The sequence below is a fragment of the Leptodactylus fuscus genome, chromosome 2 (genome assembly GCF_031893055.1).
Source record: "Leptodactylus fuscus isolate aLepFus1 chromosome 2, aLepFus1.hap2, whole genome shotgun sequence".
NCBI lineage: Eukaryota > Metazoa > Chordata > Amphibia > Anura > Leptodactylidae > Leptodactylus > Leptodactylus fuscus.
Genome location: NC_134266.1, coordinates 113472191 through 113616369, shown reverse-complemented (window position 1 = coordinate 113616369; position 144179 = coordinate 113472191). Strand labels below are relative to the sequence as shown.

The 144179-nt window shown below is 43.8% G+C and overlaps 7 protein-coding genes across 8 annotated transcripts; 4 read left to right on the top strand and 3 right to left on the bottom strand.

Annotated features, from left to right (window-relative positions):
• Positions 1–25840: 25840 nt before the first annotated feature.
• Positions 25841–38307, top strand: TENT5B (terminal nucleotidyltransferase 5B). Its single transcript, XM_075264414.1, has 2 exons — positions 25841–26299; positions 36170–38307. Exons 1-2 carry the CDS (start codon positions 26135–26137, stop codon positions 37193–37195), a joined length of 1191 nt encoding a protein of 396 aa, XP_075120515.1. The 5' UTR covers positions 25841–26134; the 3' UTR covers positions 37196–38307.
• A 37892-nt stretch (positions 38308–76199) lies between these two features.
• TRNP1 (TMF1 regulated nuclear protein 1) lies at positions 76200–78435 on the bottom strand. The gene is made up of 2 exons (XM_075264437.1): positions 78181–78435; positions 76200–78083 (listed from the first exon to the last, which is right to left on the bottom strand). Exon 2 carries the CDS (start codon positions 78039–78041, stop codon positions 76818–76820), a length of 1224 nt encoding a protein of 407 aa, XP_075120538.1. The 5' UTR covers positions 78042–78083; positions 78181–78435; the 3' UTR covers positions 76200–76817.
• Positions 78436–78711: 276 nt separating this feature from the next.
• On the top strand, positions 78712–89499 carry KDF1 (keratinocyte differentiation factor 1). 2 transcript variants are annotated; one of them, XM_075262721.1, is made up of 4 exons: positions 78712–78992; positions 81323–82291; positions 84288–84365; positions 88993–89499. In XM_075262721.1, exons 2-4 carry the CDS (start codon positions 81340–81342, stop codon positions 89073–89075), a joined length of 1113 nt encoding a protein of 370 aa, XP_075118822.1. In that variant the 5' UTR covers positions 78712–78992; positions 81323–81339; the 3' UTR covers positions 89076–89499. The 2 variants fall into 2 exon arrangements, with proteins under 2 accessions (XP_075118822.1, XP_075118821.1); XM_075262720.1 differs by having other exon boundaries at positions 78712–79101.
• A 2281-nt stretch (positions 89500–91780) lies between these two features.
• NUDC (nuclear distribution C, dynein complex regulator) lies at positions 91781–106887 on the bottom strand. The gene is made up of 9 exons (XM_075264441.1): positions 106700–106887; positions 103928–104005; positions 103623–103817; positions 100500–100556; positions 96747–96872; positions 96434–96628; positions 94683–94766; positions 94466–94584; positions 91781–92170 (listed from the first exon to the last, which is right to left on the bottom strand). The coding sequence occupies exons 1-9, from the start codon at positions 106775–106777 to the stop codon at positions 92119–92121; spliced, it is 984 nt and encodes a 327-aa protein (XP_075120542.1). The 5' UTR covers positions 106778–106887; the 3' UTR covers positions 91781–92118.
• A 580-nt stretch (positions 106888–107467) lies between these two features.
• On the top strand, positions 107468–117611 carry GPATCH3 (G-patch domain containing 3). The gene is made up of 6 exons (XM_075264413.1): positions 107468–107870; positions 110589–111007; positions 112893–113067; positions 114060–114238; positions 116055–116182; positions 116364–117611. The coding sequence occupies exons 1-6, from the start codon at positions 107468–107470 to the stop codon at positions 116533–116535; spliced, it is 1476 nt and encodes a 491-aa protein (XP_075120514.1). The 3' UTR covers positions 116536–117611.
• A 1513-nt stretch (positions 117612–119124) lies between these two features.
• Positions 119125–131294, top strand: GPN2 (GPN-loop GTPase 2). The gene is made up of 5 exons (XM_075262718.1): positions 119125–119596; positions 121967–122123; positions 124970–125130; positions 127452–127579; positions 130604–131294. The coding sequence occupies exons 1-5, from the start codon at positions 119174–119176 to the stop codon at positions 130674–130676; spliced, it is 942 nt and encodes a 313-aa protein (XP_075118819.1). The 5' UTR covers positions 119125–119173; the 3' UTR covers positions 130677–131294.
• A 2492-nt stretch (positions 131295–133786) lies between these two features.
• PIGV (phosphatidylinositol glycan anchor biosynthesis class V) lies at positions 133787–136020 on the bottom strand. The gene is made up of 3 exons (XM_075262717.1): positions 135878–136020; positions 134702–135793; positions 133787–134100 (listed from the first exon to the last, which is right to left on the bottom strand). The coding sequence occupies exons 1-3, from the start codon at positions 135977–135979 to the stop codon at positions 133858–133860; spliced, it is 1437 nt and encodes a 478-aa protein (XP_075118818.1). The 5' UTR covers positions 135980–136020; the 3' UTR covers positions 133787–133857.
• Positions 136021–144179: the final 8159 nt, after the last annotated feature.

The window sequence follows — 144179 nt, the reverse complement described above, 5'->3', positions numbered from 1 at the left end:
CATCCCCATGTGTTGTGCTGCTGTTGCACGTGGGGGAATTGTTGATTACGTAGATAATCTGTTTTCCCCTAGTCCAAACAGCAGCACAAGACTTCCCTCCCTATTACATATTGTACTTTATAATTAATACGGGGGGGGGGGGGGGGGTTCTTCTTGCCTCTTATAGGGGGGTTAATTTGCGATCTAATGTTATTAAAAGCTCCACCTGTCCTAAAACTACATAATCAATGTATATTGCAGTTTCTGAAGCATGGGAGTTTAACCTATAGTGCTTCACAAAGTTAAATTGGGAAGGCCAGGAAGCTGTGGAGCAAATTTGGTCTAAGGGCATAGCCTTATTCTCCACCCAAGTAGTTGAGACTGCTCTTGTGGAGTGAGCTCTCAGAAAAACCGGGGGAGAAATCCCCTGAGCAGAAAAGAAATTTTAATGGCCTCCTTGACCCATCTAGAAATAGAGGTCTTCGAGGCTTTAAGGCCCTTCTGTCTTCCAACTAAATTAACAAGGAGGTTTTCAGATCTCCTACTTGGCCTTGTGCGGCGGTCAAGGTAAATGCGCAGGGACCTCACAAGGTCCACAAGTACGAAGCCTTATCTCCTCAGGAGAGAAAGGTGCAGGACAAAAATGCAGGAAAGGATACCAACTGATTAATGTTAGAGAAAGCACTTTAGGCCTGAACCCTGGAAGGAACCTTAGTTGGACCCTGTCCTCAAAAAAAAGGAATGTAGGGTTCTTCCAAGGAAACATCTGGAGTTTTCCTACCCTGTTGGCGGATGTAATAGCCAAGAGGAACGTAGATTTGAAAGTCAGATACTTTAAGTCGACATCCTCAAGAGGCTCAAATGACGGATCACAAAGTGCTGATAGAACTGTGCCCAGGTCCCACTGATGCATAGGAGCGGTCACCGAGGGCCTAGCCTCATAGATCCTTTGAGAAAACTACTCACCAGAGAGTGTTGAGATAAATGCATCGCCAGACAGGCAGACAAATCAGCGATCTGCACCTTCAGGGTGGCAGGAGATAGCCCTTTGTCTAAACCATCCACTGGGGGATCAGAGGAACCCATACCATGGTCCAGACACCAGGATTTGAAGATATTACCAATCTTGAGGTAATTTATATTGGTTGTCTCTGCTGTGGCACAGGCGAGAGTCTTCAGAACTGCCTCTAACAGTCCTCTATCCTCCATAGGAACTGGTCAACCTGCAGGCTGAAACTCCTCAGATCCTGGCACTTCTGAGCTCTTTGGGTAACCAGGTTCTGGGAGGGGGGGAAGCCTCCAGTATGTGCCTTGACTCATGAACATAAACTAGGCAAACCAAATCCTCTTTGGCCAGAGCGGAATTATAGCAATCGCTGGGATTTGGTCCTGTCTGATTTTCATCAATACCCCTCTGGTATCATGGAAATTGGAGGGAGTATGTATGCCAGCCTGGACCTCCAAGGGCATCCACAGTCAAGGGAACGTCCTTCAGGTACAGTGAGCAGAACTTCTCGATCTTGGTGTTGAGTCGAGTTGCCATGAGGTTCACACCTGGGAGACCCCGTCACAGTTTGATCTGTCGGAACACCTCTGGATTGAGGGACTATATGCCTGATACGGTAGAATCTCGACTCAGCTAATCCACTATTAAGTTCAGAGAGCCCCTGATGTGAACTGCGGATAAATGGGTCAGAGCAGGGTCGGACTGGCCCGCCGGAGCACCGGGGAATCCCCCGGTGGGCCCCGACTTAAAGTTTTCATTTTAACAATGCAGATGCATTGGTCGGGGCCCGATCGGGATGGCCAGGGGCCTCCAACCGGGTACCTGGCCAATGCATCTGTCTCCACACACAGGGGCCCCTATTAGCTGATGCTGAAGCTGTATAGCATGTGCAGCTTCAGCCTCAGCTAACGGCCTCTCCCTTCACTTACCTGCAGCTGCTCTCCTGTGAGGTCTCGTCCCTGCTATCCGCACGCACTTCCTCTCTCCCCCTCCCCCTCCTCCTCACACTGAATGCTCTTACATCGCAGCGTGTGGGGAAGACAGGAGCCGACTGCTGAGTTCACTACTGCTGGAATAGGTGAGTCAATTCTTTTTGTAAAATCTGTATGTTTAATATGTATGCATGTGTACATTTGTGTAAAGTATGTGACTTGTATACTGTGTGAGTACTGTATGTTTGTATACAGGTATGTTGTGAGTATATACAGTATGCTATAATGTGTATGTATATATGTGTGTGTATATATAGTATTCATACAAGTATATTTGACTTATATATGGTATATGAATGTATATAAATGTATATGTGCTATAGTATTGTATATGTGTGAGTATATATGGTATATGTATAAGGCCTGGTTCACATCTGCGTTCGGTGAGTTTTGGGAGTCTGCATGGGACCCCCCCCCCCCCCCCCCCCGGACGGATTATCAAACGCATTAGCAAGCAGTGTGCAGTGAAAGTATGCGGATCCCATAAACTATAATAGGGTCTGTGTGCTTTCCACGCGGTGTCCGCACGAGTCATGTGGACGGGAAAGTAGATTGTGAAGTACTTTTCTGTCCGCATGTTCTTTGCGGACACTGCACAGAAAGCACATGGACCCCATTATAGTCTATGTGTGCTTTCACTGCATACCGTCTGCTAATGCGTTCGGTAGTCTGTTTGGGAGGGTCCCCATGCAGACTCCCCGAATGGATTACTGAACGCAGATGTGAACCAGGCCTGAGTGTGTAGGTATATAGTGAGTGCAATCCCATCCACACATTGCAGAAAAACACACATGGCAGACACACTGCAATTTCCAAAACTGTTGCGGTTTTGGAAATCGCAGCATGTCACTTATATCTGCAGAAACACCTGCAGTTTCCCTATAAGTATAAGTCTAAGTTCACACAGGGTTTTATGCTCCGGAACCTGAGGCGGAGGCTGCCTCAGGTTCCGGACCAAAAAACAGGTAGCCTTGACTGAATTCCGGTGCACTTCAGCGGTATCCAGTCACGCACTCTGCTCCAGATTAGGCACAATAAATGGGCCTAGATGGGAGGAGGGAGTGTCTTCAGGCTGAATCGTGAGGCGAAACAACGTGAAGAATGAGCACCTCGCTTCTTTTTCCAGGAGCTGGAACAAAACGGCTTCCGGAAAACATTACGGGGGACCAGTGAAGTGGCCATAAAATATTTGTCCCAGACAGCCCCTTAAAACAGGTTGTCTATAAACTGGAGTGATCGCTGTGGTGGCCACCAGGGAGGTGTAAAATAATTTTTTTTTTTTTTTTTTTAAAAGCCTATTCACCTGTCCCCCGCACCCCGTTGTCCCCAGCTGTGTCTGTTTGGTCTCATGGCTTCATTTCTGGAAATCCTGTACCTAATTGGTCTCAGCGATCACATGAGGTGCAGGACTCCCAGCATGGAGGCTCCGGCACGAAACCGAATAGACACTACCGGCGGACAACGGAGCACCGGGGACAGGTGAGTATTCTTTTTTTATTTACTTGTTTTTTATTTTACACCTCCCTCCCAGCACATGGGTCGCTCCAATTCCTGAACAACCCCTTTAAAGGATTTAGCCATGTTTCTAATATTGATGGTCTGTCCTTAGGATAGGCCATCAATATTACATATGCAATGATACAACAGCCAGGACCTCTGCAGATCAGCTTTTCCAGGACACTGCAGCTACGGGTAATAGTAACATTTCTAGGAGCCATGCTGTTCACTTGCCATACAGGCTGTAGCAGTAGGTATATGTACTGCACATGGTATAGTGCGTGAGTAGCATGGCTCCCAACATGTTATAACCTTTAACCACCCTGTCTCGGTACCGCTGATCTGCAGGGTCCTGGCGGTGGGCCCTAGACACCCCAGTCCGACCCTGGGTCAGACCCTTTTCTGCTCACATGAAAATCAAACTCGTGTCTCTGAGGCTTACTCAGAGATAGAGACCTGGTTCCTCCTTGCTTGATCAGATACATTACAGTGGTCATACTGTCTGAACACATCTTAACAGGTCTTCCCTTGAGAAAAGGGGGGAGTGAAGCAATGCCAGGTAAACAGCCTTGAGTTCTTTACAATTGGATGTTGATCCCACCTCTTGTTTACTCCATCGATCTTGAACAGTCCTGTCGTCCAGATGGGCTCTCCATCCCGAGTGGGATGCATCGGTTGTCAACAGGGTCCAACAAAGTTGCATCGAGTTTCGGGGAAAGACGGGTAATGGGAGAAAGGCAGATCTTCTGGTCAAAATCCTGCAGAGACTGGTTCCAGCACTCAATATCTCCATCTGGAGGGGACACAAATGCCATCAAACCCAAGGGATCGGTATGGCCGAAGATGACATCAGGCCGAGGACTCTCATAGCGGTTCTGATGGATACACATTTGTGTCCTGAATAGAAAACTGGGCAGCAGCTATTAATCCTTAGCTTCCTTGGAATGGTCAAAGAGATCTGAAGCTTTCTGAGTCTAAGAGGAATCCTAGGATCTTTCTCTGGGTGGCACAACCTCCGATTTCTCCCAACTTATTAGCCTCCCCAACCTCCGAAGGAAGAATACGGCCATTTGAGAATATTGCAGAAGAACTGCTATAGGATGGGCTTTTATGAACCAGTCGTTAAGGTAGGGAACAACAAACAGGCCTTGATGCCTGAGGCGGCAGCGACTGTATCCACCACCTTAGGTAAACATGTGCGGGGGGGGGGGGGGGGAGATGCCGAACGGCATATTGGTAATGCTTCCTGTGACCGGAAAAACTTGGTTGGCAATTCTAAGGAATTTTCTGTGTGGCGGATAAAATTGGTACCGAAAGATTATGAAGATAATCTGTTTTCCCTTAGCCCAAACAGCGGCACAACATGGGGTTTTCCTGCCCCTGTGTACTGTTTAGGACAGGTGGAATAAATTTACTTAACTAACAAACAACCTCCCCCTCCCCTATATTAGGTCAGAGAGACCTCTCCCCCCCCCCCCCCCCCCCCCCCCCGTGTTAGTCACAAGAATAATTCATCTTCCTTACAGACAGTAAATCTGCATAAAGGGAGGGAGACTTGTGCCGCTGTTTGGGCTAAGGGAAAACAGATTATCTTCATAATCTTTCGTTCCCCCTACGCCAAACAGCAGCACAACATGGGGATCTAGCAAGAAAATATCCCATTAGGGAGGGAAACTCTGAGAGGCTGAAGCCAAAATGGTACGCCCAAAGGCCACTGCATTGGAGGTGCGCCAGTCAAGCCTATAATGCTTAGCAAACATCAGGTGCGAGCTCCAGGAAGCTGCACTAAATATTTGGTCCACCGAGAGGGACTGCCTTTCTGCGCAGGAGGCAGATACGGCCCTGGTAGTGTGGGCCCGCAGACACTCTGGAACAGGCAGGTCTTGGGTTTGTAAGGACCCAATAATGGCTTCCTTTATCCACTTTGACAGGGTGACTTTGGAGGCCTTGTTACCCTTATTGTGACCATACGTTTATGAGTAAATTCTCTGATTTACGAAAGGGGCTTGTCCGCTCCAAGTATATACGCAAGGCCCTCACCAGGTCCAAGCTATGCAACTTCTCCTCCTGTTCTGAAGTAGGGGAAGGAAAGAAGGAGGGTAGAGATATCACCTGGTTGATGTTCTCAGGGGTGGGAACCTTGGGTAGGAACCCACGGACAAACCGCAGTTGCACCCTGTCAGGAAAAAATTGAATATAAGGCTCAGAAGCTGATAGAGCCTGTAACTCTCCAACCCTTTTGGCGGATGTTATAGCCAATAAAAATGTTACCTTAAGTGTGAAGTATCTTAAGTCTACCTCAGACAAGGGTTCAAAGGGTGGTTCACACAGTCCTTGAAGCACCGAAGCTAAGTCCCACTGCGGGACTGGCGGTTGCACTGGAGGGCGGAGCCTAGAGGCCCCTTTCAAAAACTGTTTGACCAGAGGATTTTGAGACAACCGAGCCCCTAAGTGAGCAGACAGTGCCGAAACATGCACCTTTAGGGTGGCCGGAGTTAATCCCTTGTCCAGGCCACCTTGCAGAAATTCCAGGATTGTTTCAACAGCCGACTTGTCGGCCTGACTCTCTGTGCACCATTCCTGATAAATACGTGCAATTCTCTGGTAGCTGCGGTTAGTAGAGTCTGCTCTTGAACTGGCCAGTGTCCTCAGGACGGCCTGGGATAATCCTCTGTCTCCACAAACCGTGCGGTTAACCTCCAGGCAGTGAGGTTGAACCTGTCCAGGTCCTGGCAGAGCTGACCATTCAGAGTTACCAGGTTGTGGACTCGTGGAAGCCTCCAGTAGGTCCCTCGACTCATTGACATGAGGTGGGTAAACCATGCCCTTTTTGGCCAGAATGGCATGATCACTATTGCCGATGTCTGGTCCTGCCTGAGCTTCGCCAATACCTTCGGAATCATTGGAATTGGAGGAAAAACGTAAACTAGTTTGAACCTCCATGGTATTGACAGGGCATCTATTGCCAAGGGATTGTCCTCCCAGTAGAGGGAACAGAATACCTCTACTTTGGCATTGTATTGGGTGGCCATCAGGTCCACCTTGGGGAGACCCCATCTCCGTGTAAGGTGATGAAATATGCCTGGATCCAGCGACCATTCGCCTCTCGTCGCTATGCCTCTGCTCAGCTGATCCACTAGGACGTTGAGTTGTCCTCTGATGTGTACCGCCGACAATTGGGATATGTTGTCTTCTGCCCAGGTGAAAATGCGGTCTGTCACCTCCATAAGTGAGGGGGATCTGGTTCCCCCTTGTTTGTTGACATAGTGAACCGCTGTCAGGTTGTCTGATCTTACTCTCACCGCTGCTCCCTTTAGATAAGGGAAAAAGGCCAGGAGGGCGCGGTATATTGCCATCAGTTCGCGCCAGTTGGAGGAGCGGGTCTTCTCCAGTTGGCTCCAGGTACCTTGGGCTAGGGTCTCCCCCAGATGCGCTCCCCAGCCCGAGAGGGAGGCATCTGTGGTCAACAGGGTCCAGGAAGTCTGGGCCGTGGACCTCCCGTCTTTGAACTGGGACCACCATCTTAGTGATCGACGGGCCCTGATGGTTAACTGGATAGGCTTCTGCAGTCCTCTGGGACTGTGGTTCCATTCTCTCAGGATCTCGGCTTGAAGATGGCGCATATGCCATAACGCCCAGGGAACTGCCTCGATGGTCGCGGACATTAGCCCCAGGACCTTCATTGCTGTCCTTATCGTAACCTTCTGGGTGCGGGAAAGGTGTAGTACCACCAGACCAATCTTCTCCTTGCGCGGAGAGGGCAGGGAGATCATCATACTGAGAGAATCCAGACTGAAACCCAGGAATTACACCCGGGTGGAAGGAACCAGAATTGACTTCTGCCAGTTCACCAGCCAGCCCAGCTCGGTTAGGAAAGCCACGGTGATACTCAACTGTGTGGCGAGAGTCTCCTTTGACTGGGCTTTCAGGAGCCAGTCGTCCAGATAAGGGACAATGAATATCCCTTGGAGACGCAGGGCGGCTACGACCGGGGCCACCACCTTGGTGAAGGTGTGGGGGGCCGATGATATACCGAATGGGAGAGCTTTGAACTGGAAATGACAGAGTTTCCCGCCTAGGCGGACGGCAATCCTTAGGTACCTTCTGTGTGGGGCAAATATAGGTACATGGAGATAAGCGTCCCTTAGATCTAGGGTGACGAAAAAATCTCCTGGCTGCAGAAAGGGAAGGACCGACTTGATGGTCTCCATACGGAACCGGACTCTGCAGATATACCGATTTAGGTATCTGAGATCTATGATCATGCGCCAACCTCCGGACGCTTTTGGGACTAGAAACACTGGGGAGTAGACTCCCAGCCCCCCTTCTTCCATAGGTACCAGTTCCAATGCAGCCTTGTCCACATACTCTTGTATGGACTCCTCCAGATGAAGTTGTTTGGTGCCCTGAAGAGGGCGGGTCCTGACGTACTTGTATGGAGGTGGAGAAGCGAAGCTGATCTTGTAGCCGCTGTGTATAATGTCGAGGACCCATGGGTCCCTGATATGCCGGGACCACTCTGAGGCAAAAGCGGAAAGGCGACCCCCTACTGTCGCGGGAGCGTGGTGGGGAGGGCCGAGATAGTCATATGCCTCTCTTCGCCTCCTGGGAGGCGCCCCGACCTCCTCCTCTGGGTTGACCTCCTGAGCGCCTTTGAAAGCGACCTCTCGATGTTCCCCTTGAAGGGCGGTAGGTCCGAAAGGAGCACTGGCCCCTTCCGCCAGACTGGGGGAGGCACTTGCCCTTGGAGTCCGCCAACCCCTCCATTATTCTGTCCAGCTCTCTCCCAAACAATCTTCCGGCCTCAAAGGGGAGACTGCAGAGGATAAACTTAGAGGCGTTGTCCGCCCGCCATGGTTTGAGCCATAAAGGCCGTCTCGCGGCCGTAGATAAGGCCATGGCTCTGGAGGCCAATTTAGACTGATAGAAGACGGCCTCGGCAAGATAATCCACCATAAGATTGATGTCCGCTATGGACTCCAGCAGCTCGTCCCTGTGGGTTCCTGCATCTGTCTCCCTTTGCAGGTTAGCCAAATCGGACTGGAGCTTGGTCACCACTTCTCCTGCCGCGATGCTCACGGAGGCCTGAGCCGAAGAGGCGGCATTGATTCTCCTCAGGGATCCCTCCGTCCTCCGGTCCATGGGGTCCTGGAGATTAGACCCGTCTTCCGCAGGGAGAACCGTACGTTTAGACAGTTTGGCGACCGCCATGTCTACCTTAGGTGGAGGTCCCCAAGAGCTCAGCTGGTCTTCAGCAATGGGAAATAGGCCTCTAAATCTCCTGGAGGCATTAAATGCCCTCTCAGGCTTCTTCCATTCAGCCTCCATCCTTTTTATTACCTCCGGGGACGCCTTGAAGGATCTAAGAGATCCGGAAGGGCCCTCGCCCGATTCAGCATCTGGGTCCTTGGCCCTGACCACTTTCAGGAGCTTGGGAATCTTCTCCAGTGGGAAAGAAGCTTTTATCGGTTCTTCTGGGTCCTCCCCAGAGGATACCTGATCCACTATCTGCAAGCCCTCCAGGGACGGAAGGGACAGCTGCGGAGATTCCAGTCGTGGTCTCTTGCCTAACTGGGAAATGGAGGTCTCCAGTTTCTTCATAGATTCTCTGACAAACTCCTTCACCCATCCTACGACATCACGCAGTGAGGTCTCCTCTGAGGGGGAGCCTCTGCACCCACGGCAGCACTGATAGGCATACCCATCGGGCAGCGGAATACTGCATTTTAAGCATGCCAGGTGCCGGCGCTTCGACGTGGACTTTCTCGGCGGGATATCTCGGGTTGAAGAGGAAGAAGACATCTAGCAAGGCAAGAGACAAAGAGTTAAAACCTGTGCTGGAAACTCACCCTCCCCCCCCCCCCTGCCTGCCCCAGACCTTCAAGTAGTAGGGAACTGACTCCTAGTATCCTACACAAAGATACCGCGTGTTCCAGCTTGAGTGCGAGCAGTCAAGCACTCAGCAGCAGGACAAAGGGGCTTTTAAAGGCAGGAGGGCGGAAGGAGGAGGGACAGGAGGGGGAAGGGGCGGACACAACTACAGGTCCCACCCCCCCCTCAAAGAATGCCGAAACTGCCCCAAAACCCCTAAACAGGGGAAAGATAGGGGCCTCTCTAGAAGAAGGGGGGAGACTCCCACTCCTTAAACATAATAGAGCTGAACACGCCGGCTCTCCTTAACCAAAGGAACTCCCCGGCGACAGGAAGCTCCGCCGGCCGGAAGGCCCTAGGCGCCGAGCTGCAGCGCTGCCGCAGCCGGCACCCGACGAAAGCCCGCGGCAAGACCAAGGATGGGAACCGAGGTCCCCACCTGCAAGAAAAAAGAACCAGCAAAAAGGTATTTACACAGGGGAGGGAGAGAGCTCTCTCCCCCCCCCCCCCCCCGTCCACCTGTCTCTGTCCACAGGACAGAAAAAAACACGGGGGGGGGGAGAGGTCTCTCTGACCTAATATAGGGGAGGGGGAGGTTGTTTGTTAGTTAAGTAAATTTATTCCACCTGTCCTAAACAGTACACAGGGGCAGGAAAACCCCATGTTGTGCCGCTGTTTGGCGTAGGGGGAAATGAATAGCATCCTTTAAATCCAGGGTAACCTCGGGAACGCCTTGCCTGGAAAAAAGAAGTCACAGAACTTACTGATTCCATCCTAAACACTCTTTCCTAACCGGTTTAGGTACCTTTGGTCTAAGATTCTCCACCAGTCTGCACCTGGAATCAGTACCAGGAAGACTGGAGAATAGACTCCAAAACCTCACTTCCAGAAGGGAAACCCTTCCAGGCACCTCTTTTTATGATGAAAATGATGGAATCTCTAGCTTGAACTGTAGAGAAGCAGGAAGGGATGCAATATAACAAACAATCACTCGGAGGATGGAGCAAGTCTCTAGCTTACCCGCGTTCCACAACCTGCAAGACCCAAGGGTCTTAGATGTATTTTTTGCCACACGGAAAAAACAGGGAGTTTGGTCACAAAGCACCGCCCCAATCAAACGCCTTTGGGGCTGGGGCCTAGACTGGGGAAGCAAGCACAAATTGATTCTGAAGGCGTTGTCTGCTCTCCAGGGTTTAAGCCAAAAGGGCCTCCTGGCTGCCGTGGAGAGGGCCATAGTCTTGGAGGCTAGCTTCAGCTGCTGACGAGAAGCTTCGCCCAGAAAGTCGGCTAGCAGAAATAAAGAACTCATAGAGGCTAAGATGTCATCTCTGGGCACCCCGGAATCTCTCTCTCTCAAGTTGTGCAAGTTGGCCCGCAACTGTCAGGGACTTTGGTGGATACTATGTGTACAGAGTCTTGATCTAAGGCCGCCAGCTAATGAATCCTACAAATTCGACCCATCCACGGAACCAATGTATGGCGGGAAAGTTAGACACCGCCATGGCAACCTTAGGAGGAGCGCCTTATTGGTTCAGCTGATATCATACAATTGGTACATGGACTTGAAGCGTCAGGAAGCCAACTGCGATTCTTCTGGGTGCATTACTCAAGCTCCATCAGCTTGGCCAGAGCTGTGTCCACATAGAAAGGCCCTGACTATAGAGGTGGACGAGGCGGCTTCCCCATCGCATGACTTGGTCGCATGACTGGATGGACTTCAGCAGCCAAAAAAAAAAAAAACCTTGTCCAGGGGAAAAAAAAGGTCTGCTGGAAATGCTGGAGTGTTCATCTCCAGAAGAGGTAGTCCCGTTCATTACCTGCACAACAACACGCTCATTATATATAACAACTAGCCTCTGCCCGCGACTTCGTCTGCGGGTTGTTGGCGTCTATGATCCGCCTATATTCAGCAAATTGCTGTCGTCGATGGTTTGCTGCTGTGGCGTTTCAGCAGCTCTTAAGCTGTCCTGCTGCTTAACTTGTCCATCACGCTGTGCCTGTGATTGTTCTGGCATCTCAGCAACTCGCTGGGATGCCATATAGTGAGCGTGTTGTTGGCATTGATGATCCGCATGCTCCGGCATTTCGGCAGCTCTCAAGCTGGCTTGATACTGAACTCGTTCCTCGCGCTGTGCCCTTGATTGTTCCGTCATCTAAGCAGCTCACTGGAACGTTATATAATGAGCGTGTTGTTGCCGAAGATGATCTGCCTGCTCCGGGATTTCAGCAGCTCTCAATTTGGCCTGGCACTGAAGTTGTTCCTCGCACCGTGCCCATGATTGTTCCGGCATCTCAGCAGCTCGCTGAGACACCATATTATTATTATTATTATTGTTTATTTATATAGCACCATTAATTCCATGGTGCTTTACATTTGGGGGTTACATACAATACACAAAATATACAGGTACATATCATACTAACAGTGATCGGCTGGCACAGTGGGGTAGAGGGCCCTGCCCGCGAGGGCTTACAATCTATGAGGGAGTGTATTCAGCAAATTGCTGCTGTCGATGGTTTGCCTTCTCCGGCTTTTTGGCAGCTCTTAAGCTGTCCTGCTGCTGAACTTGTTCTTCACACCGTGCCTGTGATTGTTCTGGCATCTCAGCAGCTCGCTGAGATGCCATATAATGAGCATGTTGTTGGTGTTGATGGTCCATCTTCTCCAGCGTTTCAACAGCTGTCAAGCTGACGTGTCACTGTATGCATTCCTCGCGCTGTGCCCGGGATTGTTCCGGCATCTCAGCAGCTTGCTGGCAAGCCATATAAGGAGCATTTTGTTGGCGTTGATGATCCGCATGCCCCCGCAACAACACGCAGACGAAGTCATGAGCAGAGGCTAAATTAAAAAACATGTAAAAAAAACCAAAAAACAAACAAACATTAAAATAAAGTCCTATGTGTCATGAAAAAAGATGCAAAAATTAGTTGAATAACATATGTGATAAAAATGTTACAGCCCTCAAAACTGCACATACAAAGAAAACCTAAAATATGTCTGGTCCTTGACTAGAAAGTGTCCCAGTATTGATGTGGTTAACATTTGTTTTCCCATAGACATACATGTCGCTTCCACTTTTACATAACTTCAGCTGTTTTTGCCTTACAGAGATAGAAATTGGCTAACGTCCTTGGAGCCCTGACAGTGTCTTTATACTATGTTTTAAGCCAATTTAATCTCTGGTTCATACCGAACTTAGTCAACCTGAAATTAATCTTTGGACCGACCCCAATACAAGTCCTAAGAGGTCTGTCTATCTGTATAGAAGAGGAATCAAAAATATATTGAGGGTCTTCAGTCTAATCAGAGACTTCTAAAGACTGTGAAAGAGAATCAGCTTGGGGATTCTTTTAGCAGAACGAAAGTACAACTGGAAATCAAACTGAGCAAAAAAGAGTCAGATGGTGTGCTGTTTGTAGATATGCCAGATTTCCTTTGTTGATAATCACAGGGTGTGCGGCTCCCTCCAGAAGATATCTTTTCTCTTCAAAGGCAAGCTTGATGGCAAGCAGCTCTCTATCTCCAACCGGAATAAACTATGTATAGAAATTGTGAAGACAATAAATCTTTCTACAGAGCGGAGTTCTAAAGAATGAGGCCATTTCAGAATTGCAGCAAGCTTTTTTGGGTCCATCTGTAATTTTACAGCTTGGACTATAGATTGTAGTTGTAGTCGAAATAAAATAAGACATATACTGTACAGTATGTCTACAGTGGGTAGATAAGTCAGGAAAGTGGATCAAGATGTTATCTAGGAAGACTACTACGCAGACAAAGAGCACATCCTGAAAAATGCCATTAAAAGCATTATGAGGTATTCAAACGCAGTCTTCCATTCAGTACTAGTTTTGAAAGAAGTCTTCCATTTATCGCCATTTTGGATAAAAGTCAAATTGTAGGCATCTTGATGTTAGTGAGACAAGGTAGGGTAATACAACTGAGTTTACAGGGATAAGGAGTTGGTGGATGTGGTCAACTGGAATTAGTATGATAGAAGGAGGTTGAATTGTGTCCATGTAAGTCTCATAAATACAACTGTTAATTTGAGTCTTTTTGTTAGGGAGCGTTCACACTACTGTCGGTGTCCGACAGCTAGTGTCCGATGCTAATGTCCGTGCAAAATCTTGCACGGACATTAGCATCGGACACTAGCTGTGTCCGTTACATTTTGCATTGATTTAAATGGACATCGGGTGCGTTCTTTTACTGTCCATGGGTTTCCTTAACTGTCCGTTCACAAGATGTCCGACTTTTCAAGCGGACAGCAAAACCCGACATGTAGCTTGAAAAATCGAACATCTTTGTGAACGGACAGTTAAGGACACCCACAGACTGTAAAAGAACGCACCCGATGTCCATTTAAATCAATGCAAAATGTAACGGACACAGCTAGTGTCCGATGCTAATGTCCGCGCCAGATTTTGCACGGACATTAGCATCGGACACTAGCTGTCGAACACCGATGGTAGTCTGAATGCTCCTTAAACTACCTGAATTTTATCTTCAGCTTGAATTCCCAGATTTTTCTCTCTCTGTCATTCTTGAAGAGACCTTTTAAGATCAGGACTTTTAAATCTGAAAAGCTGTGGTCCTGCCCAGATAAGCGTTTGCCACAGGGTTATCTAGCTGAAACTTTATTGAGTGCCTGTGTTAATTCATCTTGGCCTACAATTTTTGTTTTGCTTTTTTCCTATGTAAATTTCTTCATTGGGGCAACTTGTATGCGGTATTATCTATATCACATTAGAGGACATACATGGAAATTATTCATGCAGAAAAAGCAGATACACCTGTCCATGATGAGGAGAAGTTCCATGGATTACATCATTAGGTCAGTCATAAAGGCAATGGAATGTTAAGGTCTCAGTCTCCTTTTCACTGAAGACATTTGCATAAGGGCTCGTTCACATCTGCGTTCTCCTCTCCGTACTGCAGGTTTCCGTTTCCTGCATAAAACAGAGCAGGAGACGGAAACCTGCAGGAGTCTTTCTCACCCATTCATTTGAATGGGTGAGAAAGCTGTCCGGCCGTGAGCGGCGGTGAGCGTTTTAGGCTCTCCGCCGCGAAACCGGGTTTTATAATCCGGACACAGAGTCGGACATGCAGTACTCTGTGTCCGGATTAAAAAAAACTGTTTCGCGGCGGAGAGCATAAAACGCTCACTGCCGCTCACGGCCGGACCCGGTCTGTGGTTTCCGTCTTCTGGCATGCAGAAGACGGAAACCACAGAACGGAGACCCTGAACGCAGGTGTGAACCTAGCGTAAGATGCATAGTGTAGTAGAAGACTAGACAGATTCTTCTGCTGAAGAAACAGTGGGGGTCTGAAAGGGCTTAAGAAGGAAGGAGTCTGTCTCAGACCCCTCCTTTCCAATGCAGCTTCTCTGGAATGATTTTGGAAATGTAAGTCTATGCAAGTAACCAAAGTAATTAAGGCATCCAGGGAAGTTGGTAGATTTCTTCCAGCTAACCTTCCCAGGATGTTACCAACCAGTGCTTCATTGTTCCAAATAAGTTCTGCTGCTAGTGTATGGAACTGAATGGCATATTGTCCCACAGTTGAGGTGTCTTGATGCAGACAAAGAAGAGATGAAGCTGCAACCATGTTCTTCAAAAACTGTGCAAAACATCAAGAGAATTAGCTGTAAATCTGAGATTTTTGGTCTTCCGTGTTCCCATAGAGCAGGGGTAGGGAACCTTTGGCTCTCCAGCTGCTGTGAAACTACAACTCCCAGCATGCTCCATTCACTTCCATGGGAGTTCCCAGAACAGCAGAGCCAGTATACATGCTGGGAGTTGTAGTTTTGCAACAGCTGGAGAGCCGTACATTCCCTACCCCTGCCATAGAGGATTAACCCATTAAGGTGCCTGACCAGATAACAGGGAGACAATGAATGCCACTTTGGCACAATCAGAGTTAAGGCCCCCTATTCACATCTGTGTTCGGGTTTCTGTTTGCAGAGTCCACTTGGGGACCCCCCAAATTGAAACCTATCCGCATAAAGAAGCTGTTATCTAAGGAAACCCACGGACCCCATAGTGCAAGCAGCACTCTTCTCTCCGCATGTCTTGTGCGAAAACCACATGGACCCCATTATCGTCTATGGGCTCTGCGGGTTTACTTAGCTAAATTCTTTTTTATGTGAATAGGTGTCACGGACTGAATTCACTGGGTCTTGAACCCATGACTTCCTGGCTATGTTCTGCAGCCTTAACCATTGTACTATTTGGAATCCTGTTTTGTTCTGTGCTTTACCTTGTCTGGTCTCTTCTGTTGGAGTAATTGGTTTATTAAGATCACCTGTTCTGTGGCCAATCACGGTTTAGCCCGTCCTATATAAACTCACAGCTTACTCCATCCTGTGCCTGATTATTCTGGCTGTCTGCTCCATGTTGCCCTGAACCTCACCACTACTTTGCTCCTCCTGTGTGCCGAACTTTGCTAACGCCTGACTATGATTGATCTGCTCCTCCTGTGTGATGAACTTTGCTAACGCCTGACTATGATTGATCTGCTCCTCCTGTGTACCGAACCTTGCTAACGTCTGACTATGGTTGATCTGCTCCTCCTGTGTACCGATCTCTGCAAGTGGATAGGTGCATCCATACCTTATGGACGTTAGCAAGGTTCGGTACACAGGAGGAGCAGATCAATCGTAGTCAGGCGTTAGCAAGGTTCGGTACACAGGAGGAGCAGATCAATCGTAGTCAGGCGTTAGCAAAGTTCGGCACACAGGAGCAGCAAGGTAGTGGTGAGGTTCAGGGCAACACGGAGCAGACAGCCAGAATAATCAGGCACAGGATGGCTTTTCCCGGAGCACTTTTTCGCTGCAGCCTGCTACATGGGGCACTAGCCTAAGTATGTAAGGCCTCAGACATCCTATATGGATAAAACACCAGGAAGCTGCAAGGTAAATCCAAATGTATACAACAGGTCTTAAAGAGGAACTACCCTCAGCTGCAATGCCCTTCATCAGAGATGACTATCGTGTTCCACTATTACAGATAGCACCACTCCCAATAGGGCCCACTCTTGAATTGTTTACTATTAATGTTTAAAAACTGACTATGGGCTAGATCAGGGTAGGCAACCTTTAGCACTCCAGCTGCTGTAAAACTACAACTCCCAGCATGCATAGTTGCTCTGCTGTTCTTGGAACTCCCATGAAAGTGAATGGAGCATGTTGGGAGTTGTAGTTTCACAGCAGCTGGACTGCCAAAGGTTGCTGACCCCTGGCCTAGACAATTGGGAACCCCAACCAACTGGCTGAAATATTTAGCTCAGCTAAGGTGTTAAAGAGGTGTTTTTGTTTGTTGCAAAAAAAGAGAACTCTAAGCCTTTCCTATCTACTTCCTATTTCTTTTGAAGCAGGGTCCACTTTTTTTTTTTTTAAACTTTTTCATTTATTTTTAGAACCTTTAGTGTGTTTTATTGCTCATGACATGGCAGAGTTAATATAATTTCTATAATGACAGGTATTGGAGTCTTCAATAAGCTCCTGGTTGTGATGACAACTTATTGGCACCCCTATGACATCACTGGGGTGCTGATCACTCCATAGATGGTGGTGTCCACGTAATGTAACAGCTTAGATGCCATAGCTGTTTTGAACTATGGCATCGAAATAGTAGCGTAGCTAGCGGGGACACAGAGGGGGTGCCTGCCCCAGGCCCACTGAATCTGTGGGGCCCACCCAAGGGCCACCATTAATAAATGCTTTATTTTTAACTAGATCAGTGTCTGCAGAAACTGAACTAGTTAAAACCCATCCTGCAACTAACGGTCTTGTAAACCGCAAGCCACTTCAGGTCTGTGATTTACAAAACACCGAGACCAGAGACAGAACACATCTGCTCTCAAAATAGGCAGGTGCGATGATGTCATAGCATTATGATCCAAGATGCAAACATCCTATGCGTGGACCCTGCGCATAGAGCACAGGTCAAGAAGAAGAGGCAGCAGTGGCTGCATTTGTCAACGGATCGCAGGTAGGAGAGTAGGAAAGTATAATTTTTTATTTTTTTTTTTAAGCTCAGGTGTGGGTATTTTAATAGTATGAGAGGGTAGTTAAGAGGGGGAGTTATAACTATAAGAGGAGATTCATAAGGGGGGCATTCCCTCCACGGATTTTTTGCTTCCATTATACCTTGGGAAACCACCAGCGTTTCCATAGGTATAATTGACAAGCTGCGATTTCCAAAACCATGTTATATGCGCAAAACCACGTTTTGGAAATCACAGCTTGTTCACTGCGCATATTTTTCTATTATGTGTGGATGGGATTTGCTAAAACTGTAAAACACCGTTTTTTTCTGCAGGGTTTGCACGTGAAGCCCCAGCCTTAAGGAGTTTTTCAGCTCATTTTTATTGATGATCTATCCTCAGAATATATCACCAAGAAGTGATAAGTGAATCTCTGTGAAACTGATCAGCTGCATGAAGGGGCCATGACACCTGTTTATATCACACGCAGTCTGTTTATAGTGACTGCGTGATGTAATGATACAATGTAAACAGAGAAGGGGGTCACGGCGCTTACAGTACATTCAAACAGCTGATCCTGGGGATCCCGGTATTAGAACCCCACTAATTTTTTTTTACCTTTTAATTAAGAAAAACCTGGGCCATTATTAATATGGGGGTTCATTTAAAGGGGGTACACAGGAAAATTATTCATTATGGGGGATTATATTATATATTTTATAATTGAGGGTAACATTAGGATGGGTGTGCAGGTGAGGACAGTATGGGTCAAGTGTCTGGAAAAGTGAGGAGCCAAAGATGTCTGTGCTGCAATCTTTACCAAGATTGAAAGAAGTGGTCATGGCAGTCCATATCACCGTATACACTGTGTGCAGAATTATTAGGCAAATCAATATTTTGATAACATCATCCTTTTTATACATATTGTCCTACTCCAAGCTGTATAGGCTGTATAGCCAACTACCAATTATGTAATTCAGGTGATTTGCATCTCTGTAGTATGGAGGCGTGTGGTCTAATGACATCAACACCCCATATAAGGTGTGCTTAATTATTAGGCTACTTCCTTTCCTTTGGCAAAATGGGTCAGAGAGAGATTTGGCGGACTCTGAAAAGTCAAAAATTGTTAGATGTCTTGCAGAGGGATGCAGCATTCTTGAAATTGCAAAACTTTTGAAGCGTGATCACCAAACAATCAAGCATTTAATGTGAAATAGCCAACAGGGTCGCAAGAAGTGTTGATTAAACGGAATCTACCACTAAAAGTTTTTTTGTGCTTAAGACGTCGGAATAGCCTTTAGAAAGACAGTCTATTCGTCTCTTACCTTTAGATGTGGTCTCCGGCCCCGCCGTTCCGTAGAAATACCGTTTTTTACCGGTATGTAAATGAGTTCTCTTGCAGCAGTGGGGGCGGGCCTCAGCGCTCAAACAGCGATGGGGGCGTCCCCACTGCTGCTAGAGAGCTCTCTCTAGTGACACCTTCATTTTCAGCAGCAACCGCCTCTTCTGTCTCTTTCCAACCTCCAATGCCTGCGCAGTACGCTCCTTTATTGAACTACAAGAGCAAGACAGCCTCCAAAAAATGGCCGCTGGGAGGCCACTCTTGCTGTTGTAGTTCAATACAGGAGCGTACTGCGCAGGTGTCAGAGGTTGGACCGAGACGGAAGACAGAAGTCAGAAGAGGCTTTTGCAGCTGAAGATGGAGGTGTCGCTGGAGAGAGCTCTCTGGCAGCAAAGAGAGAGAACTCATTTACATACCGGTAAAAAACGGTATTTCTACGGAATGACAGGCCGGAGACCACGTCTAAAGGTAAGAGATGAATAGCCTTTCTAAAGGCTATTCCGATGTCTTAAGCACAAAAAACAACTGTTTTAGTGGTAGAATCCCTTTAAAAAAAAAAAAAACGCAAAATAACTGCCCATGAATTGAGGAAAATCAAGCATGATTGCCAAGATGCCATTTGCCACCAGTTTTGCCATATTTCAGAGCTGCAACGTTACTGGAGTATCAAAAAGCACAAGGTGTATGATACTCAGAAACATGACCAAGGTAAGGAAGGCTGAAAAAACAACCACCTTTGAACAAGAAACATAAGATAAAACGTCAAGACTGGGCCAAGAAATATCTTAAGACTGATTTTTCTAAGGTTTTATGGACTGATGAAATGATAGTGACTCTTGATGGGCCAGATGGATGGGCCCGAGGCTGGATCAGTAAAGGGCAGAGAGCTCCATTCCGACTTAGATGCCAGCAAGGTTGAGGTGGGGTACTGGTATGGGCTAGTATCATCATAGATGAACTTTTGGACCTTTTCGGGTTGAGGATGGAGGGAAGCTCATCTCCCAGACCTATTGCCAGTTTTTGGAAGACACCTTCTTCAAGCAGTGGTACAGGAAGAAGTTGGTATCGTTCAAGAAAAACATGATTTTCATGCAGGACAATGCTCCATCACATGCATCCAAATACTCCACAGCGTGGCTGGCCAGTAAAGGTCTAAAAGAAGAAAAAATAATGACATGGCCCCCTTGTTCACCTGATCTGAACCCCATAGAGAACCAGTGGTCCCTTATAAAATGTGAGATCTACAGGGAGGGAAAACAGTCCACCTCTCGGAACAGTGTCTAGGAGGTTGTGGTAGCTGCTGCACACAATGGTGTCGTAAACAGATCAAGCAACTGACAATCTATGGATGGAAGGCTTTTAAAGGTGGCTTATATTGGTCACTGATTTTTTTTTTTTTTGGGGGGGGGGGGTTTGAATGTCAGAAATGTTTATTTCTAAATTTTGTGTTGTTATATTGGTTTACCTTGTGAAAATTCAGCACCACATGGGCCCTACCCATCAACCACAAGAAGACCAAAGTCATGGAATTTCAGAAGAAGAACAAAGCCCCCCATCCCACAATTCACACTGAACGGTTCCACACTGGAGAAAACCAATAGCTACACCTACCTGGGGCTGGAGCTCAGCCAATCAGGAAGCTTCAAAGCAGCAATAGAAACCCTGAAAGGAAAAGCCTGCAGAACCTTCTACGCTATCAGAAGACAACTGTACCACCTCAAACCACCAGTGAGGGTCTGGCTGAAGATATTTGACGCAGTCATCTCCCCAATCCTTCTCTATGGCAGTGAGGTTTGGGACCCAGGCACCTACCCAGACCAGTCAAAGTGGGATTCCAGCCCAACAGAGACCTTCCACCTGGAGTTCTGCAAGTACCTGCTCCATGTCCATCACAACACCTCCAACATGGCCTGCAGGGCAGAGCTAGGCAGACTCCCCCTACGGCTCACCATGCAAAAGAGGGTGCTATCATTCTGGACACACATACAGGGTAGCAGCCCTGGCTCTTACCACCGCTAAGCCTGGCTGAACCACAGAGCTCTAAGAAAACCTGATATCCCCCAACCAAGCATCAGCCATCTGCCAAGCCAAAACCTCCAACATGCCCTGAACAAGGCTCAAATAAAAGAAGTCATTGAGACAGACAAAGAATGGTACATTGAGGAATGGAGAAGCGCAATAAATAACTGCAAGAAACTCACCGTGTACCAGTCATTGCAATGGGACTACACCATGGCCACCTACCTGGAGAGAATACGCCACCCCAAACACAGACAGACCCTGAGCCAACCGGTACAGACTGAGCGCCCACAACCTGGAGATGGAGACGGGGTGACATAGGCAGATGTACAAGCCACGGGAGAACAGACTGTGCCAGCACTGTGACCAGGGGGCCCTAGAAGACGAGACCCACTTCCTGCTACACTGCACCAAATACTCAGCTGTGAGGCCTGTCTACTTCCAAAAACTCTCTGCCCACATCCCAGACTTCATATCTGCAGACGAGAAGAGGAAACTCTACATCCTACTGGGAGAAGAAGAGGCCACTGTGGAGATCGCTGCCCAATATGTGTCCAGCTGTCACCAAACAAGAGGAAGATGAGACCCGAATGACTGTTATACCCCAAACCAACCACCCCACCTCCCCATATAGCGGTCACTAACTAAGAGGAAGATGAGACTCCATGGACTGTTATACCCCAAATCAAAATCCTCTCAAATACAACTTGCCTAGTAATTCTGCACACAGTGTAGTGATAATATCGACATACCCTAGACAGTGGCCCACTTGGACATATTCGCCCTCCTTGTGCTGAACCCCTAGCTACGCCTCTGCACCTAAGGGATTAAACAGTTTCAGCTGGCACACTCTATGCTCACGGTTGTCAGCACCTGATGCATACGAAGATGGGGCACAGCTCTTGCGTATCATCTTTCCTACTCTCCCAGTTTGTTGCCCATTAAATCAACCACCCCATAGTGTTATTTTTCTCTTCCAGTCCTGTCTTTCTCCCCAAAATGATTTACTCCTCCTCCCTATCATCTCTTCTCCAGTATTATTTACCCCACATTTTACATATAATCTCTCTCCATTATATTTACCCCTCCCCCTACCTGTCATCTTCCTTTTCCAGTTTTAAATCAACCCTTCACCACGCATCATCTCCCTAAGTACTGTATTATTTGCCCCTCCCTCCACATATCATCTTCCTCTTCTCATTTAATGTACCCTACCAGTGTCAGACTGAAAGGCCTAGGGCCCACCAATGGAACTTGTTCTGGGGGCCCACCCACCAGCTTCCTGTTAATAGCCTACACCACAGCTCCTTCACTGACATCTTACAAATGTGCTAACTATCCAGTATTACAGAGTATGTTCCCAGTATAGTCATACCCTATAGTACTGTGCATGCCTCAATAGCTCCATGTCAGTTTATGCACAGTATTGTATAGTGAAGGACACAGCCAGGGGTCTAGTGTCCTAGATTATTATAAGGGAGCTGTCATGCAAAAATAGCACACAGGGCTGCCTTTAGGAATTTTGAGCCCCCACCACAGTATAATGTTCCACTGTGCCCTCCACAGTATAAAATGCTTCCCTGGGCCCTCCCACATGGTATATAACACTTCACACACTTTAATGCTCCCCATAGCCCTCATACAGTATATTACCCCTTAGTGGTCCCACACAGTAAAATATGTTCCTCAGTAGCCCCACAGAATATATTATGGTCACATAGTTTAAAGGGTTCCCATAGCATCCCCCACAGCAGGCGCCCAGACAGTATAATGCTCCACCCTTCCCCCTTCCAGGAAGTTCCTTTCAAAATATGCTCCTCAGTGGCCCCACACAGTATAATAGGCTCCCCACAGTGGCCCCACACAGTATAATAGGCTCCCCACAGTGGCCCCACACAGTATAATGGTAGGCCTCAGGAATAATTAATGAATGAGGCCCATAGCGTATTGAGACCAGCACATATATATTGGTGCTTATTATGGTTGGTCTGGCTCTTTTTCCCTATTTGTTTTATTAGGTGTTTCTTACTAGAGATGAGCGAGTACTGTTTGGATCAGCCGATCCGAACAGCACGCTCCATAGAAATGAATGGATGCACCTGGGACTTCCGCTTTGACGGCGGCCGGCTGCTTAACCCCCCGCGTGCCGGCTACGTCCATTCATTTCTATGCGAGCGTGCTGTTCGGATCGGCTGATCCGAACAGTACTCGCTCATCTCTATTTCTTACCTGAGCCGAGGCCAAGTATGGGTCAGCTGTGCCTTCAAACCAGATCGTCCAGATGATTCCTGGAGTTTGCCTGGCAGCAGGAATCTATCAGCTGATTGGTCCGTGGGATTGCGCGAGCAGGTTGCCAGATGTGGTGTTATTCTGCGTAGCAGCTGTTTGGATCAGCTGATTGGTCTGGGTGAAGTTGCCAGCTGTTTTCTTATTCTGCCTAGCAACTGTTTGGGATCAACTGATTGGACAATCGGTGCTAGTGGTGGGAAAAATTGTAAATAAAAGGTGGTGTCAGCAGTACGGAGTGTCAGTCATCTCATCTGAAGAATGGATCAGCAGCACCCGCCCACTTGCCCTAATTTTTTCATTGATTTTAATGGATTGTCGCATTGCTTTATTAGAGGGGCTTTTGTCCCCCAGCTGGGGGGACAGTTTCAAGAAGTTTATCTGGTTATGTTAATGATTATTATTTAATTAATTAGTTGATTGATATTTATTGAGTTGATTATTCATTGATTATTTATCAACATTATTACATTATTGGATTTAACTCCTTAATAAAGACATCGCGGACAAAATTTAATCCACAAGATTAAGTGTATTGGTCTTTATTTATTATAATCAAGTTTAAATATGGGTTTAGTGATAGGTCTGTGTTATGAGCAAGTGGGCTCTATAATGCCATGCTCTACCACTCCCGTACACATCCCTCTACCCCAGAATTTCCTGTATCTCCTCCCACATCATCAATCCATCCTCCACAGAGCCATCTGTCTTTTCATCACCACCAATATCCCTCTAGACTTGGAGCATACATAGTACAGCTCTCCCTGCTGCAGTTACGTTCGGTAATTCGTACCCCTGTAACATGAGTTAGGGCACTGTGTAGTTAGGGCAGCATCCTGGAGAGCTGGGGAGGAGCTGCTACAGGGAAGTCTGTACTATGTATGCCGCTAGTCTTGAGGGATGCAGACAAGTAGGTAAAACAGCTGCCAGCTGTGAGGTAAGAGAAATAGAATGTATGTATGAAGTCATATTACCGAACACCAAATACCCTGCAGCAGGGAACCACATACAAACTCCTCATGTGCATTACACTGCAAGGCACCAGGGGCAGAGCACAAGCATAGGCTGGAGGGAGTATGCTCCCTGAAAGATGTCGCGCCTGCTTTGTTTCTGTCATGTCTGTTTGCACGTTAGTGACATAAGAGGCAGAGCTGAATCGTGGAGCCAAAACCGCAATACACAAGAGCAGACGTCTGCTCTGCCTTTACTGCAGTAGATGGGCAGGCACTGAGGGTCCTAGGCTAATGGCACCAGGTATAGTAGTAGTGGTGCTCCCAATGGTGCGGTAGACGGGAAGGCACGGAGGGTCCTGGGCTAATGGCACCAGGTATAGTAGTAGTGGTGCTCCCAATGGTGCGGTAGATGGGCAGGCACTGAGGGTCCTGGGCTAATGGCACCAGGTATAGTAGTAGTGGTGCTCCCAATGGTGCGGTAGATGGGGAGGGGCACTGAGGGTCCTGGGCTAATGGCACCAGGTATAGTAGTAGTGGTGCTCCCAATGGTGCGGTAGATGGGCAGGCACTGAGGGTTCTGGGCTAATGGCACCAGGTATAGTAGTAGTGGTGCTCCCAATGGTGCGGTAGATGGGCAGGCACTGAGGGTCCTGGGCTAATGGCACCAGGTATAGTAGTAGTGGTGCTCCCAATGGTGCGGTAGACGGGAAGGCACGGAGGGTCCTGGGCTAATGGCACCAGGTATAGTAGTAGTGGTGCTCCCAATGGTGCGGTAGATGGGAAGGCACGGAGGGTCCTGGGCTAATGGCACCAGGTATAGTAGTAGTGGTGCTCCCAATGGTGCGGTAGATGGGCAGGCACTGAGGGTCCTAGGCTAATGGCACCAGGTATAGTAGTAGTGGTGCTCCCAATGGTGCGGTAGATGGGCAGGCACTGAGGGTCCTAGGCTAATGGCACCAGGTATAGTAGTAGTGGTGCTCCCAATGGTGCGCTAGACGGGAAGGCACGGAGGGTCCTGGGCTAATGGCACCAGGTATAGTAGTAGTGGTGCTCCCAATGGTGCGGTAGATGGGCAGGCACTGAGGGTCCTGGGCTAATGGCACCAGGTATAGTAGTAGTGGTGCTCCCAATGGTGCGGTAGATGGGCAGGCACTGAGGGTCCTGGGCTAATGGCACCAGGTATAGTAGTAGTGGTGCTCCCAATGGTGCGGTAGATGGGCAGGCACTGAGGGTCCTGGGCTAATGGCACCAGGTATAGTAGTAGTAGTGCTCCCACTGGTGCGGTAGATGGGGAGGGGCACTGAGGGTCCTGGGCTAATGGCACCAGGTATAGTAGTAGTAGTGCTCCTAACTCAGGCCACATTAAACCCCACATCTTTCCACAACGTGAAGCGTCATTGTGCTGCAGCAGCTCCGCATCTGCGCCATTTGCACTGGACTTGAGGCAGTCACACCTCCACATGCTACTACACTGCTGTCGTTCAGACATCATATAATGTCACTACTATAATGGCGTGTTCAGGAAAGTCTACGTCTTGTACTTGACCCAAGTCTCCACTTTCTCTCGCACGCCATTGCCAGCCCTCACGCTGTATTAAATGTCAAGCGTTGTCCCTTTAAACGAACACGCATTTTTTTCCGACCAATAAAAAACGGGATTCCTTTCCAGAGGGCGGTCCTGACGCGTCAACCAATAAACTCGAAGTATGGCTGGCAGCGGGCCAATTGTAGTGAGCTTCAGACTCGCGGTAGGTGGGCGGGCTTATTGAGACACTAGTTCTCTGCTCCAATCGTATGCCATAATCGAGAGGAGGCAGATAAGTGACACATTGATTAACCAATCAGCGTGAAACTACGCGGAGTATATAAGAGGAGACCGCGGCTGGGTGGTGCTCAGAGGGTTCTCCGGTTGTCAGAGCTGTCATCGCGTCCGTGAGGCCTGCGCATAGTGACCCGCCCTCTTCAGCCCGGACGCTTCCACCCTCACCGGAGCAGCCTGACTTTCTGCTTTTAATATTCTGTCACGTGTTTTAGAGACTATTTTATCGCGCAGCACCTCCTTGTACTCAGCCGCTTCTCCTTGACTGCACAACCTGTTGCTGAGCCCAGTCTGCAGCTCCTAAGCTCTGTGCCTGGAAGACAGCGATCCCTCACGAAGACTCCTGCTAGTGTCTAAGGCTCCCGGAGAAGTACCAAGCGCCAGCCATGTCCTCTCAGCCACCGGCCGACTCCACGCTGTCGTCTCCGCGCTATAGCGTGCTCACTGGGCAGCAGGTACGCCGGCTGGACGCCATCCTGAAGGAGAGTGTGCCCATCCATGGCCGCGGCAACTTCCCAACTCTGTCCTGCCAGCCAAGGCACCTGGTGCAGGTAAGACTTGTGCAGGCTGCGCTGTGCGGCTCCTCCATGTTGGGTGTGTGAGAAGTGACAGCCTGCCCAGTGAGTGCATGCCTTCCCGCTGAGTCAGTCTGGCAGCAGCTTCTTCTGTCACACACGTGGTGTAAAGGTCGAGGCTGTGCAGGGCTCGGGGGGCGGTGGGGCTCTTTCCTGGGGTGTCCTCACACGAGCCCCCACCTTGTTCTAATCCGGGAGCTGCTGGCTGAGCGCCAGAGTGATTTGCAGGAATGAATGTGCTGGCTCAGGACTGTGCGGCTGTTACATAACGCCCAGCTCTAGGGAGTCCCTATACAATACTACACTACTGCTAGTCCAGTAACCCACAGGCTATTGTTCCCTGTTATCATCCATGGCAGAGGCTGACTGTAGTGCTCTTCAATGGGGTTATTAATAACGTGTAGTCTTCTGTGCTGCTGTGAGATCTTTCTGGAAGGCTGGGATCTGAAGTGTCTTGCATGGTCGGATCTATAAGAGTTGAAGCCTCCATGCTGGCAAGTGGATCCATCTGAAAGGGTTTGACTAATGGCTGGACATCTGGCTATTTCTTCAGTGTAGCCGGTAACCTGCACACCATGTAACTACAATGTCATCTGGCCTGACATCAAATCGGTTCAGTACTATGAATGTCACTTGCTTGTCCCCATGCAGGCGCATGGTGAGCTCTAGGTCATTGTTGCATGAAGATAATTTCTGCTGAGACACTGTATATGGTGTTGGCTGGCTGCCAGACTCTATCTCTATGTATTGAGTTACTGACTTCTGTATTTCAGTCTTCACACTAAAGGATGGATCTGGATGAGCATAGTGTCATCCATGGGGTTCTCGCACTGTCCTACACAGTACAGCTTGTAAATTCTTGACATCTCCTGAATCCAGTTGCTATACTTCCCTAAAAGGGGTTGTCTGGCCAAAAATGGGCAACCCTTTTAAAGTTTAAGCTGGAGGTAGTGAAAAAATGCATAGACTTCTTTCCACTGGGTCTTCCCGCACATCCTGGTTCATCTGGTCCTGCGGTGGCGTCTTCTGGCATTGTGCTGAAACCGCTGATGGCCTCAGAAGAGACATGACCACTGAGGCCAAAGAGTGAAGGGCCTGAATGGCACTACCTGTGACATCACTGGTCCTCTTCCTGAGGCCACTGACTGGTCTTTTGTCACGTGATGGCTGAGGCCTATCAGCCGCTTCAGCACAACGCTGGAAGACTCCGTGGGAGCAGATGAACTGGAAGGTGTGGGAGGACACCAGAGAAATGGACAGGTGAGTGTGTATTTTTTTTTTTTTTTTTTTTTTAACTTTAAACATTAAAATCTTTGCCTGGACCACCCCTTTAACTGCCATCTTTGTTTGTGGCTTGCAGTTTGTAAGTAAATAAACAGTAGAACGCATTAGTAAATTCCTGCAGAGTTTTGGAGCATTTTAATAAGTTTTGCCACTTGTCACCAGTTTTCCGGTACATCTTTGGTGCATGGCTTAGACTTGCACCATGCTTGCTAATTAAAATGGGTGCGGATAGCCTCTCAAATGTAAAGCACCATGGAATTAATGGTGCGATATAAATAAACATTAATAATAAAAATGACCTGTCAGATTCACTAACTTATGCAAAAAACGTCTTAGCTGGAATCTGCCAGTGTCTACTTTAATTCTTGCGCATGGAGAGGAAAAAAACTGTCTGAAAACGGCAGGTTTAAATGGAGCGAGTTGTTTAAAATGGGGTTGGTCAGGTGGTTGGTTGGTTTTTTTTTATATATATATTCCCCCCCCCCCCCCCCCCCTAGCCTCACTTTTGTTCAGGGACTTCTGATCTCTGAACAGACTACATGTGAACATGGCCTTAATGGTGAGACTAGTCTTGAACACTTGTCATGTGAGGTGGTAAACCTGCCGCAATAAGGGTAAGTTCCCATGGTGAAAAGGAACTTGACTGCAAATCCTTCTAATTTCTCAGGACTTAATGTATATTCTCGTCTCACTCTAGGGCTGGGCAATCATAAAAAAACAAGCAAAATTAAAAATAAATTGTGATGTGAACATGCTGATATCTATTTTAGGTTTGCACCTATGCATCCTTTCTCTGCCATTGTTATAAGCTGTACGATGTCATCAGGATTTCTGATGTCAATTGCTGATACTAAAATTTAGTGGCATGTGAAAAGGAGCATACTTAAATAACTAAAGGGGTTGTCTGAGAACTGGAAATCCCTACACTAAACATCCTCCCCCTCTTACTTTCTAATAACTGTACCTTTTGATTGTTATCCATATCCCTTGTACTACTACTCCAATACCATCCCACCCCCATCAACCCAATTATACTTAATGTTTCTTCCAGTGAGATGGCTCCTCCTGTACTGACTGTGCATGCTCTTGTCCAAGTGCTGTGTGCACTGCTGCCAATAATACCTCTACTGCACATGCACACATACTCAGGTGGGTCATCGCTGGAGAAGAGCACAGACAGAATCATTACAGGAGGAGGAGCTGTCTCACAGGAAGAAGCTGGAGGGCAAGTATTGTATATAATATCATATATCAGGGGTTGGGCTGAGTAGGTAGGGGAGGGTGGGATTTCTAGAGAGACAGGGAGGGGGTGTGAGAGGAAGGAGGAGGGAGTAACGTTGGCGGGGTTAGGGGGCGTTCACACTACCGTCGGTGTCCGACATGTAGTGTCCGCTCCTAGTGTCCGCTCAAAATCTGTCACGGACACTAGGAGCGGACACTAGATGTGTCCGTGACACCTGTCATTCACTTTAATGGGCATCGGGTGCGTTCTTTTGCACTCCGTGCCCGTCCTTCTCTGTCCGCAAGAGAAGATGTCCGACTTCTCAAGCGGACAGAGGAACCCTGCATGCAGGGTTTTTCTGTCCGCTTGAGAAGTCGGACATCTTCTCTTGCGGACAGAGAAGGACGGGCACGGAGTGCAAAAGAACACACCCGATGCCCATTAAAGTGAATGACAGGTGTCACGGACACATCTAGTGTCCGTGACAGATTTTGAGCGGACACTACATGTCGGACACCGACGGTAGTGTGAACGCCCCCTTAGTGAGGAAGTTGTATAGCACTTCCTCATGCTGCGGTTTTCACACACCATAGAAATCTATGGAGGAAAAACTCAGCGTATAATTGACATGCTGCGTTTTCAAAACGCAGCTTTTCCGTAGCTTTTTTTCCCCGTAGTGTGGGGCTACCGTGTTTCCCCGAAAGTATGACACCCCCTGAAAGTAAGGCATGCGGGGGTTTCTGTTGAATTGCCTAATATAAGGCATCCCCCGAAAAAAGGCATGCCCGGCAGTGGTGTGCGAAGTTTTGGGGGTGGGGCTTAGCTGAGCTTTTGTGGGCGGGGCTTAGCGAGCTCCACTTCACTGACACAGCAGCCATGCTCTGTGCTCCGTGTGCACAGCAAAGCCGGCTGCTGCCTCTGCTGTTGTAGGATGAGCTCTCCCAGCTCATCCCAGAGGCAGAGACAGCAGCTGCCATACAGAAGAGGCAGCAGCCGGCTTTCCTGTGCATACGGAGCACAGAGCACGGCTGCTGTGTCAGTGAAGTGGAGCTTGCAAAGCTCTAAGCCCCGCCCCCGAAGCCTAGCTAAGCCCCGCTCACCACTTCCAGGACAAACAGCAGCACCAGCGCTGCTAGGAAGAAGGGAAAGGCAAGTATGATAACTTTCCTCCTCCCCTACACTACACTACCTACAACCGGCAGTCATGCTGACACTCCACTAAGGAAGTGCCGGCATGACTGCCGGTTGTAATAAGGCACCCCCCGAAAATAAGACAGGTCCTATATTCAGAGTGACAATTTAATATAAGACTGTCTTATTTTCGGGGAAACACGGTAGGATTAGACAAAATTGCATTCACTATGCTGGTACTGTAAAACGCAGCGTTTTTTTCTGCAATGCCCAAAACTGCTGTTTCTGCCCAGTGGGGCCTTAGCCTAAGTTCACATGTGAATTACGTGTGGAGTAATTTGGTCTGGAAAAAAAACGCTTCCTAATTAGAAAGTGGTTTTTGAGCATTTTCTGGAGTGGTTTTTGGTAAAAACCGCTTCAGAAAACGCCAAGCGGTTCCCCCTCCTGGAATGTGAATGGACTGAAAGTGTCAAGGTTTTTGTCAAAAACCGCAATGTGGTTTCCACCTCTCATTCACTTGTATTGTCTAGAGCCGACTCCCCGCAGCGCATGCACAGCGGGCATCTCCCAGCTCATGCTACAGCAGTAGGGACAGTGGAGACAAAAGCAGAGGCAGCAGCTGGCTTTCCTGTACACATGGAGCACATTGCACAGTGTTCAGCCAGCTGCAATGGTTTTTGATTATGCCTTATTTTCGGTGTGTGCCTTATTAGGCAATTCAGCAAAAAAAAAAACATGCCTTACTTTCAGGGGTTTCCTACTATCGGGGAAACACAGTAGCACAACACTTAGAGGTGAGTCCATTAATATAGGCAATGACTACAGTAGTGTAATGCCTAGGTATTAGCTATGATGTATAGGGCGATATGCCTAATGTTTAAAGGGGTTGTCCAGGATAAAACTAAACTTAGACTAAACCTCCTCCCCTTGCCTAACTTCTAATTTATGTAGTTTAATAAAAATCTATTTACCCATATCCCTGTGGCAGTCATTTGTGACTGCCCCAGGTACATTTTCTGATAATCCAATGATATTCAGTTTCACAGTTTCTGGAAACTGAGTGTCTCCAATACTTACCCCATCATACTTGCCTGTCTTCAATCTTTTGGTACGGAATTTCACTTCCTTCATTTCTGTCTGTGCAATAGAGCCAGTGATTTTAGCTCTATTGTACAATTGCATGCAGAAGTGAAGAGCATCTACCACACATGTGCAAGAAGTCCACAGATGGAGCCGGTGACACAGAAGAAAAACTGATCTCCACGCCACATACAGGTAAGTATGATGGGGTGGAGTTGGGTAGGGCTAGTAGTTAGCAGGCTAGCTTGGGGAAACCGAAGGGGTGAGAGGGAGATCATGTTAGTTGTAGGCTAAGATAGCAGGAAGACACACTAGTAAACAAATGCAGAGGATGCCAGTTTTCCCAGAGAAACACAAACTGTTAAAGGTATTTTGGTGCAATTAACCCATTAATAGCACTAAAATACCTTTAACAAGATTTTTTTTTGGGCTGGGAAAACCCTAACACTTTGGACTTGATACTTAGTGGCTTGTCAGTATTCAGTGAGGGCTGTGTTCACACTTGGCTTTATTTTTTAGTGTTCTTTTTACTGAATATTTTAGTATATGATCCTGTGAGTACTCTGCAGATGTATTAGAACTCCAGTACCAGCTGTAAAGCACCCTTGTGACATGACAATGGATTAGATTTTCTTTTCTGCTGTGGCTAGGGGTCTGTTGCACTAAATTTGTGGGTGGCAGACTGGTTGGTTTTTATGGGTAGGTTGTATGAGTTAAGCTGGCTGGTTAGAGATCTGTAAATGGCTAGGTGTACTGCAGCTCTTGGGTGTGATATAAATTATGCACATTAGGAAGGACTAGCGATCTGTCACTGGTTAGTCATTGCGTCGTACTGTACTATCCACACCCTGTGAGCTCCCTTCCAGTGACACGAAACTGTCTCCTAGCACTTCAGGGATGTTGTGACTGTACCTACCTATTCATCTGGGGCTATGAGTTACATAGTTGAAATCTGAAACTCTTTTCTTCACCTAGCTATTAAACAGCAGCTAGATGCCATTTGTCAGGAAATGCACATAAGTCATTCTAGAGGAATCTGGACAGGATTTTGGAAAGCTTCAAATAGAACTGAGAAATCTTTGTAAAGCTCCTTTATTGTATGACTTGCTGAACTTTGCAGACTGAATTGGGTTTCAGTGCAGATTTGTGGGAATACCTCTAGGTATGGGGAAGTCTCTACTTTCTGGCCAGTCCTAATGTGCATCCTAGGGGTCAGTAGATTGCTCTGTTTTGGATCATTTTTACCAAGTTTAGCCTAATATGGCAAACTTTTTCTAGCTGCAAACTTGCTACATACTTGTCAAGTCCTGAAGCAAGGAAGTAGATTACTTTTGACCAACTGGAATCTGTTCTCTCTAATCTTTGCTGGTTTCAATGAGTTTACTTGTATTCACCAGTATTCTCGTTGGTTTTCAAACAATTGAATATGTATAGCTCTGCCCAACTGAGCTGCAAACCTATTTGAATCCAGTCTTGTATTATATACAAGTCTTAGACAGAATACAATGCATTCCTCTATAAAATGCAGCAAGGCTGGGTTCACATCTGCGTCAACTTTGTAGTCCTACAAGACTGACGTTTTGTCCAGTGACTTCAGTTACAAATGACAGACCAGAATATAGTGACTAGTTTACCTTGGGCGTAGTTTGTCATAGAATGGATCAGTTTTTCTGGTCTGACACACAGGTGTGAACCTAGTGCAACTGTGAAAAACCAAAGCCTCTAAATCCCTTACCTACCAGTAAATTGTGCCATGTGCCAGAAGCTTTGACTTGTCACCAGCCTTCCTGTTAGCCCTTATTCAGCCTGCTGTAATGACCTAATTTTAGGTTCCTCGCCTAAACTGCATTGCAGCTATTTCCTTACTTGGATGACCTCTTGGACTCCACTAGTGTATGTGCTAACTGTTGCTTCTGGTCTTGCCCCATCTTGATGTCAGTATTCAGAAGTATTGCTGTTTAAAATAAACCATTCCAATGTTAATGTGCAAGTGGTAGAGGTGACTTATAAGAAATATCGGTACTATTCCGTTATCGGGCCAGCAGCAGCGCATTTCAGCACCAGCTTTCGGGACAGCAGTTCAGTTCAGCAGCGGGAATTACAATGACATCCGAGGACTGCTGGCCCGATGCTTGTGCCCAGTAGCCAGTACATCAATGACCCCCCCTCCATCTCCTCCTCCTTCCAGTGCTGCCCCCCAGCTCTCCTTACATCTACCCCGTACCCTCTCCCCGCCACATGACTAAGCCGATGCTGGCCCGATGATAGAGGCCGTGCTTGTGTGTAGTAGGCAGTACATCGATCGATGCCCTCATCCTCCTCTTCCTTCCAGTGCTGCCCCCCAGCTCTTCTTACATCTGCCCCGTACCCTCTCCCTGTAATAGGCCTCACCGTAAATCTTGAGCAATGAATGCTACTAGATAGCCGCCGGACGCTGCAGAAAGTTTGTCCCTCCGGCTCGCTGTAGCTCACCGTTCCTATAGTCGGCGTGTTTCTTGTCAGGGCCTGGATTGAGCCCCGGTGTCTTTCCTTTCGGTCTCGGTACTAGCGCTGAGGTGAGGCCTAGTCGTGTGGCGGGGAGAGGGTACGGGGAAGATGTAAGGAGAGCTGGGGGGCAGCACTGGCAGGAGGAGAAGGATGGGGGAGGGGGGTCATCGATGTACTGGTTACTGGGCACAAGCATCGGGCCAGCAGTCCTCGGATGTCATTGTAATTCCCGCTGCTGAACTGCTGTCCCGAAAGCTGCTGCTGAACTGCGCTGCTGCTGGCCCGATAACGGAATAGTACCGAAATATCTTATCAAATCTTGGAGGTTATTACATGCAGTTATCTCACCACCAACTTGGAGAACTGCAAAGTACAGGGTAGAAAATCTGCAGGCGGTCATATAATGGCCAGAAAGTGTTACTCCTCATAGACACAACAGTGTATCTTGTGAAACAAGTACTTTACATGAACTACAAGCCTGATGCTAATGCCCCCAGAAGGGATATGCTATACTAAATTTTACCATAATATGGAAAAAATATCAAATAGGAAGCACCTGGAATCATTTGCTGCTAAAGATGGTTCAAGGGGTTAGACCTATGTGGGCAAAACTTGTTCAACATGACCTGGGATACTATATTAGAATTTATGGTGGTCACATTACAAAAGTCTTCAGGTTAAAACCATGGACTACAACGTGTAAATTCTTACAGCACTGCATTTCTGGTTGTTCCCTTCTCTGTGGTTAGCTAATAGATGTAAAAATGTCTCGTCCTCTCCCTGGAGCTCCATAACTAGAATATTAGTATGTTGATATGTTGTAGACAACTCTAAGCACAGGGTGTGGTGTGAATTTCCACCCTGTTGGCATTCTGCTGTTTCAGCTGTTAGGTGAGGAGCGGAGAGAAGTGCCAGTCTTGTATGAATTGATTAAACTCCAGAATACATAGGACATATTACAATCTATATTCCTGGACAATAAAACCAGCACTGACCAATTGAAGGCTTGATAGAACTCCTCTTATGGAAACTGTGGTAATAATCCTCCTTAAACCTGTCTCTCAAGTAAGTGTGTGACTTGCTACAAACAAGTATACCCATTTTATGAGCATGCTTTCTAGCCTGCAAGGAATTTCTGCTCTTCGGTGCTTCATCCAGAGTGTCTGTAAGGTGTCGCCCTACAAACCGCCTCATCCCGCCTGAGTTGTTCTCACGTAATAGGTGCAGGTATTTGGCATGGACAGGCATTAATTGCTTACGTAAGAGCTTTTGTCCTAGTTAAAACTTTATGCTGTAACAAAGTGCTGTAGCGACTTGTCACTCAAGTTATTGCTCACCAGCCTTTTTTGTATTGTTATAGAATTGTCTACCAGAAATTGATGCTGATGCCCTTTGAATTGGTCGTCAATATAATCTAGTGAAAGGGAACCAGTCAGGTCAATTTGGGACATTAAACCACTTGCTGCTCCTTATAGATCTGGGGTTTAGTTTTCCACATTGCCCTGTTTTAAATCCATCTCTGCCCACCCTTATCTCTAAGCAGGTATAATGGTCTGAGTCTCATCAGTCTAGTCTCTGGTGCTCCCAGCGCAGTTGTTCAATGATGCTGAGGATGTATACTCTGGCTTTACAGCATAGCTGCTGGATGTAAAGGGTATGCACTCTGAAGCAGAAGTGTAGTTTTCTGGCTTCAGTGAACTACATCTGTACAGTGGCAGGGTGAACATAAAAGCTCTTATTACGGACATGGCTGGCTTTATTACAGGCCAATTTGGGACACTGAACCTCCAGTTCATAATGGCCTGTGGGTGACTTAGTGTTCCACATCACCCTATAACAGGTTCTCTTTTAAGGAAAGATGCTGGTCCCCAGTTATTTGTTGCCTCCTGCCATTAATGGAGATGGGCTGACATTTTATTTTTTTTTAATTAGGCCAGGTGAGGGGAAAGAAAAGTCTGGTCCTGCAGCTCCAATGTCTTTTAGCGGAACTCCTTGCCACATATGACTGCTGAGGCCAATCGGCAACCTCAGCAGAAGGGACCGGCATGTCACAGCCGGCAAGAAGACATTGGAGTAGAGGATTGGACTGCACTGTGTTTACCCCTCCATACACAATGAACATTGAGCCAGGGCGTATCCTGCTTTGTCATTGAAATGGATTGGAAACCCCCATAGAGGTAAGTGCATCACGGAATACATGAAGATATCACTTGGTCATCCGCTTCAAAATTGGCCCCACATTGGACAGCACACTCGGTCATGGGCATGGGGCCTAATGGTCCTGCAGCCAAGAACTGCTTTTCCTGGAAAGTACTATTTTTAAGTATAATTTTGTATTCAACAGCCAGCACTTTATGCAGTAAAATGACTGCTCTGTCAACCATATTTAGAGTTGTGTAACTTCAAATTGAATGGGAGTGTAACACAGATGATGGATTAAAGCTAGAGGAACACCTGTTGGATCAAAGCTTGGAAGCTTGACAGACGCTGAGCAGAGAAATGAGTCCCAATGAAACATGCCACAGCATGGTTATCCGCTGAGCATGCAGAACATAAGACATGTTTAGTCTGGATCATTTTGTAGCAAAGATACATACAAAGTTCTATGTTTATTAATTTTCCTTGTATGTTTTCTCTTACAGGTAGTCAGAAAGCGTCTAGAGCAGAATGGCATCTTGGTACACAAGGTGAAACTAAATGGCTCTGCGGCAAGTCATGTGCTTCATGAAGATAGTGGCTTGGGTTACAAAGACTTGGACCTGATATTTATGGTGGATTTGAAAGGTCCTGATGTGTTTCAGGTGGTTAAGCATGCTGTATTAGACTGTCTCCTGGACTTTCTGCCTGTCGGAGTCAATAAAGATAAGATAACTCCCATGACTCTGAAAGAGGCTTATGTCCAAAAACTGGTTAAGGTTTGTACAGAGACTGACCGGTGGAGCCTGATCTCCTTATCAAACAATAATGGAAAGAACATTGAGTTGAAATTTGTTGACACACTAAGACGACAATTTGAGTTTAGTGTAGACTCCTTTCAGATCCTCCTGGACTCAATGCTTGTCTTCAGTCAGAGTTCAGAGCCTCCAGTATCTCAGAGCTTCCATCCAACTGTGACTGGAGAAAGCATGTATGGAGACTTTGAGGAAGCCATGGACCACTTGCGTAATCGGATAATTGCCACACGAAACCCAGAAGAAATAAGGGGAGGTGGTCTTCTCAAATACTGCAACTTGCTTGTGCGTGGCTTTAGACCAAAGTCAGAAGTGGATATGAAAACTATGCAGCGGTACATGTGTTCACGTTATTTCATAGATTTTCCAGACATACGTGAGCAGTTGAGGAAGCTTAAGTGCTATCTGCAGGACCACTTTGTGGGGATGGAGGATAAGCGTTATGACTACCTAATGACCCTTCACAATGTAGTAAATGAAAGCACGGTGTGCTTAATGGGACATGAACGGCGTCAGACTCTCACACTCATTGCTTCATTGGCTATTCAGGTGTTATCCGAACAGAATACTGTCCCAGCCATCCCGAACTTCACCTGCTACTACCAACCAGCCACCTTCATGAGTGATGGCAATTACAATAGCTACTATCTTACTCCTGTCCAGCCTGTCATGTCTTGCAGTCACTCCTATCAGACATGGCTACCCTGCTGCAACTGACTTTCCACTAGATCACTGACCAACTTTCATCTTCAGCCTTCTTCTAAATGGAGCAAGAAGTGACTGGATGTCTTTGATCTCACTTCTGTGAATGAAAGGACTAGGATAGTCCTATCTCGCAAAGCCTTTCAACCAACACTTCCCCCCCCCCCCCCCCCCTTTTTAGAAGGACTACCGTTAGTATTGAACATTTTCCTCCTTTCCTCTACCTTCATACTGATGCAAGCTTTAGAGCCTGTGTAAATACTGGGTGTTTGGACCAAAGTTTAGGAGTTAGAGCTCTTAAGTGCCTGTTAAGTTTGGTTGGTTCAACTCCTAATAGAAACCATGTGTTTTTTGCTTTCAGTATTACATAAGTATTTTACTGCAGATCACTCCAACACACATCATTTTCTAGCTTTCTGTAATATAATGTGCCTTTTTTATTTTCTTTTGTTTGAAAACACTTTTTTGGTTTTAATATACCCCCTATTGCAGATCTACTGGATTTACATAGTTTGGTGCTACAAGATATACCTCCCACCTTAGGGTTTGTTTACACTGCCATATTTGTGGGTTGCCAAAATCTGGGCTGAGTCCCAAAGGGTATTATACCTTTTTTAGAGATTCAGACTTGCTCTCGGCAGATATGGACAGAAGCACATAAGGCTGTGTAAATAAGTCTTTGCAATAACCTTTTTGCATCTGTATGTTGAGTAAACATAGTTAAATGATGTGTTTAAAGTCATTCCTAAAGTTTTGCTCAAGGCTATAGTCTGTGCCTGCCAAAAAGTGAATATATACCACAAGAGTTGTTAAAACATGAAATGTGACCAGACTTGTGTACAGGCGCATGAGCACTGCAGCTGTGGTTTCTGCAAGATCCAATGTAACTTGGTAAGCAAATCTACTGCTGCACCAAAACCATGTAAAACACAAGAAACTATGGAGATAAATCTTAAAGGTATTGTCCAAGCCATATTTTTCACTTACTGGGGATATAAACCTAATCGCTCCTCTTCCCATGTCTCAGCTTCTGCTCAATCGTTCTATACAAATCTTCTGATGTCCTCAGCACTGCTATGGGACCTGTATGCAAACAGTTACCACCTCTGCAAACTGAGGCATGGGGACGGGGAGTACTGGCTTATGTCCCCTGTTACATCCTTATTAAAGAGGACCTTTCATGTCCTCTGGCACATGTGATGTAATACCACTAAAAAGCTGACAGTGCCCTGAATTTAGGGCACTATCAGCTTTCCTGTTCTTTGCCCCTGCTGAAGAGCCATCGGCGCCAGTACCGTAGCTCTTCAGTGTCAGAAAGATGTTTCTGAGGGGTCTTCCTTACAGCCCAGCGATGATGCTGAGCTGTGAGGAAAGCCCCCTCCTGACAGTACTTGCCCATAGACTAGTGTTGTGAGGGCGTTCCTCACTGAATTTGGCGTACTGTTGGATTTCTAGCAGTGTATTACACGGCATGTGCCTGAGGATGTGAAAGGTCCTCTTTAAGTCAAACAAATGTGACCTAGACGACCACTTTAATAATCAGTATTTGGGTAACAACTTTCATTTCACTAATTGCTTGTAATACAAGGAAAGACAAGTTGCTGTAGCCATGGCCACATTTTATGTTGATTTTAGTATCTAACTCATAACTTCAGTTTCAGGTAACTGCTGTGGTACTCCAGAAAGTCATTGTGTGAAACTTCCATCTTAGACATTTATAACACAGCTGAAACCGCATTAGAGGAGTGAGGATCTTGCCTCTGTAACGCATACCCATCTCAAGCTTTCTTCTATCCCATGGATAAGCCAGAATCAACAGAGATGGATAAAACCATATTGCCTCCATAATACTCAACTGTTAACACTATTAGAGTACTTTGCACTGCCAAACATCACTTTAACGCTCACTTTTGGTCAAATAAGGCATTTCTTGCACTGTGGGCAGGCCTTCAGCTGGCTGGAGTACTATTCTTGCCACTCAGACCCCTACTGTCTCTGCCACCAGTGGTGGAACTCGATCCTTCCACTATGTCACCCATCCTACCTAAGCACAAGAGCATTGCTCCCAGGGCTGAAGGTTGGCCACCACTGCACAGACTGCCCCACTTGCATTTGCAAGACTTCAAACATAACAAAGGTATTATGTAATGTGCACTGTAATGCAGGAGTGGTAGTTGAATATGCTTGGGAGGCAATGGCTGCATTACCAACTTGAAAGGAGTCGGGCACTGGGGTAACTTACCAACCCATCTGATACAAAGGCTAGCCACTGGGAGATGTTTTGAAGTCCTGGGTTTGAGGACTAGATGGCAGGCTATAAAAACTTCTTTCCTGTAAAAATCCTTCATGTAGTAGCAGAGAATTGCAGGAAATGGTCAGACACCTTTTACCTGCCTATGTAGTCTATGGCCCTCGAATTTTAGTTGAGTGACCACTAGCTTGTCAATTCTTTGTATACATCTGATAACCAGAAAGAGCTTCCATAGGGTTCTTAATGCAGATGTCCTGTATTCCTTTCTTGTGTTAAAGTATTTTTTTTAAAGTATTCATGTAGATGAAAGTGTCATTGTCAGGCTTTGGCATTGTCATCTTGTTCATTAATACTTCTGTACCACACAGTGGTATAAATCTGCCACGGTGACAATGTATACAGTGTAGCAGAGGTGGGCTGATGTATGGAAAAGCACTGTTGGCTGAGCTTTTCTATTTAGTAAAAAAAATTGATATTTACCACCCCAACCAGAAGCCAAAAGGACACTTCTTTGCCTTGTGTGGGGAAGAGCGTGTTGCGATGGGGTTCTGTGTATGTGCCACACTTACTCTGTACATGTTCACAGAAAGAGGATCTAGTACGAGCCCTCTAGTCATGGGTGCTTTTTTTTTTTTTTTTGGCAAATGATGCAGCTATCATAAGTTTGTATGAATAGGCCCAGATAGCAATGAGTCTGAAAGTTATCTGGCTGTTTTACAGAAATTCTTTAAACCTCATGACATACCTGGTACATGGAATTTGTCCACACTTTGTGGATGTCAGGTATAGATTCTGCAACAGTTTAGTATATTGCATGTATGTGGTGCTTGTGAGATCCAATATACATTCTGTAGAAAAGTTAACGTGAGTCTTCTGTGTATTACACAAATTGCTGCACATGGGTTTCAGGCCATATCGCCTGTGTGCATATGGCCTTACATGGATCTCTTAGAAGTCTGGCAAATGCATGATGCTTTTCCATAGTCGCTGCAGTATTGACACTGGAACAGTACTTGTGTGGATAAGTTGCTGCATTTTTACTGTTATCCATAAAGCTAGGAATAGTAAGCGTCTTACTATTGGTACAAAACTTCTAGTAAAAGCCTACCTTACCCTACAAGAAGTCTTTCCACTGCACCTTCTATTTTCTAGCTATTAGGATTTACAATACCTATAGGGCTTTGCACTCAGCTTCCCAGACTTCTGAATGTTATGTACTGATGCACAACGCTAGGTGACAGCTGCAGTGAGCATAATGGCTTCCAGGTTAAGGTTTTTGGGTTTGACATTTTGGCATTGACAGCTGTATTAGAAGGTACAATCCAAAAAATGCATATCTCAGTTAAAAGGGTATTCTGGCTTCTTATTGATGGCCTAGTCTTGGGATAGTGTGTAAACCTTACTGCTAGCTCTGCTGTCTCGGCCCAAGTGATCTGTGGGGCTCCTGGCCATTGGACCTCTACAGATCTAATGTTGATGGCCTATCCTAACGCTAGGCCATCAATACTAGAAACTGGATAACCCCCTTTTTGTGAATTGTTCAAGATGACGTGATTCTGGCTTCTTTTGTGCCTACCTGAATTAGGGTTTTTTGTTTTTTTCTTTGCATCAATTTGAGGCTTAGTGCTCGTTCACACAGGGCAAGAGGGGGCGGATTTTGACAATGAATCAACCTCAAAATCCACCCCCTCACAATAGAGGTCTATGTAGACCGCTAACGTTCTTTTTTTCCACTAGTGGTTTGTTCCCGCTCGCAGAAAAAGAAGCGAGCTGCCCTTTCTTCAGGTGGATTCCACAGCCGATTCAGCCACGGTGTCTGCCTCGAGACAGCACCCTCTGGATTAGGCCCAAATGACTAGAAAGCCGTGATGGGCTGTGTTCACGCAGAACCCTGTGTGAACTAGGCCTAAATCAAGGAAGACTCATCCCTCCAAAGTAAATAAATCCTATAAAGTAAAAACATACAAATAACCTACCATGTGCTGAAGTGTCTGGGTATACGAATTGCCAGACGTCGAATCCCATGCAAGGTTATGTTTTGGTCTGCTTAAATTTCACGTGTAAATTTGCTGCTTCAAGTTACTGTGGATCAGAAGTTCATGTGCATGTGCAGCGACAGATTTGTCCAAAGATCCTGAGCTACGCCTTTCTCATATCTTACACACTAATGATTCCTTTGAACGTTTGCATTCCTACAGGGTTTTTGTTCTGTAAATGATGTGCCAAAAGTTTTCATCCATTCTACAAGTGTTTTATATCTTGTCTGTTAGGACTGAAATGACTTCCAGTGTATAAATATCGGTGACATGTATGCTGTTAATCTGACTGCACACTGGCTAATATCAGCTATGTATGCCTCATTCTTAGATTTTAGTTTTTGCTTTCATGTTAAGTATTGGAGTGGTCCCTGTCAGTGGCAGAGAAGCCTGGAGCTGGGTTTCCTCCCGTCTCACCATGATGTCTAGCCTACCTTACTATGCAGTTCTGGATTTCTATTTTTACACTCGGCTATTGCTGTCAACACCTGCACTAAAGTGACTGCTTGTAAACTGACTGGCCATCTTACTCCACCTGCTTTAATGAAAGGGCCGTTTTAATGACATTCTGGAATTTGAGGTGGAGTATAGCTATAATAAATGGTGAGTCACTCGAAGATTCTTCACTCGACTAAAGCAAAGACAACTGGCCTCACAATGTGATGTATGGGGACACGTACGTGTGCACCGCCATGTTTTAGGATCCCACTCGTGATATCTGGCCTGTTATAAAATCACACCGCTTATGTACATGGCAATATTTTTGTATAGGTATGGCTTTCTGCCAAAGCCGAGGCTTTCCTTACATTGTTTAGATTGTTTGCTGTCATACAGGAAGATGTTACAGATTAGTCCTAATCTATCTTCAGATGATACTGTGTAAGTTTTGCTGTAGAAATCCTGCCATCCCAGCAGTATTAAAGTGCTACACTCCTTTGCCCAAATTTAGGCAGCTCTTTCCAGTGTTGGAGCCGCTGACAATTGGTGACTTCATTCTCCTAGCTGCATGCTCAGCTCATTCCTGGAATCTGAGCAGAGTTAACACTTTCACTGCAACGCTGGCCCCATCACTAAATTTCTGAACTCAGAAACATACATTTTGAGAAGGCATCACAGGTCAACATTTTAGCTTTGTTTTAGAACGTGCCTTTTTAGTTTGGGGCTTTTTTAATTTTTTTTTTTTTTTTCTACCCCCTCCATAGAACAGGCCATAGAGCTGTTTAAAAAAAAAAAAGTTGGAGTTGTCCGGTTTTTGCCTGCAACAGTCTGAAAGCAGAGTTTTTATTTTCCCAACAACCCATTTCTTGTGGGAGGGGAGGGGAGGAATGTGCAGTGTTATTGCCCCTCTATGGGGTTGTGGAGCTGAACAAAAAAAAACAATAAATATATTTTCTCAAAGACTACCTCTTTATTTAATGCAGATATGATATGCTACATTTCAAGATTTGTCAAGATCAGACTGGTTTGGATGTCTGCTGCTCTAGGCAGGGTTTTTTTTTTTTTTTAAATACATGTATGAATATTTTATGTTAATCTGCTTTGGCAGATAGGATGGACACAGATGTCAACGTGACCAGGTTTTCCCAAGTCCAGAGCAGGAAGTGATCTTATAAATATGACCTGTTCAGCCTATGTTTCTTAATGTAGCTGCAGATTACCCTTTGACCTTGCTATGAAACATGACTTATCTATATTATCCAATTTGTTGAATGCTTCAGTTAGTAAATGGTTAAGTTGACTGGAGCTTTGTGCTAATGTAGGGTTGTTCAGGGGTCAGCCAAGTGCATTTTGTGTTGGTGGTAGTACAGTTAATACACGGATTCTCTAACTCCTAAGGAGTTTGTGTTCTGTTAGTATGTATTGCACTGAAACTAGTCCCCTCCTCTTGTCTCTCAACTGTACAGGAAAGAAACCTCTCCTTTTTGCGCTTACACTGTATTCCAAATTATGCAATCTTTCAGATTTTCTAAATGGACAATGCAAATGAGTCGGTATAAAGTTCAAATCGTCAACCATCGGAGTAAAGCCCTGGGCCTACAGGCTCTGGAGCTGCCACTAATACTCTCTGTACTTTTAACTAAAATAGCATCTCCAGGACACTGATCTAGTTAAAATGCACCCTGCTGCTATCATCTTGTAATCCGTAAACCACTTCTGGTTTGCAGATTATAAAAGGCTGAGACCTCAGACATGGTGGATTCTCTGGACAGATTGGTACAATGACTTCATAGCATCGCACCTCCTGTGCTAAATGATGTCCTATTCATGGTCATAACAGACTGCAGCTCAAGAGGAGGAGGGAGTGGCAGCTCAGTTCCAGTGATTACAGGCAGGCTTTTTTTTTTTTTGGCACATCTGTGGGCCTTACTTGTATGGGGGTATTATTACCTTCGACTAATAAAGGTAATAAGGGCTTATTAGGGGACATGAGCTATATGACATTTAGATAAGGAGCCATTGTAAATATAATATATAAAAACCATGTCCTTCTACTGTTTACCACTACCCCCGAATGGTGTGTTTAGAAGGTGCCAGTACCTATTTTTGTTTACACAGTAGCGTTGGGCTTGACCTATGATGATAAAATGAACTATTTTTTCAGCAGAAAAAAAATCTCCAAAAACTGTTAGGCTAGGTTCTAAGATAGGAATCTGGCATATTCTGTCCTGAATACTGAATGGGAGGCAGAGATTGCAGCAATAGTCCCTGCTGAATAGGCTCATTCATCTGGGCCTAATCTGCAGAGCAAAGCTGCAACAGAACACTGATCCCCTGAATTTCTCTTGATTTTGTGCTATGTGAACTTGGCCCTAAGCATGTTTGCAAAAACTTTCGGAATGTTTCTCTGACACGAGCTAAGCACCTCAAATATGGGTGGCGAAATTGTGCATTTTTGGAAAAATTGGCATTTTCACTTTTCAACATCTGCTGCACATTTACTTAAAATAATTCCACACTCAGTGATAATTTCCTTGAGGGGTGTAGTTTCCAAAATGCGGTCACATGTAAGGGGACTGTTCCTAGTCAGTGGTCTATACCCACATATGACACCGTCTAGTTGGAGATCTTGGGTACAGCAATTTAATATTTCTTGGTATAAACTTCTGTTTGGGCACTAGCAGAAGGGGAGGCCTACTGTTTGTCTTATAGGCCACAGATTGAAATTTGTGGTTTTTGATGTCCTGTTTGCAGAGCCTCTGGTGTCAGTAAAGTAGAATTCCCGCTTTCTGAAAATTGCACCCTTCAAAGATTTTATGAAGGGGTGTAGTGGCCATTACTTTTCCAAATCTGAAAGCACAGTTGATAGTAACAAAGTAAAGTTTTGCGCAGCACATTGGGTACTCAAAATTCCCCACTATTTTCGCAGTAGGTTACTTCTGGTGTCTGTCTTTTTCGAAAGATAGATATAATTCCCCCCACTACTCCTCCTATTTGCTTACTGCAATGAGAAGAAGGTAGCCTATTAATCTGCGAAGTCTTAATCTGCATTTACAATAGATGTGTATTGCTATTGAACTACTAAAACAGTTCTAGTCGGACATTTAAAAAAAAAAACAAAACAAAACATAAAGGCCCCAAAATGTTCCCTTGCTATCTAGAATGATACATATTTGGTATTATGTCCATTTTATATGAGAACTGAAATGTTAATTAACATGTATAATGAACATTGGGGGGGGGAGATCATGAATTGTTGTGGTTTTTTGTTTGTTTTTTTTTTCTCCCCCCAACTTGCTTCACAATATAGAGTATATAAAATGATCAAAAAGTCATATGTACCTCAAAACAGTAGCAGGTGAAGGTGGTTGTATTTATGAATGTGTTTTTTTTTTTTTTTTTATATATATATATATATATATATATATATATATTTATTATACTAGATTTTGGTGTCACAGTTTACAAAGTGCAGTATAGATTTTTAACATCTTAGTGAATGACAGCAACTCTATAGTTTGGTTATATATTCTTTTTTTTTTCTTTTTTTTTTTGGGGGGGGGTCAGAAACTTAAGAATAGTATGTGCAGCATGTATGCATCGTCCAACCTGTTCCAAATACCAGAAGCATGATGTTTACATTATAACTAAGATTTATGCTGAATATACAGTGCTCCTCTCCATCAAGTTATGCTAATGGAAACTGCACTCAATGACAAAGATAAATAAGTAATTCACCCAGCTAGAAATGGTTACAGGTGAGGTTACTGAGTCTTGCCACAAGAGGGTGTCAAAGTGCTTCCCCTTCTGCCCTATAAAATACTTTCAGAGGCTATTTTTGTGTAGTGTACCTCATCGTGAGAGATCACTGACTGCTAGATATGCCTCTTTGATGTAATTGCAGACATGTTGCTTAGTTGGCAGATTTTAATACAGTGCACCATTGGATAGAGAGAAAAAAAAGTTATCTAGCTGTTGGGAGTAGTGGATATGTGAGGGCAACCTCACATGGCAAGCAGGCTTCAATAGACCAGCAGTAGAGAGCAGCATTTGATCCTCCAACAAGCATGAGCAGTTCCCACATTTTCCATGCCCATCAAGGTGGCACCTTCTTTACACACCCGTCCGTTTCCAGATACGTAGCAGACCATTTCCAGCACCCATTGTATGTCCTGCTATTGACAACCAACATTCTATTACTAATATGTACAATAAAAGTCAAGCACTAAGGGCCCGTTCACATGGGCACAGAGGGGGCGGATTATGGTGTGGAATCCACGTCATAATCCGCCTCCTCACAATGGTGGTCTATGGAGACCGCTAACAACATGCCGCTAGCGGGAAAAAGAAGCAAGCTTCTCTTTATTCAGGCTGAATCCACGGCTGATTCAGCCACGGCGTCCGCCTCGCTGCAGCACGCTCCTGACTTGACCCATTCATTTGGGCCTACGCAGGACCGGAGTGCCACAACTGTCGGAAGTCAGAGCAGGCAGTTTTTGGCCTTTTTTTATTGGTGTCTCTATCGGTGAGGTGTAGCACGCAAACTTAAAGGGGTCCTCTGGGAACTGAGTTAAAAACAAAAACAGAAAATGTTTCCTTGCTTCTAGAGATGAGTGAATATACTCTATTGAGTACTTCGGCCACATAGCTCCCGGTGGCAGGGAAGGTGGGAGGGGCAGTAAAAATTCAAAGCCATGGAAGTGTTTTTGCATCGGGAGCTAGGCGGCCAAGGTATTCGATCGAGTATATTCACTTATCTCTACCTGCTTCCTTTGCTTTATGGAAGCGGAGCATCTTTCTGCTGAGGTGGTGGAAATAGACCATGTAGAATGAGCTCTAAGGAACTCAACACCTGGGTTTCAAGTGAACACCAGATGGCTTCTCCGATCCAGCTAGCTAGGGTGGATTTGGAGACTTTAATGCCTCTGTGTCAGCCTGAAAATTATATTAGGAGGTTCTCAGATCTCCTGAATCTTCTGTAAGTAGATTCTCAAACCTTTTAGCAAGATCCAACGAGTGTAGCCTCTATACCTAAACTGAAGAAGGATTAGGATGACCTTATTTACATTAGCAATGGATAGCACTTTTGGAATGAAGCCCGGAAGATACCTTTGTTGAACCCTGTCAGAAAGAAGCTCATGTATGCTTCAGTTCCTGAAAACTCCTGCAGATCAAATATCCCCTTGCAGATTTTATTGGTAACAAATGGAAGATTATGAAAGATATTCTATTTTCCCTTAGCCCAAACAGCAGCACAACTGGGGTATTCCTGCCCCTGTGAGCTGTTAGGACAGGTGTAACTTTTTAAATTAACTAACATCTTTAACCCCCTATAAGAGGCCGCAAGACATCCTCCCCCTGTGTTAGTACCAAAGTATAATATACAAATACAAGATTTTACAATGGAAAAGATGGGAGGGAGCCTTGTGCTGCTGTTTGGGCTAAGGGAAAACAGATTATCTTCCATTCCCCCTACGCCCAACCAGCAGCACAACTGGGGATTTAGCAAGTATTGCTTTACCCTAGGGTGGGTGATCCTGGCAGGCCGATGCCAAGACAGAATGTCCGAAGGCTGTGGAATTCGCCGAACGCCAGTCCAGCCTGTAGTGTCTGACAAAGGTCAGCTGCGAACTCCAGGAAGTAGTGGCACATATCTGTGCCAAAGAAAGGGAACGCCTTTCTGCCCAGGACGTTGCCACTGCTCTGGTGGCGTGGGCATGGAAAAATTCTGGTACCGGAAGGTCTTGAGCACGCAGGGAGCAGATGATGGCTTCCCTGAATCATCTTGAAAGGGTTACTTTAGATGCTTTGACGCCTCTGTTGTGGCCAAACACATTGATGTAATGGACTGCTGTTAAGTTTTCCGTCCTTTTCTTCACAACTTGTCCCTGTAGGTGGGGTGCAAATGTCAGAAGTGCACGGTGAACTGCCGTAAGCTCGCGCCAATTGGATGAGCGCGTTCTCTCCAGACGATTCCATGTACCTTGTACCGGGGTCTCCCCTAGATGCGCTCCCCATCCTGTGAGGGAGGCATCTGTAGTCAACAGGATCCAGGAGGTCTGGACCGTGGACTTCCCGTCTTGGAAATGGGACCACCAAGCCAGTGATCGACGGGTACTGATGGATAACTGGATAGGCTTCTGTAGTCCTGAAGGACTATGGTTCCAGACTCTCAAGATCTCGCTTTGTAATGGGCGCATATGCCACAGGGCCCACGGAACTGCCTCGATAGTGGCAGACAAGACCTACGGCTTTCATGGCCATCCTGATAGGTGATGAGCCGCTCGACCAATCTTTTCCTTGCGAGGAGAGGGCAGGGAGATCGTCATGGTGAGAGAGTCCAAGATAAATCCCAGAAATTGGATCCAGGTTGATGGAACCATTACTGACTTCTGCCAGTTTATTATCCAGCCCAGCTCGTTCAGTAAAGCCAATGTGGTATCCAACTGTGTGGCGAGGACCTCCTTTGACCGGGCTTTTAGGAGCCAGTCGTCTAGATATGGGACTATGAAGATCCCTTGGAGGCGCAGGGCATCTGCGACCAGAGCCACTACCTTTGTGAAGGTGTGGGGGCCGAAGATATGCCGAATGGGAGAGCCGTAAACTGGAAATGAGACAGTTTTCCGTTTAGGTATACAGCAATTCTTAGAAATTTCCTGTGAGCAGGAAGAATAGGTACGTGGAGGTATGCGTCCCTTAGGTCCAAGGTGACAAAGTGATCTCCAGGCTGTAAAAAAGGAAGAACCGATCTGATGGTTTCCGTGAGGAACCGTACCTTGTGGATGAATTGATTCAAGTGTCTGAGATCTATGATCATACGCCATCCGCCTGATAACTTGGGAACTAGGAAGACCGGAGAGTAGACGCCTTGGCTGTGTTCTGCACGGGGAACCGGTTCCAGTGCGGCTTTGTCCACGTACTCCTGGACGGACCTTTCTAGATGAAGTTGTTTGGTGCCCTGAAAACGGCGAGTTGTTACAAATTTCTCTGAAGGATAAGAGATGAAGTTTATCCTGTACCCTTCCTGGATCACTTGCAGGATCCAGGGGTCTTGAATGTGATGAATCCAAGCAGCCATATGATGGGACAGTTGGCCGCCTACTGCTGCGAGGACGCGGGGAGGGGGGGCCGGACAGTCAGAAGGACAAGCGCTTCTGCTGGTCACAGGAGGCACCGCGACCTCCCCCTCTAGACTGGGGACCAGGGCGTCTCTGACCTCTAGAGCTTCCTCTGGGAAACCCGTGGCCACGAAAGGAAGGTCTTCTACTGCTGCTGGAGGGCTGAGGGAGATTCTTCCCCTTTGAATCTGCCAGACCCTCCATTATTCGGTCCAGCTCCTTGCCGAACAGCTTCCCTGGTTTGAAGGGGAGGGCGCACAGACTGTATTTGGAGGCATTGTCAGCTCTCCATGGCTTTAGCCATAAGGGGCGTCTGGCATCGGTGGAAAGCGCCATTGTCCTAGAAGCCAGTTTTGTCTGGTAGAATGTGGCCTCAGACAAGTGATCAACCATCAGGTTAATATCCGACATGGCTGTCAGGAGATCATCTCGGTGGACTCCAGAATCAATGTCCCTAGCCAGGGACGCCAGCTCAGCCCGGAGGCCTGCCACCACTTCGCTGGCAGAGATGCTTACAGAGGCCTGGGCGGAGGAGGTTGCATATATTCGCCTGAGTGAGCCCTCGATTCGACGGTCCATGGGATCCTGCAGGTTGGACCCATCCTCCGTAGGTACCACCGTGTGCCTGGATAGCTTTGCCACAGCCATATCCACCTTCGGGGGAAACCCCAGGCTCCCTGCTGGGACTCCGAAATGGGAAACAGGGCTTTAAAGCATTTGGAGGGGTTGAACGCTTTCTCCGGGCGTCTCCACTCAGCCTCCATCCTACGGACTAAGTCCGAATCAGCCCTGAAGGATCTGGATCTTTGGCTCGATCCTTCGCCGCTGTCTCGGACCCTTGACCTGATGGTCTTTAGCAGCCTAGGCATCTTCTTGACCGGACTATAGATTTCCCTGCTTCCGCCGATTCTTCCTCCGAGGAGTCAATATCCCTAATCTGAAGATCTTCCAGAGGGGGGAGAGAGAGCTCGCTGGGCTCGATCCATGACCTCTTTGCCAGGTGAGAGATGGTATCTTTCACTTCTCTCATAGACTGATGAACGAAGTCTTTGACCCAGCCGACCACATCACGAAGGGGGGTATCCTCTGATGGGGCGCCTCTGCATCCACGACCGTACCGATACTCGTATCTGTCGGGTAACGGGATCCTGCATTTACCACAAGATAAATGCTTCCTTTTAGAGGTAGTCTTTCCCCGGGAGGGAATCACGGAGGAGGAGGAAGAGGACATACTGAGAAGAAAACAAACAAAGTTATTAAGGCCAAAAATGAGGAATCCAGATCCACACCTGGAAGTTCCGCTGGAGCCGGGGAACACGGCCGTGAAACCAAAGTTCCGCTCCGAGCGCCGGAGCAGAACAGTTCCTCCCCACCTCCCCCCCGTGACACCCCAGAGGAGAGAGAGAGACAAGGAAGAGAAGGTAAGTGAGAAAACCAAGGCCAAAACACCTCTCCCCCCCCCCCCCCACCTGTCCGCACAGGACAGAAAAAAAACACAGGGGGGAGGAGGTCTTGCGGCCTCTTATAGGGGGTTGAAGCTGTTAGTTAATTAAAAGTTTCACCTGTCCTAACAGCTCACAGGGACAGGAATACCCCAGTTGTGCTGCTGGTTGGGCTTGGGGGAAAAGGAGATTTTGAGTGCAAGAAACTTAAAAGTCCACTTGTTCTAAAGGCTCAAAAGGTGGATCACATAGACCTCTAACCCCTTCCCGCCGACGGCATTTTTTGATCTTCATTTTCGACTTTTTTTGCAGGACCAGGTGTACTTTTTAGTTCTACCATTTTGGGGAATTACTATTGCTTTGATAATTTTTTTTTTTTTTTTTTTTTTTTTGTTCAAATTTTTATCAGAGGCAAAACAGTGAAAAAATGGCGGTTTGCCACTTTTGACTTTTTTTTTCCCGCTACAGCATTTACCGTACAGGAAACATATTTTTATAGATTTTTAGAGCGGGCATTTTCGAACACAGTGATACCTAATGTGTAGGTGTTTCACAGTATTTAACTACTTCTATATGTGCTCTAGGGAAAGGGGGGGGGGGGGGTGATTTGAATTTTTTTTTTTTATGCTTTAAAATTTTTTTTTTTTTTTATTGCATTTATTAGACCCCCTAGGGGTCACTGCAGACAGGCCTGCAAGCCTTTACAAGGCTCCAGGCTGTCATGCCAACATGACGTCAGCCCTGGCGATCACTGTTAAAATGGAGGCGCCCATGCCAAAGCTGACCGAGGCACCGAAGGCGTAATGCTCCCAATCAGTGTGGGTGGCCGCCATAGTTAAACACCTGGTATCCGCCATACTAGTATGGCGGATGTCGGGAAGGGGTTAAATACTATAGGTAGGTCCCACGTTAAACATAGTCTATCATTGCCTAGATTGTCATACCTGTCTGTTCTTGATCCTTGCAGCCGTTTTTGAATTAACCCAGTTTTCTTCATATGCAAATTAATCTTCAGGGAGCATCGGAAGTGTTATCCCTGTCCCCAGAGCACCACTGCGTCATCAGCTGCCTCCATTTCACATCACCTGTCATTCATTCTGTTACTTCTAGTGGATAAAACTCTGACCATGGTCATGTGATATACACAGGTTCACAGTTCATTATACAGTAATCAGACATTTGCGTAGTAACGAGGTGTGCACCAGTGTGTCCATGCACGAACACAAAGTCCTGCATGTCCAACATTGTGTCTGTGCACCTAGCCTTGCAAAAAAGCCATATGGAGGAAAAGGTTTTCACTGTGTGAACTAACCCTAACAGTGTGCCATAACCAGAACCTAGATGGAAGTTCCATCCATTAGTCTTCCTCTACTGCTAGAGCTAGCCTTTTTGTTTCAATATCAAAGATATAGACCGTCCAACAAAGGTTATAAGCAATAACAGTAATCATAAACTTTAGGGAATAAGAGGAGGAAGAAGGGTGGGGAGGAAGACAGAAAAAAGGAAGGGGACCAAATCACATCTGCGCCAGCACTCCGTACTTCAGGTTTCCTGCATAAAACAGAGGCAGGAGACGGAAACCTGCAGGAGTCTTTCTCACCCATTCATTTGTCCGGCGGTGAAAGCTGTCCGGCGGTGAGCGTTTTAGGCTCTACGCCGCGAAACCGAGTTTTATAGAGTCGGACATGCAGTACTCTGTGTCCGGATTTAAAAAAACGGTTTCGCGGCATGCAGGAGACTGAAACCATAGAATGGAGACCCTGAACGCAGGTGTGAACCTAGTGTCAGGCTGATACAGACTGTCGGCAATCAGTATAAGCAATACAATGAAATTATTACATCACAGTGATAATATTACATATAAACATGGTAGAATCCAGTCAATGCATGTTGCATGGAGAGCTTGTAGACCATATGTTTTGGTGGGACATGTCAGGGAGTAAGAGAACTTACTGAAAGTTTGAGGGTTCCGAATGTTTCCAGTGCATGACAATGACTGATTTGGGTTTAAGGAGTGTTTTACATACAAGTAGTTGAGATGTTAGGACTAACATATCTAGGAACAGCAGGGCTAGTTGAGACAGTCTAGCGACCCTAACAGTTAGGAACGGTAAAAACAGATTGCCAGTCTGTTACTAACTTGGGAAATTGCCAAACAATCTAGAACAGAGTGCCCCAGTCTCTGCAATCTCTCCAACCAGACTGGGATACCTGGGGGAATATTTTGTATAATCAACCAGGAGGGAATAACCATTAGAGGGATACTTTGTAGGCTGTCTCTACATGTGAGCCAAATTGCAGCACCATTGAGATTAATCCAAAGGTTTTCTTCCCTTCAGTTTTGTTCCAAATAGTATTAAGGTCCCTTTCCCATAGATTTGGGTGGGTTTTGTAGAAGGAGGATCTATAATCTACAGTATATTGGAGTAACTATATCTCAATCATTTTTTGAGTTTGGTCATGGAAGATAATACTGAGGCATTGCACTGCATATAATATATCTGTAAAAATTATAAGCAATGATGCAATTGGAAGTATATGTAAAAATCTCTTTGTGGGAGAGCGAATTCACAACTAGTGTCTTGTCTTTGTGTGTTTTGAACAAAGAGCTGTGAGACATCTGTGACACCTCTCTTCCACCAGTTCTCGGGAGTCAGGGTCCGTTCTCCCGAAGTAACGCGGCGCTCATTCTGACACGTAAACACGTGTCAGAGTGAGTGCTTCAAAACAGAATCCTATTGACTTCAATGGGTGTCGTCTTATGCACGCTACACATTGAAATCAATGGGTTAAAAAGCCTATTGATTTCAATGTGTAGAGCGTCTCAGACGGCACTCGGTGAAGTCAAAGGGATTCTGGTTTGAAGCGCTCACTCTGACACGTGTTTACATGTCAGAATGAGCGCCGCGTTATTTCATGAGAACGTGCCCTTAAGGATGGATTTATAATAGAAAAGATGTCTAATGGGACAAGTGCCCTATCTAGCAGGTGCAGGGAAGCCACATTTTTATGAATGTATTGCCATGTGGAGATAGAGCGGGCTGTGAGAGGGCAAACATCATGTAATATGGTAATGAACCAACAGGAAGAAAACAGCAGTGCTTTTAGGTTAGGTACATGCAGGTATGAGGCCTCTGTATGTGGAGGAATCATCTTTAATGCTATAAATACTTGCATAAAAGTTACTAAACTGATATCTACAAGGTGAATTAACTTGCTTTTAGTAGAGAGATCAATTAGATATGGGATCCTATTTTTTTAATGATGGGTTTTAAGTCTGGCTGCCAGCATCTTGCCAAGATGAGTATCTTGGGAGTGGTATCTAGCTTTCACTGTTTAGAGGTTTTGCTCAGCGAGTTGTGTAGTGGATTTTTTACCTATTGCATTCCTTATGGTCTTGGAGTTCCTTGACGAGCCAAGACAGTTGAAATTGTTGCTGTTTTACCATGAAGTTACCCGACTTAACGAATCAGCCCCAGATAAAAAGACGATACTTAAGGTGGTAGAGAAGGAAATTATTACATCTCCAAAGGTAAGAGAAAAGTTAGTCTCTGTAAGCGTAATGGTTACTGCCACATGGTTGTGTACTGAGAGGAAGATGAGAGTAGTAATTGATCAATAAAAACCATTGATACTGGAGTAACTATTACAACTGCCGGAGTAAAAGGAGTCATCCCTTTCTGTGCTATAGTGAGCTCTCCACACATCATGAAGTTCATTCTTCCGAAGGAAGTTATTCAAGGAAGCTACTTGTCTCCTATTAAAGGAAGATGAATTATATATGATGTTAAAGAGGAGCCTGTCTGATCTTGGAAATCAAATGCAGAACCTTATTGAGGAGCCATATTGTGTCTATTAGGAGTGTAAAGCGTGAATAAAGTGCACAACATATTGTTGAGGTGACCTACCAACACAATATCATCTCCTGTATCAGTTGAAAGGTAACAGTATGTATAAAGGCAATCATCACACTCCTAGAGTTTAAGCAGTGGCGGAAATAGGAACGGCGGGGCCCCATGGCAAACTTTTGACATCTTTTGCCTTGCCCCCACATATATGCCCTTGGACTAGGACAACTTAACCCTTTGATATAGTTTAACAACCATGGTGATATCAATTCCAGTGTTGCTGTTGGTAGTAATTGTATAAGACTCTGGAGATACATCTTACAATGCAAACTATCATATATTGAAGTCTAGAGAAACAGCATTGCCGATTAAGGGAAAAGATCAGCCTGTGGGAAAGATGGCGGAAGAACAAACATAAATATGTGAACCAAAGCATAATGTACCAGAGCTAATGCATGGGGTAAACTGTGAAGGGTTGAACTAGGGGAAAAATGTTTGAAGACTTGAGGATGAGGTCAATGCAAGGGGAACACCCCAAAAGATTAGTAGAAGATACCTCAGCAAGCAATAGATTTGTGTGGGTCTGCAATGTGCCAAGATGGTTTAGATTTTCTGGAGCAGGCTTGCCAGTGGAGTTGGGGACCAAATCTTGAAGTTTCCATCGTTGAAGTGGGGTCTTTCCCTAGTCCACGGTCCACACAGTGAACATGTTGTCATCTTGTGACGCCAGCAGATGAAGCAGGAAACTATGTTTGATCTGATGTTCCCTGAGGATGGAGGTTATTGGGTTCAGTTGTCTACAGGCTTGAAAGGTTGTAGCACCGAGTTAAGTGGAAAAGGAGACTGACAAGCGAACACTGTTCGGATCAGCCGATCCGAACAGCACGCTCCCATAGAAATGAATGGAAGCACCTGTGATGCCGGCCGGCCACCGGCAAAGTCAGCGTCACAGGTGCTTCCATTCATTTCTATGGGAGCGTGCTGTTTGGATCAGCTGATCCGAACAGTGTTCGCTCATCTCTAGCGACTGTATTATATTGCTTTTTGGATTTAGGGATACAGTGAGCCCTATCACTAATCATAACTCTGGGAGCACATTTTGTTAGCATTAACTTGGTCTTTAATGCTGTTAAATCGCTGGGGGGAACAGAAGCTTAGCTAATGAGTAGCCATGCATATCGGACGCCAAACCTTGCCCCAAGCTGGCTTTTTTTTTTTTTTTTTAAATAAAAAGAAAGATGTGTCATTATGTCCCTGCCTAGACTACAATGGTCTGGACAAGATGCTCATCAAATACAAGGCTAAGGTTTTCTGTGAAATGGCCTTTTTAACAACTGTGATTGGCATTACAAGTACCTCACTATGCCTAAGCATTAGAAGTTTATCGACACCTTTCATGATCTAATCTATGTCTGCATGTCTTTTTTTTTTGTTTTTTAAATATATCTTGATCTACTCACTTGCCATGTCATCCCCACCAGAAATATGTTCGCATTGTTCTTCAATTTTAGCTACATGCCAAGATGGAAAAATGTCTCAGAGGGGAGTCATCTCTTGCCTTCCTAGGATGTGTAATTAGAGACCACAGTCTTTAGATGGATTCAGAGAAAGTGTCTGCAGCCCTAAGATGGCTTCGTCCTCACTCAGGTCTTGTCCTGAGAGCAGGGACATAATGATCATTGCAGGGGGAGTGATAGCATTCTAAGGGAGCGTTCACACTACCGTCGGTGTCCGCTCTAGTGTCCGCTCAAAATCTGTCACGGACACTAGGAGCGGACACTAGATGTGTCCGTGACACCTGTCATTCACTTGAATGGGCATCGGGTGCGTTCTTTTGCACTCCGTGCCCGTCCTTCCCTGTCCGCAAGAGAAGATGTCCGACTTCTCAAGCAGACAGAAAAACCCTGCATGCAGGGTTCCTCTGTCCGCTTGAGAAGTCGGACATCTTCACTTGCGGACAGGGAAGGACGGGCACGGAGTGCAAAAGAACGCACCCGATGCCCATTCAAGTGAATGACAGGTGTCACGGACACATCTAGTGTCCGTTCCTAGTGTCCGTGACAGATTTTGAGCGGACACTACATGTCGGACACCGACGGTAGTGTGAACGCCCCCTAACCCGGTGGGGTACAGGCCATGCAGCATTATGCTAGTAGTAGAGGAAAGCCTGGTATACATCTCCTTAATGAAAAGTGGTACAGTGTTATGTGATGTCTGTACATGTCGCTGGGTCCCTTTCCAATAGTAGCATACCCATGGGAGGTGATTAAAAATGACAAATACTTATACTCACCTCTCCCGGGCTTCTGATGACCCCCTTCATCCTATTTGGTGCTCTTCTGGCCTGTGACTGAGGTCATGTGACCTAGCAGTCACTACTGGGCCCTGTAATTGAGCATCAATGATCACGTGGGGGTGCACCAGCTTGCCTCACGTGACCTCTGAGGCCCAATCACTGGCCCCACAGGTTACGTCTGGAGCATGGGAATGCAGTCATGGGCAGGAGAAGACTGAAAAGGATGCATAGGATAAGTGTTATTTTTTTATCACCTCCAGGAAATATACACTGAGTGGGGCCCTTTCACTATTCACGTTACACAACATCTCTTTTATAGCAGCTGTGCACTATTATCACAGGCTGTAATTTCATTGCACGGTCATTATAAACCAGATACTGTGCTATGTAAATAGTGAAGGGGTAATGTCACTCGCAAAAGCACCATGGGTCCTTCACATAGCTGATCAGCAGGGGGTCTGGGTGTTGGACCCCCACTGATCTCTTAGATTGCACACCTGCAGATCACCTGTTTTCCAGAACACACAGCTATTGTTTACATGCTGCGCTCCTAACTCACCATTTTCTTGATAACCACAGTTGTGAGTATTATAATTGTATCTCTTTCAGGTATCTGAGATATTGCTGTAGCACCTATAGCCGTCACTATCAAGATCACGCTGTAGGGAGGGGTAGGGGGCCCAATCAAAGTTTGCTTTGGGGGTCCACAAGACTTTAGTTATGCCACTGGTGCTACTCATTACTGCAATTAAAAATGGCACACCGTTGTTCAGCAAAAAAAAAAAAAGCGCTGTTTGAATCTAAGCTGAAAACAGTTTGGTAACTGGTCTTTTTAAGAAATTTCCTTAATCAAAATAACTACAGAACACCTTCAGCAACTCTAATAAGGATTTAATGCATTAATAAAAGTCAACAAGACCTGTTTCTGTATATTGGCCTTGGCTTAAATAAAAAGGGTTAATTAACAAGTTGGATGTTCCAAACCTCTCCCCCTTCGGGATTCCTTGCATGGTATCTTAGTGAGTAAGATGATTAATATTGCATATGCAACTGCAACAGGAGCAGAGTGTTTATATTATGCTGAATGGCCCTTATATGGCTGTTCATGGATCTACTGAACACCAGGTTTGGTATTATTTCATAGGTAAACTTAATATTGACGTAGCATGATAAATAAAGTTAGGTGAAACATTATTTTCATAAGAAATGTTTTTATATATTTTTAGCTTATAAGGGTTACCAAGTTTTAGACTATTATTAGGAGACATGTTATTGTTTGTATAATGAAAAGTTCTATAATTTTCGGATACACTGTTGGTATCAATTCTGTATCATCTACTCACCATTACTCACCATTACTCACCTTTTTCGGACCTCCTTGTAGCTCCTGTCCATCTGTTTCTTCATCCTCCGTGCCCAGTCACAGGCCTCAGCACTGACCCCGGGTACATGTTGGCACAGAAGAAAGCCAAATGCCAGATCTTCTGAGACATCACACACATGGAGGAAGAAGACAAAGATCACTGAACACCATGAGGAGACCCAAAAGAGATAAGGGGAGATCTGTATAAATGTTTTTTATGGGCATACACCTATTATACTCATGTGTCTGAAGAAACCCAAGAGTATAATAATTTACCACAAATGATGTTTCTGCTGCAATTTTATTCCCTGAAGATGAATCCCAAATTGTTTGGTTTCAGTAATATTTTGGAATATTCAAGAGGAATCTAGCTTGTTGCAAGCTGACTACAACTGCGCCCGGATTGGCAAGGGACCCACGGCATCATGATAGCAACAGGGGAAAGCTTGGTTCCCCAACCACTATACATATTATTAGTGGAAAGAGACCCTTTCACCTCCCCTTGCCAGTAGAAGCCTACCCAGGGGAGGTGATTAAAAATAACACACCTATACTCGCCTACAGTGGCCCCACACCTTATACTGTGTGGGGCCACCATAGAGCATATTATACTGTGTGGGGCCACTGCGGAACATATTATGCTGTGTGTGGGCCGCTGTGGAGCATTTTATACTGTGTAGGGCCACTGTGCAGCATATTATATTGTGTGTGGGCCACTGTGGAGCGGTGTACTGTAGAGGCGCTTTGTGGAAGATATTATATTGTGTGGGGTTCCCTTCACTATTTAAATCATACCCCATTTGTTTTCTAGCAGACATATGATATTATTACAGGCTGCAATTACATTGCACGCTGATTATAAAACTGATCCTGTGGGACGCAAATAGTAAAGGAGTGAAGTTGCTTGTAAAATCACCATGATCCCTTCAAATAGTTGATCAGTAGGGGCCTTGGGAGTTAGACTGCCACTGATCTCTTAGACCAGGGGCCTCAAACTACAGCCCGTGGGCTACATGTGGCCCAACGAGGACATTTTTCCGGTCTGCCGTGATGGCAAACCTATGACATGCATGCCAGAGAGGACGAGCAGATCCCTCTCTGCTGGCACACGCGTAGTCATCCGGATTGCTCACTAAATGGAAATCCGGTACAGAATTCCCCATTAGTGAGTGATTGCTGCTTTCAGTTGTATGTGCAAATGCACATACAGCTGAAAGCAGTCATTGTAAGACGTGGTCCGCACGACAGTGGCATACACTAACTGTAGAGTGTGACCTCTGCCCCGATGCAGGCGTGATGACGTAAGTCATCAGCGCTTGTAGTCAGAAGAAGGAAGACGCCCAGTGGCTCTTCATGGGTAAGTATAATACTGTGCGTGTGGGGGGGAGGTGCGTACTGAAGAGCATATAATACTGGGGGGGGAGGGGGGGGGCGGAGGGGTGTACTGAAGAGCATATAATACTGGTGGAGGCATGCTGAGGAGCAAATAATACTGTGGGGGGGGAGGGACGTACTGAGGAGCATACTGTGTGGGGGGGGCGTACTGAGGTGCATATAACACTTTGTGTGTTGGGGGGTGTACTGAGCAGCATATACTGTGTGTGTGGGAGGGGCATACTGAAGAGCATACACTCACCGGGCACTTTATTAGGTACACCTGTCCAACTGCTCGTTAACACTTAATTTCTAATCAGCCAATCACATGGCGGCAACTCAGTGCATTTAGGCATGTAGACATGGTCAAGACAATCTCCTGCAGTTCAAACCGAGCATCAGTATGGGGAAGAAAGGTGATTTGAGTGCCTTTGAACGTGGCATGGTTGTTGGTGCCAGAAGGGCTGGTCTGAGTATTTCAGAAACTGCTGATCTACTGGGATTTTCACGCACAACCATCTCTAGGGTTTACAGAGAATGGTCCGAAAAAGAAAAAACATCCAGTGAGCGGCAGTTCTGTGGGCGGAAATGCGTTGTTGATGCCAGAGGTCAGAGGAGAATGGCCAGACTGGTTCGAGCTGATAGAAAGGCAACAGTGACTCAAATAGCCACCCGTTACAACCAAGGTAGCCAGAAGAGCATCTCTGAACGCACAGTACGTCGAACTTTGAGGCAGATGGGCTACAGCAGCAGAAGACCACACCGGGTGCCACTCCTTTCAGCTGAGAACAGGAAACTGAGGCTACAATTTGCACAAGCTCATCGAAATTGGACAATTGAAGATTGGAAAAACGTTGCCTGGTCTGATGAGTCTCGATTTCTGCTGCGACATTCGCATGGTAGGGTCAGAATTTGGCGTCAACAACATGAAAGCATGGATCCATCCTGCCTTGTATCAACGGTTCAGGCTGGTGGTGGTGTCATGGTGTGGGGAATATTTTCTTGGCACTCTTTGGGCCCCTTGGTACCAATTGAGCATCGTTGCAACGCCAAAGCCTACCTGAGTATTGTTGCTGACCATGTCCATCCCTTTATGACCACAATGTACCCAACATCTGATGGCTACTTTCAGCAGGATAATGCGCCATGTCATAAAGCTGGAATCATCTCAGACTGGTTTCTTGAACATGACAATGAGTTCACTGTACTCCAATGGCCTCCACAGTCACCAGATCTCAATCCAATAGAGCATCTTTGGGATGTGGTGGAACGGGAGATTCGCATCATGGATGTGCAGCCGACAAATCTGCGGCAACTGTGTGATGCCATCATGTCAATATGGACCAAAATCTCTGAGGAATGCTTCCAGCACCTTGTTGAATCTATGCCATGAAGAATTGAGGCAGTTCTGAAGGCAAAAGGGGGTCCAACCCGTTACTAGCATGGTGTACCTAATAAAGTGGCCGGTGAGTGTATAATACTGTGGGGGGGGGGGGCGTACCGAGGAGCATATAATACTGAGTGTGTTGGGGGGGTGGGGTGCTGAGGAGAATATAGTACTGTGTGTGGGAGGAGAGGGGCATACTGAAGAGCATATAATACTATGGGGGGGCGTACTGAGGAGCATATAATACTGTATATATGTGTTGGGGGTGTACTGAGGAGCATATAATACTGTGAGGGAGGCATACTGAGGAGCTTAAAATCATGTGTGGGGGCGTACTGCAGAGCATATAATACTGCAGAGGGAGCTACTGTGGAGCATATAATCTTAATTTTTTTTTTTTAAACTATATTTCGGCCCTCCAATGGTCTGAAGACGGTGAACTGGCCCCATTTAAAAGTAGAAAATTTTCTACTTTTAATCCCCTTATCTGTCCTCTAGGGGACGGACAGCGTTTGCTATCAGCATAAAAAGGTGTCAGTATACAATCAGTATGTGCATCACTCCGTTTTTAGTCTCAAGCTGAATTCAAACGGACGGATGGCATACTGATGTGTGAACACAGCATTAGACTGTTAGAAACCTGTAGATCAGCTGTTTCCCAGAGCATGCATCTCCCAGGATTATTTCTGTGTTGGGTGCTGTGCTGCTCACTCACCATAGTTTTGATAACCACAGCTGTGGGTACTATAGTTGTACCCCTTGGTAGCAACAGTAGAGTGGACCCAAACACTCAGAGACAGGGACCTGGGTTTCCTTAGCAATGTCTAGGAGACTATGTGGGTATCCTACTTGTGTGTTTGGATGTTTGTTCCTCAATCACGCTAAAACGCCTGGACGGATTTGCGTGCAATTTTCCACATAGTTTTCCCTCAGGATTGAGTCATAGGCTACTTTTGGTGCCACTAAACAACATGGCTTCCTAGCAGGAGACTCACAAAAGCAGGACTCCTAGCCCCAGCTATAGACTCACACACACTGCCTGGCATTTCCTGCCTCAACCTGCCTGCACCTCAGGAGTAGCCCTCACTCTACTCACTCACATTTACATATAGCTTTCCACTATATAAACAGATCACATTGTCTGTATCACTACATACACGATATAACACATGACATTGTCTGTATCACTACATACACGATATAACACATGACATTGTCTGTATCACTACATACACGATATAACACATGACATTGTCTGTATCACTACATACACGATATAACACATGACATTGTCTGTATCACTACATACACGATATAACACATGACATTGTCTGTATCACTACATACACGATATAACACATCACATTTGCTATCCCACCAAACTTTTTAAAGCACTTTTACAGTTTCACACGTCTGTGTCCGCCCAATTCTCAAATCCCCGCAGACGAAGTCACGGGTAATAGCTAGTCTACTATAAACCAACTCAAATGAAGAAAAGCTTCTGGAGGACTGGGACACCTCCAGGATGGCAAACATTAAATAGGGCAGTAGGCAATCCCAATCCCTGCCATCCTTGCTAAACACCCTCTTTAACGTGTCCTTAAGGATTTCATTGAACCTCTTAACTAAGCCATCTGTCTGGGGGTGATATATTCGCAGGTGTTTAATTTTCAGGAGCTTTCACATCTCTTTCATTACCCTGAACATAAAAGGAGTTCCTAGGTCTGTCAGGGTCTCTTTATGTATGATGCAAAAAGGTAGGTATATCCAGCAACCAAGGAAAGTCCAGTAGTAAAATAAAACTTAACTTTTATTGATACGTAGTACAGTCCATAAAAAACATTATGAGATACTGTGTGTGGATAAAAAAAAAAAAATATTGCCTACAAAAACATACCCAGATGGAAAAACGAATTCACATACGCAAGGCTAACCGTTGACACGTTTCGAGTACTTCAACTCTCAATCATAGCGATGACACTGATAGTGAGTGCGCAGGATATATACCCTGCCAGCCAAATGTGAAATTGAAATCAGGTGATTTGCACCCGTGGGTTACATATACACACAGCTCTATCCGTGCATCAGGAAATCCTACAATATATTATCAATTTGCTGTTGGCTGTGGACTTCCCTTTTTTTCTCTTTATGTATGCCTGTCTGGAAAAGCATATAAAAAAGTTCCTTGGTAATTAATTGTGGGGGCCAATCCAGCACCTTTACTTCATTGTCATTGAACCATTCTTTCTGCAGTATGTCAAGAAGTGGTTAAGCTCACAGGTGAGGTTTTGCTACAGCCCTGTATTAACCTTCCTCACCACACTTAAGAGAGGACTCTGGGGGAGATATAGCATCCTTCCAGAACTTTCCTCATCTCAAGAGGTCTTGTGGAAGCAAGACCGCACACAACTGATACACAGCATATAGCCATATACATGAAGAAGCAGAGACCAATTTGTAAAACAGATGAGCTGACATGGTAATCACTGTAGTGGTAGTACTGTTATAGATTTCAATTCTCATGTACAGGACTATCCAAGATGTACCAAAATTATTAAGAGCCTGGAGCACATCTTGCACCAGCAGGGGAATTGACTAAGACTAATAGAAAATGCCAGTCTGTTTGCATGAGCTAGGTCCATGGTTGAACTTCAAGGACGGTACATGGATGAATTCCATGTGCCTACATTTGCCCATTTACTGCTCTCTGTGAGCGAATGCCACAAAACAGACAGAAATAGGACCTCACTGGAGTTTTGACCCATACACTGTGCCGGGATGATACTTGGTTGTGTGTATGGGGCCTTAAAAATGAATAGGTCAGTGAGTTAAGTTGTGAAAAACATAACTAAAACACAGTTGTGTACATTAGGTTTTATGAACAGTGGTGTAACTAAACTTTTGTGGGCCCTGGTGCAAACTTTTACCATATAAATATATTATGCTCTACATTTGCCCCACACAATATAATATGCTCCTCTTCAGTGGCCCCCCCACACAGTATAATATGCTCCTTACAGTGGACCTCACACAATATAATATGCTCCTAAGAGTACCCCTTGAGCTGCTTCAGGTGAACACCACAAAATTCAACCTCAGACTCCAGAGTATAATAATACTCCCCTGTGCCTCAGTATAATAATCTGAGGCACAGGGGAGGTGATGGAAAATTAACAAACACTAATACGCACCTCTCCGAAGCATCCTCGCTCCATCTGGTTTTCTGCAGCTTTCACATCTGGGCTCAGTGGTCACATGCTGGGAACAGTTGGTGAATGTAAGTATTTGTTATTTTTAATTACCTATGCTGGGTAGACTACCATTAGAAAGGGGCAAGGTCACACGCTGGGCTTTACACTAACAATATGTATAGTGATCAGGAAACCACAAGCAACATCATATTCCTGCGATGCTCCGGCCATCTCCAGCTGGCCATGAGCCATGTACCACTCTGTGGGGGAGGGGATGCAATTGTGATCATTATCCTCTGCTTATGAAGAGGAGTTTGAAGCCAGGGATGTAGCAGGGCTGTACTGTCTGCAATTGTGGAAATTTGATGAGGTAGAGCAGTGGCAGTGTAGTGATAAAGCAAAGCTGTAGTGGTTCAGAAATTGGGCTGAATGCTAGATCATATTGTAGTGGCAGAGCTGTCTTGACTTGCCTTGAACAGAGAACCAGATAAAACAGGAATAAAGTGCTGCAGAAGACTTGACTAGGAACAGACTGACAAGTCAGGCTACATGCACAAGACTGTATTGAATTTACTGTCCACAAACTGCAGTTGTTCAAATTTGCGGACCCCAAGTCGTCAGTAAGTCATCCATATCTGTGCCATCCACCCTACTAATGTAAGCTACTTTTCACCCTTTCAGTAAAGTCTTGTGACCTTACACATCTTGACAGAATATAATTACCATAACCCACCTTCGAATCAAAGTACAATTCGTATGCTTTCTTTAGTAACGGCATGAAAGGCTTTCGATGTGACTTGTGTTACAAGGCGCACACATAGCAAAAATTATTAGGTGAATTTACGCATCCTCTAGTCGCCATATTTTTAACGAATCACCACATTAAAAGGGCTCTATAAAAGTCATTTTTAGCTAATCACTCTTCGTGCACTGTTTCCTGTGTATATAGCACAGGCTGCTGCTGACTCCTCCTCCCTGCTCTCACACACAGCAGGGAGAGGAGAGCTGGCTGACAACTTCCTGTGCACGGAGGAGGCTAATTAGCATATGAATAAAAACGGACTTATTCAAACACTACTGAGGCGATTTACATACTAAAGGTAGGTGTGAAATAGCCTAAAGACTATGCAAGGTTGTGATTAGTTAAAAATGACATATACAGTCATGGCCAAAAGTTTTGAGAATGACACAAATATTATATTTTCACATGATCTGCTGCCCTTTGGTTTTTATGTGTGTTTGTCAGATGTTTTTATCACATACAGAAATATAATTGCAATCATGGGGCCACATGGTGGCTCAGTGGTTAGCACTGCAGCCTTGCAGCACTGGGTCCTGGTGTTCAAATCCCACCAAGGGTAAAAAAAACCATCTGCAAGGAGTTTGTATGTTCTCCCCGTGTTTGCATGGATTTCCATCCCATATTCCAAAAAGTCATACTGATAGGGAAAAATGTACATTGTTAGGTCTATGTGGGGCTCACAATCTGCATTAAAAAAAAAGAAATATAATTGCAATCATATTATGAGTAACAAAAGCTTATATTGACAGTTAGAATGAGTCAATGCAGCAAGTCAATATTTGCAGTGTTGAGCCTTCTTCTTCAGGACCTCTGCAATTCTCCCTGGCATGCTCTCAATCAACTTCTGGACCAAATCCTGACTGATAGCAGTCCATTCTTGCACAATCAATGCTTGCATTTTGTCAGAATTTGTAGGTTTTTGTTTGTCCACCCGTCTCTTGATGATTAGCCACAAGTTCTCAATGGGATTAAGATCTGGGGAGTTTCCAGGCCATGGACCCAAATTCTCTATGTTTTATTCTCTGAGCCATTTAGTTATCACCTTTGCTTTATGGCAAGGTGCTCCATCATGCTGGAAAAGGCATTGTTGATCGCCAAACTGCTCTTGGATGATTGGGAGAAGTTGATCTTGGAGGACATTCTGGTACCATTCTTTATTCATGGCTGTGTTTTTAGGCAAGACTGTGAGAGAGCCGATTCCCTTGGCTGAGAAGCAACCCCACACATGAATGGTTTCAGGATGCTTTACAGTTGGCATGAGACAAGACTGGTGGTAGCGCTCACCTTGTCTTCTCCAAATAAGCTGTTTTCCAGATGTCCCAAACATTCAAAAAGGGGATTCATCAGAGAAAATGACTTTACCCCAGTCCTCAGCAGTCCACTCCCTGTACCTTTTGCAGAATATCCCTTACTGAGATCAAGCGTAGAGAAGTACCGGGCCACTCCCAGTCTTTCAATAAGTTTGTCTACCCAAGGCATGGGGGTAGGCATCAAACTTAGACACCTCATTTAGTTTCCTGTAGTCATTGCAGAAACGCAATGTCCCATCTGGTTTGGGTACTAGAACAATGAGACTGGCCCATTCACTTTTGGACTCCTCAATGACTACTAATTTTAACATTTTCTATACCTCCTCTGAAATGGCTTGTCGGCGAGCCTCAGGGACCCGGTACAGCCTCATCCGTACTTTCACATTGGGCTCAGTAACAATATCATGCTTGATTAGAGATGTACGCCCAGGTTGCTCAGAGAACACATCTGTATTCCTAGCTACAAACTCTTTGCACTTTTGTTGCTGGCTTTTTGTGAGGGTCTCTACTATTCCTACCCCTGCCACTACCTCTGTAGTCCCAACTACAACCTCTGGGGGTCTTAGGCCGGGTTCACACGGAGTATTCTGGCTCGTCATTTGGTACGTAGACGCCGCGGGAGGATTTGCGGGCCTTATAAGCTCCCATTGTTTTCAATGGGAGCCGTTACCGTACACGCGGCGCTATTTTGCAGCCGTGATTTTGCGGCGGCCGCAAAATAGCGCCGCATGTACGGTATCGGCTCCCACTGAAAACAATGGGAGCGTATACGGCCCGCAAATCCTCCCGTGGCGTCTACTTACCAAATGACGAGCCAGAATACTCTGTGTGAACCTGGCCTTACAGGAGACAGTTTAGCTGGAGTCCTTTCTGTAAGCAGACTCTCTCTGTCTTTCCATGCCTTTAGCAAGTTTACATGATAAATCTGCTCAGGTTTTCTCCTACCTGGTTGACGAACCTTGTAGTTCACTTCCCCTATTTTTTCTATTACCTCATAGAGGCCTTGCCATTTTGCAACAAACTTTCTCTCTACTGTGGGAATGAGTACAAGTACTCAGTCACCGGGTTTAAAGGTCCTTACCCTCGCCGACCTATTGTAAACACGGCTTTGAGCCTTTTGGGCCTCCTGCAGATGCTCTCTAACCATGGGCATGACTGCCGCTATCCTATCCTGCATACCAGCAATATGTTCAATAACACTTTTGTGGGGAGTGGGTTCTTGCTCCCACGTCTCTTTGGCAATGTCCAACAAACCCCTAGGATGTCTGCCACAGAACAGCTCTGGGGTGGCGGCAGTGTAAATAGGGGTGGCATAGAGGGACACCCTCCGACCCAGGCTGCAGTCCATGGGCTCAGAGGCACAGGGACAATAAGCCGCAATATGGCCTGGCTCCTGGCACTCTCAGCAAATGACAGTCCTTCTCCCCTGGGTCACTACCTTATCTTGCCCGAGTTAATTTTGGGAGCTTGTGGGATCTGGGGCCACTCCTTCTCAAAGGACTGTGTAGCCCAGTATCACTCCACCAACCCCACCAATGTATTGGTGCTACTCGGGTCTCCATGCCCCACCCACTGCTGGATCTTACCCGGTAGAGATCTCAGGTACCGGTCCACAACGACCCGCTCCACAATCTGCGCTGGGGTCAATGTCTCTGGCTGGAGCAACTTACGGACAAGTTGTACAAGGTGGTGCATTTGTGACCTTGGTGGTAACGCCTCCTGGTATCATCCAATCATGGACTCTTTGAGCCCGGACATTCTGGTCCACAGCCAGTCGGGCCAGGATCTCCACCTTCACCCGCTGGTAGTCGCTTGCATCCTGTTCACTCAGGTCAAAATAGGCTTGCTGGGGCTCAGCAACTAAGAAAGGAGCCAACACCTCTGCCCAGAGCTGCAGTGGAAGCCTCTCACGGGTGGCCACTCTTTCAAAACCAGGAACCATGGAATATTTGATGCGTTTAACCCCTTGGTGTTCGGCCGCTTACATGAATAACTATGGCAAGTAGGTATTTGATCAAATACTACTTGCTCATCTCTAGTCATGTTGCTTTTTCTTTACTCTAGTTGAAAAAAAAAATCAGCTAAAGGAAAAAAAACTGTTACTGACTCCCATTGAAATGGATGGAAGGCATTTTTTGAGTTGGATTCTGCCTCAAAAATCAGCACGCAAAAAACTCTGTGTGTGAACATTCTCTTTACTCCTCCTTCAGACAGGCAGAATTGACATACATTGAAGACAGGAAATGTGTACATTCAGCTGCCTCCTCTCCTTACTTAGCTGACAAGAGGTAAGGTATCTTCTGATCTGGTAAGGAGATTTCACGTGTCAAATTGTAGTGTAATTTCTCTATAGGCAAACAATTTACAAACACATGAAATAGAATAGCAAAATAAAACTTTATTGTAAAGACTACAACTCAGTAAATGCCATGATTTTTACTGTCATGAACTATCTTCTGTACATACATTCATAGCACACAGTTTCTTATATTTACTGACAAGGTCAGAAAGGTATAAATGCCCCAACAAGTTGCACTTTATTTGGGATGGTTTAACCTAAAACAGGTTTAGTATGAACAAGCTGCTAGTATCCCAAAGCATAAAGACATAGGTATTGGAGAGTTGCCCACCACATCCTATTGGCATGAATGGCTTATTGACAACCCACAGAAGACAATGGTAATAGCCTGGGATTTCATTGACAAGAGAAGAGAAAGAACTTAAGTTGCACAACCTGAAGGTCAACCCTAATGTCAAACGGGTGCTTAACTTTCAAGAATATCATAAGCAAGCATAGGGGACTCCTCATACCTCCAGCATTAGCTTCATTTCCATAAGACTTCAAAGTTGGTTTTCTCCAAAGCTACAAACATATGTAGCGTACGCAACGTGTTCTGTGATATGGTGGTGACTGTTGAATATACTTGGGAGAGGTAGTAGACTCGCTTTTTTAATAATAATAATAATATGAAAAGATTGTAATGTTTATGTTATGAAGCATATACATACTATAATGTGCAAATATGAATATCAATGAGGACAGAGACAACATTACTTCATATCCATGGCAAAACAGAGTATAGATTGCTATTTGCACAATATGTATGTGAGCCTTCACATACACAAAACAGATATTTCCTTCTGCAAATGATTCTGTTCCCATTTGCTAAAAAGCATTGCTATATGACTAATCTCAATGAACACTGTTGCTATATAAGTGATTGAATAAAATTATGATTAATCTTAAAAAAACAAACATGTAGCTTCCTTAATCACATCAAAATGGCCGTCTTCAAAGTCCCTGAGGTTATAATAGATCGCATACATCCTACTAACGTTCTAATAAATATACAGTGGCTTGCAAAAGTATTCATACCCCTTGAACCTTTTCACATTTTGTCACTTTACAACCATAAACTTAAATGTATTTTATTGAAATGTCTTTTGCAACCTCCAACAGGTTTTCTTCCAGGACTGCCCTGTATATATACTGTCTACCAATAAGTATTTGGACACCTGTGGTAGAATAGAAAACAACATTTATTCATATTCAATAATTGGTAGAACCTCCATGAGCGGCAATTACAGCCTCAACCATCCGGGGCATGCTTTCTACAAGTCCTTGTATGACGGCTAGTGTGATTTTATTCCATTCAGCTTGGAGAAGACAGGTAAGTTCTTTCACCCATTTTGGACGGCTGCAGTTTCGGGGGTTGTCCGACTCAGAACACATTCCAACAATCACTGTTCACCTTCCACTATGTAATCACATAGGCCACCATTGATTTTGGGTAATTCAGTTCGCTTGCTATGTCACTTAAGGATCGACCATTTATGTGGTACCCCACAATTACCTCTTTGTGGAAATCTGACAACTCTGCACTTTGTGGCATCTTGCATGCAACTAATGCCTATGCTATTTTCTACATGATATTTAACAACAGAAGGTGTGACGTACAACACGACCGCAGATATCTTCATTTGCATTTGTGTCCAAATACCTATTGGTAGACAGTGTAGAAGAGCATCCCCACAGCATGAAGTTGCCACCACCATGTTTCACAGTGAGGATGAGCAGTGCTACTTTTCCACCACACAGTGCTTTGCGTTTAGGCCAAAAAGTTCAACTTCAGTCTCATCTGACCAGAGCCCCTTCTTCCACATGTTTGCTGTCTCCCCTATATGGCTTCTGGCAAACTGCAAACGCCACATCTTATATCTTTCTTTCAACAATGGTTTTCTTCTTGCTACTCTTCCATAAAGGCCAGATTTGTGGAGTGCACAAATTATAGTTGTCCTGTGTACAGATTCTTCACTCTGAACTGTGGATTTCTGCAGCTCCTCCAGAGTGACCATGGGCTTTTTGGATGTTTCTCTCACCTGTGCTCTCCTTGTGTGATCTGTTAGTTTAGGTAGACAACAATGTCTTGGTAGGTTTGCAGTTGTAGAATACTTTTTCCATTTTTGGATGAAGGATTGAACAATGGGGTGCTCAAAGCTTGGGATATATTTTTATAACCTAATCCTGCATTAAACTTCTCCACAACTTTATCTATGACCTTTCTAGTGTGTTCCTTGGTCTTCATGATGCTGTTTGTTCACTAGTGTTCTCTAACAAATCACTGAGGCCTTTACAGAATAGGTGTATAATCTAAATTACACACAGCTGGACTCAACTAATTAAGTGACTTCTGAAGGCAAATAATTGCACATTGCTTTTTATTTAGGAGTGTCAGAGTACAGGGGGCTGAATACTATTGCACATCACACTTTTCAGATTTTTATTTGATTAAAATTTTGAAAACTATGTAACATTTTCCTTCCACTTCTGAGGTGAAGGATTGGCTGCAGTGCTCGCAAACTTGTGTAGGGGTGCTGCGGCTGGAGGTTAGGGTACAGAGATCTTCAAGGGATTGGCAAAGCAATCATTCTTTTATTATATTTAAACCTTCTAAACAGTTTTGTGAATAAAAAAAATGGCTGTAAAGCCTTTAAAAAAAAAAAAAAAAAAAAAAGTCCATCAGCTCCCAAATGCTTCTAAAAACTAATTGGTGCAATGTAGGGGACTTTAATTACACTTCAAGCATTCCTGGCTAGCTACAAATGGAGTAGACAAGGGAAACCTCCATATTTTTATCTGCATGCAAATTAAGTGTACCATGGCTCAAAAGCACAAAGTCTCCTCATTCATGAGTCTAGCTATGTCATGGAAAGCTGAGTAGAAATCTTGAGCAGAGACTAAGCTGAATCAACTTCCCTTCCCATTGAGCACTGCATCCCTACACATTTCGAGAGCCACTATAATTAACTAAATACTATATCTAGTGATGGCGTTTACTATTGGAACAGAAAAAGAGAGAGGCACAGTTTAATGGATTTACTCTGCCTACTCCAGACAGTAGAATACAATGCTCTAGGCCATAGACAAAAAAAATAGTTAAACATGTCTCCGATTATAAAACCACTTTTTATAAATGAATAGTATAGGTGAATATAAGAAACTGATTTCTTATTAAAGAAATATGTTTCTTTCTCCATTTGCTAGGTTGCTTTCAGCTTTCTTGCCTTTACTCAGACTGCTATAGCTAACAGCATCCGTATCAACAGTTTCACAAGCAAAAGTCTTGGGGGGGGGGGGGGAGCCTACTTCTATGTAGTTAATTGATTTATTGCCTAATTCTGTCCAGTGGTAGAACCTTATCTTGAATGATATAGTGGTGTCAAAACAGCTCTCTTACGCTAGGTTCACTCTAGGGTTCTGGCTTTTGTTCTTGGGTCTGCCGGGGGAACTTGCAGGACATTTCTCTCCGCATATTTTAAGTGGAGTCCCCGTATGCTATTGTGAACCTAGAATTACAGTATATCAATTTAACAACTGCAATTACTTGTGTGTCTTTACCAGCAGAACCCCCTCCCCCTTCCCTCTCTTTGTAGCGGCAAAGCCAGGTTACTATACCGTAGCAAATATTACCTTAAATTAAGCCTCTCACCTCTACCAGGTTATAGTCCTCTCTACATCAAGCTGATAAGATGCAAGTACATCGAAACGTCCTCGAATGAGAGACTATACCTGGTAATAATCCCAGCGTCATTGCAAAACAAAGGCCTCTTGGAAGGTCGAGCATGATGCGAAAGGGAGCAGCCTTTATTGGGTTATTTCACTGAAATTCTGTCTTCCTAACTACATCAGGGAAGACAGGCTTGCACATTCCAGTGAGCGCCCTCTATTGGTTTGCAACACTGAGGCAGCAGCTGACTTCCTAATTACATCATGGAAGACAGATTTGCATATTCTTGCGAAGTGGAGTGCTAAAGGCTTAATAAGTCTCCACACACCTATATGGTGGTCTCTCCCCAAGGAGTGACAATATTCCCTTAACCTTAAATTAGAATAGCAGTGACCTCAATGTTGTGGACAGGTTACAGCTGCAGCCAGTGATTGTGTCAGGGCATAGTTTCTGGATGCCAAGATACAGAGATCAGCAAGGGATCAGGGACTGTTGGAAATTGGTAAAAGGGTAATGGAAATTTAATTGAATGGGGGTTAACCTAGTCAGGCACTGCGCAGAAAACAAAGCTAAGTTTTCAGCACCATTCTCAGTGTTATTTTTAGTTGCTGCTGTGAGCAGCTCATCGGTGGAGTTGACAGGAGTTGGAATGCCACTCACATGATTATGATCACCTATCTTAAGGATAGATCAACATTATTTTTACCTAGGAACCCCCTTTAAGAACATGTTCATCAGAATCTGATTAGCTGCAGATTTTTTTTTTTTTTGTGACTGCCCGTTACTAGAGATGAGCAAGTACTATACGAAACTCCCATTTCGAATAGCACGCACCCATAGGAATGAATGGACGCAGCCGGTGGCCGGCTGCTTAACCCCCTGCGTGCTGGCCGCTTCCATTCATTCCTATGGGTGCGTGCTATTCGAAACAGGAGTTTCGTATAGTACTCGCTCATCTCTACCCGTTACCCAAGTGGAGTTTGTAAAACGTATGTACATGATGCAGAAAATGCAATTTAGACAAGAAGTTTTGGTAGCACATCAGCCATATGTAAACTTACCCTTAAAAACATGTTCATCTGTGCAACAGTTTCATTACAAAACATACAAATATTTATATCTGTATCATTTCAAGTCTACATCATAAAGCCTATACACAAACTTGCAGAGTAGTGATGGCCAAAACACAGGTATGTCTACAGTGCTAACAACTCCTGCAGCAAATAGTGGGGATCAGAAATCCCATAGGTCACAGGCTCGGTTCACATCTACGTTTAGGGATTCCGTTCCCCTCTCCACATGAAAAATGCAGAGAGAAAAACACTGAAAGCAGTACTTTTCTCTCAGCATTTTTCATGCGGAAACCGCATGGACACCATGATAGTCTATGGGTTCTGGGGTTTACTAAGGTAACTGCTTTTTTTTAATGCAGATTAGGTTTCTGTTCGGGGGGTCCCAATGCAGAACCCTGAATGGAAACTGGAACGCAGATGTGAATCAAGCCTCAGTTCATTACCAGATCACTCCTTGCTTGTAGACAGGGCAATTCCACAAACAGCAAGCTACAGAACTAATGTATGTGCAGTTCCCTCTTCCAAACTTAAAAAAACAAAACAAAAAACTAGTAGTAAAATATAAGCGGAGGAAAAACCACCACAAATTTCCAACCCAAATACAGCTCGGCTGAACTAAACTTAAAATATCATTAGAGTTCAGCAGATACACAGATGTTTGGGCCAGCCTGAAGTCCACCATCTAAAACTGCCCTTATAGTTTTCCTTACCGCTGGATCTAGATAGGATTATTTGTTTACCATGAAAACACACTGTCCTATGGACAAATGTTATTATATGTGCAACTTATTTCTGCTTGTCTTGTTCTAAATAACCGTGTAACATTCAGATTGATGCCAGAGCTCCCATGTATAATCAGAAATAATGGGGTACAAAGACTAACTATGTAAGACACATGATAATCAATAATTCATCCTAAGTATATCATTGTCATGCAATGGATAAACATTCACTAGACTCTTATATAACCCTGAAATGAATGTTTTCACCTCATTCTGTCAGCCATTTGTTTCACTGACATTCAGGTGGAAAGGTAAAACCAGTGAGATCATTGTATACATAAAATACAGTTCACTTGTACAAAGTATACAGCATTCATATCTTTCGGACGTCATTGCTCGTGAAAGTGCTTAATATAGGGTTGAGGAAATCCCAGAAGCCTTGTAGCCAACTTTCTGCAGTCCACTCTGTAAAGATCAATAATCTTTCTCCACTCCCCATGGCTTCTAGATATGACTTATTGACTCCCAGAGCAAAGGCAAAATTTGCAGCTGGAAATACATTCAGATTCATTGTTTAATCATACTGTTCCAACATATAAATAGATAACGTTTCTAATATCTCTATTCAGATAGACGACTACTGAAAATATTGAACATTCTCAACAGCATAACGTTGATTTGTATTATCTATATTGTAACAGTTACTCTTGTAATAAAAAATAATGCGTAAAACAGCTCTCTGTATATATGATTTGTCATACCTGACTCTTAAATGTCATATATAGAATCTTAAATTCATTAAATATATAGAGCGATCAATAAAGCCTGAAATAGAGATTACAAGCAGACTGCTTGCATAGCTGCTAGTAAGCGTAATTGCTGATACAATGTTTTCGAGACTTTGATCTTTAGGTTTACCATTTGAAACCTAAAATACATGAAATTGTTGAAAAAACCCACATATAGTTTACATCTGCCAAGTGGTTGTGTTCACACTATGCAGACATTAATATTTACTTTCTGAGTTTCTTGCATCAGACCCTGACCCAGCCATAAAAATTACAGGTAACCACAATTTGTTAACAGCCATCCCCATATTATTGTGACAGGGACCGGAAAGCAAAGATACACAAGTGATGAAAGGGTCTTTGTACATGCAGCACGTACATGGAGGGAACATGGTGATTGACTACCATTCTATTTCCTTTATTTAATACTTACAAACCCATTATTGTTTTTATTAAGAAGCCCCCTGGGCAAAACTGATACAATTTGTTATATTTAATGCAGGACTTTGGAGTACATAACACTGAGAATCTTGTGTCATGCCTAATCCTCTCAGACACTGCAGTGAGCATAACAGTGTTTCAGCTTTGACCTGACCCCACACACATAAGTAAATATAGATAGGAAAATCCAAACTGTATATTCCCTACATTTCTTAGACTGAAGGGGCGTTCACACGTCCGCCTGCCGTGATTGCACAAAAACAGATCGAGGATGGCTTGCATACGGTCATTTTAAAAACCCATTCATTTCAATGGGTTTTTAAAGCAAACTGCAGGTGTCCGTATGCAGCCCTTCTGCTGTAAAACCGCTTTTTCAGAAAGTCCTGTACGTCTGATTTTGTGTCTGTGCAAAAAAAAAAAAAAAAATGGTCTCATGGCAGAAGGACTGCATATGGACAGTTTGCCTTAAAAACCCAATGAAATGAATGGGTTTTTAAACTGACCGTATGCAAGCCATCCCCCCCATCTGTTTTTGTGCAATTTTGGCAGAATCACAGCAGGCACAAGTGTGAATGCCCCCTTAATGTGGTCTGGTGACTGAGACTCTTAGCATCAAAGATCATATGATGCAAAAAGTTCTATTGCTCTGTACCATATACAGTGTGCATGTATATAAGGCTTGATTCACACCTGTGCCTGGTATCCATTCCGGAATTCCATCCCCAAATCTGCTTGAAAAATTTGGAGAAAAAGTCATGCAAGCTGGATTATTCTGTCCGCATTTTTCAGGCAGAAACCCAGTGGGCAACATTATAGTTTATGAGGTCCCCGGGTCTCCACAAGTAAACGCTTTTTAAGCGGATTGGGTTTCCATTTTCTTAGTCCCAAAGTGGACATGAAGAACGGAAACCCAAATGCAAGCGTGGTGAACCTAGCGTAAAGAGTGCATTTGCCCGTGTACATACGGCCTAAGGGTATATTCATTAAAAAAAAAAAAAAATACACTGTACTTTCTACTGTAAAACTAAGGACAGATTATCCAGAGTATTACAATAACAGCAAATAGATGAGATTTTACAAACCCTCATCCACATATGGAAAGAATCTGAATGGATATTTATACTACACAGTTTCACCACTGATTTCATGTTATGCAATGATAATTTACCACAAGTGTTGCTGCAATTTAAGAAGAAAATCTTCAAAGGATATTTTCTATGTTACAGATTATGTCCCACATGGACATACCCTTGCTTCTCTCCACTTCACATGAGTGCTCAGCAGCTAAAACAGAAATACAGTGTTAAGACCCTTCTAAACATCTCTGTGTCCAGGATCCTTTTGAGAAGGACATAAGTAAGGCAGACAGTAAACTCGGTTAGCAGCATATGTGGGACATAAACAAATGATCTTACAACCATTTCCATGCAAATGCCCAGAGCAGTATTTTTCTAATGAAAATAAACAATGCCCCAGGTGACCATCTCACTGATGGTTTGTGGAACCACATTTTTTGAGTGAAGGAGTAGTTTTAAATATTAGTCAACGATCCCGAGTTCCTTCAAAGAAAGGAGAGATCTAAAACAATGACAGCAGCAGAGACGCAATATTGGTATGGCCACGCATTCCTACAAGGAAGGATCCAAGAAGCCACTTTTAGTGTATATAGCATTCTAGTCCTAAGGAGATTTAAGATGTAGATATATAGGTCAAGAAGCACATATGAATATTATTTGTGAAATATTTTTCTTAATCTCTTGTCCCCAATTCATCTCCACCAACACATGCTTTAAGCACTTGACTTCTACCCTGAGAAAGAGCACAACGTGGATGTCTGGGATGCGGTCCAGCACGTCGCTCCTGTTTGGGCCAAGGGACACACAGTGCACAGGCTAGAAGGCGTGGTTTTTGGCGCCGAAGGGCTCTTCTAATTCTCTGACCATGAACTGCAACCTGTACCTCTGCCCGGCCAGCAGCCTCCACCAATCTTGTCAAACCTTCCCTTTGCCTTGCCACTCTCAGTTCAGCTTGTAGGAATACACAATGTACCTGTTGTACCCGCATCTCTAATGCACATAGTGCTCTTCTGCGACCTTCTACTGCCAGTAACCTGCGCCGAGCCTCTATTAGTTCTGACCATGGAGGGCTTGGGGTCACTGGAAGATGTTCTCCTTGAGTAGAGGTTCTTCGGGAAGAGGGTGGAGGAGGAGATTTAAGAGGGGACTGAGCAGGAGAGGAGTTATGTGAGGAGCATGAGGATGAACGCTTGCCAGGGGTGTTTTGTGATTTTAAGGATGATGATTTGATCACAGTATTACAGAGATTATCATCTGCTGCTGGATTAACAGACTGACTCTTGCTGTTTAGCTGTGGGGAGGGCAATTTTGGAGGCAATGATTTTAGGTCAAAAGCAGCTTGCAGGTCAGAAAGAGTTGGAAAAGGATCTTCAGGGTGTGTAAGGGGGTCATCATCAGATGCTTCTGGTGCAGTACTATCTGAGATGAGTGGATTTGGAGAAGACTGAGAAAGTGAAATGTCATTGTGTACAGAAACAAGTGTACTGCTAGGAACAGCAATGTGGATTTGTGGCTTATCAGGAGTCTCATGTATCTGAATGACATCAGGCTTCAAAGTAAATGTGTGGGGAACAGAAAACGACTTACTGATGCTCTTTTCAGCGGTACAATCCTCTGTCCTTGAAGATGTTGGTTTAGGGGAAGTATCACTGATTGGGTCAGCAGAAGGCTTTATAGGTATGTCAGGGATACACTGGGGGGCAGAAGCTGACCGTTTGGGGGAAGTACAAGGTGCAGATGACAGTTTCCTAAGGAAAACGCCACTAGATGACTTCCAGAAGGAAGAGGCTTGAGAAGGCACAGATTTGGCTTCTTTGGTCTGAGGCTCTCTGGAAGACCTTGGATGGTTGAAAACCCTCTGGAGACTCCACAGAGCACTGCCCTGCACTAAAGGCATTGCAAGAATCAGACAAGTATGGAAAGGCAAGAAAGAGAAGAGCTAAGGAACAGAAGAGGGATGCTTCAGCTAAGATGCAAGCTTCCTCAGTGATGTCACCTTTATGGTCCCAGAACCATGCTGCACTGCCAGCTCTCACCAGTAACGGATGTCTGGAGCAATGGTGCTGGAATGCTCTGGATGCTGGCACAGCAGTCCTCGGTAGCCCGGTATGATGCTGACAGTCATTCACGTACTGCTTGTCGTCTCTGCCAGCTGCAGACTCTGGGACCGGAGTCTAGATCCCGTTATTCATACATTCTCCCGTGCACAACATCTCACCTCATTCCCCATCTTCCTTCTTCTCTGGACAGTTGCTGCTCTGCAGATCTCTACTAGCAACCTGTGACGTCATCGCCCGAACAGAAGGGGCGGGGTGTGTGAAGATGGTGCCTCAGTACCACTAGAGGTCGCACTGCACCAACGTTTACAAAAAAAAGTGCCATTCTCCCTCCATACAGGTGTAACGAGCGGCCATTTTTCTGGAGACTCCCTTATTACTTATAATACGCATATTGTGGATTCATATATATTTACAATACATAGTTCCAAGCACGTTCATGTGAACGAATGGTGTGTGTAACGAAAACTACTCAGGAGACTGTATATGAGTCACCAGGCAAAATGATAGTTGGTGGTTTCACTGCCGAAGCATTAAACCATGTCATTTTTATCTATTTGGTTAGAAACAGTCGCAGCAACCAAGTCAGCGGCGTTCCTTGCCTTCACCTAGAGGGGGCGTAAGAGCCAGAAAGCAGAATGACGTAGGCACGCAGGTAGGGGTGTGGCCGAGACGCTCACCTGGCCAACAGGTAGAGGCGGTGGAGACCGGAAACGGAAGCTGGCGGCTGCGGGGAACCCGGAAAATACCGGAACCGACCCCCTGGCTCTTTGTGAAGTCGATCAATGCAGGTATAGTGATTGTGTAATGCCAAGGAGCGCAGAGGAGGCGAACGAGAGGAGCGCGTAGAGGAAAGTGAGCGGAGAAGTAGCGACGCGGAGGGGGCGGTGAGGAGCTGAGGTTGGTGCTGCCAAGTGACCCGGGCAATACTTTGTGGACAGGGAACTTCATTCAGGAGTCCTATCTGCTTAACGACAGGCTGAAGTCTTTCCATCTATGTATGGGATCTGTATTGTACGTGGTAGTAGGAGGATATGTAATGGTGGTATCATAGCACACCATACACATAGGGGAGCTAAGGAAGGGCTGCAAAACTGGTGACCCAGTGACCATAAAGACATTGGAAAGGGTTGGGTGTAAATAGAAAGTGACAACCCAAAGAATATCACGTATAAGATGGAGTCCTATGAAGAGTGTGGGGTGTTTTAGAGAAACTTGTCCAGTAATCTGATATTTTCTTAAACTTTTTATCAACAAACACAGAGTAGTACACACAATCTTGCGCCACTTCCTCCCCCCACGCCCCCTAGTGATAGTCCTTAGCTCAGTTGGTCTAAAAGCAAAGCTCTTCATTGTCCATACCAACCAATCACAGCCCAACTTTCATTTTGTGTTCTGCTCTTAAAAATCGAAATCTATATTGTGTTTGGTTGCTATGAGCAACTATTACGGTTTTGATTTTAGATTATTTTAATAACGCTGCCTGAAGTGTATAAGCTACATGAAATCTGTCTGGTTTGCTTTACAGAGGCGTCAGCTGGTGTGGTATTTTTATTTGACAAGTGATCATTCCTCTTTGGATTACTGTAACTATTATAGGACAGTGATCTGAAAAATATAATTCAATGATCTTCATCATGCAGCAGACATGTATTTTACTGCATGCCGTACACGGTCGTATATACTCCAGGAGCATTCACCAGCAACTAAACACATACGTAGTAAAAGTAGGATGACCAGACCTTAGTCTTTAGTAGTTTCATAGAAATAGTCAGGTAGACATATGTATAAAGAAAAGTTCAATAATAGAGAAATAAACATAGGACATGTAATATACCACCATATCACATAATTCTGTTAGGCTGTGTTCACACAGAGTTTTTTGGTCACGAAACTGACTCAAATTCCTCCTCCAAAAAATGCCTCACCATCTTCAGCTAATTGTTGGAGATGTACTGCAGGGAAGGGCAGCTATACGCATATCTGGTGGACTTGTCCCCTGGTTAGGCCGTTTTGGGACCATGTCCAAACTACGATCCGGGCTATATAGAGCGCGTCTTTTACTATTGTACCTCAAATGATCTTCCTGAACATGCCTTCGCCGGGATACAAGCCCAAAAAAGACAAATTAGTCAATCTTCTTCTTTCCGCGGCACGGATGGCTATACCGCTTTTCTGGCTACAAAAAGTAACTCCCCCTATTACAGTTTGGGAAGAGAAAGTCTCCCAGATTGCACGCTTCGAGGAGCTCCTAGCCTGTTCCCTTAGGTCTACAGATGCCTACCGACGAGTGTGGTCACCTTGGCTACTTTGTGATCTACTTAGGAATCCTTAGTTTGCTCAGTGGAATGGCTCCTATGGTGACGTGTGACTTTAGTACTTTTCTTTTCTCCTCTTTATTTTTAATACCACTCCTTCTTTTTCTTAGCGTCTCTCTCATTCTTTGGTTCTCCTACTGCTTTTCTTCTTTTATCTCCATCCCTCACTCTTTTGTCCCACTCTAACTTCATGTTTCCCCCTTTCCGCTTATATCTTTCTCCCCGCCTACCTCCCTTACTCTCGTTCCCTCACCCCTTACCCCAATCCATAGAGATAGTGTTTTACATACCTATTTGCTTATGTTCTCTAAATTGTTCTGTTAGATATGATCGGTCGTCATGTCTATTTGTTCTTTTGCTTTAATGTCAATTCAGCTGTCTTTGTTTTTGATATTTTGCTCAATAAACTTTTGAATTAAAAAAAAAAAAAAAAAGCCTCACCATACAGTCCTATAGTGAGGCGTTTTTAGGAGGAGGAAATTGAGTCAGTTTCCGAACCAAAAAACTGTGTGAACGCAGCCTTAGGCTCCATGCACGGTCAGTTTGCTAGCCATATTTTTCATGGCTAGTACACTGACCCATTATATTGTAATGGCCTGTAAGGCAGTGAGCACAGGTGCTATACCAGTCCATTTTGTGCCCCAGGCTCACTGAAACAAATGAATGGGACCATGGGGGCACAGGCAGTACAAGGATACTATTTATGTACCGTCCTATCAGAGATGGTTATATGCATATAGCCTTAGAGAAAGTATTTCAACTCAGACTGTAGAATTGATTTATACTTTTTGGTCTTTCCTTAGGACTTGTTCATGAAGCAATGCCCCGACCCCATCCTGTGGCTGTTTCTAACGACCGGGTATTACCTTCTGCCTATCAGCCGTCACCACATCGCAATTACCAACATGAGAGATCAGGTCATCCAATTTCTCGACATAGAAGTCCTCCAGAAGACATTACATTTATTTCAGGGTCAGCTGAGACCCCTCCAGAGGAGCCATCATGCTGTCCCTCACTCTCCCGTGCCTGGGCAACTTACAAAGCTGTACTGTGCTATGTGGTGTCCTGCAGTTGCTGCCCACAGAAAGATCCTGACATTTACCTTCCCTGTCCTGTAGAGAGCTCAGCTGGTCCTCCTGTGAATGGTCATCCTGCCAATAGCCCACGTCCTACCCGTGTGGCTGACAAAGGCAAAAAAAATGCCCTTGGTAATAGTTTTAGTTACCCAGATCTTAAATTAATGGGTGTCCCTGTGTATAATAGGCCAACCGGAGCCATAGATGTAGAACCTATTAAAGAGCCTCCTGCTCCACTTCAACCACCATTGTCTCGCAGTTCCACTGCTAAAGACTACAAAGACTACTACTCATTGCGGGAGTCAGATCCTGAGCTGCCCCGGTTGAGTGGCTCCATGTCTAGTGCAGAGATTGATGAACTTATCTGGCACAAGCTAACAGAATTGTTTAGTCTCCATCAGATTGATGAACTGGCAAGATGCACCTCTGAAACAGTTTTCCTGGAAAAGACCAGTAAAATTACAGATTTAATCAGCAGCCTGACACAGGACTACCAGCTGGAAGAGCAAGATGCAGAGTGTCGGCTAGTGCGGGGTATTATACGCATCAGCACCCGTAAAGAACGAAAAAGGGGGCACGCTAGCCGTGGTGTCGAAAAAGGAAGCAGTGGGCAACAGCATAACAGCCAGAATGGTGTCAAAACCCCAGACAGTGGAAATGAAAGCATGCAGGAATCTGGACTAACTAGCCAGGATGGTGCGGATCACTGGGACAAGGGTGGCATGTGTATTTTATTGTGCAAATATCTGCTTCATTCCACCTAAACTTTCATCTGCATATTTCTGGCCAAAATAGGAAAGTGTTCCTATTTTTGGAAAGGAATATGTGAGTGAAACATGGAATAAAAATATCAGTAAATTTTTGGGGGAAATACACCCCTACGTGATCTTCTGACATGTTTTAGGTCCCTGTGAATGACTGGTGGATACAGTGATACAGCTAATTCCCTAAACTAATTGGCTCTACTCAGACTCCACCAATGTAATCTATCACATGCCTTCAAGATGTGCAATAAGATCATTTTTAGGCTAAGGTCCCATGTAGCAGGTATCAGCAAAAAAGCGCTGTGGGAAAAACTGCAGCAGCAACCCAGCGCGTTTTTCCCGCACCACTTACTTCTTCGATTACACCTATAGGGAAGCAGCTGGTGTTTCTGTAGGTATAATTGACGTGCTGCGATTTCCCAAACCACTACGGTTTTGGAAATCGCAGCATGTCTGCTGTGTGTATTTTTTGCAATAAGTTAATGGTATTCCCTGGAATCCCATCCCCTTTGCAGAGACTGTAAAACGCTATGTTTTTTTTGGTTTTCTGCAGAGTTTCCCATTTACGCCACGTGGGGCCCTGGCCTTGGGTGGATTTCCTTTTAAAATAGCTCCTATAAATCACAATGTAACTTATATTGTGAAGCAGGTATTCTGAAAGACTTGCACAGCGGTGGTTGCATGGCATTTTGAAATTGTAGACAGATGTAACAGCAGGATAAAACTTAAAGCTTAACTAAACTTTCTCGCAGGATTTATCGTTAAATTTTGTAATATACTTAACGAATTTTGGCTCCTTTCTGTAAAATTCTACATTTCTTTTCAGAGCTGTTCCCTGCTTCTCATTGTGTACAGAGTATAAGGGTGGAGAGGTCACTTCAAACTGCTATCTCTAGGCATTATATAACAGAAATCTGGTTTTGGTGTTATATGAAAGATGAGAATCTTCTTTAAAGGATGAGCTTAAGATTGGGATATGCATCGGCAGCTAAACATATGCTGTGGTTACAACCTCTTTCATACAACACACGTTGCCGTTTGAAGAGACCTCCACCACCCATATTTTCTCTTAACTTCATAGCCCCATAGACAATGAGAACTGGGAGACCTGAGCTCCCAATAGAGAAAAAATGCAGGAATTTTAAAGAGAGATAAAATTTGTATATTACAAAATGTATTAATGACACAAATACTGGCAGAAAATCTAAAGTTGTTATGCTTTAACAAAAAGCAATGTATTAATATTTTCACCATTCTGGGATTCCATTCTGTTTGCAATACAAACCACACAGAAAGGAAGGCTATGATTCAGTGGGGCACATATTTACTGCCATAATTGTTAGAAAATATGGCTGTGAACTATAACGTGTACTGCCTGGTATAGTTCAGTAGCTGTGTTGTATTATTTGACCTCATTATCATTGCACACTGATGTAATGCTACATATTGGTAAATGTGAGTGTGTGAACCTCGCCTAATGGTAGTCCAAGAGGACCAGGATGGGGTAAAAATATAGAATGCAGTATTTCCTAAAAACAGCAGTGTGCAGCCATAGTATTTTTTTGTTTTAATTATATCTTATTTACTATTGTAAATAAGGTGATGTAATATGCAGAGTTTCTGAAATTGGGGCAGTTCGTAATAATATAGGTCATAATACACTTTCCATGTATATCGAAAATATTTTATTATAGTGTTCTATTTTGTTATTACATATATGAATATTTATTTGAAATGATGCTGCTTACCAATTGGTGAGTGGCGGAATTTTAAACAAATATTTCAGGGTAATAAAACTGGCTAGTCACTACATCATACCCTGCAGATAATTGGGAGTATAACCCCTGTTATAGTCATACTTATTTAATGAACATTACATATAAATTTTATTGTAAGTCTGGACATTTGCTGTTTTTTTTTCCTTTCAGAATATCTGGATGTAAAGATTTCACAAGAGACCACTACAGATATCATAGCAAGAAACATGAGGAGATACAGCGCACCAGGTATATAAATAGTGACCATCTATCTTTTCTGTTGTGGCTTATTACATTCTTTTAAAACCAACAAAAAAAAGGAAAGGGGGAAGATCTGTGATGAAAAGGATAAAAGAATTCTTCAGACTAAGTGTTGGTTCACACTAGCACTTGTATTCTGTCCGCATGGAGACCCCCCCGGACGGAATACAATCGCAATTGCAAGCGATGTGCTTGCAAAGCACATGGAGCCCATGGACTATAATGGGCTCCGTGTGCTTGTCGCGCACTGCCCGCACGAATGAATTGTATGTGTGCTTTGGATGTGTGTGTGTCCCTACTCTTCAGGCTAAGCTTACTATACAATTCCATACAAATCGGCATACTATACAATTCCATATCAATGCCATTTTGCTGTAAAAAGGCATCTATGTAGTTTTTGAAGAGGTCAGCGGTTGCTTTTGTGATCAGCTCCTGGTATTGGCTACTTCAGACTCACAATCCCTCAACACTGTGTCACTGAAGATGCCCTGTTGCCTCTGCAGATTACCGTATATACTTGAGTATAAGCCAACCCGAATATAAGCCGAGGCCCCTAATTTTACCACAAAAAAACTGGGAAAACTTATTGACTCGAGTATAAGCCGAGGGGGGAATGCAGCAGCTACTGGAAAATTTCAAAAATTAAAAAGGTCGAGTTTTTGGGTGCAGTAGTTGCTGGGGAAGGGGAGGGGGTGTTTTGGTTGTCTGTCTGCCCCTTCCCTGAGCTTGAGGACTGGGTTTTTTTTCCCCCCACTTGGAATTCAGCCTAGCTGAATATAGGGTATCTGCAGTGCTCCTATTAACCCCTTCCCGATGGAACAGGAGCACTGCAGATACCCTATATTCAGTAGACCGGGCACTTTCAGACACAGGGATACCTATTGTGTAAATGTTTCACAGTCATTTTCTACTTTTATATGTATTCTAGGGAAAGGAGGGATTTAGAACTCTTATTTATTTTAGTTTTTTATTATATTTTTTAAGCTTTTTTTTTTTTTTTTTTTTCCACTATTTTATGGGAGATTCTATACATTACTATTGCGGCTTGTCCCAGACTTGACTTGAGTATAAGCCGAGGGGGGCTTTTTCAGCACAAAAACTGTGCTGATAAACTCTGTTTATACTCGAGTATATACAGTAAAATATTACCCCGTGTGCCCCCTTGTCTTTTCAGGGGATTTTAAATGGAACAGCTTTACCTCGTATTTCTTGTATGGGCCCATTTAAAATGTTATTTCCCCTTAAATGCCTCTTCTGAAGACTAAACAAATTTAACCCCTTCCCCCAGCAGGCATTTTTTGACTTTTGAATTGCAAAGTATATTTGTTTATTTAAAGAATATTTGGAGTTCGTTTTGCTTTCCTTTTATATCTTAGCTAATTTTACTTCCATTTTAAAGAATTTATTAAGTGGTTTGTAAGTCTGCCACAGCAGACCCTTCGTATGTTTTTTAAATGCCTGCTTATTTTGTATAAGGTATACGTTTTACTTACTTGACGTAGATTTAAATGTCTACCATTTAACCTCTGTATTGTCACAATGATCCCTATAGGGTAGCTGGCCAGGTGCTTGGAACCCTTAATCTCAATATTTTTGGGGTCCAGTGGCAGGACTCTCTATGATCACTTTGACTTTTCTAATTGTTTAAAGTGTATGCAGATTTCCGGCAAATAATATTCAAAGTAGTATTTCTGTAATACTCTGGTAACAAAGTTATTTCCAGGCCATTGTTACTCATGCTTAGACAGATACCATTGATGCTGTAGTCAGTATTACAATGTTTCTTATGGCTTGAGACCGGGGCCCCATGTAGCATGAACGCTGCAGTGTTTTAAAGTCCCTCTAAAGTGGATGGTATTTGGTAGACATTGGAAAAGAAAAAGTTGTGTTTTTGGAAATCGCAGCATGGCCATTATACCTACTGAAACGTTTGTGGTTTCTGTATAGGTATAAGTGAAGCAGAAAGTCCACAGAGGTTTCCTGTGTAAAGCACTGCGGGAAAAACTGTGATGTTTTTGCCACAGCACTTTTTGGCTGCGGCCTGCCAAGTGGAACCTAAGTTTAAAGGTGTTATCGAGCTTCCAAAAATATCTACAAATACATCTGAAGCATTGCTAGATACTTACTGTTCCCTTGTGCACTTTTAGCTTGGTCTTATTTTATTTGATGCTCCTTGTATTACTGTTATCCGTTATCGGAAGTCCTTCCTCCCAACTGCAGTCAGGCTGTACAATCAACACCTGGCTAAGCGTTGATCACTCCATACAGAGAACTGAAAGATCCTGAAGTTGTGACATTCCTCCTATCTTCTTTCATCTTTTATCTGAGCTTTTGTATGTTGTATTCTTGTACTATTACTGTATCACAATATATACAACTAGCTATACCTGCAACTTCGTCCGCGTCCCCCTGACCTTTGCGCGAACCACCCGGTGAACCCCAATATAATGTATGGGGTCTGCGGGTTATTGTGGGTTACTACTTTTTAAGCGATTGGGTTTCAGTTTTTCGGGTCTCCAAGCAGACCTGGAAAAATGGAAGTTCGAGCGCAGATGTGACGCTATCGTTGGATGGGTTAATGCCTTCATTGTATTTATCCTTTGCCTAATGGTACTAGTGACTGTAGGAAATGTATTCCTTGACATCCCCTGGAGAAATAACTAGTTATTCTTTGGTAAGGATGGTACATTGTTTTCATGATATATCAATTTCTATGCTATACTATACATGCTGATTTTATAAATTGTAAACTGTTTTCTTCCTCTCAAGAGATGATCGGGTGTCTCTCCCATGTACGTGCTCTCTAGGAAAAAGACAGGTGATCTAAAACTTTGTGTCTGAGCACCTGTCACATGGTGTTTGTGGTTAGGTGGCACATATGAGGCATTGGGTGTGGGTGTGTGTCATGTATCAGCCTGAATTGTGTGTAGTTCTGTGGAATGTTAATGCTCTGTAGGCCGGGGCGCCACGTGGCGTAAATGCAGTGGGAAAAAACACAGTCTTACAGTCCCTGCATAGTGGATGGGTTCTTAGTGAATACAAAAATACACAAAGCAGATATGCTGCAATTTCCAAACCAGTTCTCTGGCCAATATATAGCAGACAAATCAAAAGTAAACCTTTTTTTTTTTTTTTAAAAAGGTAGAAAGCAGTAAAGCTCTGATTAAATCATGTTATTAGTGTACATTTGCCACTTAGCAATTCACGGTATCAAATAATGAAAAGTAAATGTAACTTTTAATGGATACATCTTAAACTGGCCAATCTGCCCTAAAACACAACACAAATATGGACCACTTCATTAAGGTGATGGTCTTGTTTGCTGGACAATTAAAATCTAGACCTATTGTTCATCATACACCTGACTAATGGTAATGATAGTATTCTATCCTAAGCAATAAGATAGCCAGCCAGAAACACAAGCCTCAGGGAAATAAATCCAAATGGCTTTCACACTATCAGATATTTATGCCAGGATTAACCATAGTGGGAACATCTACCTAACCCAAACCCTAGTGTGGTTTTACACTGTTTCTTCTTGCACTCTTTGAGTTACTTTGTGGCCTGATCCCATTGGTGTAGCATTAAACTTTAAGATTTATTCCTCTTAAGTTCTTTCATTTCACTGTAATTTATAACTAAGTCAATTGCACTAAAAGTTAATTCCAATACAATAAAAGACTCAATCAGATTGACTTCTAGTAGCCCAGCATTGAACCACTTCTGATGCTTAATGTGGATATGGCTGTTGATAGTGTTTGAAGCCTAATCTTTCTCTCCTTTTATTATCTACGTCTGATATAGGCTTCAAAACCTGAAAGTGTAACGGCACCCCTAGCATGTGTATGCACTGGCAGAGTACTGTTCCAATGACAAATTATACTAGAATATATCTATAAAAATAAAACTGATATTTATGTAAACTACTAGCCAAGAGATTACAAGCTGCAAAGCAGCAATCTATGGGTTAAGTGTGCATATCTCCACATTCTTAATGAATATCATCCATGTTTACCATTCACATGTCCAGAAGGAACAAGTTCACACAAGCAGGCCATAGATTTCCATTTTCTTGCATCACTGTAGTGAGTCAATATGTTACAGAAAAAAAGAGGTCTGGTTACTGGTTCGGCTGTGCCTTGTATTTGCATGATCTGGAAGTGCACAACCCTGGTCATACCAAAATGGAAAAATGGAGGGAACATTCTGCCCTGACATTTTTCTGTGCTCTTACGAAACATGTATGCCAACATTAGCAAGTTGAGTCACAGTCTTGGAATCTTGGTGACATTATGCTGACATGTAAATGAACAATTACTTAAGTTTGAAATTTTTTATATAAGAATAAGCGGTCATTATAGTAGGCAGAGGCCCTTAAAGACTAGTTAATAAGCGCCTGGCCTGCACAGGGGGAAAAAAAAAACAAAACTATTTAAATTCTCCATATTGTGTTTAAGCAACATTAATGATCCTGGCATATAACAATACCAAAGCAGATCTGTCTGCTCTACACACGCCGAGTACATATACTTTGAAAGTAGTCAAGAATTTGACATTCTACAAGTAAGCTTTGTTATCATGAACATATGTGACTTTTTTTTTTTCCTCCCCCCAGGATCTACCTTCCAAAAAGATGATTCCCTGCCAGACACAGAAACAGATTCTTCAGGCACTCCACTACTAAAGGTTTACTGTTGACAGAAGACCAGACCCTATAACACAAGCTCATCATGGGGCGTTACATACATGTTTGTGGCAAATCCAATATAGAACCATTTTTAAGATTTTACTTTTGTGTATTATAAATGAAGAGCTGTGACCTGTCAGCCATTTCTAGGTGACTCAGACTTTCTTTAATTATGGCTTTGGTCAAGTCTATGTTTATAAAAAAAAAAAAAAAAAATCTTTTAAATATTCAGTGTGGAAATTCATGTAATGCTTTGTGTTGCTTTCAATATCTGAAATGTTACATGGAAACAACATAAGGTCAAGCTGAGAATTATCTACATATGTATATAATTGTATAAAGTATGTGATGTCAGATGGAGATTTTGTTGAACAACTGTCACGTTAGACTTGCAGGTGTCTATCTAGTGCTAGTCAGTAAGATGGTAGCTGAACGTTTTGAGGTTACATTAAAGAGGACCTTTCACCATATCTGGGCACAGGCAGTGTTATATACTGCCAGAAAGCTGACAGTGCGCTGAATTCAGCGCACTGTCGGCTTTCCCGATCCGTGCCCGGTGTAAAGCGCTATCGGTCCCGGTACCGTAGCGCTTTACAGTCAGAAGGGCGTTTCTGACCATTAGCCAGAGACGTCCTTCTGCCTCGCGGCGCCAATCACGCTGTGCTGTGGAGCCGGGAGGAACACCCCTCCCCTCCTGATAATGCTAGTCTACGGACAAGCTGTGTGAGCAGAGGGAGGGGGGAGTTCCTCCCCGCTCCACAGCACAGCGCGATTGGCGCCGCGAGGCAGAAGGACGTTCCTGGCTAATGGTCAGAAACGCCCTTCTGACCATAGAAGAGCTACGGTACCGGGCCGTAAGCTCTTCACACCGGGCACAGATCGGGAAAGCCGACAGTGCGCTGAATTCAGCGCACTGTCAGCTTTCTGGCAGTATATAGAACTGCATGTGCCCGGATATGGTGAAAGGTCCTCTTTAAGGGGTTGTTTGAGAACTAGTTTTAAGAACTAGAGACTGGGCTGTCAGCACCAGGAAAAGATGGTTTTTAATTTGTAGCAGGAGCCCAACGACCCCTTTTAGTTATATACCACCTTACTATTTACAGCTGTACTATCACAATTGAAAAGACAGGAGGGTATAAATCAGATTGTGGTCTAACTCTAGTATTTCCTATAGTAGTTCACAGTTTTAGTCCTCAATGGGAAACCACTCAACCAATTGCAGCTGTCCTACAGTCTCTACAACTTGGCAAGTGCATGGAATAGCTGTGTTGGGATGTGTTCAACTCTGGATCACCTCAGGAAGGTGAAGACAGGACCATTTACTCCTCCATGAAAGCCTGAGATGGGAATAACATGGTAGAATTCTTCTTGGACCAGTTCCACTCATGTCTCAGAGCTGTGTATATGTCTGAGCTCAATGTTCTTCAATGTAAAATGTAATAGTTTCCTTTGAGGACTGAAATTGAGAAATGTTGCTGTAGAATGTGTTTTTTATAAATGAGAATGTGAGGGATAGTTTAGGGTTGGTTGTTATTTTGCATTCATGTTACTGTTAATATGTAAATGTAGCTTTAAATCATTTAAATAAAATGCCATCATCATGTACAAAGTCTGATGTGCCCTACAAGCTAAGGCCTCTTCCCCACTACTGTCACTACAACCAGCATGGTAAGCTGGCCTTGCTATATAAACCCCAGACAGTGCCAGGACAGTTACTGCCAAGGCAAGAAAAACAAAACAGTGGGATGCATTGACACACATTCTCCTGACAAGAACATAGTTGTGCTCCATACAAATAACTGGTATGACTACACAGACTATTATGTGCTCTTTAGGGCCACAGTGTAATAGTGTGCAGAGACGGGAACAAATAATTAGGGGAATGGGTGGATTGGAGAACAGAGACAGAGTAACGCATTTAGGGTTTATTCAGTTTGAAAAAAAGATAGCTATGAGCCATAATAACAGTGTACAAAGGCATGAAGGGACAGAACAAAGACCTTTCTGGGGGGGGGGGGGGAATTTTCCCCCTGACATGGGACAACTGGCATCAAGCTCATGGCTTTTTACCTTCATCTGGATCGACAACTGTAGTGTTTTAAGTTGGACTTGATACACTTGTGTTTTCATCCAACTTCATTTACCATATTACCCTAGATTCACCACAATGACTATAATGGGGCCAATTGTTTTTAAACTGAAAGCTGTAAAGAAAAGAGTGCTTCATGTAGGACTTTTTCCTCTGCAAGTCTCTGACATACGTGAACCTAGCCTTAACATTGTAAATCCCTGTATCCCTTGGCTCTCCAGCTGCTGTGAAAGTACAACTCCCAACATGCTCCATTCACTTCCATGGCAGTCCCAAGAGCAGCATAGTAAGTATGCATGCTGGGAGTTGTAGTTTTGCAACAGCTGGAAAGCCAGGGTTCCCTACCCCTGAGTTAGATCATACAAAGATTTGTACACACAGACCATACGTACAATGCATGCTGGTAGCTCTACTGTACTGCCAGGACCTTTTCCCTCCCATGCACAGTTAATAGCCTCCTAGAATTTGGACTATAAGACGCATTAGAACAAAGTATTTTCTGAAATGTGAATAAATATTAAGTTTCAATTCTTCAGCAATTGTAGACTATCCCTCACAGTTACAATCTAGGATATGCTGTTGCTGTGTGCAAAGACAAAAAAATAATGCAAGGAAAGAAAGCGTAAATAATAATAAAATGCATACACTTTATTTAAAGCACAGCACCATGTCTCTCCATGTTTCATCCTTGGAGCTGTGATGTTACATGGAGAAGCACAAGCCAGTATCACCTTCTTTAACACTGTGCCCAAACAGTAGTTACAATTGGTATTTCTTATACTTGCCTGTAAAAGGCAACACATTAATGCAGTGTTTCTAATGAAATGCTGCTTCAATGTGCCACGGAAAAATAGAACACAGGCATTGAATATGGATCGCTGCTGCTGGCAAGAAATAGTGCAACTTTGCTTGCATACAGACAGACAAAGCGATTGGACTTCAGTAAGTACTGCAATATTTAAAGGTTAGCTAAATTTGGCTTTGGAGAAATCCATTTCCGGGTGCTGTTCCATGAACCTTAAGGGAGAGAAAAAAAAAAAAAAATTATAGTTGGTATGCTTTGGTATAAAGTGTCTCACTTGTCACATATTCTTGTTAGAGAAACAGCAAATAAAGGGCTAGTTCACACAGAGTTAACACACGCGCATTCTAGCACGTATACACGTGTCAGAATGTGAGCGCTCAAAACAGATCCCATTCATTTCAATGTGTCGTTAAGGGCGTATAACACACGTAATTTTGCGGCCGCAAAATTTTGCACGTTATACGCCCGTAACGGCACATTGAAATGAATTTGATCTGTTTTGAGCGCTCACATTCTGACACTTGTATACGTGCCAGAATGCGCGTGTTAACCCTGTGTGAACTAGCCCAAAGATTGCGTTGTAACTTCACCTCAACGTCCCTTTTGGGGTTGTCACACCATTCACTATCAAATCTTTTTCAAAAGCATAGAAAAACCCACTACACCAATTTAGTAAGTAGTCAGTGGAAATCCATATATTAAATGGGTAAACATAATATTGAAAAGAATTTGTATGCTTTTTTTTTTGTACATAAAGCTTATTCAATTGTGTTGTAATCTCTCGGTTTTCATTATCTTTGCTTTTGTCACTATCCAGATAGAGCCCCTTTAAATAAAGGAAGACTATCAGCAAAATCATGCTGATAGAGCCCCACATATGCGTGAATAGCCTTTAAAAGGGCTATTCAGGCACCGTAAATGTTATATTAAACTACCCCCCAGTTTAAAAAAAAAAAAAAAAAGTGATCTACTTACGGATCGTGCACGCTGGGCGGGCATTCAGGGTGCGCCGTCTTCTTCCTCCGATGTCCTCGGGTCCCATCCTCCTCCGGCGCTCGCGAACTGACACTGATAAAAAAAAAAAAATGGCCTGGGCGCATACTACTGCGCATGTGCCCAGGCCATTTTTTTTTTTATATCCGTGTCAGTTCGCGAGCGCCGGAGGAGGAGGACGGGACCCGAGGACATCGGAGGAAGAAGAGGCGTGGATGAAGAAGAAGACACACCCTGAATGCCCACCCACAGTGCACGATACGCAAGTAGATAACATTCTTTTTAGGGTTTTATTTTAAAACTGGGGGGTAGTTTAATATAACATTTACGGAGCCTGAATAGCCTTTTTAAAGGCTATTCACGCATATGTGGGGCTCTATCAGCATGATTTTGCTGATAGAGCCCCTTTAACCCAAGTTGTTGAGCTTACACATGCATGGCAGCCCTTATGTCTAGCATAAACTGTTGTGTATAAGGCTTGGTTCACACAAAGTATTGGTTGTCAAAGTCAACATAGTACAATGTATGAATGAGGTTTTTAAGGTGCTTAACATTTATCAGCTATGTATCTACAGTAGAGGTGATAAGCTATTGACTGTTGCTTTGCCCACTAATAAAACTTAAAGTGCTAATCCATATCAGTCCCATAATGATGCAGACATACCTCTGCTCTATTCACATGAGGATCTCCAGGACCTCTGTTTTTGTGATCACTGGCAGTCCCTGCAATTATATCTTACCACCCAACAGTCAGACATTTGCTACCTAGGGAAAGGTAACCATTTTCACACCATGTGCTATCAAAGATGCAATAAATAATTGAGCTGTGTACCCGTAAATGAAAGTTATAGCGCAACAGGCTGTAATGCTAGCAAAGACTGAGACAGGAGGAAGCGGGCAGAGGGAACCCTAGCAAAGGTTAACTCCACCAAGAATACAGAGTGCCATCAGGTCAGGGATGATTTAGGACACACTCCTCAAATAACTAAACTTGCTTGCTTGTTCCCGGTCTGGCCATTCACAGTAGAGTTAACCATTGCCAGTGATACTGCTGCCTACCTCCTCCCACCTAATCTCTGCCATACAAAGAAAATCTAGCTCACGTCCTCCCCTGCCCTATCCTGTGGCTAGAGGAGAAGTGTAATTACTGGGAAATCTACAATACCAGGCATCATTCACTAAGGATACCATACAGGACCAAAATAGATAAACATATGGCTAATAGAACAGAATAATTTGAGCCCCACCAGTTCCTCAGCCCCACAATGTTTACATTCAACAACAGGAAATACATAGGAGCCGATTTATTAACACCGGCACTTTGTACGCCAGTAATTGAGGAGGGTCCTGAACGGTACAACTCTCTCCAATATATTATTTGAAATTAAAATTTTCTGCATCCACAAACCCTAGTAATTCTATAGCTGAAAGGGTCTGGCATATTTCAAGTTTGACTGTTTTTACCATCTTTGAATAATCACAAAAGTGGAAACCATTTGCTTTCAGTAACTCACTTTTTCAAGATGTCCTGCTTTTTCTGCTCATCAGAAGTGGGAAGACCCATTGATTTCTGCCTCTGATCATACATCATCTTTTCTACCATGCTGCGAGTTTCTCCATCCAAATCAGACAGCTAAAAAAATACATATATTTGGTAGGTGTTAATCTGTAAAATTACAAATCATTGAGTGCACAAGTATAAGCGTTTTTATAGGTTTTTTTTTTGTTTACCTTTGAGTTTTCAGGATTAATTTTCTTGGTATTAATTTCAGGCTCTGTCTTGATAACACAACTCCACCATTCCATAGTGTTGATCTATAAACAGACTTGTGGTCAGCAAGCAAACAAAAAGATTTCTCCAACAAAGTTAAGGCTAGACAATTTGTTATACTGAATTTCCTATTCAGTAACAACATTTCTATCACTCAAAACAATGGAGCCTAAAGTACAAATTACAGCCCTATCAATCGGATTTATAGTAGGGCAGGGGTGCCCTATACGTCGATCGCGATCTATTGGTCGATTGCAATGGACGTATGGGTCGATCGCGGGATGCAGCCAGGGATCCCCGCTGTCTGCTTGTTCACAGTGCAGTCCCGCAGCCCCAGCCTGCCAGTGTCCAGAGGTAACTCTCTGCCTGCGCTGTGAACAAGCAGACAGGGAGGGATCCCTGGGCGGCCACAGAACGCCGCTGTCTCCTGCTCTCACGCTCCGTGCCAGTCCCGCCCACAGACACACCCCATCCCGGCCCCGCCCCCAGGCCCCGCCCCACCCACAAGAAGTGGGTAGTAGATCTTTCAACTTGGGCATGTTACAAAGTAGCTCACATGCTGAAAGAGTGTGAGCACCCCTGTAGTAGGGTAATGCGACATGTTTGAGTCCCTCAAGGCAGGATCTTCTCTTTGCATTGGCTCCCATACTGTTGTTCAGATGGGGTTCCCAAGCCAAAGTCCCCTTCTGATATTCATACCACCCAACATGGCATACACACAGAGGCTAATTTTACTGGTAAGCAAAGCAGTCCTACTAATATTATAAATGTGAAAGTTTGGATGTTTGTTACTTGATCACGCAAAAATGACTGAACGGATTTTTATGCCGGTAAATATAAAGGCTTCACAACTGTTATTAATTTATGTTCACAAACTATATTACACTGCTCTTGGCAGCAGGCTGATAAAGCCAGGTCTGTTATCTCTCTATGTAAACACACAGCTAACCCTCAGTCCATTGTGTACAAGCATTTGCATATTATCTGATCTGCTTCAGGCAGTGTACTGACACAATGGATGGGAAAACGCCTTTAATCCAAATTGCTGGGAAAAAGAAAATCTAATTTGTCACAAAATTCTAAAAGAACGAGCTATGAAGGTAGCCAGAAGTCAACAGACTTCTCCTGAAGCGGAGCTCAGGGGGGTCATCAACGCCAAAACATGCTCATTATATGGCATCCCAGTGAGCTGCTGAGATGCCGGAACAAGTTCAGCAGCAAGACAGCTTGAGAGCTGGCAAATTGCCGGAGCAGGCAAACCATCGACGGCAGCAATTTGCTGAGTATAGGCAGATCATCGACGCCAACTACATGCAGATGAAGTCGAGGGCAGAGGCTGGCTCAGTAATAAAAAAAAAAAGTATTAGTAAATTACTTGTTAGCAAACATGTTCATTTCTACTATATGTAGCAAATTTAACAACCAACTATTGCGATTGTTATGTAGATGATAACTTTTGATACGTTTTCTGAATTGCTTGTATAATGTAAACATCTTAGAAACAGATCTATATGATTGTATATACTGCATGCAGATCCAATTCTTTTGAGCTTAAGTCTTTGAAGTACTAACTGCATAAAAAAAACCTATGTTATTAATCTTAACATACATTGCGGAAAGAAGAGACTTGCTTTTAACTAGTGGATTTAAACTATACCTGGAAGGCACCAAAGTACTGAAGAGGAGCGCATTCAGATGCAAGAAGCCTCACCTTTTCTAGATGCACAGTCACCACCTTGCCGTCCTCTATTAACCACGAGCATTCTTCTACCTTGATTTCATTGTAAAGCTCGCCATCAAGCACAGGCACTTGACCTTTGAGTCCAATAGAAAGCTTTCGACGCCGAATGTCTACTACCACATCCTTACTTTTCAGACGGAAGGATACAGGAAATGGTATAATCAACTAAGAAAAAAAAAAATACACGCCATAGATACATGTGTTGTTCCTAATTTGTAAAGTGACAAATTATTGCTAAGATAGGCCATCACTACACAATAGTTTACAGAACACTAATACATACATCCACTTCAGAGAGGGTCTGTGTCCAGCGATAGGTGGGAAGATCTGCTCCATTGCCTGAATTAGGCTTGAGCTTCCCTTTGTCTTTTTCATCTTCCTCCTCCTCATTGTCGTCATCATCACCAACCTGTATATAAATACAGTATATTGTATGTAAAAGGTCAGTCAGACAAGGCACATTGGCGGCTCCTTTCCTGTGGCCACTGATTAGCCTTAATGGTCCTATGTGGTGCATGGCTTCTAGCAGCGACTCTATGGCGTGTGCTGGACTAGACAGTCAGTGGTGGCAGTCACCAGAGTATGATTTTTTTTTTTTTGGTTCCTCTTTCCTTCTTCATGTTTCCCCTTCCCCAGCCTCATCTCCCGAAATTTGTGGACCACTACTTCAAACTTGAAACAATTTACTGCTTTCATAACTTTTAAATTATATTTCAATGTAGCTTAATGACACAATGTATTTTGTGGGTACATATGAGTTTTTGATCAGTTCATACTTTTTGAATGAGAAACATCAATTCTGCCATGCGAATTTTAAAATGTATCTGTTAAGTTAAAAAAAATTTCCATACTGATGTACTGTCTGAAGGAGAAAAAATAAATACATTTTATATATACACACACTGGTACTTTTGCTGTTCAGGCTCGTTGCCAAGGTGAATTCATAGTTGGTGACAGCAAACGCACTCTTGCTTGCACTCTCAACCTGCGTACCTCCAAGACTCTGATTGCTTTTAAAGAGCAGCAACCACTGCCTGCCTCTGTATAGAACTACAGTGTGAGCAAAGGTGAGACCTGCCGACACTCATCTCCCTGATGTCAACCTCGGGCTTCCCAACCCCAATGTCACGCAGTCTTCTCTGTCTGGTGTCCTATCTCTGTCTCCAAGCACAAACATGCATTATATATACTACATAATATATTATGCATGAGACTAGTAATACAGCCATGCTGGGAGGGAGAGGGGGGCTGAGAAAATATAAAGAAGTGTGTGTTGTCTGTACACACACATATATAATAAATGTGTGTGTGTATAGTATTATACATATATATATATATATATATATATATATATATATATATACACACACATACACACAGCAACCCACATACAACATACTGTCATGTTTGTGTGTATGTACATACACTTCCTTATATTCTCTCAGCCCTGCTCTCTCCGAGAATGGTAGCATAGTATATTTTTATATCTATTGATACACACATATAATATGCATGTGCCCAGACTGGCTAAATTCACATTTGCAATTGGAGACTAAAAAGTCCTGCACGGAGGGGCTCTCTCTCCTGCCAGCTTCGGTTTTAATATAACGGACACACAACAGACCCCATTATAGCCAAAAACATACATCAGCCTCTGTGTAACCACAATTGTAGCAGTCTGTTGTTCTGGTCCACTGACAGTCCAGAATGGATAGCTCAACGCAAATGGGAATTTAGTGTCAAACTGGTATTTATGTAATGTGATATATAGTATATAATGTGTTATGTAATAAAAATAGACAATATACATTTTCTTAGTAAGATCTATCTATCTATCTATCTATCTATCTATCTATCTATCTATCTATCTATCTATCTATCTATCTATATACACACACACACTTGGCTTCTATGATATATCTAGGGGTTATAATCCAATGTATAATAACCTATATAATCTATTAAATGCAAAAAATAAATAAAAGTTCAAATCACCCCCCCCCCTTTCAGTAGAACAAATAAAGAAGTACCTAAATACTGTGATACACATACGCATTCGGTATCCCTGTGTCCGAAAATGTCCAGTCTACAAATCTATAAAAATATAACTGTAAAAGCCGTAGTGGGGAAAAATCAAAATCAAAAGTGCTAAACCGCCGTTTTTCCACTGCTTTGCCTTTGATAAAAATTTTAATAAAAAGCGAACAAAATAATAGACATTCCCAAAATGATATAACTAAAAAAGAACACCTGATCCTGCAAAAAAAGATGCACTATGCATCCCCGTACACGGAAGTATAAGAAAATTATCACGGTGGATGTCGGGAAGGGGTTAAAGACCAATATATATTAGGGTATGTTCACACAGAGTTTTTTTTGCAGGTGGAATACACCTCAAAGTCTGCCTGCAAAAAAGGCTTCCATTCATTTCAATGGGTTTATTTGCTTTTTTTTTCCACTTACCCAATCACTTTGGTACCTTCAAAAAGCTGATCTGTGGGGGGTCCAAGCCTCTCATACACCCACTTATCACGTACAGTCATCAACTGCTCTAGTTATACACAACTTTTCATAAACAAATAGTGCAGGTTAATAAATGAAATTTTGTAAAATATCTTAGAGAAATAGTTTTCTCCACTTTTCAGGCAGAATTATTTTCTACATATTAGTCTTTAAAAAGGGAAGGAAAGATGGAAAAGACTCCCATTCATCTTTACACGCTATTCTGTACACTGCTATTCCAGTAAAGGTTGTACAGGATTAAAAAAAACAAGGTTGCTTTCTTCTTAGGCAGTGACCTCACATCTATTGGTCACATGGCAACATAGGACTAGTCACATTGGTCACATGGCAATATAGGGCTAGTCTCACTTGCAGCTCTGTGTCAAGACACCACAGTCCCTGACGCTATTCAGGAATACGAAGACCACTGCCAGACAACTGGGCTCCCATGATACTCCAGAGTATAATAGCAGTTCCAGTTTGGACATTTTTGGTCTGAACTGTAAGCAAAAGCTTGAAAATACTGTAATAACCGAACCAAAATAACAAACGTGCACAAAATCATGATTGGTTTCTGTTTTATTTTTTTTTATGGAAATGCTACTGCTCAGTCCGATTACAATAAATGTGGCCAAAGCACAGCGTAGATGTCCAATGGAAATGTCCCTTACAGAGAAAACGTAAAAGATTGAAGATAAAGAACAGCTTAAAGTGGTGAAGGACACAGAGCGCCTTAAAAGAGGACCTTTCATGTCCTTGGGCATATGCAGTTTTATATAACGCTAGAAAGCCGGCAGTGTCAGCTTTCCCGTTATGTGCCTCGGGAAAAAGATATCGGTGCAGTTATCGATAGCTCTTCAATGACAGAGGGGTGTTCCTGACAGTCTACCTGGGCTGCAAGGAACGCCCCTCCTGACAGTACTGTCCATAGCTCTGTACAGTCACAGGGGGCGTTCCTTACCGCCCAGCCATGACACTAAGGTGTGAGGACTAGTAGTCTATGGACGAGAACTAACAGGAGAGAAGGGGGAGGGCCTTCCTGACAGCCTAGAGTCATGACTTGATGGTAAGGAACACCCCCTCTGACAGTACTGTAAGGAGGGGCGTTCCTCACAGCCCAGCTAGATTGTCAGAAACGCCCCTCTGACAGTGAAGAGCTATCAGTAACTGCACCGACATCTCTTGCTCCAGGGGACATAACGGGAAAGCCAACAGTACGCTGAATTCAGCAGACAGGACATAAAAGGTCCTCTTCAATAAGATATATTACAAAGTGTCTTATATTCAAAGGAACCATTCATTTATGAAAAGTTGCTTTAACTGGAGGAACGCTTTAAGCCTGAGCCATCTTCAAACTGTACATAGCATCAGTGCCACACATGTATGGCTTTCTGAGTTAACGCCTTATAGTGATTGATCCAGCACAAACATTATACTACATCAGCCATATCAGACCTTTTGATCAGAAAAATGATAACATCTTCACTACCCTTTAATAAAAATTGATCACCAAAAATGGAGTATTCTAGGTTACCTTTGGTTTTTGATTTTCAAGTTGCATCTTCTCTAGTTCTTTCTCTCTAGCTTTTGTCTGCAAATAAAAACAAAGATTGTGTAATATAAAAAACCAAACCGCAGAAAACATACATAATATTATGAGATTATTGAGTGTATACCATAAGTTTCTTTAATGATGTGTAGAAACTTTTTAACACCTTCCCATCAAAGCCATTTTTCATTTATTCAAATTTTTTAGTGTGTCTTATAAAAACCATACAGTGGGGCAAAAAAGTATTTAGTCAGTCACCAACAGTGCAAGTTCCACCACTTAAAAAGATGAGAGACGTCTGTAATTTACATCATAGGTAGACCTCAACTATGAGAGACAAAATGAGAAAACAAATCCAGAAAATCACATTGTCTGATTTTGTAAGAATTTATTTGCAAATTATGGTGGAAAATAAGTATTTGGTCAGTAACAAAATTTCATCTCAATACTTTGTTATATATCCTTTGTTGGCAATGACAGAGGTCAAGCGTTTTCTGTAAGTCTTCACAAGGTTGGCACACACTGTTGTTGGTATGTTGGCCCATTCCTCCATGCAGATCTCCTCTAGAGCAGTGATGTTTTGGGGCTGTCACTTGGCAACACAGACTTTCAACTCCCTCCAAAGGTTTTCTATAGGGTTGAGATCTGGAGACTGGCTAGGCCACTCCAGGACCTTGAAATGCTTCTTACAAAGCCACTCCTTCGTTGCCCTGGCGGTGTGCTTTGGATCATTGTCATGTTGAAAGACCCAGCCACATTTCATCTTCAATGCCCTTGCTGATGGAAGGAGGTTTGCACTCAAAATCTCACGATACATGGCCCCATTCATTCTTTCATGTACCCGGATCAGTCGGATCACTGGATTTTTCGGACTATAAGACGCACCTAAGAACACTTATACTAGGGCTATACATACTTCTGTATTTAAGGATGAAGGCAACCAGGTGTCCTACTGTCAGGGCACTCACAAGCAATGGGAAAATGATTATGGGGCACTAGCTAGCAATATGTAGGTTAGGCTCAACTTTATGTCTAGAAGGGCTTGGCTAAGTAATCCTGGTACACTCAAACCATGACCCCAGATGGCTTCAAACTTTCAGTTTTAAGATCTACTTCTATTCTAATCTAATGACGATCTTTAGTTTAGTTATCAGCTCCCTCTCTGGGGAAAGTTCTGAGTGTATCCATTGAGCTGCAATCCATTTTTTCCCTACCTTCCCCAGCCTGACAAAGGAGGATGTTTTCCTGGCTGCAGGAAAGCAGTGTCTGGGTTGAGCTCAGGGTCATTAGCTCTCCCTCCTTTGACATCTGTTTTGTCCAGGGGTAAAAAAAACTGCTTGGCTGGAGCCAGAAAGGGCGATCTCCCCTTGTATACACAGGAAACAACTAAAGCAGATTAACCAGCAACGTACACAACATAAGGCTAAGGGAGCGTTCACACTACCGTCGGTGTCCGAAAGGTAGTGTCCACTCAAAATCTGTCACGGACATTAGGAGCGGACACTAGCTGTGTCCATGACACCTGTCATTTATTTCAATGGACATCGGGTGCGTTCTTTTGCACTCAGTGCCCGTCCTTTCCTGTCCGCAAGTGAAGATGTCCAACTTCTCAAGCGGACAGAGGAATCCTAACAGGATTAGGTATTTGTATGTAGAACACAAAGAAAAATACATAAATTGGGGTTCTCTTATCACTAAGTGGTGTACTCAGAAATAGGTTCACATAGCTTATGCATTCCCTTCTTGCCGCAACCAGTTTTGTCCTAATGATTTTTGAGGTTTGATAGATTTTGTATTTGTATGGGCTACTAATATTGCAGAATAAACCAAAAAAACCAACAACTTTTTTTTGTATCTTCTGAAGCATAATTTTGATTTTCTATTTAACTGAGCTGATTGAGGTCTTCTTGTTTGCGGGATTAAGCTGCGCTTTTTCTTGGTACTATTTTGGACTACATATGATTAGAGATGAGCGAGTACTATTCAAAACTCCTGTTTCGAATAGCATGCACCCATAGGAATGAATGGACGCAGCCGGTAAGCAGGGGGTTAAGCAGCCGGCAAAGTCTGCGTGCCGGCCGCTTCCATCCATTCCTATGGGTGCATTCTATTCAAAACAGGCATTTCGAATAGTACTCGCTCATCTCTACATATGATCATTTCAGCACTTATTAGTCCATATTTTGTGAGAAGAGATGGCAAAAAATCATTACTTCTGGCATTTTTTTCACATATATTTATTTTTAAACAATGTTCAACATACGGGTTGACAAATGGTTTAGATTTATTGTACAGGTTGTTCCAAACGTGACAATACCAAGTGTGTAGTGTTCTATACTTTGGGTTTTTTTGCTTAAATGTAGATAGTGAGCCCCATATAGGGATTACAATGTACATTTTTTTTTCCTGTCAGTATGTCTTTGTAGAATGGGAGGAAATCCACACAAGCATGGAGAGAACATACAAACTCCTTGCAGATGTTGTTCCTGGTGGGATTTGAACCCAGGACTCCAGCGCTGCAAGGCTGCAGTGCTAACTACTGAGCCACCGTGTTGTCCCTATACTGTGTTTTTATGCTATAGAAGGGAAAGCGGCATTTTATTGGGATTCCAAATATATTTAAAAAAAAACAAAAACAAACAAACAACACAACGGAACATGAAACCTCGATCAACTGATTGCTAGTTCAGAGTTTTACATACCAATACAACTAATGGCCATCAAACTAGGCTATGCTAGCAGGCCTAGTTATTTGTGTGTGCATTCAGGATCCTGACGTGTTCAGGCGATCATAGAACAAACCTGGACTGCCAAAAGAACATCACAACCCCCATCGGAGGGAATTAGCTAGGGCTCTGGCCGCGGGCGTTACAGGCAGGAGTCAGGTTTTTATTTTACTGCTCAAGGTCACCCACTCAGCTTCTGAGCAGGTGACATTATCATGGTGTAATAGTACACCATGGTGTGGGATCTTCTCTGTGCAGAACAGCGGAGACCAATGGTTAAATATTCAGTGTCAACATCTACCATAACAGTATGGAATATATTTGTAAGGGTTGAAGTTAATCCATATTATTCCATACACTCCCCCACCCCAATTCAAACTACCTGGTCAATTTCTTTTTGAAGTTTGTCAGCCTCTTCGTCAGTTAGCTCTGTGATTCGTGGCTCCCCAGGCTCCATTGTTTTCTGTTTTGCTCTTTGCTCCTGTTTTGCAGCATTACGGTCTCGCTGCTCAGCTTCCTTCTGTTCCCTAGCCGCGCAGGCTAGTTTGTTGTGGTGACTGAAAGCTTCATTTATTAGCTGCAAAGAAATGAATCTATCAATGCTGAGTATCTCTTTTTTTTTTTTTTTTTTTTTTTAAAAATAAAAAAAAAAGAAGCTCCTCATGATCATTATCTGACACTTTATACCTTTTCAGCTGCTCCACTTTCCCCGCCTACAAAGAAATCTGTCTTTCTCCTCAAAAAACTGAAGAAAGTACCTATCAACTGCAAAAGAAAGAGAAGATAGGTTATAGCGAAGAATGAACATCTACAATTTTCCAATATTCATTCTGTTACTACAGAAAGTACAACAGCAAGTAGAGATCTAGAAAACCATGAGAGATTGATATAGAACATACAGTCACTTGCAAAAGTATTCATACACCTTGAAATTTTTCACACTTTGTTACCTTACAACCACAAACTTAAATGTATTTTATTGTGGTTTTGAGTGATAGACCAATGCAAAACAGCAGATAATTGTGAAGTGGAAGGAAAATGATACATGCATATTTGAAAATTGTACAACTTTTTATTATACAAACAATAACATTTGTTTCTCAAAATTGGTCTGAAAGTGGTTAATCCCTTTAAGGACATGGCCTCATTTCTGGAAAATAAATTATAGCAACGCTTGGGGGTTAAAATTGCTAACTGTACCCAGGGGTGAACCTACCCCTTTCGCCGCCTGAGGCGAACTACAGAAAGCCGCCCCCCCCCCCCAGGAGGAGGCGGGGCAATGGGGCGTGGACAAGCGAAGGGGCGTGGTGGCGCAAAGGGGGTGGGGCTTAGCGCCGTTCGCAGAGAGCAGGCACGGAGATGACCTTCTCTTTGCCTGAGCGGAGGCTGCTGGAGCAGCGCTGCTCCAGTGGCCTCCCCAAACCACCGCTTGGTGCTAAGCCAGTCCAGGACAGCTTGTCCTGGACTGGCTTAGGTAATAAAAAATGCCGCCCTCCCTGGAGTCCTGACATAGCGCCGCCTGAAGCGCTCGCTTCAGGTCGCCTCATGGGAGGTGCGGCGCTGACTGTACCCCTAGATAAATTGCTTTAGGGGTGTAGTTTCCAAAATGGGGTCATGTGCCAGGGAATTCCCCTTTACTGGCATTTCAGGGCTCTGCAAAAGGAGCATGGCTTTCAAAAAAATCAAACAGCGCTCCTTCGCTCTAGTACCTTGCTGAGTGCGCAAATTGCAGTTTATACCCACATACAACATGAAGTAAAATATCCTGGATACAGCAGACATCTGAGAGTAAACTTCAGTTTGGGCACAAGCCAGCTCGCCGATGGATAATGGAAGAAAGCGCACAAGAAAATGGAGCTTGGACATGTGCAGTAGTGCTCAGAAGGGAGCGTTACTGCATGTGCCTGAGATTTCAATGTGTAGGGATCGAGGCTAAAAAGACTATTTTTTAAAGGCGGATTGTAGCGCTAGATCTATTTTTTTGTACAAAAGGCAAAACGTGCCTGTCTGTGCAAACTTGTAAAATAATAATAATATTTATACACACACATATTATATACCCATACCCCCCTCCCTGTCTCTGTACCATTGTTTTGAGTGATTTCTGGTTTTCTCTGGGAGCTCCCTGCATCTTATGCATTTATTTACATGGGTATCTTCCTGTTCTGGTTTCCTAAAACTACTGTGATGTATTTTGCTACTAGGCATGGGACATCACTTTCTTCCGGGCGGCAGGCTATATATAGTCTATGAGGTCCGTGTGCCTTCACTGCACACCGCTTGCCAATGCGTCCGGTAGTCCGTTCAGGGGGGGGTCTCCCTGCGGACTCCCCCGAACGGATTACCAATGCAGATGTGAACCAGGCCTGAAATGGGAGAACCCCTTTAAGTCCATCCATAGACCAGCCTCAATAGCTATATTCCTATGATAGGGAACCATCATAAGCCTGCGTAGGAGTCGTCCAGCAATGGAAACGTTACAGAGCTGGTGGGTATTGCCTCCAGGGTTCTTCATGCACTTTAGGGGGCAATATAGGAAAGCAATACCTACAATCAGAGTAAACTCTGATCAAAGGTATTAGCTCCAGGCCTCATCTGTGAAGTATGTCGATGTCACAGATTCCTTTCCCATGTCTGCTGGTTGGTCACAGTGATAACTTGGGGTGCAGGACTTCCACCAGCAAAGGCATACCACTAGCTAGACCACACAGCGGCAGTAGACACCGGAGCACTGGGATCAGGCAAGTATGATTTTTATTATTCACCTTTCCCGAAGACCCAAAATGGACAACTGCTATAATGACATATGCATAGAATCTGTCACCAAGATTTTAAATCCATCAAACCCTTTTCCACTAAGGTGGTCCCACTTTTCGGTCCACAGAAAAAAAAAGAAGCAGAAACGCATCACTGTGTTTCCTGCAGCTCTGTCACAAAGCAGAGATTTCTCCTGCAGACTTTATGATTCAGTTGTAGCTATAGGGAAACCACCAGGATTTTTGTAGTTATAATTTACATGCTGTGATTTCCAAAGCCACAATAGTTTTGGAAATTGCAGCATTACCGCTCCATTTTTCTGCACTCAGGGCCCCAGGCCATGTTACATAGCCCTGATCCAATCCTGCTGGCATCTCCCATCAGCTTGCCATTCTATGCTCTGCCTTTCCCTGAGGTCTATAACCGTTTGTAGAACATTACAGAGGTCTTTGCTGATTGTAGTCAGTGGGGTAGTGGTGTGAGGGACAGACATGCTGTACTACTACAGCCCTATGTGGGCAAAGGGAAGTATGTACCTGGTAAACTACACCCCTAGACACTACTACCATCACTACACACTGCCTATGAGGAGTTACCCTGGTGAGATATACACTCCAGATTCGGTAAGGAATGGCTACATCCCTGCATGTACTGATATAATGAATGAGCTCAGTCATAGTCAGGGTGAATAAAGCCTCTCACCTCCTGCACGCCCCCATCATGCTGCTGAGCCATAGCCAGCAACATCGCGTCAAAGCGCTCATCATCCATAGCCGCCATACTGCTCTGCTCAGCACACGCTGCACTGTTTCCGTATAGCCGGAACTCCGCCTCTCAGTTCTGCAGCAGTCAGCCAATCAGCACGCAGGACTATCTACACTGGCCTCATCGCTATAGCGACTCAACCGAAGCTGACGGCTCTCTATAGCAGGCTATTCAGGCTGCGCTCTATGGTTTCAGGCTAGACAGGATTGGCTAACTAAGACTCGAGAGATCCAATCAGAAGGCAGCTCTGGAAAGTTCTGTGGAAGCAATTGCACTAAGAATGGGGTGGTTTAAATCAGATGTGTGGTGGAGCCAGTAGGTGGCGCTATCTCAGCTCCGGGCTGTCCATCACAAACAACACACCCGAAATATCGGCGTCTTAGGGTGTTGCATTGTTGAAATAGACTAAAGGCGAACTGTGCCCCCCGTACCCGTCTACAGCAGGTGACGCCTCATACTAACAGTCACATGAGGCAGCGCCACCTACTGGAGTCACAGCATATCAGTAGTATCTTATTTTATCCTCTCCACTCTGACATCTACCATAAAGATTCTTTGTTAGAGGTCTTTGTATTGCGCATTACATAAGCACATTTAAAATCTAAGCCCTCTCACACCTGTAGAAAGCTAAGTAAGGTTTTATGCCGCTGCAAGTCAGTAAGATGGCGGACTATCACGTGATCGGATTCCTTGTCTTCCGTTAAAATGGTTGAATGTAATAGCCTTCCCCAACCTACATGGCGACATTTCACTACCATCTCAAAGATGGCGGATAATCACGTGACAGGAAAAATGGAGGAAACTTGTACTCCGGTACTGTTGCTAGTCAGTGGAATACCGCGGACGTTTCGTTCCGCTCAGCTACGCCATTACTTCAGTCAGTTCACAGAAAGTGAAGGGTTCGTGTGTTTCCACTATCGCCACCGACCGGAACGGAGAAGATGGACGGGGGAAAAATGTCCAACCTTCTGCTGTCCCGTCACGGTCAGGCCGGAGAGGGCCAACAGCTTCATCAAGATGTATCATGGGAAGCCATGGCTGGACCCCGCAGGGAATCAAGTACCCGGGCGGTGCCTCATCCACAGAGTCCGAGACACCCCGGAGGCGGGTATGTGAGAGGGTTCTCATAGATATGGTACCAATGTGGCTATACATACAACTTTCATGTAATGGCCCTGATCCCAGCACATAGTAGCCTAAACGTCACTCCAACAGATAATAACATAGCTGTTGTTCAGTCACTTTGGCTGTCCACAATCTTTTCATGAGAGAATTCAGAGAGAACAAACATGGGCAGCCTGAAACGCTGCAATAGCTATATAAGGACTAAGGGTAGGTTCACACTAGCGTTATATAAAGGGGTTGAACAAAGACTAAACACTAAAGTAAACCCCTGTACCCCCCCCCCTCCTGTTAAATTTATATTTACTTAGTTAAAATAAAATCTAGGATGACGCTAGGTTCACACCTGCGCTCGGCACTCCGTTCTCTGGTTCCCGTCTTCTGCATGCAAGAAGACGGAAACCACAGACCGGGTCCGGCCGTGAGCGGCGGTGAGCGTTTTATGCTCTCCGCCGCAAAACCGTTTTTTTAAATCTGGACACAGAGTACTGCATGTCCGACTCTGTGTCCAGATTAAAAAACCCGGTTTCGCGGCGGAGATCATAAAACACTCACGGCCGGACAGCTTTCTCACCCATTCAAATGAATGGGTGAGAAAAAGTCCTGCAGGTTTCCGTATCCTGCCTCTGTTTTGTGCAGGAAACGGAAACCTGCATAACGGAGACCGGGCACAGATATCCCTAGAGCAGTTATGTGACATGGAGTGTCACCAATACGCTACTCGCTGTCTGTGACATCCCGTATCCCCTTCACTGAAGCCGCTGATCAATCTCCGTGACGTGCGGTGGAAATTTCTGCCAGAAGACAACAACGGATCGGACTGCGCTGGGCCAATTTAAAAATTATTTTTTTTGCCTTGACAACCCCTTTAAAGTGAACAAAAATTATATATATATATATATATATATATATATATATATATATATATATATACTGTACATATATATATTACATACACATACTAGCCTCTGCCCGCGACTTCTGCGGGTTGTTGGAGTGGATGAACCGCCTATATTCAGCAAATTGCTGCCGTCGATGGTTTGCCTGCTTCGGCGTTTTGGCAGCTCTTAAGCTGTCCTGCTGCTGAACTTGTTCCTCCACCGTGCCTGTGATTGTTCTGGCAGCTCACTGGGACGCCATATAATGAGTGTGTTCTTGGTGTTGATGACCCACCTGCTCCAGCGTTTCGACAGCTGTCAAGCTGGCCTTTCGCTGAATGCGGTTCTCGTGCTGTGCCTGTGATTGTTCCGGCATCTCAACAGCTCGCTGGGATGCCATATGAGCGTATAGTTGATGTTCATGAGCCACCTGCTCCGCCGTTTTGGCAGCTCTCAAGTTGGCTTGGCACTGAAGTTGTTCTTCGCACAGTGCCTGTAATTGTTCCAGCATCTCAGCAGCTCGCTACAACACCATATAATGCATATGTTGTTGGCGTCGATGATCCCCTCAACTCCACTTGAGAACTCTGTTGACTTCTGGCTACCTTCATTGCTCTCGTTGTTTGCGACAAATTAGATTTTCTTTTTCCAGGCATGTTTAAAATTGACAAACTGCCAATTTGGATTAAAGGTGTTTGCCCATGTCAGTTTGTCTGCACTGCCTGGAGCAGATCAGATAATATGCAAATGTCTGCAGAAAATCCACTGAGGGTTAGCGTGTGTTTATACAGAGAGATAACAGCCATGGGACCTGAGATTAGGTGCTGCAGGAGCAGTGTAATATAATATGTGAACATAAATTCATAACAGTCACTAACCCATGTCATTTACCGGGATAAAAGGTAGCCTATGTGTTAATCGGGATTACAGTCTATGTGCCAAATTTCATTCAAATCCGTTCAGCTGTTTTTCCGTGATTGAATAACAAACATATTAGTAGGATACATAGAGTGATAATGATCTCACGAGACAGAATTCTGTTACCGCAGATTGTATTTGTTAAAGAGGTTGTCCAGCGCTGTCCAGTCCTGCTGCTCGGCTGTCTTCTTTTCTCAGAAGTCCTCGCTGGCTGTGACATTCTTCATCCCTTCTACTAACACTGTTGATTAGTCCCCGGGTCCCTTCCTTAGGACGCTGCTTGGCCTTAGCAGCAGGAACAATGGAGGTCCAGGAACAGTAGAGCCTCGTTCACACGGGGCGTGGTATGGCGTATTTTGGTCCTGATTCTGACGCAGGAAACCGCATCAGAATTGGACCAAAATGCGCCTGCTGCGGCTTCCAACAGTTGCGGCTTCCTCCTCCAGGGTAGGCTCAAATGAATGGGCCTAGTCTGGAGGGTGCTGTCACGAGGCGGACGCCGGGGCTGACTCAGCCACGGAATCTGCCTGAAGAAAGGACAGCTTGTTTCTTTTTTCTGTGAGCCGGAACATACCGCTCACGGGAAAAAAGGAATCTAGCGGTCTACATAGATCTCTATTGTGAGGGGGTGAATCCCCCCATCTTGCCCCGTGTGAACGATTTAATCTTTTCTGTCTTAACACCCTACTCCTAATCCTACACATGCCACCGACTCCTTCATAAATAGCTGACAGCCAAGGTCAGTCAGAAGCAGTAAATTTAATCTAAATATTTATACAATATCAATATTTGTATAATATACCATAATTACAAATGATTAATCATTTTATTTTGAAGCTGGACTTTTTTCCAACTTCACAGCCCTGTATGTTGTAATACTTAATATTAATTATATTGCTCTTCTTCAGAACCCCAGGACTTTCATTACAAGACCCGACGTGAATTATTGGGAGCCCAATTTTCAATGGATTCTGAGAAGCAAGTGACATCTGCTGACTTGCTCCGAATGTCAGAGCTTAATCCTCCAGCGCTCATGCCTCAAGGAAATATTGGTACTCCTGTGGGTGTTTTCTTGCAGCTAATACAATCATGTCGCTTACCACCCAAGATCATAAAGCGACTGGGTCTCCAGTTTCGCCGTTCACAGAGACGTTACGGCAATGTCCCTTATGTTTATGCTGGAACAGAGACTACAGAAAAAGAGGAGGGAGTGTACACTGCTAATGGACATGAGATAAGTGAAACAGGTAACATTGCTTCAAATGTTACTGAATCAGACATTCCCAAAGAAGAGAATGACACTGAGGAACAGTCCCACTCTGAAGATGTAAGTTGTGGCATGCCTAGTTCAGGTCCAATACATGATATGCGATATTTATTTCTCTTTCGGTGAGGAATAGACCATTGGCTATATCTCTGATCATACTTGACTGTGATTTAAAGGGATATTCCCATCTCCTAGGATCCTAACTATACTGGTAGCTTATGTAAATGGCATAGAATGGGTGGTCTACCCAAAAAAACTAAAAAAAACTAAACCATGACGAGATACAATTATTTATTGTATTTTTCCACAGTTTGTCAGTCCTGTATATCTGATACAATTGGTGCTCCAGGGTTGGGACTATAGGGAACTGATTTGGCAAAGTGTGGTGTGGCCACTGGTGAAGTTTATACCCAGGTGGCACACTGACCTTATTTTTAACTACCGGTAATCAGCGATAGCCCTAGTGACATCACTCACTGCTATTACTACAGCTCTGCCAATCAAATCAGCTAATTGCAGTTTGCTGATAAAGCCCTATTTGTTATCTCTCTATGTAAACACACAGATAACACAGAGTGCCTTCTCTAGAAGGATGTGCATATTATCTGATCTGCATTTATATTAGATTTCTAGTAATTATAGTAAGTATTGTGATACTTCATAGTGTCCTGTTTAGAAAGCTGGGAGGAGGAGGGGGGATAGAGGAGGTGAGAAGAAGAGAGCAGTCAAAGCTGCTGAAACAGGGAGATGGGAAACCCCTTTAACTTTTAGGAAGTTCTAATTTATTGCTGTATGACAAGTATAAAACTGATTTTTATAGAAGTTTTCCTAGATTTCCTGCGGTCTTGTTTATACCAACACATTGGTTTGTCCATACAAGACGGTCTTACCTTGCGTTGCAAATTCTTCCACTAAATTGAATTGGCTAATTTCAAGTACATTGACCCCGCCTCCCGTTCATTGTCCTGTTGGAGGTGTTAGAGGACAGATCCCCACTAATCCAACATTAATGGGATATTTCATATTTAATTTGCTATATACTGGAAAAACCTGTTACGGTTTTATATATGAAAAATTTCCACTAATACTGTCACCACAGGGAAAATGTAATGTATCAATAACTGCTCTTCCACAGTTGGGTTGGGTTTACATAGACTCTGTCATCAGTTGCATCAAATGCTAATTTTATTCTTCAAGACAATAGGCGCCATAGTGGAACCCCAAGGAATCCTGTTATAAATTAGTGACGTCCTTAGGGTGTTGTTGGTTTCTTTTGCGTAAAGGATCTGTGTGCAGCAACCATGACAGAAGTGTAAACAAAGTCATAGTTGTATTTATAAATCCAAAGGTAAAAAAGGTATCCAGCACAGCCGTGTACGTTGTAAAAAACTTTTCTTGACTCTTTATTCCATACAAAATTCCAGATAAAATAAATACATCAAACACACGTGTCGTTTTAAAATGTGCGTCCAGACTGACTTGTTTCGGAAAGGAACAAGATTTCCGAAACACGTCAGTCTGGACGCACATTTTAAAACGACACGTGTGTTTGATGTATTTATTTTATCTGGAATTTTGTATGGAATAAAGAGTCAAGAAAAGTTTTTTACAACGTACACGGCTGTGCTGGATACCTTTTTTACCTTTGGATTTATTGGTTTCTCCTCCGGGCCGTGGGAGTGTATATCCGAGCAAAGCTGTGGAAAGGAAATTCAAATGGGAGTACAACCAGAAGATATATGACTGCAGTTGGGCTGAGTATTATTTCTTTTTTTCCCCTTTCCTATTGACTTATAGTTGTATTTAGTTATTGACAAGAGTGTCAATAGGATTTTAGCTTTTTATGATATCCTTTATTTTTGCAAATCAGAGGTCAGAGACATTACCTGTATGATTCCTGTGTCACTTGAAAAGATCATATAGCATTTTTCTTTGTCTTTTGAAGGACAATGACACTTGTGAAGAATGGGAGCGACATGAAGCATTACATGAAGATGTCACTGCACAGGAACGGTCTAAAGAACGGCTGTATGAAAATGAGATCGAATTAAAGTGGGAAAAGGGTGGATCAGGATTGGTGTTCTACACAGATGCCCAGTTATGGCAGGAGGAAGAAGGAGGTAAGTAGAGTACCCTGAACAAACTTAAGGGGAATATATTGCCGATGGATATGTATTTGTTTGTTTTTACTAAATAAAACCAGGTCCGTAACACATTATGGACCTCCCAAAGAACTACTTCTGAGGGGGCTAATGTTCAGTCACACACCACATATGCATGTTGCCACCACTACTATCTTTGATGGGTTTAGTAGGAACCCAAATCGACCCATGCACATCTCTCTTTAACAGTCAGATACAGAGACACTTTAAGGCTAAGGACCCAGCGTTGCAGCAGTGCAGCTAATTTTGTTGAATTTTTTTGAGCCACAGCCAACAATGGCTACAAAAGGAATGGGAAATATAGGAAGCTCTTATACTTCTCCCTACTGCTTAATCTACTCCTGGCTTTTGTTTAAAAAAAAACAAACAAAAAAAAAAACTTTTCTTACATTGTAAGTTGTTAGATGTTCAGAGTTTTCAGTCCAGTGCACAGAAAAAGCAGTTTGCAGATGTATGTGAAGGCTGGGAGGAGAATCTGCCACTCCCCTCTCTATTCACTGTGTGAAGAAAGAACAGTCCACCCTCCTTCCACTGATCGTGACGCCGTCTTGCATCTATGGACAGGACTTCCCTAGTAACAAGGAGTGAAGTGTAAAATAGGGAGAAAGCCAGTGGCACGAACTTCAGTGAGGATTTTCAGGCACATATTGTTAATTTAATATTTAATATTGTTAATTTAAAATGCATTACATTTTGCTAGAAAATCCCGTTATTAAATGAGACTAAGTTGCCTGAAAAAATAGGGATCACACTGTTTGTTTTTTTTAGCAGTTTTTCTGACTTAAATTGGCCCAAAAATGCCTAAAATCTTCTATTAATTTATAGGTAGCTGTAAAAAGGAGAAGCCTGCCCTGTCTTGAGGCAGAAACAAATGGGATGCTTTAAAAAAAAACAAAAACAAAAAAAAAAAAAAACTTCTTGACTGACTTTCTTTGTGTTGATCTTTCCAGATTTTGATGAACAGACAGCTGATGATTGGGATGTGGACATGAGTGAGTACTATGAACCTGGTAGTGGAGATAAAGATGCTAAAGATTTATTGAAGATACGACTTGAGAGAAGAAGGCAAGAAGGAGTGGACAGAGCTGGGGAGAACCTTGAATTTGGTCGCTTTGAACGGTATACAAAGGTGAGACTAGGTATCTGTTTGTGATGGTTAATGCTGGAATGACTCCTAAAGGGGGAATTTATCATGTGATCTTTCTACAGTCTGTATTTCTGGAGATAACATTTCCATTCTCTCACTTATTTCATTGGGGGGGGACAGCACCTTGCCACTAGGAGGCTGACACTGACTGGGCTATACCCTGTCCACAGACACTATGCTAACCAATTTTAACCTAGCAAGGAAGCAGACCCGACCTGACTCGGGTTTTTCTGCCTGACATCGTTTTTATTTCTTCTTTCGGATGCAGGGGGATCTTCAGGGTGTATGCCACTTTAGTTGTACCTCATTGCAGGCGCTGCGCTCAGCCAAGAGTGACTCGCCGCTCACCCAGTCCTCACTAGCTGTCCCCACTAACAGCCAGAATGTTGGTAACCCCACTTTCTAGTGCAAGGCTCACCAAAGGGGTAACCCTGTGGCACCCAAAGATGGTGGAAAAGGTGAGTACGAGAATTTCCAATTGCCTCCAACCCTGCAACTGCAGTAGTTGGCATTCAGGTATTTTTTACGGTGGTCCGGTAGGTTAACCCCCCTGGCCTATTCCAATTTTCCTTGGGAACCTTTTGCCGTGTCCTCCCTTAAAGTGCCAACCTGCCTCTTGCCCCTTCCCCCATGCCGCCACATTTTGTATGTTCGCCTGCTATAATAAAAAGTTACAATGCGGCCACCCTCTTTGGTGGCTCTCCTCCCCAGGAATCTCTCAGGGTAAGTCCTTTCTCTCAATTGGCAGGTGATCTCCACCAACACCAGTCTTTCTGGCTGGGCAGCGCTCCTCTGTTCCTTGACTGTTCAGGACCTGTGGTCTAATGCCGAGATCAGCTCACTGTAACTGAGGGCCATCTTCTTAGCCCTTTCTCACTGGACTTCTCGTCTCCAAAGACGTCCGGTTATAGCCCAGATCAACAACTCTACCACGGTCACCCACTTGAGCCATCTGGGGGGTGCACCAGGAGCTGTGCAGACATGACAGAAGGCTGCCACTCTCTTCTTTGGGGGAGCGTAATGTTCAAGCCCAATCACCAGGCCACATTCCATGCGTGAACAATTGGGCCACAGACTACCTAAGCCGAGAAAAGCTTAACCTGGGTGACTGGCCACTCCATCAGAAGATCTTTCTTCAGTTGTGTTTCTGGTGGAGCACTCCTGACGTCGACCTCTGCACCTCCCACCAGAACTACAAGCTCCACCGCTACGTGGCCAGGTCCCTGGACCCTTGAGCTATCGCCGCCAACGCTCTTGTGACTACCTGGTCACATTTCTCCCTTCTGTACATGTTTTCTCCTCTTCTCCCTTGTGTTCTCAAGACCAAGGGGGTTCCAGCATCCTGGTGGCTCCCAATTAGTCTCACCAGGCCTGATATGCCGATCTCAAGTTCCTCCTGGTGGATGCTTATTGGTCTCTTCCATATTATACTGTTTGTGGGCCACCATGGAGGATATTATACTTTGCAGGAGTCACTGTGAAGTATATTATACTGTGCAGGGATCACTGTGGAGCATTATATCATGCAGGGTCCACTGTGGAGCATATTATACTGTGCGTTGGGATACTATACCGTGTGGAGGGGCTACTGTGGGACATTATACTGCATGGAGGTGCCACCATGGGATATTATTTTGTATAATTTACAAGAAACATAGGCAGTTTTCCAATAAAAATGCATGCATTTTTGTGCAAAAATGCACCATTTGAACACAGCTTTTCATCAAAGTCAAAGTACCAGTGGCCTAACCGCATATATGAATTTTCTTAGTGAATCTTTTCATGTGTATACTTCCAGGGAGTTGGCCGAAAATTAATGGAGCGTCAAGGTTGGACTGATGGAGAAGGACTTGGTTCAAGTGGAGCAGGAATGCCAGAGGCATTGGAGAATGAAGGACAACATCCAAAGTGCAAATATGGACTGGGGTAAAGATGTATTTTAGTAAAATAACATTTGCTATGTTCCCATTACTTCTCCTTGCTTCTCTTCCCCATTCCCATAATTGTATATAATCTTTTAATTCATGCACTTTACTTTAATAAAATATTTAGAATATTGAGAAGGGATTGGTGATTGTATTGTAATTCTTGGCTATTATTCCACCAGATATCATGGAGAAAAACTGTCAACTTACTGTCCAAAACAGAAGAAACCAAAACATTACATCTCTACAGTGTATGATGAACCACAAGAAGATGATCTGGGGGACACATTACTACGCCGACAGCCTTCAACAACGCTGAAACACCGCAGCAATCAGATTAAAAATGGACACTGACTTTACAGTATATCTGAAGCCTAAAAACCTGCTTTAGTATGGGCACCCAAGATGGGAGTTTTAAGTCTCTGATCGCAGACCTACTGTACTAGTAGACTAAACAGTGAAATAAAGAAATATTGTGATATTTGGTTAATCCCTTTAGGCTGGTCTTACACGACCGTAGTTTAAGTCCGCAAATGGTCGGCAATTGAGGGTTTTCAATTGCGGACCATTTGCGGACACATTAAACTCAATGCGGCCTCTTACACCACCGGATATTTTATCCGTGGTGTGCCGGGCCGCAACCGAGGTCCGCACTTTTTAGAACATGTCCGTAATGGCCGCAATTCACGGCACTGCACGGACTAGCCCATAGAATTCTATGGGCGAGTGCGGCAGGTCACGGACATCTGCGGAGTGTAAGTTGATGATCAGCGACTAGTGTTGCTGATCAGCAACTTGCGGACCGTAAAAGCATTACGGTTGTGTAAGACCAGCCTTAGCCCCCACACCACTGTCTGAAGGCCTGTCTGTCAGTATAAATGACCACCAACCATCATTGGTTGGGGGGGGGGGGGAGAGAATCACGCTCTTTATGATTACGACAACTTGTAATGTCGTGTATATGTTGTTTACTGCTGATCTTTACCAAATATCACACTATTTAGACAATTTAATCTTCTAGTAAGTTGGACCTGTCTCTGTAAGGTTTTACTAAATTCACTTTAAGGCTAAAGCCCCATGTAGCAGACCGCAGCAAAAAAGCAATACGGGAAAAACCGTAGCAGCCACGCATCATGGTTTTTCCCGCATCACTTTTCATAGAAAGTCTGCAGAGAGACTCTTTGAATTTTCTGCTATTTTTTTCCATTATACTTGTAGAGAAACTGCCAGATTATAATTAACATATTGCAATTTTCAAAACCGCCATGGTTTTGGAAATCGCAGCTCTTCATCTGCCTGTATTTTTCTGCAATATGTGGGTGGAATTCGCTAGAATCCCATCCACTTTGTAGGCATTGTAAAATGTTGCGTGTTTACGCCACACGGGGCCCTGACCTATATGCTGTCTGGGTTTCATCTGTGGAAACTATTGGGGGATTTTGTTTTAAATTAATACTACAGTCACTTACGGTATACTGTTTTACCCATGTTTATTTTTGTATATTTTACATGTTTATAAAATGAGTGCAATTTACAGTTGGCTCTTCTCCCCTTCTTTGCCTTCTGTTTCTTGGTGCTATATCAGGCCATGGCCCTACGTGGTGTAAACACTACGGGGAAAAAAACAAGGTGTTTTACAGTACCTGCAAAGTGGATGGGATTCTAGTGACAAAACGCATTGCGAAAAAATACGCGCAGCAGAGACGCTGTGTTTTTCTAAACCGTTATATGACAATTATACTTATGGAAATGCTGGTGGTTTCCCTATAGTTATAACTGAAGCAGAAAAAATGTTTTCCTCTGCTTTTTTGCCACGGACCACTGTGTGGGGCCATAGCCTTAAAGATTTTTGCTGTTTGTCTATCACAAATCTTTTGTTTTGTTTTTAGTTTATATAATCAGGGGTAATGCAGTATATTTTAGTTTGTTAGGGTGCATTCACACTACTGATACGCTGACTGATTCTGAAAGTTAAAACACGTTCAGAATCAGCGCGTATAAAGCAGATGCCATTCATTTCAATGGGAGCCGGCATACGAGCGCTCCCCATTGAAATGAATGGGCTGCTTTTTTTTTCTCTACGAGCGCTCCCATTGAAGTGAATGGGAAGCACTCGTGTGTACGGCTTGCTGTGTGAAGGGGCCCGGCGCTCGGCTCATGCCGAGCCGTACACGTGAGACCTTCCCATTCACTTCAATGGGAGCGCTCGTAGAGAAAAAAGCAGCCCATGAACGCCCCCTCTCTCTGCTCACAGTGCTCGTCCATAGACGAGTATTATCGGGAGGGGGAGGGGGCGTTCCTCCCCGCTCACACTGTGCAGCGCGATAGGCGCTGCTGGGCAGAAGGGCGTCCCTGGCTAACTGTCAGAAACGCCCTTCTGACTGTAAAGCGCTACGGTACCGGGACCGATAGCGCTTTACCTGGGGCACAGATCGGGAAAGCCGATAGTGTGCTGAATTCAGCGCACTGTCAGCTTTCCAGCAGTATATAGAACTGCCCAATCTGATGAAAGGTCCTCTTTAAAAAGGTCCTTACAGAGAGTGGGATTTAGTCAAGCAACTGTGAAGAAGCTAAATACTACAAGAATTCAGGACCTGACCAATAGGGGGCAGAAATGGACCCTACAATTGATGGGCCTATACTGGGTTGGGTCTATACTGTCACTGGGGAGGACCTGGTCCTTATGTAGTAGGGTTTAGCCAATTCATTGTGAGCTGTGTAAATGCTAGTTCAGTTTAGGACCCGACCACTAGGGGGCAAATAAGTCCTTACCAGCTGACAGTGAGCCGGCTATTTACTATGACTGATAAGGACAGTACAGTATTTAGTCACTCACAACCCTTGAAGAAGGGGATAAGAGTAAATCCTCCAATCACATTCAGGGGTTTTAATTCCCCCGCTTCCTGGGAGTCATGACTACGTCATCAACAGTTATCTCCATCAGACGTCATCAGCGGCCGCCTTGTAGGAAGAAGACTCCACAAGCCACAACATGGAGACAGCGAGCGGCGGTAATAAGCTGCCGCTTCTTGGCTTCGGCCAGGCGGTGATTGGTCCCCCCGGCTCCGGAAAGACCACCTATGTCCGTGCCATGCACGCCCTCCTAACCAGCATGGGCCGCCGGTCCTCCATCATTAATCTAGACCCGGCCGGGGAGGACGAGCCGGGGGCAGCGGTCACTTTACAGGAGCTGCTGGCTCTCACCGAGGTGATGTCGGAGCTGCACCTGGGACCTAACGGAGCCTTGTTATACTGTATGGAGTATTTACAAGGGAACCTGGACTGGTTGCGGGACCGACTGCTAAGTCTACGGGGGACATACTTGCTGTTTGACTGCCCTGGACAAGTGGAGCTCTACACCCACCACCCTGCTCTGCCCAACATCCTGCGGCAGCTGCAAAGCTGGGGATTGAGGGTGAGCAGATGCCAATAACCCCATTCCAGGACATTGAAGCAGCAACATGCATTGTCTACCACAGGGGGCAGCAAAGGTGCGCTTACCCACGAGTTATCCAGGTTAAAGCAGGGTTCACACTACCGTTGGATTCCGTTATGAAACTGTCCGCTTAAAAGAAAAAAAATCGGACACTTGTCATAACAGACATTAACTGACACTAAGGGTTTGTTCACATCTGTGTCCCGGCCTCCGTTCTGCAGGTTTCCGTTTCCTGCCGAAAATGGGCAGGAAACGGAAACCTGCAGTCGTTTTTCAAACTCTTTCATTTGAAGGGGTTTGAAAAGTGTCCGGCCATGAGCGCTGGTGAGCGTTTTGTGCTCTCCGAGGCGAAACTGTTTTTTTTTTTTTTTTTAACTGTATACAAAGTCGGACATGCAGGACTTTGTGTCCGGTTAAAAAAAAATATATATTTTGCCACAGAGAGCACAAAACGCTCACGGCTGGACACCGTCTGAAAACGGAAATCAAGCGTAGCTGATGTTAATGCGTCTGTTTTTGTAACTGATGCATTTAATGGAAAATGAATCTACATTTTCAGGTTTCTGTCGACTGCCAACAGAAGACAGAAACCTGGCAGACCGTGACAGAGACTGGGGTGTAGATGTGAATGAGCCCTTAGCATCAGTTAATGTCCCTTTTTTTTTTGTTTTGTTTTGTTGTTTATGCTTTCTGAGCATGTGCACAAAATAAACGGACACAAAATAACGGCCAGTAACTGACGGACACTAAAGGACACGATAAAATCCATTGAAATGAATGGAAATTGCAAACGGACCAGCTATTGTCCGTTGCTAAAATCTTGTACAGGCAATAGCCACAGACACTGCTGAGCGGACACCAACGCTAGTGTGAACACCCCCTAAAAATACATTTATTTTAATTAGGCTGGGAGAGGGATAAAAGTAAACATACTCGTGTCCCTGGTGCTCTAGTGTCCTCCCAGTGTGGTCCAGTCCTGCTGCTTCCAGCGATTGGCTTTAGCAGTCATATCCAGCGGGGACCTCTGCCAGAGGAAAATAGCAGAGCTGCAGGATCGGACAGGATCTTTTTTTTTTGTTTGTTTTTTTTTGGGGGGGGGGGGGGGTGTTTGCTTTTTTTTCACTTCCTCTGGCCTAATTAAAGTAAATACATAAATAAGTAGTCTGGACAGCCCCTTTAAGTGTTAATAGAAGTGAATGGAACATAGACAATGAAATGAGAACTAAACATCTAATGCTAGGTTTACACTATCGTTCCAACTATAATGGGGTCCGCAGGGTTTCCACGTAGGATGTAAAGAGGTGTCCTTGCCGGACCCTTCTCTCTGCATTTTTAAAGCGGAATGAGGAACGGAATCCCCAAGTGGAGACAGAGTGCTAGTGTGAACCTAGCAGCTGAAATTGCAATTGAGTGTTGGCACATGGAGATATTTTATAACTAGGAATGTTGTAATAGTAGTTTGAGCACATAATATTAAATAAATAACTCCCTGACATTTGCTTTATTCAGACTTGATACTTGTGTTCTGTAATTTCTATATATGGGTTTGTTTTCCCATGAATATAACCATATTTAAATTTGTAGACATTTAAAAGTTAAATATTTTTACAAATAATAAATAAATAAAAAAAATTTGTGGAGTTTTAAAGATTTTTCTGTAATTCTCTTAGTGGTGACGGTCTATTGCCTTGATTGGTTGCCAATGGACTACGAATGCAGGAACTTTCTATGGCCTGGCATTTGACAGAAACCCAAACATTTTGGCCAGGTTATCTTCTCATACATGTAGTGCTCCTGCCTAATAATCTGTCGACAATAGGGAAATCATGGCTGGTTTTCTGACCATAGTCTCAGACAATAGAAAGTTCCTGCATTCATGGATTTATCCATTGGCAACTGATCAAGACAAAAGACGGCCACTTCTAAGATGGTTAGAGGAAATCTTTAAAACTTTGGCAAAAAGTTAATTTACATTTAAATTTGTAGACAACTAAAAGTTAAACATTTTGCAAATGTAGTTACATTTGTGGGAAAACCCCCTTTAAGAAACAGAGCAGCATCTACAAATGGTGCCAATACACAGGCTTAGTAAAGATTTTAGGGTAAGGGTCTCATGGCTTTACAGGTATTGCCTGCATAAGCTGCAGGGACATCAGTAGTCAATTTGAAAACATGCTGGTCTTTAACCAGATTGTGGCTGAGTCATTGCCATTTCCTAGGAGTACTGTACCCTTATTATGAAACCTAGAAAGTGAGCTAAGGTTATTACTTGCACCAGTTTTTTTTATATGTTCTAAAGTTATTTTCTTGCTTTACAAGCTTTTTATACTTTTTTTTTTCTCTTTCTAGTTATGCGCTGTGCATCTTGTGGATTCTCATTATTGCACAGACCCAGCCAAGTTCATATCTGTCCTGTGTACATCACTGAGTACCATGCTTCATATAGAACTGCCTCACATCAACATCCTGTCCAAGGTGGACCTCATTGAGCAGTACGGTAGACTGGGTAAGTATGAGGCTTTTTTTCCCTGCACTATGTTTATTATGTGATATTTTTAACAGTATAGATGACAGTGCAACATCCTAGGGCTTAGTAGTGTTAAGATAACAGAGGCCGCTCACTCCTCCTCTGCTCATGATGGCTTTGGTGCCCAGTCCTCTTACACACCCTGGGATGGGACACTGATTACAGGGTCACACTTGGATGTTAAAGGAGTGTCCTTGATGGAGGGTACAAATGTGAAACAGAGGCAGTTGAACAGACTATGCTCATGCCCCAGTTTACTTAACAGATTTCTTCCAGTCGCCAAGTAACCCAGATGCACATTCACTTACAGCAAGCAGTATCCATACTTTAAAGAGGACCTATATACCACTAGAAAGTCAACAATGCGCTGAATTCAGCGCACTATTAGCTTTCGCTTTATGAGCCCCTGGTGTTGCCGTTACGGCGTTGCCGTTACTGAAAGCTCTTCAGTGTCAGAAGGACATTTCTGACAGTCTGTGAGGAACGCCCTTCCTGACAGTAGAGTCCATAGAGCTGTACTGTCAGAGGGGGCGTTCCTTACCGCCCAACCATGACGCTGAGGGGTGAGGGTGTTCCTCACTACTCAGAGTCATGGTTGGGCGGTCAGGAAAGCCCCCTCTGACAGTACAATTCTATGGACTCTACTGTCAGGAAGGACGTTCCTCACAGACTGTCAGAAATGTCCTTCTGACACTGAAGAGCTACGGTATCAGCACCGATAGCTCTTTACCAGGGGCACATGACGGGATAGCGCACTGTTGGCATTCAAGCGGTATATAAAACTGCAAGGGGTGTCTTGGTTCCCTCACTCCTGTTGTTCCGGGGTTAACCCCTTATGGTTTACTTACACTGCCAAAATGTCTATGGGTATGTATTGACTTTGGACCTATGACTTTCATTGTTATACCTCCTATTCACCTCTTAAACTAGTTACTCCTCATTATACGTATAATATACCCCAATTTTGGGGATTGTGTTATAGAGGTTATACTCCTTTGGAGGTTTATATGTATATTTTATGCACTTTGTTTATTATACATATGTGCATTGTATTGGTGCAGTGTATTTATTTATTTCTATAAGGGATTGATTAATTAGGATTATACACCATATATATAGGGAGAAACTCTCTGGTTCATCAGTAGTGAGAGGGGTACGGTTCTGTTGGACTGTTTTTCTACAGTCGGACCCCTCTGTGTTGCCCTCCATTGTATGTTATATGTTTTGTATGTTTTTTATTGTTTTTTCAATAAATATATATATTTTTATTATCTTTTTGGATTCCTCAATTTTTGTTGTTGTTTATAAAACTGCAAGTGCCTGAGGACATGAAAGGTCCTCTTTAAGGCATTTTACAAATGCAGACAGGAGTGGCAGCTGCTCTTTTACTCCCTTCTCTAGTCCTTTGACCCTTTTCACAATCTGGGTTGAGCTCTGGAACTTGGTCCTCTCTTTCCAGCCATGATTGGTGAAATGCAGGGCATATTTTGGGCATTGATACCAGGTTTTCTAACTGATGCAGCGGTGGAGATGTAAATTTACAAGTGGTTACAAAAAGGCTTTTCTACAAGCAGGGGGTTCCAGTGACTTGGAACTATTGTATCATAACTGCCATCGACTAATCTGGAAAGCTGAAGGTGTTTTCCCACAAACTATTATTGTCCACAAAGGCTCACTGTAGACCAGGGGTAGGGAACCTTCGGCTCTCCAGCTGCTGTGAAACTACAACTCCCATCATGCTCCATTCACTTCCATGGGAGTTTCAAGAACAGAAGAGCAAGTATGCATGCTGGGAGTTGTAGTTTTGCAACAGCTGGAGAGCCGTACGTTCCCTACCCCTACTGTAGACCAATTAAAAACTGACCTAAGCCATCAAGGGGCCAGGGCTGCTTAGTAGTGACTAATGCCCTCCTAGAAACCATAGACCAGGAGGCACTACTGTTTGCACAGCTGCATATGAATAGCTAGTTAACTCAGTCTGCAAAAAGCGAGTATTTAAACGACACAATACATATCGCACCTTAATTCAGTATTTCACTACCAGCTTTTCCAACATCCGCTGTACTATTGCTAGCCAGCCTGTAGTGGCAGTGTATGGATTTTGCAATGCCTTAGCATAGTAATGTATTGTATTAGTAAGCAGACCCCAATACATTAGCCATTCCATGTCCAGAAATGCCCAAACTAAGTTTTTATGTTAATAAAATGTTTATCGATACAATAAACACTGTCTCTGCTGTTCTGCCTCAACCGAAAAAAAATCTAAATGGTGATCAAAACAAAAGGCATTCCCCAAAATGGAGTAAATAAAAAGTACATCTGGCTTCACAAAAAAGATGGCTTACACAACCCACATGTGGAATTATACAAAAAATTGAGTATCTTTAAAAAAATATTGAAAAAATAAAAAGCCATTTCTAACCCCTTCTGAAGTTTTGCAGCTTCCCAGTACATCATATGGAATATCGATACCATTGGAATAAATTATATAATTTCAATTGGTCCTGCAACAATTAAGCCCTCTTACGGCTTTGTGAACAGAATAAAGTTATGGCTTTTGGAAGATTGGGAGTGAAGAACAAAAATGGTTGTGCAGAATTTGAAAACATAGCTGATTTCTTCTCAGTAAGTGACGTCACGTCTGTTGGTCACATGCTCATGCTGCAGTTCAGTCCCAATCATTTTAATAGGACTGAGTTGTAGCATTGCCATGTGACCAACGGATATGAAGTCACATCATGAGAAGAAAGCAGCCATGTTTTCTAAACCTGTACAACCCATTTAATTGTCTCGTAAGAAAATGTAACTGTCTCTTTCTATTGCAGCTTTTAACATGGACTACTACACTGAGGTTATGGACCTTTCTTACTTGGTTGAGCATTTAACTTCTGATCCATTTTTCCGTCGCCACAGAAGTCTTCATGAGAAACTGGCAGAGGTCATTGAGGATTATGGGCTGGTGTCATTCATGCCACTTAGTGTGAAGGTCAGAGACTAGAAAGATTATTTTCATGTAGTAAATTATTACAGTCCCTTGGTACATAATAGACAGTGACCATTTAATGCATTTTCAGTACAGGACAGTTGTTACCTCCTGTTCACATATGTGAATTTGCTGTACTAAAAAGAAAACTCCTCCAGTTCATAGTTCAAAAAGTGAAGCATACAAACATGCTGTTTAATAAAGGAAAAGTCTGTTAAAGAGGTTGTTCAGGAACGTGAAAAAAAAAAAAATAAGACACCTGTCCCCGATGCGCCAATACAGGTGGAGTGTATTGTTTTGGGTTTTTTTTTATTTCCCTCCCCTGACCTAACTTACAAAAAAAAGTGTTTATCCTGGACAACCCCTTTAAGTTGCGGCTTTATTGTTAAAGGGGTATTCCCACGTCGCATACTCACCACTCTTCGCTGCAGTAAATTCTTCTGTCTTCCGGCTTTGTTGTGTCATTGGTGGGCGGGGTTACATATGCAAAGCCAGCGGCGAGAAGTCGTTGCTTCTATGCCGATGGCCCTGCGTGTGCGCTGCTGATGCACTAGGCATCGGACGTACAGCCATCACAATGTAATACAGACCCGGCATCCGCTGTAATAGAGAGGTGGATGCTGGGGAGTGTAGACGCCGGCACAGGTGAAGCCAGCAGGGGCAGGAGCGATGCTGCTATTCCGCTCCTCCGCCCCTCCCTCCCCTCCAGAATATCAGCATCACTCCTGCCGCTGCTGGCTTCACCTGTGTCTACACTCCCTGGTATCCGCCTCTCTATTACAGCGGATGCCGGGTCTGTATTGGTGGCCCCTTCTCCCCCCCACATCCCCCTATAAAGTGTAAACTACCCCCCTCCGGGCTCGCTCCCGTGCACTTAGCCCCTCTTCCCTCCCCCCTCAGAGCAGCAGATACATCACTTGACTTTTGACCAGATAAGTCAAGGGATGTGTAAAAAAAAAAAAAAAAGAATAAAGTAATATAGTGGACAAACAAAGCAGTTTTGCTGAAGCAATGTATTTAGGAAAAGTCTTACATTAACAAGCAGTATAGATAGGATCCTTGTGATGGGACAACCCCTTTAACAATACTTCAGCTCTGAACTTCAGAGATAGTGATGTCATAGGGCCAGTGCAGTTGTAGCATGCTGAATACCGTATTTATTAATCCCTTATCACTTTGTACACTGTTGGATGGCTTAAGGAAAGAGGCCTCAGCTTAAAATTGCGTTACAATGAACAATCTTCATTGTTCCAGGGGCAACACAGTGGCTCAGTGGTTAGCACACATTTTGCAAAATCCGCATCTCATGCAACCCTGTTCATATACATCAGAAAATTTCCACACAGATGTACAATGGAAAAAAATATGCTGCCGAATAAATGTAATGTGACATGTTTTGCTGAAAGGGTAACTAAACTTAACATTTTTCTGGCAGGACATGTAACATTAATAAATATTGTAATAGACGTTAAGAAATTTTGGCTAGTTTCTTTCCCTTATGTCTCTATTGCTAGGTGACATCTACTTCTCAGTATGTACAAATGGGCAAGTTCTTCTATAATGCATGAAAGCAGGAAGCCACGTTAAACGGATTCTATCATTAGAATCCCGTTTTAAGCTAAACCCAGTTCGGAATAGCCTTAAGAAAGGCTATTCTTCCCCTACCTATTCAGCGTCCCCAGTGCTGAGAGAAAACTATCTAGGGTCGCCTTCTTCTTGTTCCCCTTCTCCGCCTCTTCTTCCTTATCCTGTCATGTCGTCTTCAAAAAGCACCGACTGCGCATATCCGTTGCCATTTTCCTGTGGCCGGACGGGATAGGCCACAGGAAAATGGCCGATGGACATGTGCAGTCAGCCATTTTCCTGTGGTCTAACATGAAAGAAGAGGCGGAGGCAGCGAACAAAAAGGCGGCAGGGCTGGAGTGTTTTCCATTTTCTAATGAGTTCTGCAAGAATACTCATTAGCATATGGACGAAAACCAGGATATCTAAGGAACGGCGGCACAGAGAAGACTTCTAAAGGTAGGGGAGGCATAGCTTTTCTTAAAGCTAATCCGACGTGGGTTTAGCTTAAAACTGGATTCTAATGTAAGAATCCCTTTAAAGAGGAAATAAAATATCTGATATAACTGTTTAAAGTGACCACCCTAGACTTCCCTGCATTCAGCAAGAATGTCACCTAACAATACTGAAATACATCCATAATTATTTGTATTACAATATTTATCACAAATATAGATACCTGCTATCCACAATAGTGCAAGCGAAGCACCTGTAATCTGTTGTTGTGGTGTCAATAATGTAATTGTTCTGTGTTCGCTTAGGATGAAGAAAGTATGAAGAAAGTTTTGGCAGCTGTTGATAAAGCCAGTGGTTTCTGCTTTGGGGAGGATAATAGATCACTTGGAAGTCTTATGTCTGTAGCAGTGGGAGCAGATTTCCATTTCACATCGTATCCTTTCCTTACAAGTGTTTAAAAAAAAAAAACAAAAAAAAAACGTCAGAGAGCTTATTTTATTTTCCTATTTTAGAGTTAGGGGGCGTTCACACTACCGTCTGTGTCCGACAGGTAGTGTCCACTCCTAGTGTCCGTTCAAAATCTCGCACGGACATTAGGAGCGGCCACTAGCTGTGTCCGTGACACCTGTCATTTATTTAAATGGCGATCGGGTGCGTTCTTTTTCTGTCCGCTTGAAAAGTTGGACATCTTTACAAGCGGACAGTGAAGGAAGGGCACGGAGTGCAAAAGAACGCACCCGACCGCCATTTAAATAAATGACAGGTGTCACGGACACAGCTAGTGTCCGCTCCTAATGTCCGTGCCAGATTTTGAACGGACACTAGGGGCGGACAGTACCTGTCGCACACAGACTGTAGTGTGAACGTGCCCTAAGATGTTACATATCAGTTTTGCCTCAAAACTAAGAGTAGAGACTGTAGCAGAGATAAGATAATGGAGAGGTTTACAAATATTCTCTTTTTGAGCCATTACGGTTTTTGACTTACAAATCCTCTTGCAAAAGATTGATGTTATGAATAGCACATCATAATATTCATTTAATAAAGCAATGTATAGATAAACAAGACTATGCCCCCTTGTAAGGGTATGTTTACACAGCCTTTTGCAGGTTGATTTTGAGGACCTTACATTCATTTCAATGGGAGTCAGTAGCAGTTTTTTTTCCTCTAGCTGACTTTCTTCTTTTCCAGCTAGAGGAAAAAAGCAACATGACTTATCTTCAGACGGATTCCACTTTAAAAAACCCATTGATGAGGTTGTTGATGCAGTTTGATTTCTTTGCGTGTGTAGATTGGATGGGCTGTTACTGATATCTGGTAAGAGTTTAATGTCAATAGTACCTTTTATAAATATACTAGCTGCTACCCGCGACTTCGTCTGCGGTGATTGTAGAAGTGTGTAAATCGAGGGTGAAATTTTCTGATCGGGTTAACGCCGCGTACACGCGACCGTAAACGCGCACCGTAAATAGTGGTGCAAACACTCCCGTAACGCGGCGCTCGGCGTAAAGCTAAGCACCAAATGAGCGCCGCGTTACGCAGTGTGAATGGACCCTTACACGTGTATTTGTAGACGTGTATTTTCAGCAAATACATGGGCGTTTAGTGGGTGTGAATGAGAGCAGGGGGTGCGCTGAAATAGTGTGAGTGTATGCAGGCGTAATGTTTAGTTTAGTTAGTAGAGTGGGGGATTTCGGAGGCGGGGATAGGTAATGTGTGTGTGTGTCACAGTATTGTTTTTTATTTTATTTTTTTATTTTATTTTAATGCTAATGAGGTTTGCAGGCTGCATCCAGCAGCTTGCAAAATAATACCGTTGTACACCAGCAGGGGGTGTCCTGAACAATGCAATGCATTGAAATCGTAATGTATTGCTATGTATTGCATAATCGTGCCAGTGCTATTGCAGGCTACATAGCATAGCCTGCAGCAGCCTGGACACACTGAGCTGTGTGGAAGGCGTGGGAGAGCTAGCGGCTGCTATAGGAACCTTCGCGGCGGCAGCCTAGCCCAGTGTAGGCGGCGGAGATGAGCAGGAGGATGCCTCCGCGCAGCGAGGGACAGACGGGAGCCGCGGGACAGGTAAGAGAAGGCGGCGGAGGACGCAAAGTTGGCAGGACCCGGAGACATGACGGGGGTAGCGCAGTGTATGCGCGATTGTGTAAGGGAAGGGCTATGGCGTACGTGAACTTACCAGTGTCAAGCTGGTGGATGGATCGTGCAGAGGAAACAGCAGGGAGGTGATAGCGGCGTCGGGTACTGTTGCGGGCTGGAGGCGCACTGTCAGCTTTCCAGCAGTATATAACACTGCATGTGCCCAAAAGTGGTGAAAGGTCCTCTTTAAGTTTTGTCACAGGAGCAGTGGCCCCAGTTTACAGTATACACCAGTATAGATGGATGGATAGAATCTCAGTACTACCTCATTTAGGTAGTATCAGCTTCTGCTGATAAGCCAGCTTGTGTTACACACCTATAATGGAGGAGCTCACAGTGCAGCCTTCCTGACTGTATATTTTTGGTTTCTTCAATTGCACTGTCCCCCAGCAGCAATGATGTAAGAATGAACATCACACTTTTGATGTGCCAGTTAATTTTTCTTTTTATTATTCACACTTGTGTTAGTAGTAGAGTGTATAGTTACGGTAAATGTTTTTCTGTATTTGAAGATACCTTCTTCAGACTCTTGACAAGTAGTGTTAGTAGCTTAATAGTAATGTTTCCACACAGTAATGGCTAACTAAATGTCAGCGTCAACTCTGTACACTCCCAGTTCAGGATCTGCAGTTGAAATTTGTAAATAGTGGGATTCGATAAGTGTGGACGCTGCGCGGCTGTGTTATATGGCATGCACGCCAGAGAAAAGAGCGCTCTCTTCTCTGGTGTGCATGCCGTATACCACAGCCGCGCAGCGTCCACGCTTATCGAATCCCACTATTTACAAACTGCGGACCCTGAACTGGGAGCGTACGGAGTTGACACTGAGATTTACTTAAGCCATTACTGTGTGGAAACATTACTATTGAGCTACTTGTCAAGAGTCTGAAGAAGGTATCTGCGAATACAGAAAAGCGTTTAACTATACACTCTACTACTATCATGAGTGTGAATAATAACAAGAAAAATTCACTGGCACATCAAAAGTGTGACGATCATTCTTACATGATTCCTATGGGTTGGGACCTTACGTCTACACACAAGAATCTGAAAACTGCATCCTTCCATAATACTACCAGCGGCAGTGATGGTACAATTCTCTTAGCTGCACTGCTGTATCATGGGATTAATAGCACAAAAAAAGTGAAATATAAAAGTTAAGATGGTGTCTGATCAGAAGTTTTGAGAAGCTGGCTTGTAGGGATATAAGGGCAGTAATACACAAAAGAAGCCTAGTAAGTGAGAGGTGGTTGCAAGGATGAAAAGTGTTTTATCTGGATTGCTTCTTTAACCCACATGGCAGAACACTTTCATTTCAGGAGAAATATGTTGAAGAAGACAAACGAACAGTGGAAGAAGAAGCTGTAGACTTGTGATGAAAGGAGATTATACACATCCCTGTTCCCATAAATAATGGGGGGGAAGCCTGATCTGTTTTATTTACAGCAGTCTATATAAAGCTATACTTGGACTCGCATTACCAGAAGCTTATTGATGGCAACACCACAAAGAACTGTGCACGATGAAGCCAGGTTGTTGTATACAGACTGGGCATTGGATGGTAGTTTTCTAGTACTTTAGACTTCGAAATCCATCTGTAAAGAGCAAATACTGTTGTTGGAGATCCTCACGTGTACTACTTTATTTTGAAAGCTTTGAGATGAATGTTTGTTTTTGTAAATGTAATATTTTATTTGTATAAATATTACCATGGGTGTTTTTCCCCATACACAATTCTATAATGTATTATTGATCAGTTTCAGTAATGTCAGTGTAAAATATGATCCAGGAATTCTTACTGAAGGTACAGTGGAAGCCATTATCCATATGTGACTCACAGATGTTTTAAAATTTAGTCAGATGTTTTAAAATTTAGTTCTAAATACAGTCATGTACAGTCAAAAAAAATTGCTGCAAAACTCTGCATGCAGTTATGTCTCAGGCAGATATAATACGTAAATGGTTGCAAATTTGATCTGGTAACACTGGTCTTAGGCCTGGGTAATCGAAAAAAATAGAATCCAGGTAAGTATGAAGTCCAGCGATATCGCTGGACTTCATACTTACCTGGATTCTACTTGTGTTATCACGTTCCAAGCCGGAGGAACCTAGGAAGTTTTGTACGATTGTTGCACTACTGATACAAGTGAGTGTTCCAGCTTTTTCCAATATCAGAATGTTTGGACTATAATTTTCAGCACACAGGAGGGCTGTGTTTTCCCTTCCCTTGTTTTTTCCCTGGATTATAATCGAAAAAAATAACCAAACATCAAACAGAATAACTGGTGTGATTTTTGGTTTTGTTATTACAGTATTTGCCAAGTTCTACCTGCAGTTTTGTTTGGACTAAACACGTCTGACTCAGAACTTCTATTATACTCTGGGGTCTCTTCAGACAGTATTACTCCCCTCTGCTGGGCTGCAGCATGACTTCCCATTCTCTTTAATGCTTTTGCCTGACGCGAAGCATGTGAAGTTGTGAAGTATAGATGCAAATGTCATATCTCTATTACTTGAGCCTCAGCGATCCCTGACGTCTGTTAGAAGACCCAAACACAGCAGGAAATTGTTCCGAAGCCCAGGGAAAATGAATGTTTGATCACCCCGGAGTCTTATACTGTAGCAGTTCTGGTTCGGATGTGGTCAATCAGAACGAAACTTCAAGATTATTCTTGCAAAGTCTGCTCAACACATACAGTAGAAAGCAAATGTGATTTAAGTCGCCATTAATCTTAACCAAGGTAAAATGCCCAGTTCATTGCAATTTTGATTTAGGTTATAGTTGACCAGTTGTGCTGCGAGGGCACATCATTGGACTGGGAGAACTAGGATGACCATTTCATCAAAAGCCTGCCCCCCAAGCAATTGTGACCCAGCTGCAGTAGTGGTTACGTGAGAACACGCACAGATGGCAACATGCACCAGACAGACCAGTTAAGAGGATTGTTTGATTTGTCTACAAGCATTGCCTACAGTTTCCTTGTCCACTATCCAGACATAGGTGACACCTTGCTTACAAACCCTTGTCTCTGCCTGGATCATTTCCAGATGCTTAGCAGAACCAAATTTGGTGGCACAGTACACATTATGTCCAGTGAATGAGAAATCTGGACTGATACAGCTTGGAACTGTATACTTTTAACAATGATTTCAGGTTATGTTTGTGATTCAGCAACTGGTGGGCTTGCGTTTGGGAGGCTTCCTGGTGATTACTTCAATCCTTGCTTTGCTGTAGCTTGACACCCCAACTGGAGGTGAGGAGTCGTTGCATACAAGAATCGGTCATCCCAAGTAACAATGCAAGGGCCACTTAGGGGTGTTCTAGGAATATCTGCCACTTTTATTATCAAGCAAGAATTTCCTATGCCAAAGGGTTTTTCTGGGCAAAAATTTATTTAAAAAAAAAAAGGTCTATTAATAAGTGCACCGATAACTATAGCAATGTTTTGAGTGATTTCTGGGTGAGCGCCTAGCATCTTCTTCGTGGGGAAGAAGTAGTAGTAACAATCTGTTTCTGGAAATGGGAAAAGCAGTCGTCAGAAAATGTCACTGGCACAGTTATATGGGTATATATACATTTTTTATTAAATATGTAATTTAGAAAGGAGGGGGGAGGGTATTTAGATTAGTGTAGGGATTTATAGTTATCCAAGACAACCCCTTTAATTCCTCCACTGGTGTAGATTTTATAACTCATGCCAATTTTCTAGTGTAAGTTACAATAAACTTAATGGGCCAAACAGTTTTCACCCTGACCCACCTTGATCCGCCCACTTAAACAAAAGTGTGCCAGCAGGAGTTGAGATGGATCATTATGCACCTAAAATGTATACATTTGGGAATAGCTTCAGTAACCTCTGAATACATCTGTTGTGGGGAAGGTACAAAAGATGCAGAAAACAGGTTTATTTTGAAAAACAGGAAAATAAATAAATCTTCATTTCAGGCACAAATGAGCAAAACAAAATACAGCTACTTGCCAATATGTTCAGTATTCTGTTCAGGGGGTCCCCTGCGTACTCCCCAAAACAAGATACTGAATGCAGATGTGAACCAGGCCTCCGTTTTTCTCCTTCAAACACAGGTAGAATATATTTAAATGGCATACATATACAAGTTATATTGTTTATACTTGTAATGTGCTCTGTAACATAATAGGGACAATTGAATGTATTTGGGGAAAGTGTTAGTCTCCCTTTAAATTAAAATTATTGCATCTTGGAACTGGCCTGAGCAAGATATTAATTTGCACTGACTGCTAAAGCAGCACTTGCACTAGAGAACTAAGTGTTAGGTTGCTGTGTCACACTGATCACTTTGCTTGTTACAGGTCACGTGGTGGCCAACACAAATAAGCAGCCAGTAACCAAATCTTACCAGGGGCCCAGCATATGGCTGAACGTGATGTACAATAAAAAGTGAAAAACAGAGAAGTTGTTTTTTTTAATATATATTTATTATGGTGTACCAAATATATTCTCACACAGTATTTACAGATCAGTTAGTTTGTCCCTATAATTACATTTTCCCCGAACACTCACTTCCAAATTCTGCCCATTATGTCCAGGGAAGAAAGTTTACATGCAAGGCTGTTCCAATTATCCAGTATCCTAAGAAATACCCAAGGATAATCTGTGTCCCTCGCTGAAGTGAAGTCCAGGCCAAAACTAACTGAAGGGCAGGATTGTAGGTAGTTTTACTTTTCTTATAACCCCAAATCCATGGTTCATTCTTGTATAGCACATGTGCGCAGAACCAGAAGAGTACAGGGCAAGACGAAAAGAGGAGTCTTGTAAGCACCTACAACGAGAACAAAGCAACATTAAATTTCATAAACGTGTGTAATATTCCATATGCTTAGGGTAAACGCACTCATGGTATAGGTTAATGTGATAGACAAACACACCACAGAATCTGTATGTCTTCTATACTATAAAATAGAGTATTTTCACTCAGGAATCTTCTGGGAATACAGTACCTACTGAGATTATATCTGTGGCAAAGTGAAGGCTAGACCGTAGCCCAAATTTATGGCTAGCTACCTACAGTAACCATAGACAGGTACTGTGATAGTCTGAAAAACGCAGCAGAATTATCTTATTCCAGATGATAAGTTTGTCTACATTTTAGGTTTACTACAGCCAGAATGATATACCTCCTTTACCAGGAATCTCTACCCACTAAGGATGTGGTATTTGGTGCATTTCATACCAGGGTCGTGTTTACTTTAGTAAGTCTATCCTAATCTAGATTCACTACCTGAACCATTTTTTCTCCACCTCATACTCTCCGCATGTTGGACAGCTTGAGAATTAAAACCTCTAGACATTTCTGTATGGTATAAAACAAATTTATGGTTCTCCAAAACATTTAGTAGCTTGCGATAGCTAAATCTATTTACCTGCACGTGCATGCACAGAAATCCAAATCCTGTGAGAGCTGCAAGATGTGCCACGTGGACAAACACGTGAGGTCCATAAAATCCAGTTGTGTGTTTACTCTGCACTTTAGACAGGCCCAATGTGCTGCATAGCTTTACATTAGAAGTTGTGTATTCCACTATTACAGATATACTCAGAATTATAACGGGTAAAGCCAGTAGGAAATTAGGCAACTGCTGTAGCTTGAAGTATCGAAACAGTCCAACATCCCAATATTCACTTTGTATATGCGAATATGCTATTGGAAAGGTAAACATACACCAAGCTGGAATAGCTTCAGTTCTCAAACGGTATCCCTTTTCCTTCGCTAGTTGTATAAGTTCTTGAGGTACTTGATCATTTTCGTAGGACTCAAGGCAAGACCTGACATAACAAAAACCTTGAAAAAGGGCAAAAGGTAAAATAACCAGAAGAATCCCATATATGGTTTTCAACAACTGCCCACAATGACTTTTCTTCTGAATCACTGCCTTTGCTGCCGAATGCAGCAGAAAGCCAATATTAACCAACCCATTGGAACGTGCAGCAGAGGCCAAAGAAAAAAACGCAGAGCCACATAGCGTCCTACATTTCTGTAACTGCCACAACCCAGTGAAAGCTGCCAATGCATAGAGGCTTTCAGAGTAGGTAGTAGTCATGAAAATGGAAACTGGACTTACACAAAAAAGAAGCGCGGCAAGAAATGCTAAACGGCGTGATTGTAAAGTCACACATCCAAGGAGGTACAAAGACACTGCTGCCAGAGTAGTGCAAGCAGAGGTTAGAAAGGCAGAAGAAAGCAGCAATCTGCTACGCAGTCTCAACAGCCCTGCCAAAGGCAGAAGTGGTCCTCGTGCTAGGCCTCCAATTACCAGTGGCAGTAAAGGGAAGAAAGCCATGTTGTGTTCATAGACATATCCGTGCTCTGCTATGAACAGAAAGTGTTCCGCATCCCAATGTCCTAAACCACCAAAAAGTAGCTCAACTACATGGTCTCCAAACGTACATGGTCCAAGTCTTGGTGGAGAAAAGGCATCAGCATTGTGATCTGGTATCAAGAGATTGAACACAACCTTGGGAGGACAAGAAAATAACAGGAAATTAACTGTCTGTTATATTCTTGCCAACATTAGAAGTCTGTCACTGAATCTTCTCACCTGCATTAAAAAAGTCAGGCCCCGACACCATAGAGAGAAGCGTACAACCTCCTGCAAAAAAGGGTCATGGCTCCACCACATTTTACAGCCGTACAATAACATCCCATAACAGGACCTAGTGGAAGGTCACTATGGATTTGTTAGTAACCTGAAAAAGAGTAAGAATATAAATGAAACATGTAGTCCATAAGTTTCTGCACCTACACACCTTACTATTGGTTTAGGAGGCAATTTTGGACTTGACCCACACCCAAGCTATGCGACCAAAATTGGACTTAATGATACCTTTGTACCAAGTAAAACTTAGAAAGGAATGCATTGTGACACTATGGAATTAAAAGGGAGTCTATCATTGGCTATATCGTTATTTAAATAAGCATATCTTTACATAGACTACCTACAGTAGTAGCAGCCATTTTTTAATTAACCTGGTTTTCTTGATATTCTAATTACTCTTCTGAGAGCACTGGAAGCCTTCTCGCTGTTCCCCGAGCACTGCAGCGTCATCAGCCTTCCCCGATTCTCACCGTCCCCTTCTTTACAGATGATCCCTCCTCCTACAGCTCTTCACTGCTTCCAGCAGCTATTCACATGCATTGTATGTGCGAGATTTTAATCGCACTGTACGTGACTAACTGCTCTGAAGGAAGTAGTGAAGAACTGTAGGAGGAGGGATCATCTGGAAAGAAGGGAGCGGTGAGAACCAGGGAAGGCTGATGACACAGCGGTGCTCGGAGAACAGTGATAACGCTTCCGGTGCTCCCTGAAGAGTAATTAGCATATCATAGAAAACGGTTAATTCAAAACGGCTGCGCAGATCAATGAATGAAAGGTATGCCTAGAATAGCCTTTCTAAAGGATATGGAAATATATGCTTATTTAAAAAAAACGATCTAGCCGATGACAGACTCCCTTTAATTCTCAAGACTGTGAAGGCTCCAGAGGTCTCCTGATCATTGATGGCATAATCCTAGCAATATCACTTTATAATATGGGAACGCCCCTTTAAGAAGTGAGTGTGTGTCCTGCTCTTGGACAACCCCTTGAATATACACGCTGGAGATTTTCGTTTCAACGGCCACAAAAAAAAAGTGTTCAGGAAAACTTCAGAAACAAACAGCTAAAGATAAAGATCGCCAACAATCCGAAACCTGTGCCCGATCATGTACTAGAAGTCGGCCAAGATGCTACACACAGTGATCGGGGGCTCGCCCAGGTAGCCACATACCAGCGAAGCGTCATTACCAATAACTCGCCACTAGAGGGCGCTCAGTCAAGCACGATGATCCCTTTCTCCATTCTTGTTCCCTTGGAGCGCCGGAATATTTCTCTACAATCCCGCCACAACTGTATAATCTTATCCTCCGCCTCAGTGGTCCCTTATACTCTGCACAGAGCAGCGCTATCCCAGCACATGAACGAAGCTCACCCCAAAGACTACAGTATACACTTCCTGATACGTCATTTCCGCCCGCCAGTGCAACCGGCGTGTCTGTGACAGACTGCCTTCACAGTACGGATGGCACATATAGAATATAGTGAGAGCCTATACGGCTGCGGCACGGAGGGTGTGTGCAACAGACTGCCTTCATAGTACGGATGGCACATATAGAATATAGTGAGAGCCTATACGGCTGCGGCACTAAGGGTGTGTCTGTGAGACTGCCTTCACAGTACGTATGGCACATATAGAATATATAGTGGGAGCCTATATGGCTGTGGCACTGAGGAGAATCCAGCTAGTATGTGAACTGCCATGAACAAGAAATGCTCAACCATCTTATATAAAGGATAACGTTTCTTCACATTTTGCTTCCTTCCAGCTATCTAGAGACCTATCATTCTGTTTCTTGTTCTTGATTCAGTTCTAGGATAAGGTCGCATATGCAGTATCCCCCTCCCACATTATACAGCATTATTACCACTGTGTCACAGTGGAGGGGGGAGCAGGAAAGTCTGTGGCCATCTAAAAGGTGCTCATACTGCCGTTATACAGTCCTATGAAAAAGTTTGGGCACCCCTATTAATTTTAATCATTTTTAGTAGAGATGAGCGAACAGTGTTCTATCGAACTCATGTTCGATCGGATATTAGGCTGTTCGGTATGTTCGAATCGAACACCGCGTGGTAAAGTGCACCATTACTCGATTCCCCTCCCACCTTCCCTGGCGCCTTTTTTGCTCCAATAACAGCGCAGGGTAGGTGGGACAGGATCTACGACACCGGTGACGTTGAAAAAAGTAGGCAAAACCCATTGGCTGCCGAAAACATGTGACCTCTAATTTAAAAGAACAGCGACGCCCAGCTTCGCGTCATTCTGAGCTTGCAATTCACCGGGGACGGAGGTTTCCGTCCAGTTAGCTAGGGGTTAGATTCTGGGTAGGCAGGGACAGGATAGGAAGGAGAAGACAACCAACAGCTCTCAACACCCACTATTTTTGCTACTGCCATATAGTGCCATTGTCTGACTGGGAATTCAAAGAATATATTGGGTTTACAAATACCCTCATTTCTTGCTACTGGTATATAGTGCCAGTTTCTGACTGGTAATTCAAAGAATATATTGGGGTTATAAATACCCTCATTTCTTGCTACTGGTATATAGTGCCATTGTCTGACTGGGAATTCAAAGAATATATTGGGGTTATAAATACCCTCATTTCTTGCTACTGGTATATAGTGCCATTGTCTGACTGGGAATTCAAAGAATATATTGGGGTTACAAATACCCTCATTTCTTGCTACTGCCATATAGTGCCAGTTTCTGACTGGTAATTCAAAGAATATATTGGGGTTACAAATACCCTCATTTCTTGCTACTGCCATATAGTGCCAGTTTCTGACTGGTAATTCAAAGAATATATTGGGGTTACGTGCACCCACAATTTTTGCTACTGGTATATAGTGCCATTGTCTGACTGGGAATTCAAAGAATATATTGGGGTTACGTGCACCCACAATTTTTGCTACTGGTATATAGTGCCATTGTCTGACTGGGAATTCAAAGAATATATTGGGGTTACAAATACCCTCATTTCTTGCTACTGGTATATAGTGCCATTGTCTGACTGGGAATTCAAAGAATATATTGGGGTTACAAATACCCTCATTTCTTGCTACTGCCATATAGTGCCATTGTCTGACTGGGAATTCAAAGAATATATTGGGGTTACAAATACCCTCATTTCTTGCTACTGCCATATAGTGCCAGTTTCTGACTGGTAATTCAAAGAATATATTGGGGTTACAAATACCCTCATTACTTGCTACTGCCATATAGTGCCAGTTTCTGACTGGTAATTCAAAGAATATATTGGGGTTACAAATACCCTCATTTCTTGCTACTGCCATATAGTGCCAGTTTCTGACTGGTAATTCAAAGAATATATTGGGGTTACAAATACCCTCATTTCTTGCTACTGCCATATAGTGCCAGTTTCTGACTGGTAATTCAAAGAATATATTGGGGTTACGTGCACCCACAATTTTTGCTACTGGTATATAGTGCCATTGTCTGACTGGGAATTCAAAGAATATATTGGGGTTACGTGCACCCACAATTTTTGCTACTGGTATATAGTGGCATTGTCTCACTGGGAATTCAAAGAATATATTGGGGTTACAAATACCCTCATTTCTTGCTACTGCCATATAGTGCCAGTTTCTGACTGGGAATTCAAAGAATATATTGGGGTTACAAATACCCTCATTTCTTGCTACTGGTATATAGTGCCATTGTCTGACTGGGAATTCAAAGAATATATTGGGGTTACAAATACCCTCATTTCTTGCTACTGCCATATAGTGCCATTGTCTGACTGGGAATTCAAAGAATATATTGGGGTTACGTGCACCCACAATTTTTGCTACTGGTATATAGTGCCATTGTCTGACTGGGAATTCAAAGAATATATTGGGGTTACAAATACCCTCATTTCTTGCTACTGGTATATAATGCCATTGTCTGACTGGGCATTCAAAGAATATATTGGGGTTACAAATACCCTCATTTCTTGCTACTGCCATATAGTGCCATTGTCTGACTGGGAATTCAAAGAATATATTGGGGTTACAAATACCCTCATTTCTTGCTACTGCCATATAGTGCCAGTTTCTGACTGGTAATTCAAAGAATATATTGGGGTTACAAATACCCTCATTTCTTGCTACTGCCATATAGTGCCAGTTTCTGACTGGTAATTCAAAGAATATATTGGGGTTACAAATACCCTCATTTCTTGCTACTGCCATATAGTGCCAGTTTCTGACTGGTAATTCAAAGAATATATTGGGGTTACGTGCACCCACAATTTTTGCTACTGGTATATAGTGCCATTGTCTGACTGGGAATTCAAAGAATATATTGGGGTTACGTGCACCCACAATTTTTGCTACTGGTATATAGTGGCATTGTCTCACTGGGAATTCAAAGAATATATTGGGGTTACAAATACCCTCATTTCTTGCTACTGCCATATAGTGCCAGTTTCTGACTGGGAATTCAAAGAATATATTGGGGTTACAAATACCCTCATTTCTTGCTACTGGTATATAGTGCCATTGTCTGACTGGGAATTCAAAGAATATATTGGGGTTACAAATACCCTCATTTCTTGCTACTGCCATATAGTGCCAGTTTCTGACTGGTAATTCAAAGAATATATTGGGGTTACGTGCACCCACAATTTTTGCTACTGGTATATAGTGCCATTGTCTGACTGGGAATTCAAAGAATATATTGGGGTTACGTGCACCCACAATTTTTGCTACTGCTATATAGTGCCATTGTCTCACTGGTAATTCAAAGAATATATTGGGGTTACGTGCACCCACAATTTTTGCTACTGGTATATAGTGCCATTGTCTGACTGGGAATTCAAAGAATATATTGGGGTTACGTGCACCCACAATTTTTGCTACTGGTATATAGTGCCATTGTCTGACTGGGAATTCAAAGAATATATTGGGGTTACGTGCACCCACAATTTTTGCTACTGGTAAATAGTGCCATTGTCTGACTGGGAATTCAAAGAATATATTGGGGTTACAAATACCCTCATTTCTTGCTACGGGTATATAGTGCCGTTGTCTGACTGGGAATTCAAAGAATATATTGGGGTTACAAATACCCTCATTTCTTGATACTGCCATATAGTGCCAGTTTCTGACTGGTAATTCAAAGAATATATTGGGGTTACGTGCACCCACAATTTTTGCTACTGGTATATAGTGCCATTGTCTGACTGGGAATTAAAAGAATATATTGGGGTTACGTGCACCCACAATTTTTGCTACTGGTATATAGTGCCATTGTCTCACTGGGAATTCAAAGAATATATTGGGGTTACGTGCACCCACAATTTTTGCTACTGCTATATAGTGCCATTGTCTCACTGGGAATTCAAAGAATATATTGGGGTTACGTGCACCCACAATTTTTGCTACTGGTATATAGTGCCATTGTCTGACTGGGAATTCAAAGAATATATTGGGTTTACGTGCACCCACAATTTTTGCTACTGGTATATAGTGCCATTGTCTCACTGGGAATTCAAAGAATATATTGGGATTACGTGCACCCACAATTTTTGCTACTGGTATATAGTGCCATTGTCTGACTGGGAATTCAAAGAATATATTGGGGTTACAAATACCCTCATTTCTTGCTACTGCCATATAGTGCCATTGTCTGACTGGGAATTCAAAGAATATATTGGGGTTACAAATACCCTCATTTCTTGCTACTGCCATATAGTGCCAGTTTCTGACTGGTAATTCAAAGAATATATTGGGGTTACAAATACCATCATTACTTGCTACTGCCATATAGTGCCAGTTTCTGACTGGTAATTCAAAGAATATATTGGGGTTACAAGTACCCTCATTTCTTGCTACTGCCATATAGTGCCAGTTTCTGACTGGTAATTCAAAGAATATATTGGGGTTACAAATACCCTCTTTTCTTGCTACTGCCATATAGTGCCAGTTTCTGACTGGGAATTCAAAGAATATATTGGGGTTACGTGCACCCACAATTTTTGCTACTGGTATATAGTGCCATTGTCTGACTGGGAATTCAAAGAATATATTGGGGTTACGTGCACCCACAATTTTTGCTACTGGTATATAGTGCCATTGTCTGACTGGGAATTCAAAGAATATATTGGGGTTACAAATACCCTCATTTCTTGCTACTGGTATATAGTGCCATTGTCTGACTGGGAATTCAAAGAATATATTGGGGTTACAAATACCCTCATTTCTTGCTACTGCCATATAGTGCCATTGTCTGACTGGGAATTCAAAGAATATATTGGGGTTACAAATACCCTCATTTCTTGCTACTGCCATATAGTGCCAGTTTCTGACTGGTAATTCAAAGAATATATTGGGGTTACAAATACCCTCATTACTTGCTACTGCCATATAGTGCCAGTTTCTGACTGGTAATTCAAAGAATATATTGGGGTTACAAATACCCTCATTTCTTGCTACTGCCATATAGTGCCAGTTTCTGACTGGTAATTCAAAGAATATATTGGGGTTACAAATACCCTCATTTCTTGCTACTGCCATATAGTGCCAGTTTCTGACTGGTAATTCAAAGAATATATTGGGGTTACGTGCACCCACAATTTTTGCTACTGGTATATAGTGCCATTGTCTGACTGGGAATTCAAAGAATATATTGGGGTTACGTGCACCCACAATTTTTGCTACTGGTATATAGTGGCATTGTCTCACTGGGAATTCAAAGAATATATTGGGGTTACAAATACCCTCATTTCTTGCTACTGCCATATAGTGCCAGTTTCTGACTGGGAATTCAAAGAATATATTGGGGTTACAAATACCCTCATTTCTTGCTACTGGTATATAGTGCCATTGTCTGACTGGGAATTCAAAGAATATATTGGGGTTACAAATACCCTCATTTCTTGCTACTGCCATATAGTGCCATTGTCTGACTGGGAATTCAAAGAATATATTGGGGTTACGTGCACCCACAATTTTTGCTACTGGTATATAGTGCCATTGTCTGACTGGGAATTCAAAGAATATATTGGGGTTACAAATACCCTCATTTCTTGCTACTGGTATATAATGCCATTGTCTGACTGGGCATTCAAAGAATATATTGGGGTTACAAATACCCTCATTTCTTGCTACTGCCATATAGTGCCATTGTCTGACTGGGAATTCAAAGAATATATTGGGGTTACAAATACCCTCATTTCTTGCTACTGCCATATAGTGCCAGTTTCTGACTGGTAATTCAAAGAATATATTGGGGTTACAAATACCCTCATTTCTTGCTACTGCCATATAGTGCCAGTTTCTGACTGGTAATTCAAAGAATATATTGGGGTTACAAATACCCTCATTTCTTGCTACTGCCATATAGTGCCAGTTTCTGACTGGTAATTCAAAGAATATATTGGGGTTACGTGCACCCACAATTTTTGCTACTGGTATATAGTGCCATTGTCTGACTGGGAATTCAAAGAATATATTGGGGTTACAAATACCCTCATTTCTTGCTACTGCCATATAGTGCCAGTTTCTGACTGGGAATTCAAAGAATATATTGGGGTTACAAATACCCTCATTTCTTGCTACTGCCATATAGTGCCAGTTTCTGACTGGTAATTCAAAGAATATATTGGGGTTACAAATACCCTCATTTCTTGCTACTGCCATATAGTGCCAGTTTCTGACTGGTAATTCAAAGAATATATTGGGGTTACAAATACCCTCATTTCTTGCTACTGCCATATAGTGCCAGTTTCTGACTGGTAATTCAAAGAATATATTGGGGTTACGTGCACCCACAATTTTTGCTACTGGTATATAGTGCCATTGTCTGACTGGGAATTCAAAGAATATATTGGGGTTACGTGCACCCACAATTTTTGCTACTGGTATATAGTGCCATTGTCTGACTGGGAATTCAAAGAATATATTGGGGTTACAAATACCCTCATTTCTTGCTACTGGTATATAGTGCCATTGTCTGACTGGGAATTCAAAGAATATATTGGGGTTACAAATACCCTCATTTCTTGCTACTGCCATATAGTGCCATTGTCTGACTGGGAATTCAAAGAATATATTGGGGTTACAAATACCCTCATTTCTTGCTACTGCCATATAGTGCCAGTTTCTGACTGGTAATTCAAAGAATATATTGGGGTTACAAATACCCTCATTACTTGCTACTGCCATATAGTGCCAGTTTCTGACTGGTAATTCAAAGAATATATTGGGGTTACAAATACCCTCATTTCTTGCTACTGCCATA

Excerpts from the sequence above, each read along its gene's own strand:
- TENT5B (XM_075264414.1), top strand. The coding sequence starts at position 26,135 with ATGTCCTCTCAGCCACCGGCCGACTCCACGCTGTCGTCTCCGCGCTAT. Across the intron at positions 26,300-36,169 it reads AGCCAAGGCACCTGGTGCAG|GTAGTCAGAAAGCGTCTAGA; the intron begins GTAAGACTTGTG and ends TTTCTCTTACAG.
- TRNP1 (XM_075264437.1), bottom strand. The coding sequence starts at position 78,041 with ATGCCTTTAGTGCAGGGCAGTGCTCTGTGGAGTCTCCAGAGGGTTTTC.
- KDF1 (XM_075262721.1), top strand. The coding sequence starts at position 81,340 with ATGCCCCGACCCCATCCTGTGGCTGTTTCTAACGACCGGGTATTACCT. Across the intron at positions 82,292-84,287 it reads TGGACTAACTAGCCAGGATG|AATATCTGGATGTAAAGATT; the intron begins GTGCGGATCACT and ends TTTTCCTTTCAG. Across the intron at positions 84,366-88,992 it reads GAGGAGATACAGCGCACCAG|GATCTACCTTCCAAAAAGAT; the intron begins GTATATAAATAG and ends TCCTCCCCCCAG.
- NUDC (XM_075264441.1), bottom strand. The coding sequence starts at position 106,777 with ATGGCGGCTATGGATGATGAGCGCTTTGACGCGATGTTGCTGGCTATG. Across the intron at positions 100,557-103,622 it reads TTCAAAAAGAAATTGACCAG|ACAAAAGCTAGAGAGAAAGA; the intron begins GTAGTTTGAATT and ends TTTTATTTGCAG. Across the intron at positions 92,171-94,465 it reads AAGCAGGACATCTTGAAAAA|GTTCATGGAACAGCACCCGG; the intron begins GTGAGTTACTGA and ends CTCTCCCTTAAG.
- GPATCH3 (XM_075264413.1), top strand. The coding sequence starts at position 107,468 with ATGGTTGAATGTAATAGCCTTCCCCAACCTACATGGCGACATTTCACT. Across the intron at positions 113,068-114,059 it reads ATGGCAGGAGGAAGAAGGAG|ATTTTGATGAACAGACAGCT; the intron begins GTAAGTAGAGTA and ends TGATCTTTCCAG. Across the intron at positions 116,183-116,363 it reads AAGTGCAAATATGGACTGGG|ATATCATGGAGAAAAACTGT; the intron begins GTAAAGATGTAT and ends TTATTCCACCAG.
- GPN2 (XM_075262718.1), top strand. The coding sequence starts at position 119,174 with ATGGAGACAGCGAGCGGCGGTAATAAGCTGCCGCTTCTTGGCTTCGGC. Across the intron at positions 122,124-124,969 it reads TGAGCAGTACGGTAGACTGG|CTTTTAACATGGACTACTAC; the intron begins GTAAGTATGAGG and ends TTTCTATTGCAG. Across the intron at positions 125,131-127,451 it reads TCATGCCACTTAGTGTGAAG|GATGAAGAAAGTATGAAGAA; the intron begins GTCAGAGACTAG and ends GTGTTCGCTTAG.
- PIGV (XM_075262717.1), bottom strand. The coding sequence starts at position 135,979 with ATGTTATTGTACGGCTGTAAAATGTGGTGGAGCCATGACCCTTTTTTG. Across the intron at positions 135,794-135,877 it reads GCCTGACTTTTTTAATGCAG|GTTGTGTTCAATCTCTTGAT; the intron begins GTGAGAAGATTC and ends TGTCCTCCCAAG. Across the intron at positions 134,101-134,701 it reads TTCTGTGCATGCACGTGCAG|GTGCTTACAAGACTCCTCTT; the intron begins GTAAATAGATTT and ends TTCTCGTTGTAG.